The sequence below is a fragment of the Sciurus vulgaris genome (genome assembly GCF_902686455.1).
Source record: "Sciurus vulgaris genome assembly, chromosome: 14".
Lineage (NCBI taxonomy): Eukaryota > Metazoa > Chordata > Mammalia > Rodentia > Sciuridae > Sciurus > Sciurus vulgaris.
The window spans coordinates 16,944,918-17,063,854 of NC_136475.1; the positions used below are offsets into that span (position 1 = coordinate 16,944,918).

The window sequence follows — 118,937 nt, forward strand, 5'->3', positions numbered from 1 at the left end:
ATTACAGGCAGTTATTCATTCACCAGTGCTAAGTCCTGAGTGCATGAGCAATACAATACTATGGTTATTCTATGCATGATTGCTCTGCAGATTCTAGCTGGGTCTGAGAATCTAAAGAGGGAAAAGATTCATCTGTGAAGAGTTGGTTACGGTAAGAGGAAGAAAGATTTGAGACACATGAGGTCACTGCGCAAGGGAGAATCAGAGAAAGGTCCATAGAAGAGGTGGAATTTATTTTCCCTCATGGGCTTATTGTTGGTTTTCTTTAACCAAAATAACACATGCTTAAACAAAGCAAAAAAGTGAATAATCTGCTCATCCACCTCTACGCTTCCACTCCTGACAGGTAACTATTGTTTTGAGTTTGCTCAGTATGATTCCAGCAGGTAGATTTTAAATTGGGCTTTCAAGGATGAGAAGGGATGGGAGCGATGGTGGAAATACTTTGGAATGGAAAGAGTTAACTCTAGATGGGCACTCAGCCCATTATCCCTGCGAGAGTCTAATTTCCTAATACAGTCATCTCTCAGCATCTGCAGGGAGTTGGTTCCGGGATCCCTATGGATACCAAATCCACGATGCTCAAGTCACTTACATGAAATGGTGTTGTACTTGCATGCAATCTACATAATCCTTCCATATGCTTTAAATCATATCTAGACAACTTATAGTACCTAATACAACGTAAATGCCATGCAAATAGTTGTAATATTATTTAAGGAATAATGAGGAGAAAAAGAAGTCTGTACATATTCAGTACAGAAATTTTTTTTTCAAATATTTCTGAACTCCACTTGGTTGAATCCATAGATGTAAAACCTGCAGATATAAAGGACTGATTGTATTCTCAGGTCTCTTGAGTTTCTAGTAGTAATCATAATTAAAAAAAAAAAAAGAGGAAGAGAGAAAGGAGAGAGAGAGAGAGAGAGAGAGAGAGAGGAGAAAAAAAAGTTAATTCATTCCAGATACCTGGCTTCCTTTTACTTTTTTTTTTTTTTTTTTTCTTTTTTGGTTTGACCACGGGGTGAACCCAAGACTGTGAATCATAAGGTTTCACCTCATGAATGTTCAAGACCTTTAACATTCAGAACTTTGAATATTGCATTTAGATCCTTGGGCAGCTCAATATTTTCCTGCACTCGCTGGCCCTTGAAAGAAAGGGTCATGTTTATCTGTAGTTGTGGGGCATGCTTGCTACTCAGAAGCGAATACTCAACTCTGATTCAGTTACTAACTGCCTCATTGTCCACAGATCTCCTCGACTAGTTTATGTGCCATTCTCCCAGTTAACCTGCACTTATCTCTCAGTCCGTGTTGTAGATGGCAATGAATTATTTAGCTATCTGAAGTAGGCCCAGTTCCCGGCACCTCACTCATTGCAGAAGGAATGTGTGAATAATGACCATGAGTCCCTGGACCTGTGGAATCAGCTAAGCTGCACTCCCCACACAGGAAGTCTGAGCTGTCTCCCTTGTTGATAACCAACCCCTTCTTCCGGGAGGAGAGTAAGAATTCTCTGGGGTCAAACTGCTCAGTGCATGGCACACATCCTCCCGACCCTTTTCCTGCTACCTCTTCCCCTGACAGTTGTGACCTGCAGTCAGCACATGCCACAGAATCATCTTTAGCATGGAGTCACTCCATGTCCTGGGATTGCCACTCCCATCCGGGACACTTAGTCCAGCCAGCTGCACAGAGCATGGAAATCCCAGCCACAGATCCACTTTCCACCAGACTCCTGCTTCAGATTTCCTGTTTCTTTTCCTTCAGTCCCTTAATGCTCTTCAGTCCCTTAATGTCCTACTCAACCTTGCCAAACCTGTCTCAGGTCCTCTGTGTTAGCCAGCAGAGGTTAGAACTGTAATAGTAGCATCCAATGCCTCAACATGACATAATAGGAGTTTAATTCTTACTGGTGCTACATGTATAGTATGGGTTGGTGGGGAATCTACAATTATTTAGGGGCCCAGGTTAATGGAATTTCCTTCTCTACCTGTAATTCCACCATTACTATAGCACAAGGGAGCAGGCAACATAGTGAATTGCACACAAACTCCAGAAGCTTCTACTTCATTGACAAAAGTAAGTCAATCAGCCGTGCCTAATTTCTCTGTGTGCAGAAAAATACAAACCTACCATGGATCAGAAGGAGAAGAGAACTGGAATATTTGAGAAAGGCTTTCATGACTCCCAGACTCTCCTTGGATTGACAATGCATGTGGACTTGTTTGTCAGCCAGGCTGACCTTGGCTGTCCTTCCTGACTCTCAGCATTGCTTGTTCCTTCCATGTTAATACACCCACAGTTGCAGGGGAAAAGAATCTCTCTGGCTGAGGAAATCAACCACTACTTCCTGCCAGAGGAAGGAACTGATCATCATTCATGGGAGATCAGAGTCATATTGTTAAATAAGATTCCAAGAGAATTCCCAAACATCCTCTTAAGCCACAAGTTTTCATTCATTCAGCCAGTTGGTTCAGTTCCACAAACATTTCTTTAGCCCATATCATATGCCCAGGATCCTGAGAGGTGAAAGGACTCATGGGAAGGAGTCCCAGCATATTCTGGCCTATTAAAAAACATCTAAAGCAAGTCTGGTCTCCCTTACTATCCCAATACCTCTGAGATTCTGATGTGGCCAGAAGGAGGTATCTTGGGGAGATAGTGGAGAGGTGTAGCACTCATTGGATCTACCTGAGCTCAGGAATAAAGCTATCAATCATGGAGAGATGTCTGCCCACTCTTGTGTCTGGGAATCTTGGCACTGCCCTCCCTGGGACAAGATCAACACAGAAAAGTATGCTGCTTATAGCAAATCAAGACCTTTCCATGAGATGCTGGGTAGTGAAGTGGCTAGTGTTCTTGGCATGGGTTTGAGTACTTTGCATGCAACTCTCTTGGTAAGCCATCAGTATCTGGAACTCAAAGGGAGAAAGAACTTTCTAGATCAGGTGGCTACTTAGTAGCAGAGTAGAAACATGACCCCCTGCCCCCTGACACCCAGTCCTCCCCAAACTTGCTGGGGAGAATGTGCCAAACCTGCTATAAGCTTTCTGGCTAAATTCTTAGTCAAGAAAGCAGCTAGAATCCAACCACTAACAAAAAGTTAAAAAGTCTTGTCCAAATGGACATACGATTGATTTAATCCTACATATACCAAAAGGGGCTTTTGAGGCTGTCTTAGTATCCTTGGGCTGCTGTAACAGGTGGTCTAGACAATAGACACTGTTTTTTTATAGTTCTGGAAGCTGGAAGTCCAAGTTCAAGGTGCCAGGTGATTTGGTTCCTGGTGAAGGTCCTCTTCCTACTTTGCAGATGGGTGCCTCTTACCGTGTCCTACATGGAGGAGAATGAGCTTTGGCCCTTCCCTCTTCTAAGGATACTAACGCCACAAGGGCCCCCACCCTCCATGACCTAATGATACCATCCAACCAGGGGTTAAGGATTTAACATAAGAACTGGGAGGGGGTTGTGCAAACATGGAGTCCATAGCCCCATCATATGCACTGTGCTGTGATGCATTTCAGGCATTTTGAAACTGTACAACTGGAAAGAACCTTGGAGGTCCCACACTCGAATTTCTCATCGTGACAATATTCTTCCTCTGCGTGTTTCCTTTAATTCAATCATTGGTTGCACATGAGGGTCATTTATCCTACTTCAGGGGCCAAACTACAAGTTCCAGAGAAGGGGGCCTAGGTCAGAGGGTCAGCGGGCCTCAAAACACGTGAATATGGAACATTGTATTCAGAGATATGGTGGCCATAGCTGTTGGTATTTATAACAGGACTCATCTTAAAAGAACTGTTGTGGTTTGTTAGTTATATGTAATTTAAGATATTGGCCATTTAGTCAAAAGTTGTGTTTCTCAAATCTGTGAATCTGGCCACCCTCTGTGAATATATGCCTGGACTCTTAGTTTGAGAAACCTTTTAAAAGTTAGGTGACAACTATGTTAACCTCCTCCAATCACATACAAAAATGAGGCTGGTAACTGAAACCTCGGGGCAACATTCCATTTTCCAGATGATCCTGAGTATGCCTATTATAGCTTTTTTGGATCAATGTTCTAATAATACCAATAATAATACAGTCAGGCCTCTGTGTCCACAGGTTCTGCGTACAAAGATACAACCAACCAAAGATCAAATATTTGGAAAAAAATGCATCTGTACTGAACATGTATGGACCTTTTCCTTCTGGTCCTTATGTATTAAACAATACAATATGGTAGCTACTTACCTAGCATTTACACTGTGGTAGAAGTGAGTAGTCTAGACATGATTTAAAGTATATGCGAGGGTGCGTGTAGGTTCTTTGCAAATACCATGTCATTTTATAAAACAGACTTGAGCATTTGTGGATTTTGGTAACCTCCACATCCTGGAACAAGTACCCAGGGGATACCCAGGTGCTTTAGTTTAGATCTGGAATGACCCCAAATAACCATATATTAAATCCTTGATCTGCAGCTTGGTCCTATGGGAGGTGGGAGAAACTTTAAGAGTGGGACCTAATGGTAGGGCGTTAGGTCATTGGGCAGGTGGGGATACACCCTGGAAGGGGACTGTGGGACCCTGGTCTTTCCTCTCTCTCTCTTACTTCCTGAACATGTGCGAGTGATTTTACTTTACCACCTTCTCCTGCCATGATGTACTACCACAGGCCCAAAACAACAAGGTCAACGGATCATGGACTGAAACCTCTAAAATGTGAGCCAAAATAAACTTTTCTCTGTATAAGTTGATAGTCTTAGGTATTTGTTACAGCAACAGAAAGCTAACTAGGAAAGTCTGTACTATTGCTACTACTATGACTAGATAACACTTGTGTATTTTTCTTCCTCTTGAGTTTCTATGGCTGATCCCAAAGAATTAAGAATCCATATACCCCAGTTTTTAATGCAGATCTTCAAAAAGCACAAAAAGGACTACATCAGCAGTGCTCACACTGTTTGGTCTCACTTCCAAACATTATTGAGAAACTCAAGAGCTTTTGCATATGTGCATTCTATCTATTAATATTTACTGTTAGGACTGAGAATTTAAAAATTACCTTTATTTATTCATTTTTAAACAATAATAATTCCATTAGTGAAGACAATAACACATTTTTATGAGAAAAAAAGATGCATTAAAAAAACTTTAATGGGAATAGCAGAATTGTTTTATTTTTTGCAAATCTGTTCAATGTCTGGCTTAATAGAAGACAGCTGGATTTTCATGGCTGCTTCCGTATTGAGCCAGAGGCGATATCGCACATCGCGTGGCTTCTAGTACTCTCCTCTGAATCCTGTGAAAGAATAAAAGTGAAAAAAGGCAGATAACAGCGTCATGTTCTTGTGAAAATACTTTTAACCTTGTTGGTGCCCTGAAGGGTCTCAGGGACACTTGCCACTCCCAACATATCTTGAGAACCGATGGCTGACATGCAATCTCATCAGGGGACATTTTTTTTTTTTTTTTTTTTTTTTGTGGTGCTGGGAATTGAACTCAGGGCCTAGTGCTTGCAAGGAAAACTCTCTACCAACTGAGCTACATCCCCAGACCAGGGGACATTTTTTTCCCTGTGAATATCTCCCACACTGAAACTGCTCTGGGATTCTCACTGTGAGTTCACACTTCTCCCCGTTTCCTCCTGAGCCGGTTTGGTAGTGTTTCCCTGCCCTCTATTTTTAATACCGGGCAGATCTGAGCTTTTTTCTTTTTTTCCTTTTCCTGGTGCTTCTCCTACCAGTCAGATGGTCACCCCTAAAGGGGAACCCAGAGGCTTCCTGAGTCTCCTCATTTCTACTGCCTCTCCTGTCCTGTCCTTTGCTGTCCTCCCCTTCTGTGTCACGAAAGGTCTGGGCCCTGGGTGGAAACGGGAGTTCTTTCTCTAAAGGAGTGGGGAGCAGAGTAGGAAGTCGAACAGGCAAAGACCAAATTCTCTTAGGGGAGGGAAAGGGGGGAACAATTTAATCCACTTGCTTTCTGTCAGAAGGCTAAGCCCTAAACACTTAAAAACCCAAATGCAGATCTTCTAACAAACTCCGTGTTCTCAAAGTTCTCCTTGCAGGGACCAACCTGGTATCCTGTAGGTACCCCATCATGTTCTGTCCAAGTCTCATTGCTCTTGCTTGCCCGTTCCCCCCACCAGAGAAAGGCTATCTGTCACGCAGTGCTGATGTCCCTTGTAGTCCTGGTGTTGGAGAATGAATGAATGAGTGAATGAGGGCATAAGTAATGTGAGAGAAATGGGTTTCAAATCTGTGATTACTATATGCTCCTTACTTTCAGCCTGTTGGGTCTAGGATCCACGTCTTGTTTACGTTCACCCACGTGTGGGCCCTGGACTATGGTAGGTCATTAGTGAATGTGGATTGACAGTGAGGAATCTGATTAAGGGCTCACCCTTGGAGCTGTGTAGACTATTGCAATAGCTCACCAATGACTGCCTAGGTTTTCCTTTGGTTGCTACTATAGTTTGACTGTCCCACAAAAGTTCATAGGTTGCATACTTAATCCCCAAATTCATGTGTTAATGTTTGAAGGTGGGCCTTTGGAAGTTAATTAGAATTAGATGAGGTCATGAGGGTGGAGGATAGTGATGGCAGTAGTGGCTTCACTAAAAAGAGGAAGAGAAATCAGACCTAACACCCTTGCCCTGTCTCACCATGTGATGCCCTCCACCATGTTATCATGCAGCATGGGGGCCCTCACCAGATGCCAATGCCACACTCTTGAACCAGGAGTCAAACCAACCTCTGTTCTTTATAAATTATTCAGACTCAGGTGTTTTGTTATAGCAACTGAAAATGGACTAAGACAGTTGCCTACCACAAAATTAATTTCTGTGCCCAAAATTGTGTCAAATGTGCCATTGTCTTAGCTACAGACAGCTTTTTTAAGTGAAGTGTCTTCCCATCCCCTTCTCCTTGCCACCTTTGAAGCTGAACTCCTTACAGGCATCTGTCCCAACCAGAAGGGTTCTAGTCAGAATTTGAGCAGAAAACATCTGCATCATAAAAAGAATTTGAGAAACACAGAGGAAAGGGGCTTAAATTACAGTCCCTAAACAAGAGAACACACTAACACTTCTCTTATTCCCATTTCTCCCCCTTCTTAATTATAATAGAAACCAGATGGCTGAACAGAGTAGCCAAGGACCCTCCTCAGGGAATCCTGAATCTGTGGATGGACAATGATGTCTCAGTGGACATATCCTAGAGCCTGGGATGTCCGTGCGGATGTGGAGGGTCTGTCTGCCTCTGCGCCCACCTGCTCCCCTCAGGAGAGCTATCTGGGTTCTGCCTGTGTACCTCTCTGAGAGGGGCAGGCTGAAGCAGAGTGGACGCCATGAATGGGGACGCCCTGAGACCCCAGTTCCCATTCACAATTGCCTTCCTAAAAGAATTCCTAAGACACTGTGGATGCTCTTATGCTTGTGTAGCCCGGCTGGCTGGTGGACATTTTTTCTTCTTCCCCCGCCTTCACCATTTGGCTTCCATCCAACATCTGTTCAGCTCAGAGTAACTAACCAGCAACAGTCTCAAGAGGAGGCATGGGGTGGCTTACGTAGACCCTTCTCTCAAGAAGCTAGCAGTACAGAGTGGCAAGAAAGCTTCTTTCCCTTGGGGGCCCATCTGGAGGGCTTGGAAGAAGAGAGATGGCCCCATGGGACAGCCGGACTAAGACCTAGCCATGCTGGGAAGATGGCGGCTGCAGGGGTAGGGGGTGGAGGGGTGTTGGGAACACGGGATGCTGGGTGCCCTCCCTGGTGGCCTGTGGGTAAAGGCAGTACCTCTTTTTTCAGGCGCAGGCTTTTGGCCTTTCAGCACCTCTCAGAACTGCAACTTCATTTCTAGCTTTGGGCAAATGGAAACCTATTCTCCTTCTTGCTAGTTCTCCCAGATATTTTGTTTGTGCCCGTATCTAGGATACCCTTTTGTTGTCTATTGACTGATCACATCCCTTCCCAAGGAAATGAGCACAGAACAGCCCCTGTTCAGAAGGGGGATTTGTGCAGTTCCCCAAAACATTAAATGGCATCAGGAGACTTTTGTGGGTATTATTTTAGATTCAAATGGCAACTAAATCTCTATTCCTCAAGAACTACTTGAATTGGGCCATGTATCTCTCATGATCCCCTGTCCACTCAGCTTTCCCATTACTGAGACTGTAAGATCAGCCTACAGTCCACCTGACCAGGAGTCTGACTACTTGGTTATGATCATCTAATCAGACATGTTTTCTTGGGAGGGAGTAGAGAACTATAGTTCCCAGTTTTAGCAAGTTATTTTCAAATTTATCTCAAGTGACATGATTTCAGTATGTGGAGCACAAATGTGTTTGAAAGGCAGTTTTTGAAATAAGGTGAAAGCTACTTCCTCACATAGGCTCAAAAGAATTCTCTTTTTGAGAAAGCAATATACATTCTCATTTTGCCACTTACAGATGCAAAAGAACAGCTCTCAGAAATGGTGTGCCCAAAGGTTACCAAATGCTTACAGCAGAGGTGGCTCTTTGGTTTGGTAATAAAAAGTGATCACAGTGGCCTATTCATTTACAGAAACTCGTTGAAGCCTGGGGATGCAGTCTAGAATTTTGTAGGCAGTTACCAACAGCTGCAAAAAGCCCTGGGAATCCTGAGCCAGGGTAGAATCATCATAAAAATTGTAGCAATGGAATCTTCAAGGATTATGGAGCAGGAGTGATAAAATAGCAGCCAAACTAATTTCTGCTATACAGACTGCGTCATGTGGGAGACTGGCCTGCCTGGATTTAACTTCAACTCAGGAAGTCATTGTAAGCATCTATTCTGTGCCAGGCAGTCATGCACACAGACCAGTAAGTAGAAAGCAAGCATGTCAAGCTCAATCACAAACCAACACGTTTCTTTGAGAATTATTGTCAAAGGAATGACTAACATTCGCCAGGGTGTGGGAATGTTCCTTGGAAGAAACATCATCTGTCCATCATTTAGATAAGAGTAAGAAGAAGGGGGAATCCAAGATGACTCAAGGTTTTTCAAATTTGGATATTGGAGCAGGTAAGACTGGAATTAGCCAAGACTTCAGAGGGAGGCGTGGAAGGGAGCTAGAGGCTGTATTAGTGTACTTTTCATTTGAGGTGTCTGCAAAATTATCAGGTGGATCTTGGAAAACATGGTAACTACAAGTGACAACATATTGTATCTTTTCGGTTCTGCTGAACTTTTGTTAAGCTACAAACACGCTATTTCACACTCTTTTTAAGCTGGATCGCTAATGTTTTATGGCCTAAGTTCCTGTAAATTATTCTTGGCTGTGAACTTGGATTATTGAAACCTGGAGATGTCCTCTGTCTTCTCATTCCATGCCGAGGGAACCCAGATAATTTCTGGTCACAGCTGCAGATCTGTGCTTGTAAGTGATCTCTTGGAAAATGGCCGTAAAGTTGCTGAAATTATCTTTTTACAGTTTTTATTTTGTTTCATGACATAAAATACTTGAGCTTTGTTCTTGAGGCTTGATCTCAATTTCTGGCATTTCCCCAAACACTCTGTAGTATCAAAAAGCTTCATGCATTTTTAAACAAAATTAGCCCACTTTCCTGAGCATTTCTTTTTCTAGAGACTTCAAGTTCTTAAAGACCAATTATACTAGCTGAAAAATCCAGAATGAACTAATTTTTTCTTCCATTACTCACTGCATCATGTACAGATTTTTTTTTCTTTTCTTTTAAATATGTTCTTGGAAATCATTTCATCTTCTGTTTTTCTGGGAAGGTCATCTTTTTTGTTTCTTAGCATGCAACTTTTCATTGCAAAGTAATTGATTCTTCTTTATATACCTAACTTTGTTGCTATGTAATAATTGCCCAACTTCCAAAATAAAAATAAGGATGAAATATAGGTCCCTATCTTTTAAGAAATTATTTTAGTTTGACAGTAGTATCACAATAAAGGATTATTATACAGAAAATACAGAACTTGCACATGGCAAAAATTCACCCAAAAAATAAAATCATCAGAGGAAAAGCAAGGGAAATATTTACAAAATATCTAAGTGAAATGGTTAATATCCAAACTACAATCCTTACTATAAGACTCAATAAGGAAAAACCAGAACACAATAATAGAAACAGAGGTTAAAAAAAAAGTAATAAGTAATTAATCAATTCACAAAAGAAAATTTAACAGCCATGAAACATGTCAAAAAGATGAACAACATTATTAATAATCAAAGAAATAAAAACTAAAATAGAAGAGAAAAATTCACTGATTTGATTGCAATATCTAATGTGATTTTAAAAACAAACTAAAGGCCTGGGGTTGTAGCTCAATGGTAGAGGGCTTGCCTAGCATACATCAAGGTTCTGGGTTCAATCCTCAGTACTAAAAAAAAAAAAAAAAAAAAAAGAGGTAAATAAAAAACCAAAACCATCCCAGGATTGACTGGCATATGGAGAAATAGGCAGACATTTGAAACTGCTGTGGCAGGAAAAGTAGGAATAACCTTTCCATAAAGCAATTTGATAGTAGCTCTTAGAAAGTTAAGTATGCACGCTTTTGAACATAATAATTGCTTAACAATTACTTTTGTGAGAAAAATCATTCTCTTGGATAGAGAACTTGAAGACTTCTATTCATTGCTGTACTGTTTGCAATGGAGGGAAAGAATAAGATTTACTGTTTGTTTAATAACAAATGTATATTCATTAACAATAATAAAACTATTACTTTTGAGAGGAAAAATAAAGTATGTGATTGAAATATTCCAAAATAAGTGGTAGGAATTTTTCCCTTTACATACCACAAAGAAAAGCCATCGTATCTCATTCATTTGGGTAATTTGGCCTAGAGGAGTCCCAGCAGTAGAGTCTTTGCCACCTAAAGGTCAATTTAAGCCAGCACAAGGTTAGTAGCTAAGAACACTGGGAGTCGAGGTTCTGTTGGATCTTCAGTAATAAAAACGAGGATCATTTCCAGTAGATGTACTTTAATTGTTCTGTGAAAAGAATTCTTATTAAAGTAAATTTATGCATCTACAGAAAAGTTACTATTTGTTTTTCAAATTCATTTTTATGCAGTGCAGAGTTCAGTTTGAACCTGTGGTTAAGTGAATGAATGAATGCTAATTTATCATGAATTTTGAATATAGATAGAAAGAGGCCATAAAACGGTTGCAGTGTTATTCAGTGGATTTTGCTAATAGTCCAAGCCTGGAGGGACCCACGGAGGGGAAGTCAAGATGGACGATCCTGCCCTGCACCTGCCTGGCACTGGGTTCCTGCATCTTGCACCGCCATGTGGCTCTTTTCACTTTTATGCGTTATGCATGTAAAAAGATGATGCAGGGCTGGGGATATAGCTCAGTTGGTAGATTGCTGGCCTGTCCAGCAGGGCCCTGGGTTCAATCCCCAGCATCACAAAAAAAAAAAAAAAAAAAAAAAAAGATGATGCAAAAGTTGGAACTAAGATAAAAGGGTGACTTGCATTTCCTTTCAAAGTCCCTCTGGGATGTTATTGAACTGGCTTGCTCTCCCTCTCCAGCGAATGGATCCTTGTTTCAGTTACTAATGATGATGGGTTATGGCCCAGATTCTCAATTTTAGATTTTAGTCCAATACATTTGCAAATGATTTCTGTCTCATAAAAGGAGGTTACGCCAAAGATTACCTTTCTCCTATAGTCCCGTTAGGACAGTATTCAGTTTCGTTAACCCCTCAGTGTTGTGAACTACGTTGTGTCCTGCCCCCCCAAATTCGCATGTGGGGGCCCTAACACCCAGTTCCTCAGAATGCATTTGGAGGCAGGACCTTTACACAGGTGATAAGTTAAAATGAAGTCATTAGAGTAACTCTGATCCAATATCACTGGTGTCCTCACAAGAGGAGATTAGGACAGACACACAGGGACGGCTGTGTAGGCCAGACGGAGAGAGCACCATCCAAGGAACCACCCAGCCAACACCTGGATCTGAACTTCCAGCCTCCAGAATTGTGAAGTAATAAATCTCTGTTGGTTAAGTTGTCCAGTTTGTGGTGTTTTGTTTTGGCTCAAAAGCTAAGTCATTCGGCATGCCTTTTCTGATGGACTAAATGGGTTCTCTTCATTGCAGTGCCGGGGATGGAACCCAGGGCCTCCCACGTGCCAGGCCAGCACTGTACCTCTGCGCAGCACCTCCTGCCCCTAAATAAGTTCTTAAGTTCTTTTTTGAAACAGTTTTAATGTCCTGCGGGGTCTCTTAATAAGGCATTAAACAAGTCTTCAATATTTGTATGGAAGTCATGTTTTTGGCCTTTTGAACATTATACTCTAACATTTTTTTTTTTTTTTTTTTTTGATACCAGAGATTGAACTCAGGGGCCCTTGACAACTGAGCCACCTCCCCGGCCCTATTTTGTGTTTTATTTAGAGACAGGGTCTCACTGAGTTGCTTAGCACCTTGCTTTTGCTGAGGCTGGCTTTGAACTCATGATCCTCCTGCTTCAGCCTCCCCAGCCACTGGGATTACAGCCATGTGCCACCCACCGTGCCCGGCTTTAACATACATTTTTAAAAACAATGAATTTATCTTCCTGACTTCCTCCTGTTTGACACCTCTTCCATCTGAGTGCTCTTTCCAAATGTTCCATTGTTAATTCCTTTGGTGTCTGGGATATTGATCAGTAAGTTGTGAGCCAATATTCTCATCAGCTTTTTCTTCTTTTTGTTTGTAGCATCTCCCTGGGGTTTCAGTTAGAGTGCCCCATGGCTAGTCATCTTCCAGTTCATGCAAATGATTCTCTTCCTTTCTTAATGTTACCTTAGGTCAAAAGGAGCTGGGAGATTTTTACCACCAAGTCCCAGTCCCAGGAGGATTTTTAGAGTAAATAGGGACTGACAGGGAAAGGAAATGGAGGTGTTTCTAGCTTAAGAAAGTTTTTGGAGAGAAGTTAGTCTGACATATTACTGGAGCTGCTCAGCAGGGGAGTGTGACGCTGAATATTCCATATCAGCATCTTTCAGTGATGTTAGCAGACATAAAATCCAATATAACCCCTTTGCAATTCATCTGGGACTGTATCTTAATCTCGTGGGTCAGAATCTGACACTATTCACAGCAAGCCTCCCTATTTATATTAATAAAATGACTATTCCTCATCACTGGGGTGGATTAAATTTTTTCCCATCCTCCAAAGATACAGAACAGGCCCAACCTTCACAATAAGATGGGAGGTAGCTGTTTTATTATGAAAAAGTCGATAATTTTAAGTCAGAAAACCATGTATTGTTTTAGTCAAGGCACTAGGAGCTCTTGGGCCAAGGCAGAAAATGGCATCAGGGTGTTTGGAATAATCAAGTAACTAATAAGTATTTGATTAAATAATTGACTTAAGATTAAATGGATAATTAAGATAATTAATGGTTAATAATTAGTGGGTACTCATCATAAGGCAGAGTACAGACGGGTTGGAGAAGGCAAAAGGGAAGCGGGACTCGGCTGCAAGACTAGAGACCCCAAGTGAGGAGGCCCTGGGAACGGAAGCAGAGAACTTGCCCCATTTATTCTCTTTAATTCTCAAGAGGAAATACGCAATAAGTATTGCAAATGCCGGTGTCTGGGAGGTGAGGTGCCCGGAGCCTGGGAGTGGTGGCAGTCACGTTGCTGAGCACGTGACTTCAGACCCCAAGAATAACCACCTAGATGCACTGACCACCCGCCCATGCAGGCACTGACTGCCCCGTCTCATCTCGTGTCGCCGTCACAAAACAGCCCTGAAGAGAAGCTGTTTTGATTCTCTTTATAGGTGAGGAGATGAAATTCAGTGTGAAGAACTCTGCTCACAGTCACTTAGTGGCCACATCAAGTGACACATTCTTTTTTTTTTTTTTTTCAGTGCTGGGGATTGAACCCAGGGCCTTGTACTTGCAAGGCAAGCACTCTACCAAATGAGCTATCTCCCCAGTCCCAAGTGACACATTCTAACCCCTGTTATCTTTGATTTCTGAAGGTCATGGTCTGTTAGGTCACATGGGCACCCATGAGTATAACGTGGGTCATCTTAACTGTTTTCTTTATCTCATAAGCAACAATAATAATTACAAAGCATTTTTTAAAGAGAAAAATCATAATAAACAAAAAACTGTTCATTGAAATTTGAAGGATAGCCAAGAACATCCCTATCTAATTACAACCTATGCCTTCTTCCTGTCTGTTGGACAATGGATTTATTAACTTTTTTCATTTGCCCTACATGGATATTTCTTGCAGTTATTTTCCTATCTGAACTTAACTGTGTCCCTAAAACCCACTTTTGCTACACTGTATGAAGTTGGGTTTGACATTACACAAGTGTTCTTCTGATATCTTCCCAAGACCAGGAGGAATTAGCCCACTCTAAGAACGTTTAGTGAGCTCCTAAAAAAACTTTGGTCACTAACAATAAGTCTTAGGTTCCGAGGATACAAAAATAAATACAACACAGTCCTTGACCTTAATAAACTTTAGAACTGGTGAGGAAGGAGAAGCAGACAATTACAATACAGATAGATGATAACAACTAGGCAATATCAGACCCACCTGCCTGCTAGAGACAACTTAAAAAGATGTATGAAGAAAACTTTTGTGTGAAAACTTAATGTGTTAGTCAGTTTTTTGTTATGGTGACAAAAAACACTGAGAAAATCGTCTTAAAGGAGGAAAGCATTATTTTGGCTCACAGTTTCAGAGGTTTTAGTTCATGGCTGACTGGCTCCATGGCTAAGGGCCTATGATGAAGCAAAAGGTCATGGTAGAGACAATAGGTGGAGCAGGGCCACCCACCTTGTGGTGACTGGGAAGCAAAGAGAGAGAGAGGGACAGAAAGGGGCAAGGGACAAATTATCATCCCCAACAGCGTTCCCCAAAGGACCTACTCCCTTTAGATAGGTCCTTCTTCACACAGATTCCCCAATTCCCAACAGTCCATTAAGCTAAGAACCCACCAGTGGATTAATTCACTGATGTTAGAGTCCTCAAGATCCAATTATTTCCAAAAACCCCATCTCTGAACACTGCTGCACCAGGGACTGAGCTGTCAACACACAAGCCTTCGAGGACATTCCAGATCCAAACCATATCATTCAGAACATCAGGAATCAGTATGACAGTGAGATGTTACCCGGCCAAGATGGAGAGCAGTGAGCATCTAATTTTGTGATACTATAATAAATACCCAAGTTTGGGGAATTTGTAAAAAACAAAAATTTATTTTCTTACAGTTATGGAGTCTGGAAAGTCTGAGATGACAGCACCAGCAGGTCTGGCTGGTCTAGTCAAGGCTGCTCCCTGTAGCCAAGATGGTGCCTTTATTGCTGAAATTTCAGAGTGGAGGTGTGCTCTCTCCTCACTTGGTGGAGGGCAGAAGGGCAAATGATCCAATGCTAAGTAAAAGCCTCTCTCCTACAAGCACTAGACTTATTCCCATAGACTAAGCACTTCCTAAAGGTGCTACTTCTTAACACCGTCACGTTAGCAACGCTTGCATTTTAGAAGGGAACATTCAAATCATGGCCATGAGCCACGTGTTTGGAGTCACCTTCACAGGAGTGTATTTGTGGAGCAAAGAACATGACATTCTGATCCTGAGAAGTAAAAGTAAATTAAAAAAAAAAAAAAGAAAAAGAAATCCACTCTGGCATGGACCTCGACCAGATTGTAGGCCCTTTTGGAGACTCAAGAAACCTCCAGCCCTGAAGACAGATCAAGATGATGCTCTATTGCTAGAACATCCAAGTATCTCACAGAAAGAAATGAAAATCTTTCATAGGGGAAGAAAACATTATTCTACGCTTCACATTACTTCTACAAATAACGTCTCAAGTACAATGTCAAGCACATTATAAAAAATAACCACTCTTACCTTATACCCATTAGGATGACATGTATAGGTCATTCCAGAAGATAACAAATGCCGACGAGGATGAGGAGAAATTGGAACACTTACGTACTGTTGATGGAAAAACTACACAGTTCAGCCCCTGTGGAAAGCTGGTGGTTCTTCAAAAAATTAAAATGGGGTCTTGGTATGTAACTCAGTGGTAGAGCATTTACCCAGCTTCGCAAAGGCCTGGGTTCTGTCTCCAGCCATGAACAACAACAATAACAACAACAAAGCTACAACTACTGTTTGCTCCACCATTCCACTTTTGGTTATATACCCCCCAAAATTGAAAGCAGGGTCTCAAGGAGCTACGCCTACACGCGTGTGCAGAGCAGCACTAACCACAACAGCTAAAAACATGCAGGTGAATGGACAAGCGAAATGTGGCGCATGTAGAGAATGGGACCTTGAGGTCTCCATGCTGAGTGGAACAGGCCAGTCATGAAAGACAATACCGTGTGATTCCACTTCATCTGCTACCTAGACCAGTCGAATTCACACCAACAAAAAGTAGATGGGTGGTTGCCGGGGGCTGCGGGGAGGGGAGAATGGGAGTTGTTCAGTGGGAGCAGAGTTTAGTTTTACAGGCCATGACGCGTTCTGGAGATGGATGGTCGACGTGGTTGCACGAGGATGCGGATGTGCTTAACACCACTGAACCCGATACTTAAGAGTCGCCAACATGGCAAACTTAGGTCGAGGGTATTTTACCACCACACACACACACACAAAAAACCTGAAAAAGCGGTTGAAGCAAATAAACAACTCTCAGAGAGGTTGGGGATGTAGCTCATCTGCGGAGCGCTTGCCTAGCGTGCATGAAGCCCTGAGTTTGATCCCAGCACTGACGGGAGAAAAATCAGACCCAGGAGAGATGACATAGATGAGAAGCAGCAGAAAAACAGTCACAGCAAGGACTGCAGATACTGCCATCCTTGGGCTTAGATTGTAAAACAACTATGTTCACATAATCAAAGAAATGGAAGCTTGAGATTTGGGTAGGGGATCAGAAACCGCAAAGGGCAGAATCAAGTTCAGGGGGAGAGGTTGGAGGGACAAGCAGGTGAAATGTGGAGAATCTGTAGAACAGTGAAACTACTCTGTGTGACACTGTAATTGCGGATGCACAACAACCCAGAGAACTGTACAATGCCAAGTGGCAAAATCACCAGTATAAAGAGAAAACAAGTGTCAGTTTTAGAAATGAACAATTACAATCTGATGAAGTTATTGCACAGTCAGGATTGACAGCTAAGCAGGAGCCCACGAAGTAAAATGTAACGTATTGCGAGACAGGTCAGGAAAACAAAACAAAACAACACTGTCCAGCGGAACACGTTGGATGGAGAAGGATGAAGAATACAAAGGAAGCGGATCGGTGCCAAGGAAATGAAGCGAGGCGCTCTCACATGCATACGGCCGGCGTGGGGCACGACCAACTGGAATGAGAATAAGATGAAAACTCAATTTCTCTAAAACCGACAAAAGGCATCCATCCCCAGATCCAAAACGTCCCACAAAAACATTCGTGAGGCCCTTGGTTCAATCTCTAGGACCACCCACCTTGCTACAAAAGCCCCGTAAACTCTAAGTAAATTCAAGGAAATAGAGGCTCAGACACTTTCAAGTAAAAATTAACACTGAAGACAATGGTTAAACAAACAAACAAACAAACAAACCTTGAAGCAGCCTGAGAATTTAAAGCAGGTTACATAAAAAATTTAAACCCGGCTGGCTTCTCAGTGGGTGCAGAGAAAGTCAGGAACAGAAGATAAATTTTCCACATCCTGAATGACCAATCCTGCCCACTTAGCATACCATACCACCTTTAAGAATGAAGGTCTATGTTTTTTTCTTTTTGCAGAGCTGGGGATTGAACCCAGGGCCATGTGCTTGTGAGACAAGCCCTCTACCAACTGAGCTATATCATGAACACAAGCAATAATAAATATTGGTGTGGATGTGGGGAGAAAGGTACACTCATACGTTGCTGGTGGAGTTGCAAATTGGTGCAGCCACTCTGGAAAGCAGTATGGAGATTCCTTAGAAAACTTGGAATGGACCCACCATTTGACCCAGCTATCCCACTCCTTGGTCTACATCCAAAAACTTTAAAATCAGCATACTACAGTGACACAGTCACATCAATATTCATAGGTGCTCAGTTCACAATAGCCAGATTGTGGAACCAAACAAATTGCTCTTCAATTGATGAATGGGTAAAGAAACTATGGTATATATACACAATGGAATATTGCTCAGCCATAAAGAATAAAATTATGGCATTTGCTGGTAAATGGATGAAGTTGGAAGATATCATGCTAAGTGAAATAGGCCAAGTCCAAAAAACCAAAGGCCAAACGTTTTCTCTGATAAGTGGATGACGATATATAACTTGGGGGGGTGGGGGTGGTGAAGGGTGGTGAAGGGGAAGAGAAGAATAAAGGAACTTTGGATGGTGTAGAGGAAAATGGGGTGGGAGGGGTGGAGGATGGAAAGATAGTAGAATGAAACAGACGGTATTGCCCTATGTACATGTATGATTACATGAATGGTGTGAATCTGCATCGTGCACAACCATAGAAATGAAAAGTTATGCCCCATTTGTGTACAATGAATCAAAATGCAGTCTGTAAAAATAAAAAAAATTTTAATAAAAATAAAAAATAAATTAAAAATGAATGAAGGTTTAGAAAATAAGGTTAAGCAAAGTTTGAAAAGCACAAATTATATGACAGAAAATTATGCCAAAAGGTTGGTAAAGAAGCAGAAAGGAGGGCTGGGGCTGTGGCTCAGTGGTAGAGCACTTGCCTAGTATGTGCGAGGCCCTGGTTTAGAGTCTCAGTACCACATAACAAATAAATAAATAAAATAGAGAGAAAGGAATGAAGTACAATGAAATTGCTAAATATATGGACCAAGCTAATTGACTATTGATTGCATAAAGCAACTAAAGTTTTAAAGTTTATGGAGAAAATTATGATAAATGATAATTCATTTGCCCACTTATTGATTGGGTTATTTGATTTTTTGGTGTGAAGCTTTTTGAGTTCTTTCTAAATTTAGATATTAAAAATCTTTGTCAGAAGAGTAGTTAGCAAAGATTTTCTACCATTCTGTAGGTTTTCTGTTCATATTCCTAATTGTTTCCTTTGTTGTGCAGACATTTTTAATTTGATCCCATCCTGTTTATTAACCCTTGGCATTATTTCCTGAGCTCTAGGGGTCCGGTTGAGAAAGTTGTTGCCTGTGCTTATATGCTCAAGTCTCAACTGATATAACATTATCATGGAAAAACCAAGAAGCTCTTGAGTTAATAATCAAGCTTAGCAGCAATGCTGGGTAAAAAGTCAATGTGTTTGTCAGCTTTTCATCACTTTAACAAAGTACTTGAGATAATCAACTTAAAAAGAAGAAAGGTTTATTTTGGATTATGATTTTGATAGTGTCAGTACATGGTTGGTTGCCCCATTGCCTTTGGGCCTGTGGTAAGGCAGCACATCATGGTAGGAGCACATGATGGAAATGTGCTCATTTCGTGGCTGGGAAATGAAAACGAGAAAGAGACTGGGGTCCTACAATCCCCTTCAAAGGCACACCCCCACTGATCATAAACCCTCCCACTAGCATCTACCTCTCTAAAGTTCTGCCACCATTAGCTCCACAGGCATCATCATATAACCCAGCAATGATACTCCTAGGTATATAATCAAAAGATAAGAAAACGTATGACTTCACAAAGACTCCTGCATGAATGTTCATAGTAGCATTATTCATAATATTCCAAAGGTATGTAATATCCCCAACAGCCCAAATGTTCATGAATGGATTAATAAAATATGGTATGCCCACACACGGTAGTACCACTCAGCAAGGAAAGGAATGAAGTACAGACACGCTACAACATAAAGGAATGTGGAAAACAGGGTGCTAAGCCGAAAGAAGCTGGCAGCAGAAGACCATGGATTGCGTGATTCCATTCATACGACATGTTAAAGTAGTCAAGTCCACAGAGACAGAAGGTAGGTTGGTGGTTGCCTGGGACGGAGAGGGTGAGAGAGTTCGAGAGTGATGGCGACTATATGGATTTTCCTTGGTCTGAAAGTTGATTGTGCGAGGGGTAGACAATACGCCAAAGCCAAGGGATGCTGTAGATGAAACTCCCTGCTGGATTGAGTTTTCCGACCAAGAGAAGAGAAAAAAGTGCCACTGAGCCCGCAAATTTTAATCTTTAACAACCGGGAGCAACAAGAACTGTCCTCAAGCATGGGAAGTAGTGTACATGGCTACAAGCCCTTTGTAAACAGTTTGCCGCATCTCACGACCTAGCAATTCCAACACTGGGTATTTCCAGTTAACAGAAATCCATGCACATGTGTTCCAGAAAACATTTCATAGAAGTGTTATTCAAGAGTCCCAAAATGGAAGCGACCCAAATATCTAGGAACAGTAGATAATTAAGTGTGGTATATTTATATTATCATATGGAATACTACATAACAAAGAAAATAGATCACAGTTAGATGTAACAACATAGATGAATCTTGAATACATAACGAGAAGAAAAGAACATATATGATTTCATGCACTATTTACAACAGGCAAAACTAACAACATTGCTAAAACATGTATACTTGGGTGGTAAGATTATAAAGAAAAGCAAAGATAAGATTTCTGTAAGGATAAAAAGTATATAGAAAATAGAGGAAGTATAATTGAGGAGGGCCAAAAGAGGCAATATTCCACATCTTAACTAACTTGATGCTTACAAGAATGAACTTATTAGTATAAATTACCATAGGGTCAACAAACTATAACCTGCGGGCCAAATTCTGCCTACTAGGCCTTTGGTGAATAATATTTTATTGGAACAGAGCCAAACTCATTTGTTTGTGTATTGTCTATGTCTGCTTACATACTACCATGACAGAATTATGTAGGGTATAAGGCCATCTAGCTACAAAACCTGTAATATTTTGTACCTGACCCCCTTACAGAAAAAACTTGCAATCCCTGTTTAAATTTAATTTGTTAAGCTGTATTTTCTATGTAATGCACTTTTTTGTAGGTACATTATATATCACAGTTTTTGTTTTGTTTTGTTTTTTGGTACCAGTGATTGAACTCAGGGGTACTCAACCACAGAGCCACGTTCCCAGCCCTCTTATGTATTTTATTCAGAGAGGGTCTCACTGAGTTGCTTACAATCTCGCCTTTGCTGAGGCTGACTTTGAACTTGTGATCCTCCTGTCTCAGCCTCCTGAGCCACTGGGATTACAGGCCTGCGCCACCACACCAGGCTGTATCACAGTTTTTAATAAAAGTTAAAAAGAATGCAATGTGTGATAATGATGGTAGCATGTCCTTGCACATAAGCCCCATGTGCAGGGCTGGGGAGGTCACATGGGAAGGGCTGGGGGTTGTCAAAGGAGAGGGCTGGGATGATCAGGACAGCCTTTGTGGTGTTGGTACCTGCATGTGTCTTACTGGATACGTAAGAATCAGTCTTATAAAATGATAGAGGAGCTTCTATTCCTGGTAATAGGGTGGGCTAGTTTACTCAAAATGGTACTCTTGCTGAAAATCAATGACAAGTTTATGAAATGTTTTTCAAAACATATTAAATGTTTCAAAGGCCTGACAGGATAATAAGGAACTACCAAACCAACAATTCTAAGCAGAAACCTAGATGGATGAGTGAAGTTCTGATGTTCCTGTGCCTGGGAGACATCTGCTGGTCTGGTCAAAATTAAGCTTGGGGCTCTTGACTTCCTAGGACAATGGTAGGAAAATCAACACCTAGTATGTGATCAGAATGGAGATGGTCTTAGGGGACATGCTGCTCCATAAAGATGAGATAACTAAAGGCTGTTCCTTAAGTAAATTTCCATCAAAGAGACTTTAAGGGAAATGGAGTCAATACCTCACAGGGAATGGGAAATAAAAATTTCCCTGGAGAATCACAACCACAACCCAGTCTTTGTGTGGATCTTCAGACCAGTACCGTATCTCCTGGGTGGTCCAGAACACCACAAGCCTGAAGTTAGTTTCAAGTTCTCCCAGACTAGTAACATCCTAAGACTCTGGAGGAGATAAGCACAGATTCTCTCCAGAAGTCACCTTCCTCCTAGAATAATTTTTCCTTCCAGATAATTTTTTTGAGGACAGTGGTCAACACATAGCTAAAGCAAAGAAGCAAGCAAGGTAACCAGACACCTTGAGCAAGAACCAGTGAAAGGGTAGATTAGAAAAACTAAACTGCAAGAGCCTCAGATAATTAGTTAACACAGAAGATAAAACAGCAACATTTGCTCTGTTTTTAAAAATAAAAGCACATAAAAAAACCTATAAAACTCATGTCTCCAGAGGAAAAAAAGTAACTATAAAATGTGGTACAGCTGATGTGAACTTGTATAAGTAAAAATAAAAAAATCGAAATTAAAAATTTAATGAATTACACACAAGAAGGAAAAATACATGAAAAGAGATTTAAAGACTTGGAAAGTAGAGTGACCATCTAATATCTATTGGGTGATATTTTCAGAAGAAGACAGAGAATGAGGTAGAAGAAACATTTGGAGATAATGGCTGAGAATTTTTCACAAGTGGTGAAATACTTTGATGTTCAGATTCAAGAAATCCAACCAATTTCCAACAGGATAACATATAAGAAATCCACATCAAAACCCATTTATAGTGAAGCTGGAGAATACTGTAATCGAGTAAAACCTAAAAAGGCAAGAGAAATGAAAGACACATTACCTTTAAAGACACGGTGGCATGAGCTCCTGACTACTTGACGCTAACAATGGAAGACAGAAGGTGATGGAATAATGTCTTCCACGTGCTGAAGGAGCCAGTGCCAGCCAAGAATTCTGAAAGCAGAGGAAACATCTTTCAAAAGACTGGGCAAGATAAAGACAGAGTAGAAAGAAGAACCGAGTTTTCCAAAAGCATCTGCTTGGGGGTGATTCTAAAGCATGATGTTTAGGTAGAAGGAAGGGGCTGCCAGATGGGCGTATTGTAATGAAAGGCGTGGGGGTGCAGGGGGCAGCCACAGGAAATGGAAACCGTAGAGGTAGAATGAAACAAAGGCGATATTAACAGGAGGGTAGAGTAAAAAGATAGAATTAAAATAAATGACCCTTAGACAGGCATGGTGGTCCACACGAGTTACTTGGGAGGCTGAGGCAGGAGGATCACTATTTCCAAGCCTGCTTCTGGAACGTAGTGACATTCTGTCTCAGGAAAAATACAAAATGTTGGGGATGTGGCTCAGTTGTAGCGTCCCTGGGTTCGATCCAGGGTTGTAAAATGAATGAATGAATGAATAACTTATTTAAATGAATAGGAAGGTGGATAGAATTATTAAGTGTTTTTAAGGGTCTTTGTGCAGGAGTAGACCTAACGTGCAGATCAATTTAGACTTTGAGAGGTGAAAGATTTACACTGAAATTTTTAGAAGAATCATTAAGAACATAGAAACATAGGATATTACTTCCTTACTACTAGAGGACTTTAAAAATGCAATGATAGAAATATAAAATGAATTAAAAAAAAAAAAGACAAGAAAGAAGGGGAAAGATTTTTAAGTCTGTCATGAAATCAGAGGTGCTAACAAGCACTGAAGCCAGCACTGCAGACGTCCTGGGCCGAGGTCACTGGTGAATCAAGGGAAAGCAGCCCCGCTGGCCACCATAATGGGGGGGGGGTGCAAGAGGAGATCAGGGCCGCTGCTGCCTCGCTCGCTGGGATGCGGGGGCTCCCAGCTTCTTCCAGAACAAGGACGCCTTCACGATGTGCTTTCAAACGTGTGTGTCCAAAGATGCTGCGACTCATAACTGTAGGTGCATCACGTCCTCAAAACCAAGTGGATCCCCTCCAGAGGGACCCGAGGGACGCTCCTCCGGCCTCGAGCTGGGGGGATCACAAAGTCACTTGGCCATCCACCTGTATCCAGAATGTTCCCCTCATTACTGGCAAAGGAAGAAGAGTGGCCTTTGTTGGATTTGAGGAACTCTCTTCCTCGTGCAAGACAAATAGTTTTTAGCAGCACTGAGAGCTGAGTTTGGGAGTCATTGTTTAAGCTTTCCTGTGCTGGGTTTTGTGATAAATTGAGACTTTTGTTTTGTCTTGTTTTTCTTCCTTCCAGAGGAAATCGAATGCAGCAGGCCTCTTTATGACGGGCTGAATCTGGTGTGGCAGAGCCAACAAAGTCAGGAAGTTCAAGCGATGGCTCTGCGGTGGATCCAGACAGAAGCCCCTCTCCCACCTCAGGAACTAGAAACTGTGCTGCCGAGACAAACTGTTACGCAAGCGACGGTCCCTTTGAGAAACATGAAATTCGAGTTTCTGGACAACGTGTCTCTTTTTTTCAGTCATTTAACAAACTTTTATCCAGTATCTGCCCAGAACTGTGCCAGTCAGGGTCACCCTTAAGAAGCTTGCTTTAGGGAGGAAGGATAGTCAAGCATATGGACTTTAGAGCCCAGCCTGCATGCTAGGAGCCCCAGGTGGGGAGAAAAAAGGGCACCAGGAGCCTTCTACTAGCACAGGCTGAAGAAGAGGAGTCTTTGAAAAGCTTTCATGACAAAGAGATTGCACTGACATAGGCTGGGCAGCATCCAGCCAGGGACAAATGAGAAGCCTATAGACTGCGGCAGAAAGGGCAGCTGTGCAAAGGCACTGGGGCATGCAAATGTGCTGCAGCTCCTCAGAGAACTGCAATCTCTGCTTCAGGAGGCTAGAGGAGAGGCGAGTGGATGAGAAGCAGTTGTTCAGATCTGGATAATGTCTGTATGAATATTCGAAATTGCAGGCTCACACCTGTGGAGAGGAAAAGAATTCCTTAGGGGTGTGGCCATGTTGCTGTTTTCATTTCTGGTAAACCAAAATGAACATCCAGAGTGTGGTAGAAATGTGAGTGACGGTGAAAATTGAGGCAGGTCACAGATTTAGTCGCAATACAACCTGCAATGATATCATCTTAGATTTTTAAGAATTCTCTTTCCCTCTAAAACAATAAAAATACCCAGGCACGGTGGCACACACCTGTAATCCCAGCTACTTGGGAGACTGAAGCAGGAGGATTGCAATGTCCAGGCCAGCCTGGGCCACTTAGCAAGACCCTCAGCAACTTAGCAAGACCCTGTCTTTCAAAACAATAATATAAAAGGGGCTGGGGCTACAGCTCCCTGGTAGAGTGCGCTGGGTTCCAGCCACAGTACCCACACAAACAAAAGCAATGGAAATATCCACTCCATAGAATAGTGGGCTTGAAATGATGAAGGTTTTGCTCATCTGCTTGTTGGCTGGACGCTGGGGATGGAACCCAGGGCCTCACGCAAGCTGGATATGCTCTCCGCAGTGGAGCTGCCCCCCAGCCCCCGTGCTTAGTGAGTCTGGAGGAAATGTGATGTGAGGTAATGACAGTGGCATTAAAGAGCACTGTGCTTGACATTAGCATCCTCATCAACCTGATTTAGAACTTCCCAGCCCGCCGAATGATGTGAGAAGGACAGGAAAAGAGAGTAGAGAAGAGGAGAACGGAGAGGAGCGGGGGAGGACTTCAGAGTCCCAGAGTGCCTGGAGACCACTCGCAGAAGAGTCTGCCTGAGGATGAGGAGGAAGACGGGGGGCCTTGGGTGGGGCGGAGGAAGGCCAGGAGGCAGAAGTGATGGGTTGTGTGGTGGGCGGATAAATGAAAGAGTGAGTCTGGGGACCAACATTCTGTGACCGGCAGATTTTTGGAGCAGTGATCATCACTCATGGCAAAATCATGATCATATGCTTGATTTAAAAAAAAAATAAACAAAACTTCCAGCGCAAGGAACTCCTATGTTACTAAGTGTGTTCAGGTTATATGATGTTTTCCAATACGCAGAAGCATGAGAACATCTGCCAGCTAGGAGAGAACGTATTTGTGACACATCAGAAAGCCGAATGTGTGCAACGTGGCTCAAGGTGCAGGGGGGGACTTTATGTGTCCCGCTGCCACGGAAAGAGCCAAACGGCACTTCACAGCTGTGCAGGAGGAAGGGGAGTTCCAGGGGCCAGAACTGTTTCCACCCTCCTGTGTTTCTAGGGGCACGACTGGAAATGTCGTGTGGGGGCTCAGCCAGGTGCACCCGGAAGGTTGCATGTGTGTGTCCCAGGTGGAAATGAAGGGACAGGAAAACAGAGGGCAGAGAAGAGACAAAGGAAGCACAAGACGAGGGTACTGTCTCAGTCTGTTTCTGCTGCTACAACAAAATGCTCGTGACTAGATAATTTATAAATGATATAAATTTATTTCTCACAGTGCTGGAGACTGGGAAGTCCAAGATCAAGATGTCAGCAGGTTCGGTGTCTGGTGAGGGGTCTTAATATTAGTGTGTCTTAAAAAACCCAAATGGGTATAAGATGAGCTTTATTTTAACAATCTTCAGATTCTATTTGGATTTGTTTACTTTTGTTCTCCAGCAAGGCTCACAGACAGATGCTCTTCATAAAGCCTCCAGCTTCTCTCTGCTGGGGAATTCCAGTTGGTCATTAGCAGGAGAGTCACGTGACCAACTGAAAGGCAATCTGCTGTTCTTCTGAAAGATGTGTCAAACATGTATTTTGTTTGGGGATGCTTTAGTAAAATTCATTTCATGGTGGGGATAAGTATCAGGAAATAATCCCGTACAGAATGTGGGAGCAAGCAGCTGTTTGGATACATTTTTACCCAAGATATTATAAACAGTATGGAAAGATGAAGATTTGTCCCCCCGAAAAGTCAGCTAATGCTACTATTTAAAAATTGCTTTAAAAACAATTCCCTCCATGCCTGTAAAAACCTTTAAAATAATATTTACACAAATCCAAAGCAATTGCTTTAGTGTCTTTCTCCATTCTTTTGGAAAATTATTTAATGAATTAGGGTAATTATTTTGCACATACTTACGATTTGGAAACGTGCCTAACTGCCTACCTCTCTTACATGACAGCTCTAATAAGACAATTTCTTAAATTTCTACGAATCCTCTGCAGGAAAGGAAACTTCTTTTCATTCTGTTTTTGCTTGGTTTTCTACCAGACTTCCAGAAAAAAATCCCATGTTTAATGTCACAAAGGAGTTCAAATGTGTTACTCTACATTTTATAATTCATAAGCCATCTGTGACGAACGAAGGCTGTCCCTTTTCATTCCACACATTCTCAGAGGTCCTCAGCAGATAATGATGTTTGTCACACCACATGTGGCCCACTGTCCACGTGACCTGGGCAAAATGGGGGTGAGGAAAAGCTGGAATGGGGAAAAACCACCTCTATAAAAATGGGCTTTCTCCATAGAGATCCAGATTAGGGGTTTCAGATCCCAAACCGGCAGAAAGCTGGGCGGTGGCAGGCTCTTACAGTCTCAGCTACCCGGGATAGGCTAAGGCAGGAGGATCACTTGAGACCAGATATTTGAGACCAGTCTGAACAACAGAGTGAGACCCCCATCTCAAAACAAAGCAAAATAAAACAACAAAAACCACACAAACAAAAAAAAAAAAAAAAAAAAAAAAAGACAAGATGTGCTTTATGCAGAGTTAGGTTTTCCCATATCCCTTCTAACCAATGCAGGGTTCCTATTCATTTCAGCTGGGCGAGACCCAGATCCTCAGAAGGTCAATGCAGACCAAGGAGAAGCACAACACAAGCGACAGCCATTTGGAATCTTTCCAGTGAGGTTGTTTTTGTTCTGTGATAGTTTTTGAAGGTCTGTATGGCCTGCTGGTTTACAGCCCAAAATTGTGGATAGTCTCTACCAGGCTAAGATGGAAGGCGCAGTTGTCTGATCTCTGTAATGGCCTGTTGTTGCAGATGCCAGCTACTCTGTGCATTCCTGACCTGATGCATTACACACCCTCATTAGCTTTATTTAAAAATACATCTGTTGCCTGAAGACACCTGGGTACATCCATAGAAAGCGAATAATTGCAAGAATTGAATAAAACTAAGCACCCTATATCATCAGAGATGGTTTTGTGCAGAGATAAGGCACAGCTGGGACCCTCTTAGAAGGCGAATTGAGACTAATTGGATAATCTAGAAACCAATTAGACTGAAGTAGGCAAAAGAAGTCACTGTTGAGCTAAAAGAGATGTATTCTCCAGGAGAGGGAGAAAAAGCTTTGCGTGTATAAAATGCAACAAAAGGTATCAGAGTTCTATTTTATATAAATTTAGATTTATTTTCCTTGCAATAGAATTTGATATTAAAGATACTGAACCTGGACTTGGATGGAAACTGGACTTTTCAGGGATAAAACAGTCATATGCACAACTCAGTCTGTCTCATTAGCGATTGCTGCAGAATGAAATTTTTATTATGTCAATTGCAATTAAACATTCTTTGAAGTGAAAATGGATTTTATACCTGATTCTACTTCAAAGTTTGCGTAGCTATATGCTTGACTCAAATGAAAGACGTGATTATGCAGAGGTAAATGTCCTTCGCACATGTAGCACCTTAGGAAGGTATAAGGTGTGAATAAATCCTCTAAGAGTGTCTTCCTATGAACAGGTGACTGCTCAGAGTCTGGATCCTTAAGATGACTGGCCAAATCAAGGACACCAGCTGGCACCTGTAGTCGATAAAATTAACAGGCCCATGTAAAATCAGCCCCATGGCCTCGCCTCATTTCTAGAGTCCTCTGACCAAAAGAACTCAATGGCTCTGGGCCAAGATGGGTAACATTTGCATGTCACAGTGTCTCACACTCAATACAGTCAACAGCAAGGGACTACTGGTCAACCTGAGGGTCAAGGTGCGGAAGCTGTTGTGTTTCCACAGTCTGTTCCCAGGACTTGAGTGCTCAGGACAAAGCACATTGGAGAAAGGGCCCTGTCGCCTCTCTAGAGGAGGGCTGACCTGCAGAGAGCAGCCTCAGAGCATTCATCTCTTCCCTCCTGCTCCTCAGTGCCATTCAGCTGGCCTCCCGTCCTTGTCCTTTGGGCCATGAGGGATTATCTCAAAAGGCAGGAAGCTCCTGGCCTCTGAGAGAATCTGAGGTCAACTTTCCCCGACTGGATGGACGGCTTTTAAAAGCAGCCAGCCCTGAACCAAGAAACCCAGCTGAGAAGACAAATAAGGTGACAGTGGCCCCCGTCACCTGCTGTTTGCGCGTCATCCCCGATCCAGCCACCCACGCCTACCCGAAAATTCTCCAAGCTTCAGGTCCCATCCGTCCTTGGTGCAGCTCCCCAGAGAAGAACCGGCTGCCATCCTGAGGCAGCTCCAGGGCCCTGGTCAGATTTCAGGACTCAGACTTTTTCTCCACAAGTGTCCTGTGATCCCTGCCCTGCAACTGCCCTAGGAACTTTACCCCTGGAGATAGTGTCCCTGCTGAGGGGACAGGGTTGGCCCCGGAGACCTCTGGTGGGCTCCAACCACTTCCTAGGGCTGGCTTGTGGGAGGCAGCTGGCACGTTCTTCGTCTGGGGAATGAACCTCTGTCCCACCTCTAGAAGTGGTTCTTAAATGGGTGTGCTTTGGGGACAGACTTTTTTTTTTATAAAAGCAGTAAAATGTGAATTCATGTTCTGTGCACATGTGAATACGTCACAATGAATCCCACTATTAATTGTTATGCATCAATAAACATTTTTTTAAAACTGAAAAGAACAAAGGGTAAAGTACACATGACATAAACTTATTGTAACCATTTTCAAGTGTACAAGTGAGTGCCATTAAGCCTTCATATTATTGTGCAACTATCTTTACCACCCATCTCTAGAACTTTTCATCACTCCAAACTGAAACTGCGTTCCTGAACACAAATCCTCCCTTTGCCCATCCGGCATGTCCCTCACCACCATCCACTTCCTGTTCTGAGTTTTACTATTGAAAACACTTCAGATAAATGGAATCATTCTTTTGGGTCTCCCATAATACTTTCAAAATCCATCCACATTGTAGCATGTCTTAGAATTTCACTATTTTTCAAGGCTGAATAATAGATAATATTATATTAAAAATAATATTCTTATTTTGTTAATTAATTATAATATTCTTCAGGGCATGTGTATACCATCTTTTGCTTTTTCACTCTTCCGTTTACAGACACTTGGTTTGCTTCCTCTCATTTGCTACTGTGAATAAGGACATTGTTGCACATATTTAGCAGTTTCAGTCCTTGTTTTCAATTATTTTGGGTATACATCCAGAACTGGAATTTGCTGGATCATTTGGTAATTTTTTTATACTTAATTTTTGAGGAATGGTCATACTATTTCCCATAGCAACTGCACCATTTTATATTTTTCTACATTCTCTCTAGCACTTACTTTCTATTTTTCTTAAAAAGAGTCTTTCCAATAGGTAAGTTTTTTTAGAATTTATATTTTAGATATACAAGGCAGTAGAGTATACATACATGCAGTATAACTTCCCATCCTGTTTTGGGGGAGTGTACCAGGGATTGAACTCAGGGGCACTCCACCACTGAACCACATCCCTAGCCCTATTTTGTATTTTATTTAGAGACAGGATCTCACTGAGTTGCTTAGTGCCTCCCTGTTGCTGAGGCTGGCTTTGAACCCAGGATTCTCCTATCTCAGCCTCCTGAGCAGCTGGGATTACAGGTGTGAGCCGCTGCACCGAGATATAACCTCCCCTTCTTGTGGTTGCACATGATGTGGAGTTACGCTGGTCATGTGTTCATATATGCACACAGGAAAGTGATGTCCCGTTCATTCTACTGTCCTTCCTATTCCCATCCCCCCTCCCTTTCCTTCATTCCCCTTTGTCTAGTCCGATGAACTTCTATTCCCCCCCCCCTTATTGTGTGATAGCATCCGCATATTAGAGAGAACATTTGGCCTTTGAGTTTTTGGGATTTTATTTCAGTTAGCATGAAAGTCTCCAGTGCCATCCATTTACCAGCAAATGCCATGATTTCATTCTTCTTTATGGCTGAGTAATATTCCATTGTGTATACACACCACATTTTCTTTATCCATTCATCCACTGAAGGGCACCTTGGTTGGTTCCATAGCTTAGCTATTGTGACTTGAGCTGCTGTAAACGTTGATGTAGCCACATCACTATTTTATGCTGATTTTAAGGTCAAGAAGTGGGATAACTGGTCAAATGGTGGTTCCATTCCAAGCTTTCTTAGGAATTTTCATACTGCTTTCCATAGTGGTTGCACTAATTTGCAGTTCTGTGGTGGCAAAACCAGCCCTGGTTGTGAAATGAAATTAGAAAAAAAGAGTCCAGTGCCTGGGGAAGGGGTGGGTTCTCCTTCCCTCTCTCAGCCTTTCTCCAGGAAGCCTAATCAACCATGGGCTCCTACCTTCTGCACTGTCAATAACTGCCCCAAGAGTCTGACTCCTCCCTCCTGAAATGTAATAGAAGTCTGTGAATAGAGCTGTTTCTTCTCATCTGTTCTGTGAGCATGCTTTATATGAGACCCTGCACGAGACCTTCAGCAGCATAGCTTAGGAATTTTATTTTAAAAACGAGTAAAAAGCCCCAGTGACAGGATTGGTCTAAGATGACGTCAAATAGCCCATAAATATCGTGAGAACCTGTGGATCAGGGCTCAGAATTTGGAGGGTTTGTTTTCCTCAGGGCCCGCTGGTGTAAAATAAAATTCTCCTCCTCTCTGAATGCTGCTTGCTGCTTCTCGACCAGTCTGCTTCCCACAACAGTTCCACCAGCAATCTATGAGTAAGCTTTCTCGCCAACATTTATTGTTACTTGTACTCTTGATAATTGCCATTCTGACTGGAGATGAGATTTCAGTGCAGTTTTAATTTGCATTTCTCTAATTGCTAGGAATGTTGAAAACATTTTTTCATGTATTTGTTGGCCATTTGTACTTCCTCCTCTGTGAAGTCTGTTCTGTTCCTTTGCCCCTTTATCGATTGGGCTATTTGGTTTTTTGGCGTTAAGTGTTTTGAGTTCTCTGTATATTCTGGAGATGAGTGCTCTATCTGAGCTGAATGTGGCAAAGATTTTCTCCCATTCTGTTGGCTCTCTCTTCACATTTTTGATTGTTTCCTTTGCTGTGGGGAAGCTTTTAAATCAATCCCATTTATTGATTCTTCATTTTATTTCTTGTGCTTTAGGAGTCTTGTTGAGGAATTTGGTTTCTAAGCCGACATGGTAGAGAGTTGCCCAACCCTTTTGTATATTTTTTATTTTGAGACAGGGTCTCACTAAGTTGCTTAGGGCTTTGCTAAATTGCCAGGGCTGGCTTTGAACCTGTGGTCCTCCTACCTCAGTCTGAAGGGGTGCTGAGATTACAGGTGTGCCCCACCACGCCCAGCAAGATATGGTTTTGACTTGCACTTCCTTCATGTCTAATGATATTCAGTATCTTTTCGTGTTCTCCATAGGCATTCGTCTATCTACTCTGGAGAAACGTCTATTCAAGTCCTTTGCTCATTTTAAAATTGGGCTGTTTGTTTTTCTGTTGTTGAGTTGTCAAATATGTTTTTAATCTAGATTGAGAAATCCTTAGCAGAAGACTTTTAATCAGTCAGCAGCCACTGTAACGACCGCATGACTGAGCTCTTACTATGCCACATTCCTTAGAAGTGAGTATCATTTGAAGAGGGTGGTGGACGTTGGCATGCACAGCTGAAATCCCCGCCACTCCTGAGGCTGGGGGATTGGAGGTTGCAGGCCCGCAGGGGCAACTTGGCCAGCCCTGTTTCAAATTAAAAATAAATAAATAAATAAAACAGAAGAGCTGGGGGTGTAGCTTAGTCGTAGGTGTTGCCGCAGCATGCAGGACACTCTGGGTTCAATTCCCAGTACACCCAAAACAACCACCACCACCACCACAACAAAACACAAACAAAACAATAAAAAACAACCAACCAAACAAAACACACTTGGGTATGAAGATCCAGCAATCACAAAAGGAAGCGAAGCTCTGAGAGAGCAAGCAGCTCAGTGGACAAGAACTGGCCTGGCTGCAGGTCTGGGGGTCACTGGGGCCAGCAGTTCTCACCTGGTGCTGGACACCGGCCTTGCCTGGGGTTCCCCTCCGGAGATTCTGGGCTTGGGATCAGGGGTTCTCAGCAGCAGGGTGCACATCAGTATCACGTGGGGCGCTTGGCCGGTTTGCCCTGGCCTGCCTCCCCGCCACCCTCTCTCCAAGGCCAAGCACACACACCCTCCTGGGGGACTCAGGGGGCGCGGGGTGCTTAGACAAGGATATTTTTAAAAAGCGCTCAAACGATTCCGAAGTGCGCTCCGGGTCGAGGACCGGGGCTAATCCTACACCGCCCCAGTTTGCAAAGATCTACGTTGTTTTTCGTTCGGTGCTTCCTTGTCTGGTTGGTACCCGGGTGTTGTAAAGGTGACTTCCCGCCTCACGACGGAGCGCGGGGCGAGTGCGGGCTGCAGAGCGCGGGCTGCAGGGCGCCGGGTGCAGGGCGCGGGGTGCAGAGCGCGGACGGAGCGCCGGCCTGGCGGGTCGGGCGCGGGTCGCCTCCGCCCTTGCGCCCCCCGCGTCCTCGCGCGCCCCCCGCGTCCCCCGCGCGCCCAGCTCTAAAGTAAACACCCAGGAGCGGCAGCGGCGAGACGGGTGCAGCTCGCCCGCGACGCGCCCAGCCCGTCCCGGCCGGGGTGCTGCGGGCCACCGAGCCATGGCGGAGGGTGTGCCGCCCTCGCCCGCCGAAAGCCGGGGCCTGCACAGCGGCATCATCCAGTGGTGAGCGGCCGGGCGCCTGCTCCCGGGCCGGCCGGGGGCGCCGGGCGGATAAATGGAAGAGGTGGGGCGGGGAAGGGGAGCAGCGCCTGCAGCGGCCGCCCCGGGACACGGGATCGAAGCCCAGTGCCAGGAGGGACGGTCTGCGCTCCGAGCGAGGCCAGGTCTGAAGGACGCCCGACGGTCACACACACACACACACGTGGGAATCGACGACGGGACCGGGTTTCCACCGGGGTGGGGGCACACTCCCCGCGGGGAGCCACCGAGACGCCCCCTCGGGGGCTCGATGGTTTCAGGGCGCTTACAGACACATCTCAAAGCCCCTGGGAAATGTCCCAGCAGAAATGTTTTCATCTGAGATCCAGAACAGGGTGTTTTCTAACTTAAAGAGAAGACGTTTTTAGCTTTAACAATGCATTCCTCTCTGTTTGTGAAATTCACTGCTGGCTGTTTAAATAGAGGCAGGGGGGAAAAAAACTGGAAAGAAAAATACCCTTAGCCCTTGGGACTGAGCAACTCGCGGGTTTGCAGCTCTTCATAAATAGGAAAATAATTGAAACCAGCCCTGGGACCTTGGTTTTATAAGGTGAACAACTATTATACATCAGTGTACATTTTTCTTTTTGTAAGTTCCAGAAAGTATTTCTCAGGGAAGTCTTTCTGAAAAAAGTTCAGCATGTGAAATAGAAAAATGAAGGGTGCATTTGTGATTATAACCCTGAGACCCCTAAACAGTTACCATTCTTCCAAAAAAAAAAAAAAAAAAAATTGTGTTGTGTCTTATCTTGTATGACGGGAAAAAATCAAATGAAGAAACACTGATAACACAAACTTTTCAGAGTCACACACCATCTCTGGATTTCTGTTCCACTCCTGGACCCAGACCCTTTGCGGAGTTAAAGAACTCTCAGAGGATGCCTTTCCCAACTATTTCAGTTCACCACTAAGAAAACTAGAATTTGGGGGCTTTGAATTATGCTCTGACGTTTGAAAGAATGATTAGAGATTCCAAAATACTTGAACACCCACCTTAGTTTGTGAAATGACAAGACAGATGTTGTAAATCTTTTTAAATGGTATCTACAGCCCATTTGAGCAATAAACCTCACTAATTCAGGTTTGATGCCATTAATTCCTAACCCCAGGGGCCTCTGACTCACAGGGTCATCTTCCAAGGTTGGAGGAAAGGGCAGTGGAAGTGAGGAGTGGCTTCATTTCACCATGGAGGTGGCTCTGGACATCTGATCTGTGAGGTGGGATGTTTTACAGATCCTTGGCACTGGTGCCCTTAACATTGGCATTCATAGCACAGCCCCTACTCTTGTGACCCAGAGCCTTGGTGTCTTCAGGATGTACCCAAAGGAGCAGCAGAGGGTGAGGGCAGGCCAGCCACCTGCACACAGGAGGGTACACAGGCTTCTGACTGAAAGAGCAGGGTGGGACCTGACTGGTGTCACCTGGAAAACGTGCTACATCTTAGCATCACTCCACTGTTTTGTCTTATACGCATTAGTACCACTGTCATTGGGCCCGTGATAAATTCTCCTGGGAGAGAGGTTGGGGAAGCTGGTCAGTCTCAAGGAACAGAAATCGTAGACAGGAAAGACTGCAGAAATGGGGAGAGAAGCAGTCAGACCTCTGGGGAGCACGAAGAAATGGAAACGGTAATCTAGGCATAGACCTGGCAGGTCTGACGGGGAGGGAACTGTGGTTTCCAACCTTAGATGAAAGCTTCAAGATTCCTGGGCATGCTGAGCCCTGGTTACTTAGCCCTGAAGACGAAGTAATGTCTCCTGCTTCTAAATAGGACTTTTTCATATTTTTATAGACTGTTGAAATTAACAAAATGCAAATTTATTTAGAAAGCTACAGAACTGATGGTACCTTTGACCAAGGCAGAACCAAAAGGTGCTATAATTCCAAAAGGTGGACTGGGGAAACCACTAGTCCACCAGGTGCATGTGCTCTGAAATTGGCGATCACTGTCTATTACTGGATAAAAGAGTATCATGATTGTTCTCAAGAATCTCAGTTACCACCTTGTCTTACTCAGAGACCTGGGAAATAAAGACATTTGGCAAAGAAAGGAATTTGGTGATCGGATCCAGTTAAAACTTGGACAGGCTTGATGATTGTTTATCACCAAAGGACAATTTGGTGGCAAGTACAATACCCTTAACCAGCGACGCCAGAGTAGCTCTGCCAGACACTCACCACTCAGCCTGTCCTTGGAGAAACTGGCAATGGAGGTCAGAATCACCTGCAGTGGGTCTCCAGATACTGGGCCACCTCCGCTATTGTCCTGCATTTTGGTGGAAGACATACAGATGATATGGTGAAAGCTTCCATGTGTGAGCCCAGGTGCTAGCCAACCAGCATATACTTGCTTTTGAATCATAAAACTAATAGGCATCACAGAGTCCCAACTTAAACCTCGTTTCTAGAGGGTTAAAGCCCTGGTAATAGTCATGATTATGGTTTCTCCTAAGTGTGCAGAGCAATGGACGGAGCAAACACTGTTTGGACTGAAGTCAAACAGGACCCTGAACCGGGCACAGTGGGGCACACCTATAATCCCAGTGACTCAGGAGGCTAAGGCAGGAGGATGGCAAATCCAAGCTGGAGTGGGTAACTCAGGGAACCATCTCAAAATAGAAATAAAAAGGGGGGGTTGCTGCGGATGTAGCTCAGTGGTAGAGCATTTGTCTGGAACGTACAAAAAAAAAAAAAAAGGTCTGACCCTGAACTGGACCGAACAGGACAAACTTTTGAATGCGCCATTCATGTAGGTGATGTATGTTGACTGCTGGCTACAGGCCAGGCTTTGAGATTTGGCTGAGAACTTCAGGGAAATGACCAAAGGCACATGGTCAGAAGTGGGGTGACTCTCTCAGAGCAGCCAGGATCATAGTAGCACAGGCTCAAATCCAGAGGTGGCCCTTCCTTCATTTGGGTACACAGAAAGGACTTTTGGTCATAGGCCTTTATTATTATTATTATTCTTAACACAGGTTAAGTCTCCCATATCTGAAATACTTGGGACTAGAAGTTTTGGGTTTCTGATTTATTTTTTTGTATTTTGGAATATTTGCATATAAATAATGAAATATCTTGGGGACAGGACCCAAATCTAAACACAAAATTCATTTAAGTTTCATATACACCTTATATATACAACCGAAAGTAATTTTATATTATATATTTTTTTATAAAAAATGTTCATTTTTCCATTTTTTATTGGTGCATTATAGTTGTAAATAATAATACATAATGGTGGGATTTGTTGTTACATATATGCACACTAACAATACAGTTCGGTCAATATCATTCCCTAACATTTCCACTAATTTTAATATTATATTTTTGATAATTTTGTACAGGGAACAACGTTTCACAGTGTACAATTTTCATCTCGTAGTGTCATGTCAGTGCTCAAAAAGCTTTGGGTTTGGAGAATTTGGGATTTTGGATTTTTAGATTAGGGATACTCAGCCTGTGATATCACTTGACCTTACTGGTCCATCCAGTTAACAATCAGGCTCAGTCATGTTGAAAGAGGAGGACAGCAGTTTGGAGAGATCTCAAAAAATGAGTGTCTGTGATAAGGAAGAACAATTAGCAAATATTTAAATAGAAGTTCGTTTTAAGGAGTTAGTATTTTGTATCATTCTTCTTAAAGACATTGTTCCCTGACTCAATCTGTAGTAACTGTGAATAAACAGAAGTGAGTTTGAATTTGATGTAGATAATGTTTTGCTACAGCTCTCCTAACTTAGCCAGTGTTTTTGATTTTTCAGATATAGAGATTTTTCTTCTTCTTTTTATTTTTTTTAATCTTTATTTTTACAGACTGCATTTTGATTTATTGTACACAAATAGGGTACAACTTTTCATTTCTATGGTTGTACACAATACAGATTCACACCATTTGCGTAATCATACATGTACATAGGGCAATACTGTCTGTCTCATTCCACTCTCTCTCCTTCCCCCACCCTCTCCTGCCCCATTTCCCTCTACATAATCCAAATTTCCTCCATTCTTCTCTTGTCTCCCCCTGCTCATTATGTATCATCACCCACTTATCAGAGAAAACATTCTGCCTTTGGTTTTTTGGACTTGGCTTGTTTCACTTAGCATGATATTCTCTAGTTCCACCCATTTACCAGCAAATGCCATTCTTTTACTCTTTTTTATGACTGCGTAATATTCCATTGTGTATATATACCACAGTTTCTTTATCCATTCAACCACTGAAGAGCATCTAGTTTGGTTCCACAGTGTAGCTTTTGTGAACTGAGCAGCTATGAACATTGATGTGGCTGCATCACTGTAGTATGCTGATTTTAAGTCCTTTGGGTATAGACTGAGAAGTGGGATAGCTAGTTAAAATGGTGGGTCCATTCCAAGTTTTCTAAGGGATTTCCAGAGTGGCTGCACCAATTTGCAACTCCACCAACAATGTATGAGTGTGTCTTTTTCCCCACATCCACATCAACACTTATTATTGCTTGTGTTCTTGATAATAGCCATTCTAATTGGATAGATGAAATCTTAGGGCAGTTTTATTTACGCTTCTCTAATTACTGGAGATGATGAGCACTTTTTCATATACTTGTTCATCGCCTGTATATTTTCTTCTGTGAAGTGTCTGCCCAGTTCCTTAGCCCATTTATTGATTTGATTCTTTGCATTTTGGGTGTAAAGTTTTTTAAGTTTTTTATACATTTTGGAGATTTGTGCTGTATCTGAAGTGTGTGTGGAAAAGATTTTCTCCCACTCTGTAGGCTCTCTTTTCACATTATTGATTGTTTCCTTTACTGAGAAGAAGCTTTTTAGTTTGAATTCATCCCACTTATTGATTCTTGCTTTTATTTCTTGCTCTATGGGGGTCTTGTTAAGGGAGTCTGGTCCTAAGCCAACATGATGAAGATTCAGGCCTACTTTTTCTTCTGTTTGGTGCAGGGTCTCAGGTCTAATTCCTAGATCCTTGATCCACTTTGAGTTGAGTTTTGTGCAGGGTGAGAGATTGGGGTTTAATTTGACTGCATATGGATTTCCAGTTTTCCCAGCACCATTTCTTGAAGCGGCTGTCTTTTCTCTGGTGAATGTTTTTGGCACCTTTGTCTAGTATGAGGTGACTGTACTTATGTGGATTTGTCTCTGTGTCTTCTATTCTGTACCATTGCTCTACCTGTCTATTTTGGTGCTAATACCAGGCCGTTTTTGTTACTATTGCTCTGTAGTAGAGTTTAAGGTCTGATATTGTGATACCTCCTGCATCACTCTTCTTGCCCAGGATTGCTTTGGCTATTCTGGATCTTGTTCTTCCAGATGAATTTCATGATTGCTTTCCAGATATAGAGATTTTTATGTCAACAAGTGATGTCTTTTTTTAAAGTATTTTTGTTTTTAGATGTTGATGGACCTTTACTTTATTCACTTACCTATATGCGGTGCTGAGAATCAAACCTAGTGCCTCACACATGCTAGGCAAGCGCTCTACCACTGTGCCACAACCCCAGCCCCTCCACAAGTGATATCTTTACAAAAGAAATAGGGTCAGGCATTGCGACATGTACCTGTAGTTCCAGCTACTTTGGAGACTGAGTCAGGAGGATCATTTGACTAGGAGGTCAGGGCTAGCCTGGGCAACATAGCCAGGGTCTATCAATTAAATTAAAAAAAAAAAAAAAAGGAAAATGAAAAAAAATATATAAATACCACCTAGAGGCATGAGTTTTTCGTTCCCGTACTCTAAACCAAATAAATGGTGTAGTAGTTGCTGAATTTAATGTTCTGTGTCTGAAGGGCCAGATTCCCATGCTTACGTTATGGAAGTCTTTCAGAAAAGCCACCTCTTGGAGACCTATACTGAGTTAAGTAGCATCCACCCAAAAGTCATGTTTACCTGGAATCTCAAAATGTGACCTTATTTTGAACTAGGGTCTTGACAGATAAAATTAGTTAAGGTGAGGTTGTACTGGATTAAGATGGTTCCTTAATCTAATCCCTGGTGCCCTTATAAGAAAAATACATAGAGCCCCAGGCATGCAGGGAGAAGGTCACCTAGAGGTCCAGAGAGAGAGTTTGGAAGGACACATCTACAAGTGAAGAACACCAAGGGGTTCCAGCAGTCGCCCAAGCTAGGAATGAAGCAGGGATCAGAGTCTGCTTCAGGGCCTCCGGGAGGAACCGACCCTGCACCCCTGACGTGGGGTTGGTTCATGGTCATTTGTTACCATGGGAGACCCATACAGGACCAGAGAGCCCCCATCTCTCATGTGTGGATTTTTCTTTTCTTCTGAGAAGCCATTGAGGTTACTATCATGACTGTGCTCTTTAGTTCTTCAGGAAAGGAAGTCTGGGCCTTAGTTACCTCTTCCCAGAAAATAAGCGGTGTTTCATCAGAAAGGGGAGGACGTGTTTGCCTATAAATTTCCAGCTTTAAAAATTCCTGTGAATTCCCTGCTTTGTGCACAGGTGTTCCTGACTATCCAGAGGGGATTGCTACCAAAATGTGCGGCTACTCAGGTCCCTTATAAGGGGCAGAGCATTTGCCACCTCCTCCAATGTGCTTTAAACTACCTCTTGATGACTTACAGAATCTAATACAACGTCCTTGTTATGTACATAGTTGTTATACGGCATTGTTTAGGGATTAGTGACAAGAAAAAAAGGTTACATGTGTTCAATACAGATCTGATTTTATTTTCTAAATATTTTTGATTGGCGCCTGGTGGAGTCCACAAGTGCAGGAACCACAGAGAAGGAGGGCTGATTATATTCCTTTCAAAGAGGGAGAAACTTGACCTGTTGCCAAGCAGAAGAAGGGGAGGTGGTGACGTTGTGACTGCACGTCACTGTGGACACTTTCTGACCCAGGTCACCTTTGCCACTTGCCCCCAAGCAGTCACACACCACTGCTGAATCAGGCACCTGGTTGTTGTGGTCTGAGAACCTCAGGCAGGGTCCTTAGTTACCAGGAAATCCATGCCTAACTCAGGGCCAGAGCATTTGGGGCACAGGAAGGTCCTGCCCCAGGCAGGGTCACAGGTGGTGCAGGTTACACCTCGATGCTGCTTTTGCTCTGTACCCGCCAGGAAGGAAAGGAGAGTGGAAGTCTACTGCCTCTCTGTTCCTTGGTGCCTTACATTTCCCACCTCATTACAATTCAGAGTCAAGTAGAGTGTCCTGCCCTGAGTCACAGGCGTCTAAGCACCACGTGAGCCATTGCTGCGGAGGTCGAGGGGAGGAGGGAGGCAGCTCTGAACTGATGCCACTCTTGCCTGGTGTCCTCATCAGGGTGGATGAGCTGTTGTCTGCTGAGCCCAGTAACGCAGGCCAGCCCACCCAAAACTAGACACAGGAAAAGCCCACCAACAGCTAAAAGCCCGTAATTCATAACCTTGGCGCTGGCCTACGGGCCAAAGGCAGACTGGATGCGAGCCTTTCAGAAGCTCCATTCAGTAACCCACAGACTTCATTTAGCTGGATCCACCAGGTGTCTGATCACTGGTTTATCAAAATGTCCTACTCTAGAAAAACGGGTATGAATTTCTTCCTCCTTGTCCTCCTGTCTCCCCAGGTTGGTGGACAATTTCTGCGTCTGTGAAGGGTACAGTGTGCCTCGCTGTCTCATGTATGAGATCTACGTGGAGACCTGCGGACAGGACGCTCAGAACCAAGTCAACCCAGCAATGTTTGGGAAGGTAAGTTACGAAGAGCTAGCAAGACTGTCTTCAGGGAGCGAGCAAGGACAATCCTGTGTTGCTCCCACTGCCCCGCCGCCCGGTGCCCAGTACCGGGGACTGAGCCCAGGGAGCTACATCCCCAGCCCTTTTTATTTTTATTTTTGGGACAGGGTCTCGCTAAATTATCCTGACTGGCCTTGAACTTGTGATTGTCCTGCCTCAGCCTCTGGAATTGCTGGGATTACAGGTGTGCACCCCCAGGCCTGGCTGAGAAGGAAGTCGTTAGGTGATTTCATCATAGTGTGTACTTAACCTAAGCTAAGACAGCGCTGTGCTACCACTGTCCTACAGGCAGCCCGTCAGTAGCTAAGACAACTTCACGCGGTACGTGACTGCAGTGGGGAAATTTTTGGAATGCATTTGGGGCTGGTGGGTCTAGTTGGCTTCATTCTAGGAAGCTGCCGCTGGGCCGAGACATCAAGCTGAGTGAGGGGACAGCACACTTGTATAAAAGGAAAAGGGTTCTTCTTCTGGACAGACACGGCCCACATCGGGATTTGCAGCTTGGTAGGCAGAACACTTGCTGAAGAATATCTGTTCTCCTCCTCCTTGCCAGGGGCCTTGGTGGCATTTACAACCTACACATCCATACCACTTTGGGTGGCCCTTTTGCTTGGGCTTAAATAACTTGGGTGAAAAGGAGCTTGCTCACTGGGTCATAAAGATGCCAACTCATTTTCCTCCTTTCCTCCCTCCCACCCTCTGCTCTTTATTCCTCTCCCTTTTATAGTGATCCTCAGGAGAACAGAATTGAATGGTTTATGAAATACTTTCATCACTAATGCAGGCATGGCCTGATTTCTTAAAAAGAACTTGTCTAGATAAGAAAACTAGATAAAAAAAAGATGCAAAGAACTAAAGCTAAAAAACTAGATAAATAAAGAGGTAGAGAAATTCTTTTAAACAATGTGGTAGACATGTGTGAACCCACAACCCAAAATGAACTGTATCACCAGTACCCCCGTCCTAGCTCCCTGGCTTCTCCACTGGTGGGACCCACCATCCTAATCCTCATCATCTTGCCTTTATCAAAAAATGACTCAGGGGCCAAGGGTGCAGCTCAGTGGAAGAGGGTGTGCTTGGCCCGGGGTTCAGTCTCTAGCACCAAAGAAATAAAGTGTTTTAGTGCATTTACATGTATTAGTAAAAGCCTGTTTTTAATTTCTGTCATTTAACTTTGTTAAAAGAAGTATTGTCTGAAATCTTTGGAAAAATTTTCATTTCTAAGTTTATTTGACTGTTGGGAAACATTTCACAGTTTACACATCCGCTCTCCCAGGGATCGTGGATTTGCATTTGGGTTTTTCCAGATGTTGCCTTTGCGAACACTCATGTATCTGTATCCTACTGTGCATGTGAACATTTTTTTCTTGGACCTGCATGTGCAGAGGAGAACTAACAGAGTCAGAGGGTGTTTGGCTGAGTGACCTCAGGTCCCAAGGATTGCTCCAAGTAGCCGTCCATCAGCAATCATGTGGATTCCAGTTTTATTTTTGAATTATTGACATATGTAGATTCATTCTTCCAAACTCAAGTCTTCGCCCCTGAAACTTCTGGTCATTGGAAGTTCTGGGCTTGTGATAATCATGGGATATGTGGTGGAGACTTGTAATATGGGAACTGCTGAAATATTTGAAATGACTGTTCACATCTCCCTGTCTTCCCTTCCCCCACTGTGAATACTCTGGGCTCCCAAACCTTCACCTTCCTGCCCACCCACTTCATGATTTTAACTTCTTGATGCTCCTCTTAAAGATGGCCCCAAGGGTTCAACCCAGGACCCAGGTGTGCTTGGAAGACAGCAGCACTAACTTTTTCTTTCTTTGCTTTTGGAACAAGGAGCTTCTCCTCGCCTTTGTCCTTCCATGTCATTTTGTGGGTTTCACTTTAAGCTTGTGGTCAACAAAAATAACTCAAGTATTTTTTCACAAGAGTTGAAATGAAGTTAGGCCTCCCCAGTCTGCTTTGTAAACTGTGAAATACTCTACTACGTAAGTATAAAAGAACGCTGTTGTTGTTTGCTGATTGTTATCATTGTGCAGTTAACTGTTTTGAACCCAGGAGCAGACACTTCCTTATGTCACTGTTGTAGTTTGGCTCTTCGGGTTTTGACCTGCAGCTCTGCTTAGCAGCGTCTTCTGGAATCCCCGGGGAGGTGATCCAGTCCTCTCCACCTGGTGAAATTCACATGTGTATAAGCAGATCCATTTGTGACTCTCAGTGAGACTTTCCACCCCGCCAGGAATTCCCCAGGCCCTGTTGTTGTTCAGCCCACGTTTGGCCATTTCATCCCTCAGAATGTTAGGTAAGGACTTCGGGGCCCTGGGGAGCTGGGGCATCCTGGCACCACAGCCTTTCCTCGTCTACCCCCTGCCAGCCTTATCGGAGGGAAGGGAAGTGGGTGACTTCAGCTGGTCACGATTTAGTTACGTGCAATCCCTGCTTCCTTTTCTAAGGTTGCAAAACTTCTTTTCCTATATATATTAAAGATCTTGTTACAAGGTTGTTTTACTTTTAGAGCAAAAACTCTTTTCTCCATATTTTTGTAAGATCTTGGAGCAAGGGGTGAAGCTCAGTGGGTGAGCATGTGCTTAGCATGAATCCACCCTGGGTTCAATCCCTGCATCCACCCACCCCCAATAAAAAACAACGACCCTAAAGCAAACACCCACCCCACAAAAGCCAACATCAAAACAAACCAAAAAACAGGAAAAAAAAAATCTTGTTTATGAAGTCGTTTCAAACTGTATTTATTATTTTGTGCTTTTTGTCTTCGTACCTCCCTCCGAATCCATTCCCCGAAATGCCAAGTTGCTAACTTTCAGCTCTGGTTGGAAATTGACCTGGTCTAGTTGAGCCAATCCTGGGAGAGACCCTGAGCTGCCAAATTTGTGACTAAAGGGAGGAGGGAAGGGAAGGGGAAAAGGATATGATCCCAAAGCATGTTTACAAGAGAAACAACAAAATACCCAATTCTCACTTCCTCCCGCCTCCCCGGGGAATAGCGTTGATTCCCCAGCCCAGTTCCTGCACAGATGTCGGAATGCTGCAGTCTTTGGCAGCATGGGGCATGTGATGGATGATGCCTGTTCCCGGTGCAAGTGATGTCTTCCATGGATTAGGGAACTTCCGGAAGGCTGGCTTCCTCTGCTAAAATAACAGTTACTGATGTCTTCTGATTAGAACAGGAATACATCCCCTTTGTAGAGAATGGGGAAATGAAAAGTATTAAAAAGAAGATAGTAAACACTGGCTGTCACCGCACCATCCAGGGATACAGCCACGTGTGCACAGTGTACTGGCAATGCACGTGCACACGCGCACACACACACACGAGCAGCAGGAGCCAGGGAAATAACCACATTCATCTTCATTTCCGTCTCCCTTTGGCCCTGCTCTTGGGTGGCTCTGCCCCCTGTCCCCATCTGCCCTTTCCGCTCATCTTTTACAGGGCAGAGGGTGGTCTTGTGGCAAGAAATCCTTGACACTTGCCCCAGCCACCTGGCTGTGGGTGAGTAGAGTGGAGTAGAATGGAAAGCTAGCTTGCTTCCTTCCTTATTTTCTTTTTCTTTCTTCTTTTCGAGTATGCTTGTCTTTCGGGGAGGGAGGGAGGGATGGGAGGTATGGGGGGTGAGGTGAGGGACTTTCGGTAGGACGGGGAGGAGGTCGGAACTTCCTTCCTTACCTTCCCTTCCTTCCTTCCTTCCTTCCTTCCTTCCTTCCTTCCTTCCTTCCTTCCTTCCTTCCTTCTTTCTTTCTTTCTTTCTTTCTTTTTCAGAGTTTTATAACCAATTTTTAGTTAAATGCTCAAGGAAAAAGTTCCCTGAGGTGTGTCTCAGTTCCTCTATCTGCTGCCATATCATAAAGGTACTATGTGGGTGGATGAATTGAGAAATCAGTGTACGGACGGGTGGTAGACAGGTGCGCGGACAGATAGACAGACCTCTGTGAAGACTTTCTCCTTCCCAATTTTCTGTCTCTTCTTGAGGTTCTGGGTCCTGCAGGGTCTCTTATGACTTCCCTATTTCCTGGCCACATTTGTCACAGGGAATCTTTTATTAAACACTGTTTCTTTTTTCTTTTAATTTTTTTTTTTTTTTTTTTTTTGGTACTGGGGATTGAACCCAGGGGCACTTAACTACTGAGTCACATCCTCAGCCCTTTCTTATATTTTATTTAGAGACAGGGTCTTGCTGAATTTCTTAGGGTCTCACTAAGTTACTGAGGCTGACCTTGAACTCATGATCCTCCTTCCTTAGCCTCCTGAGCTGCTGGGATTTCAGGCATATACCACCACATCCAGTCCTTTTTAAAATTATTTTTGCTTGAGCATGCCACTTCAATTATTGGTATGTTTGAGTGTACCAATAGCATGTATAAATAGATAAATAACCAGCCAGCATGTAATATGGTATAATTTTTAACAATACCAAATCCAGTGTCAAACTTCTTAGGTTATAACTCTGAGAAAGTTATTTAACCACATTGTGCCTCATTTTTAAAATGACAACATTAACAATAGAAAGGTTAATAATAGTATCTACTTCAAGAGACCTTTTAAAGGAATGAATGAGAAAACACAGTAAAGAAAATAAAACCATCCTGGAAGACAAGAAATGTTAGCTTCCATCCTTATCATGCTTCTTTTTACTTAAAATATCACAAATGTTTTCACATTAAAATATTTTCAAATGCATGTTCTATGGAGGTACCATAATTTGTTTAACCATGTCCCACGTCCCTTATTGAGAATACAGGTTGTTAATCATTTTTCCCTGTTCTAAGCAACATAAATCTCCATCTCCATCTGGTAATTTCTCTAGGATGAATTCTTGGACGTGATCTACGGATTCGCTTCCCACAATGAACTGTAAACAATTGTAACTAATTTAATTCCCTCATAATAGCTCATGATATTCTTATCCAAATCTATAATATCCCTAACTTGCAAACCTGTTGGGTTATGTTGATATTCAGTCATTTCTAAGTAGATATTTATTGGATTATTGGAGACATTTAGTACTTTTCTTTTGTATGTGTTTGGTCAGGTGTATCTTAGGTATGTATATATTATCACCAGATCATTTTCTCTTGGATACAACTCGAATATCCCTTACCTCAAAATACTTGGGGTCAAAAGTGTTGCGGATTTCAGATTTTTTTGGATTCTGAAATACTTCCATATATATATAAAATGATCTATCCTGGGGATGGGGCTCAAGTCTAAACATGAAATTTACTTAAGCCTCATACATACCTGATGGTAATTTTAAACAATATTTTAAATGATTGTGTGCATGTGCATGAAATAAAGTTTCATGATGTGGATTTTTTTTTTTACTTTTTTTACATCACATTGGTGCTCAAAAGATTTTGGAGTTTGGAGCATATCAGATTTTGAATTTTTCGATTAAGGATGTTCAACTCATATTTGTATTTTTTTCTATTGATTTTTGTGATCTCCATATTAAGGATATAAATTTTAAACAGCTAGATTTTTCTCAAGTAATCATCCATTTTTCCCCCATATTAACTGTAACGTACCTGTTCATAAAATGAAATCACAGGACAGTCTGAGTTTGGAGTTACCCAACAATATAAAACGTACCCATGATTATGTTGTCAGATAACCAGTCTTCTCCCTTCAAAATACCAGATTTTTTCCCAGGACCTCACTGAGCCTGCTACCTGCTTTCTAACAGATTTTTATAGCTGCCTACTTTTTGCATCTTGATTTTATTTCACAGATAGACATATGGAAAGGTTTTGAATGATTTTGCACAAATCAGAGGAGATGAACTTATCAGTGTCTTGAAAATAGAGCTTCTGACTTTTAATTTTGCATTTACAGTTGACTGACTTTGACTTTTATCTTCAGTCATTTGTTTTTCTTCTGCATTCAGGCTCTTCCCTGAAAGACCCTCTCCATTTGCACCCCTGGTGCAGAACTTGCTGACCCTGCTCTTTCATTTCGCCTCCTCCACACCTGGGCTTGGGTTGGCTTCCGGTAGGAAGAGCCAGACAAGACAAGGTTTCACAATGTTTCCGTCAAATCCTGCTCTTGGGAACTAATAGGAAACCCAGCAGAAGCCGGGGCTGAGAGGTTATGGAGGGTTGTAGAAAAAGGGCAGAGGTCATTTCTAGAGAGTTCCAAACATCATGGCTTCCCTGCTCTGTAGCTAGTCATTTCACCGCGACCCACCTCAGCAGCAGGCACCTGGATACATGAATGTCCTTTACCTCTTCTGACAAGGAAACTGGAGCAGACTGGTATTGATGGCCAAGTATAATATCCGTGCCCTCTAACAAAGAGCACATCAAGACCACAGGATGAGAAGTCTGATCCACAGGAGTTATGTTATTAAACACTTTAATAGCATTCTCACAAACAAACAAACTCGAGAATAAAAAATATTGATAAATGGATAATAAAAAGTGAAAATGACTATTACATTAGAAAAAAAGAAAAACAGTATAATTACAGTCCACAAGATGGACTGTGATGTGTCTATTAAATAGTCCCATTTGCAGAGAATTTTTAATGACAAAGGGAAATGATTATCATATACTGTCCAGGGAAAAAACTAGAATAAAAAATTGTGGACATGCTAATTGTGGGATGCCCATTATTTAACACAGAGATACCTAGAACATATGCACATATGGAGGCTTTGTGGAGGGGAGAACTGGAAGGAACGACACTGGAGTTTGTTTTCTTATTTTATTTCTTGGTGCTGGTGATGGAACTGTGCTAAGCTGTGTCCTGTCTGAGTGAGATACACCCCTAGCCCTGATATTGAGATTTAAATGGCAGTTTTTTTTTTTTTTTTCTGAGAAGTATATTTTATTTTTCAAACACGTCTGATTTTTTTCCAAAAAATATTTACATTTATTTTCTTTATAGTCGGAAGAAAGGAAATATAATGTAAACGTCATAAGAATCAAAATTGGAAGTTTGTTTCTAACTTTGTAAACTGAATCTTTAAATTTGGCTTGTTCTTTTAGCTTGTGCGCTTGGTTTTTCCTGATCTTGGCACCCGGAGGCTGGGTACAAGAGGAAGTGCCAGGTGGGTTTGTAATCTTTGTTTTATTTTAAATGTTAAAAACAAGGATTTGGAAAAATCACAAAACAAGTGACAATATGTCCAACACAGAACTATCAATGGTGCCTGTAATTCAAATTGAGCCCTAGTGTCTGAATTTATTCAGAACCAAATACTGCTCTCTGTTTTCTTAGGAAGTTTGTTAAAATACAAAGGTCACTAAGTATATATATTTGCTTTAAATGTTTAGACATGTAAATGCCCGTATTGAAATATTTAAATAATTGCACACACAGAATAATGGAACTGTTTTAATTACTTTTGGAACTAAAATTTCCAAGTATTCACCCAATTAGCATATCTGAATTCTCTTCAGGAGGCTAAGGCCCAAGGTTATAGTTTTAAGAAAGGAAATTCCAGCGTTATCTGGTGCATCATTATCATAAATGTCACTCAATTATTATTGTCATTGGTTGTTTGCTTTAAACCAAGATGGAAAATCAGTGAGAAGGGATTGAAGCCAAGTTAGAAAGAGGGCCTGCCACCCATGAAGCAGTCGAAGACAGAGGAGGAGTTTGCCAAACCTAACATCGGGCAGTAATTATCCTGACAAACATTTTGTTTTGCTGTTCTGAGTCTGGACAAGCTGCCGCAGTTTGTTGGGATCAGCAAAGGAGGACTGGGCTGCAGAGGAGGATCCTGGCTTCCTTACTGGGATTCTGAAAAGGGAGGGGGCCTTAGCAAAGCTAATGGCGGTGGCAGCAGGAGGCATGCCCCATTGCATCTCCCTAAGATTGGGTTGTATTGAATCACCAGAAGGCGGAGTTGGGATCCACAAAGCCCATTTCCAGGCTGCTGTGTATGATGTGTGCTCCTTGCCTGGCTCCTTGACCTGGCTGATGTCCCAATTCAGCTGCTTGTCCACCTGATGGATCTGAATTAGGCTGAAGGACCAGTTAGCTTTTCTTAATGAGTGGAGTCAATGATGAAACCCAGAAAAGAATTCCAGGTCTTTCTTTGCTAGCCTGCTCTGTGTCTTCCACAAAGCCTGTCAGACATCATTTTAAACACAACTTTTGCTTTTCAGGTATCATTATGATGGAATCTATATCAAGAAAAGTTCTTTCTTCTATGCCCACTATTGCTACCTGCTGGGTGAGAAAAGCTATCCCAGGTCAGTGACTATCCTTTGGGTGTGGTCCTGGGTTAGGAGCCTGGTTGCTGTTAGAACCGTTCCTATTTTAGTTGTGTCTAACTGACCTGTGGGTTGTTCTGCTCGAGTCCTTCCTAAGGATGAAAACGGGCACTTCACATCAACGCTCTTGATCACCACACCTTTGTTAGACTCTAGCAGTTATTGGTCAGATAAATCAGTTTCCGTGGATGCGTTTCATTTTGATTCTCATCCCATTACCAAAGCAATGTTTCGCTGAGTGAGTCTTTTCTGAACCTTTCTGTAACATATGACACAATTGATCACTTCTTTCTGGAACTTTCCTTCAGCCCCAAGAACTCTGTGTCATCCAATACCCAGTGACTCCTGTCTCTTAACCCCTCCTCTCCGCATTAAGTGTGGAGGTATTTCCCAAGATCTACTCTGATAATCGCTGTGACTCTTTCTATTATTTGGCCTCAAGATGCCTCATACCTTTTTTTGTCTTTGATCTATTAGTTCCCTGAGATCGATGACTCCTAAATTGTTATGACTGATCCTGACCCCTCCCATTTCCTAGGAGTTTATTTCTAGCTATCTACTGGACTTTTCCATCCAGATGACCCACTGGAACCTCACACTCAATATGAGAAAAACAAAATTTATAATCTTCCTTCAAATTGCCTCTGCCTTGTAATTTCCTTCTTTCCTTTTTTTTTTTATATTTTATGATTCTTATTTATTTATTTAATTTGTTCTGATTGGTTATATATAACAGCAGAATGCACTTTGGCACATTGTACACAAGAGGAGCACAACTTCTCATTCCCCTGGCTGTACCTGGTGCTGAGTCACAGCAGTAGTGTAATCGGACATGTATGTAGAGTAATCATGTCCTTCCCATCCCCACTGCCCCGCCCCCCCTCACTCCCCTCTACACAATCCAAATTTCCTTCATTCTTCCTCACCCTCCCCACCTCCCACTGCAGATCAGCATTCACTTATCAGAAAAACATTCTTTGGTTTTTTGGGGATTGACTTATTTCACTTAGTGTGATATTCTGTAGTTCCATCCATTCACCTGCAAATACCATAATTTCATTCTTCTTTAAGGCTGATTAATATTCCATTGTGTATATGTATCACATTTTCTTTATCCATTTATCGGTTGAAGGGTGTCTGGTTTGGTTCCACAATCTAGCTATTGTGAGTTGAGCTGCTATAAACATTGATGTGGTTGCGTCACTGTAGTATGCTGATTTTAAGTCTTTTGGGTATAAACCGAGGTGTGGGATAGCTGGGTCAAATGGTGGCTCCATTCCAAGCTTTCTTAGGAATCTCCATACTGCTTTCCAGAGTGGTTGCACCAATCTGCAGTCCCACCAGCAATGTATAGTAACTTCCTTATTCCAATCTATGGTACCAAACAGAATCTGTACAAAATGTCACCCCAAAGCCACCCTTGACTACCTTGGGTCTCAAAGTTCTGTTGATTCTTCCTTTTTCAGTTCTCCTGACTCATTCTTTCTGTTTACTGATATTTCCTTTAAGCTCTTGTCATCTTACGCTGAGACTACAGTTGGCCCTACTTACTGGAGGGTTCATACCCACAGATTTGCTCTGCAGTAGGCCTCTCATGACTGCATCCTAACTAAACATATACAGACATTTTTCTTATCACTGTTGTCTAAACAACACAGCATAACAACTATCTACATAGCACCTGCACTAGGTTTTATAACTAATCTATAGACTATTTAAAATGCAGTGAGAATGTGCATAGATTACATGCAAATGCTACACCATTAATACAAGGAGCTTGAGTACCTGTGGGTTTTGGTATCATGGGGTCCCGGCACCCGTGGATACTGAGGGACAGCTGTATTTCTGTGAGTCCCAGGTGGCCTCCGTCTCCTCAGCTATCCCCACTCTAAACACAGCCACCAGACTAATCTTCCTAAAATCCCATGTTTGCTCTCTTTCCTACTCAAAATACTCAGGTGCTTCTCCAGGATAAAGACCACACCCCTAGACTGAAACCAGTTCCAGTTCTTTCCTGTTCCACTTTCCAGCCATGTTGCCTGTTTCTCCCTGATATACACCCGAGTTCAGCCACACTCGCTCTTCTCTGAATATATCAAGTATGGCTCTGACTTTGCTCCTGTCTTTCTATCCTTCTGTAATGTCATTCCTTCACCTCTCTGTTCGAAGCTTCCTGAGTGCCATCCATTCCTTTTGACATAGCTCAAGGACACATACCTGTGGGACCATCTGGAATGATGCCAACTGCAGTGTAGCCACCTGCCTCTACTTTCCCACCCTGTTCACTGTCCATCTACCTGACCAGCATCTCTGTTTAGTTGTCCATTGGACTTCATTTAGCATAAATAGATGCCTGTATGTCCAAGTAGCCAAGGATGATTTCAGTGTCACCTGTAGTCCAGTGTAATTGTTAACAGTGCCCCTTTCACTCAGAACTTTTCTAGTGTGGACAGTGAATCAGAAAAACTACCACCCTTTTTATGAAGCACCCTCTGTGTAAGAGCTGCTTTGGTGAAGAGATGAGGAACCTCCAGTTTGGACCAGACAAGTTTCCTTCTCTTTGATTGCTTAATAGGGGAGCTCAGATAAACACTTATCTGTGACACCAAGTATAACGTGATACATTTCAGAAGTAGACTAAATTCCATGAAAGGGAGAGCACAGGTTTGGGGCAGAGGATCTTGAAGGACCTATGAGGTGAGTTGGGCTTTGAGCTGAGCCATGAAGGACAGATCGGAATTTTGACAGGTGGAGAAGAAGAGGGAGACAGGGGGGCAGAGGATGTACAGGCTGAGGGAAGAAGATGAGTCAAGATGAAAGGAGGTGGATAAGCATTCAGAGTCTCCTGTCCAGCTATGGAGTATAGTAGAGGATGAACCTGGAGGGCAAGTTCTGAGGGCCTGGACTGCTGGGCCAGAAATGAGGGTCATCCCAAAGCATCGTTTTGGGAAACAGGTGGAGCCATCATTGAAACCTCCACCAGGATAGGAGCCAAGGAGCTTTGTTTGTTTCTGTCCTGCTATGGTGCATGTGTTTGGGTCCCTTTAAAGCTCACCTTAAGCCTATTTTCCAGTGCAACCAGAGTAAGAGTAAGAGTAGTAGGAGTAGTAAGGCTGTGAGGACCCCACCCTCCTGAATTAAGTCAATGATGTTAATAAAAGAGGTTTTCTCCAGTGCCTGGCCCTTGATCTCCTTGGCCATGTGAGGACACAGCATGCATCCCTTTTGCCTTTCTGCCTTCCTCTATGGGAGGATGCAGCAACAAGAGGCCCTCTTAGAAGTGGAGAGAGAACCTCCACTGAACACTGAACCTGCGGGTGCTGCCATCTTGGATTGCCCAGTCTCCAGAACTGTGAGGAACGAATCTCTTCTGTTTGTGAATTACCTAGTCTAAGGGGCCTTGCTGTAGCTGCAGGTATGGATGACAACACATCCCCGTCCAGAGTAGGCACTGAAATATCTTCTGAAGAGTGGAAAACTGAAAATTGGAGATTAAGAAGAGTAGATTAAGGAGGAGAGGGTGCCTGGAGACGGGACTGGGGCTCCTGCACCCATGCAGAAGAGCACCTGAACCACGCAGGAGGTGGATCAGTAAGGCCCACAGAAGCAGGGTCCTCAGGATCTGGCAGTTGGTTGAGTCAGTGTCATGGCAGGGAGCAGAGATGACTCAGCCTGGCCTGCCCCACGGAGGCCTCATGCTCAACCTCAAATAGAGTCATTGTGTTCTGCTTCAACCCAGCTCTTCCTCTTAGATCCCTTATTCATCGCTTAGTCATACACATGGAAAAGTGACATCAACAGAAATGGAGAAGTCAGGAAAGGGAGCAGTCATGAAGAGAGATTTATTTCAGCTACCATTAGAACTTCCTTGCTACAAACGTCTCCTCTCCTTTGCTGACTGTGCACCCCAGAAAGGTTGAGCTGAGGTGCCACAGCTTTACAGGCCCCGGAGCACCCAGCACTCGGTCAACTGCAGAGACTTTGGGGAGCCCTGCGCACTCCAAGGAAGACAACTAACCAGGCGGCCCTTAGTGTCCAAGGGCACTGCGTTGGCTTCAGACGACACAGATACCAGGTCTTTGTGGGGGAACAAAAATAGGCATTGTAATCGTGAGTGGGGAGAGGGCTACCACTGGACAAAGAGTCACATTGACTTGCACGTGAGATAAACCCAGTGCTCTCTGTTTAACAAATATTTAATAATTGATGAACTTTAAAGTCTTGACCAATTACATGATTTTTTTTAAGAGCATTCAGATTTCAGGGTGACTTTCTTACTGATGCCACCCTTCAGGAAATGCTAAATATTTATTTTGAAAGTGGAAATATATTAAGTGGATCATTGTCAGGAATCAGTAATGAAAAGTTGCCTATTTTATTATATGACTTTCCTACGAGGACCTGTGTGAGAAATCCTTAAAAATTAGTTCTCCAAGTAAGCAAGTTCATCTCTGTGGTTTTCTTGTAACGGTAACTCTATAACTCATCCTGCATTCGTTAATTTATTCATTCAGCAAATATTTGAGTTGCAACAATAAGCCAGGCCTGTTGTAGCTACTGCTGGTAAAGCAGTGAACCAGATAACCAAGGCCTCTCCTGTCCCTGAACTGTACTCAGGGACAAAGACAAGGCTAACCCAAAACAGGGAAGCTGGGGCGGAGAATAATAGAAACCCATTGGTTTAGACAAAGGGACACGAAGGGAGGCGGGAGGGGAATAGGAAAGAGTAGAATTAATCAGGCACAGCTTTCCTAGCCTTGTGTTTGCATGTACGACCAGGTTAACTCACACTATGTACAACCCCAGGAGTGGGATCTTAAATAGAATAAGTTATACTCTCTGTCTATAATTAGTCAAAATACATCCTACTGTCATGTATAACTAAAAAGAAAAGAAACAGCAAACTGTGACCTGAAGACAAAAAGATGGAGTCACGTCACTTGAAGGGTTCACTGAGACCATGTCATTTGAGCAGAACTGTGGATAAAGGAGCCAGACAAGTGAAGACCTGGAGGCAAACATTCCATGAAGGGAAAAGAGCAAGTGCAAAGGGCCTGAGGCAGCGATAAGTTCAAAGCTGAGCCAGGAAGGCTGAAGGCTGGAGAGTGGGCTGTGGTTCCAGTGGCAGTTGAGTTTACAAGCCCTTGTGTTCTCCTCTGCTACTTTGTTCTTCGGGCACTGATAGACTTCTGAGCAATCCCCCGCTATGCCCACATTCAAGGGTCACAGTCTGTGGGGAGTGGGAGAGGCCAACGTGACTGAGCCTGGGGCTCCTCGTGACCCAGTGGGAGGAAGACACAGGCCCTACTGACAGTGTCTCTTGCACTCTCCGTGCTCCAAGTGTGCAGCGGGCATTCATTTGGCCCAGGGCTTCACTGTGGTCCATTTGGTTGGGTCAGTGCCCTGGGCATGGGTACAGGTGGGGTGGGCAACCCACCAGAACTTTGAAGCTGCTGCTATGGGCAGGGTGGGCCACTAGCCCCTGCCCTGGTTGTGGATCGAGGGCGGCAGCCCCACGGGTCTCTGTTGGGCTTCCCTTCTCTTTCCTAGTCCTTAGACCCGAGAGTGAAGGCTTTTCTTGGGATTTCTTTCTGTGCTTGTTGACCACACTGGGTTGTAGATTTCTCCAGTGCCCAGCCCAGGAGCACCTGGGAGTCAGAAGGAAAACCCAGGCAAACAACCCTAACCGTCCCTTCCTAGTCTGTCTTCTTTTTTCCAGCTTTTGGAACACTCTTTTATCCTGTCTTTTGGATAATTTCCAGGTTGTTAGTCGTATTTGAGGACAGAAGCAAGGAAGAGTGAATCTATAGTATCTTGGAATCTGTACCAACTTTAATACAGACTATCTCAGATACTTTTAGAAAGCAAGCCATATACATGTATATATGTAACATATTATTTATATTCTATGTTACTGTGAGTGGAATGCTTAATTGTATGATTGTTCCTAATAGATTATGATGAGTTAAAATTGATGGAGACGTCAGTGGTGTAGACCCTGGAAGACAGCAGGCATAGACCCATTTCTCTCTCCCCCTGCTTGCTAAACACAACTCTAAATCCTGGAGATAATACAAGAGGCAGCGAAAGGGAAGCTCTGAAAGGTAAAGTGAGCTAGCCTGGGACCCAGGACAGCGTGCCCAGCACAGCGGCAGGGCCTCCCATCCCTCTCGGTCCCCAAGCCCAGCCCCAGTGTTTCCTAGCCCCTGCAAGCCAGCACAGTGAGCTCAGGGAGACTCGTTCTTCCTCGGTCTCCTCTTTCAGGCAAAAAGTGGGGTGGGTTCAAGTCTAATAGAGAACCCTGCAAAGATAAACTGCCAGGGAAACGCTCGCCTTCCTCCGTGAGTGAGGTGTCCCTCTCCCATCAAAAGTACTGAGGTCTGTCAAGAGAGACAGACCCGCCTACGGCAAGCCTGCCGGTCCAGGAGCCTCTGTCCTCTAGCTGGAGGTCCTCCTCCTGACGGAGCGCAGTGGGGAAGCCCCCAGCCCAGCCGGGGAAGTCCTTCTGTCCCTCAGGCTGTACCAGCAGGCACCAGATAAGCTCAAGAGGCAGAAAGAAAATCAAAAAGATGCTGAAGATTAAGCTGTCGAGAACTAAAGATGAAAGGAAAACCTTGAAGTCCACCCGAGAGATGACATGTGACCTCTCACAGAGATTCCGATGACAACACATTTCTTGTTCAAACCGCCGAGGGGACCATCAGGAAGAGGCACCCTGGTTTTCAAGGACTGAAAAAGACTGTGTTCCAACCATGAATTCTACATCTGGATAGCAAAATTACCCTTTAGGAACAAGGGGCAGTTAAGGACACTCTCAGGTGAAGGGAAGCAAAGAGACCCTGCCCTAGCTCACTGACCCTTGAAGATGAGCTAAAGGAAGTCCTTTGAAAGAAAGGAAATGGAAACAGAAGTGGACTTGGAGCATTGGGAAAAATGAAGTATGGGAAGGAGCAGAGGTAGCCTCGGGTGGTGCATGCCTGCAATCTCAGCAACTTGGGAGGCAGAGGCAGGAGGATTACAAATCCGAGGCCAGTCTGGGCGAGACTCTGTCTTAAAATAAAAAATTAAAGAGGGCTGGGAACGTAGCTCAGTGGTAGAGTGCCCCTGGGTTCGATTTCAGTGCTGGGAGGGAGGGAGGGAGGGAGGGAGGGAGGGAGGGGAAGGGGAGGAAGGGGAGGTGAGGGGAAGGAGGAAGGAAGGGTGGAGCAGAAATACAGGACATGCAATAGATTGTTCTTTTCTTATGACTTTTATCAATCACATTTGATGATTGAAATAAAGATCACAAGAACCTTTGATACTCAAAACAATGGTATTTAAAAGCGCAGAAGGTAAAGGAACCTAAGCGGAGAAGAGATTTCCACACCTTGCTCAAAAGGGTGAGCTCCTGCCAGCACTGAACTGACACCGGCAGCCACGGCCAGAGCTGCTCAGCGATGCACCTGCCATCAAGCCGTGGAATCCCGAAGGGGCCAAAGCGCCTCCCAGAAAGGGAAACAGAGAAATGGGAACCCCGTGAAGCCCCAGAGAGCCCATCGTGAAATGGCGAAATTGGGTGCTGACCTGCCAGTCGTGGTCTTCATTGTAAATGAGCTGCACACACCCATCCAAAGATAAGCTAGGTAGAGCGGACTTAATAAGGAAAAATGACTCAAATGTATGCTGTAACAAGAAATTCACCTCTGGTTTGATGAAAGAGGCAGGTGGAAAGCAAAAGGATCAGGGTTCGGAAGGATCGTAGGATGAATCGGACATTATTCCCCTGGGTGCATTCCTGGTTACATGACCTGGGTAACTGTGTCACGTGCAGCCAGAAGAAGGAGAAGTCGTACTCCACTTACATATGATGTGTCAAAATGCATTCTACGGTCATGTCTAACTAATTCGGACTAGTAAAAAAGTCAAAACAAATAGAAAGTAAAAGGATGAGAAAAGATACGGCATGCAAACCTGAATACCGCCCCCCCCCCTCAAAAAAAAGGACAGGAGTGACTGTCTCCATGTCTCATCAGGTTGACTTTGGAGTAAAGAAAGTTGTGAGGGATGAAGAGGGACATTACGTGGGATGGAAAGACCAGCCCACCAGCCTAAACGCACGCCCACCTGACGACATAGCCCGTTCGGGAGAATCTCCTTCTCCCAAATAATATAACAGCCCTATTTCAACGAGTTGGGGTTTCTCTAGCAAGCTCGTCACACACCGCTGTGTCGTAGATCCCCACAGCCATCTCCACTTCTGGAGATCCGGCAGGACTCACGGGACTTGGCACACAGTTGTTCTCAGGACCAAGATTCACGACGGTGATGTAGGATACGCAGCCAGATCCTAAAGGGCAAAGGAAAAGGAGGTTGGAGGAAACCCACACGAAGGCTCGCTGCGCTCCCTCCCTTCCGCCCCCCCCCCAGCTCGGAGAACACGGCGTCATGCTTGCGATACTTCTGCCCAGGGAAGCATGGGAGACTCCGCATCCTTCCAGATGTCTGTGAGGAGCTGGTGACATCAGCACTTTCTGCCTAGTGCATGCCCAAATTATAGACTCCCCAAGGAAAGCAGGTGTTCAGCACAGACCATATTATTTCATTTCTAGGCACAGCAGACCACTCTTATCAGCTAACTGTTGACTGGGAACACTCCAAGAGCCAATTTCCCAGACGCCAGCTAAGAGCCAGACTTTCAGAGAGCCTTTCTAAGGACAGAAGCCCCAGGCCGGCGGTGTCATCTCTGTTCTGCACAATTGTATAACCCTGAAAATATACTACGAAAACACTGAACTTGCTCTCTTTGTAAGGGTAAATTGTATGGTATATGAATTACCTCTCAATGAGGTCGTTAAAAAAATCACAGCGGGGTTTCCTTAGACACAGAAAAGCTTATTCTGAAAGCTGTATGGAAAGGCAAATAGTTCAATCTTAACAAAACAGCACAAAATGGGAGGAAACTGTACCTGAGGTGAAGGCACACCGTAGCACCTGTATTCAAGACTGTGATATTGGTGCACCATAGATATTCAGTTCAGTGGAACAGAGGAGAGAATCTGGAAATAGACCCACTCAGTTATGCTCAACTGATTTTTGACAAAGATACAAGAGTTATTCAGTGGAAGGAGGGTGGCTTTTTCAACAGATGGTGTTGGAACAATTAGATAACCACATGCAAAAACATGAACCTCAACCTGTATTTCATGAGTCCTATGAAAATCAAATCAAAATAGACCAGAGGCTTGAATTTAAAACACCAGAATAAAACCTGGGGGCTGGGGTTGTGGCTCAGTGGTAGAGCGCTTCCCCAGCATGCATGAGGCACTGGGTTTGATTTACAGCACCACATATAAATAAATGAATAAAATAAAGGTCTATCAACATGCAAAAAAAGTAGTCCCAGCCACTTGGGAGACTGAGGCAGAAGGATTACTTGAGTGGGATCATCCTGGGCAACATGGTGAGACCCTATCTTATTTTATTTTTTTTTAATTTTTAAATTTAAAAAAAAATTTTGGTCTAATTAATTGTACATGACAGCAGAATGCATTTCAACTCACTGTACACAAATGGAGCACAGCTTCTCATTTCTTTGGCTGTACACAATGCCAAGTCACACCGTTTGTGCAATCATACAGGTACGTAGGGTAATAATGTTCATCTCATTACACCATCCTTCCCACACCCCCAACCCCTCCTCTTCCCTCACTCCCCTCTGTCTAATCCAAAGCTCCTCCATTTATAGCCGACCACCCTCCCATTATGGATCAACATCCGCATATCATGAGAAAACATTTGGCCTTTGGTTTTTTGGGGATTGGCTTCTTTTGCTTAGCATGATATTTTCCAGCTCCATCCATTTACCTGCAAATGCCACATTTGCATTCTTCTTTAAGGCTGAGTAATATTCTATTATGTATATATACCACATATTCTTTATCCATTCCTCTCTTGAAGGGCATCTAGGTTGGTTCCATAGCTTAGCTATTGTGAATTGTACTGCTATAAACATTGGTGTGGCTGCATCACTGAAGTATGCAGATTTTGTCTTTTGGATATATACTAAGGAGTGGAATAACTGGCCAAATGGTGGTTGCAAGAAAGCTCCATTCTGCTTTCCATAGTTGTTGCGACAATTTGCAGTCCCACCAGCAATCTATGGGTGAACCTTTTTCTCCATACCATGGCAAATTTATTGTTGTTTGTATTTTTGATAATTGCCACTCTGACTGGAGTGAGATGGAATCTCAGTGTAGTTTTAATTTGCAATTCTCTAATTGCTAGAGATGTTGAACATTTTTTCATATATTTGTTGATGGATTATATTTTTTCTTTGGCAAAGTGTCTGTTCAGTTCCTTTGCCCATTTATTGATTGGCCTATTTGTTTTTTTTTTTTTTTTTTTGGTGTTAAGTTTTTTGAGTTCTTTGTATATCCTGGAGATTAGTGCTCTATCTGAGGTGCGGGTGGCCAAGACCGTCTCCCATCTGTGGGCTCTCTCCTCACACTCTTGATTGTTTCCTTTGCTGTGAAGAAGGTTTTTAGTTTGATACCATCCTATTTATTCATTCTCGATTTTACTTCTTGTGCTTTAGGAGTCTGGTTGAGGAATTCGGTCCCTAAGCTCACATGATGGAAAGTTGGGCCTACATATTCTTTAAGAACTAGTATGTAGAATATGGAACAGATGTTTAAAACCCAACAGTACAAAAACAAATGATCCAAATAGAAAATAAGCAGAAGATATAAACATACATCTCACAGAAGTGGATATACAGGTGGCAAAGAAGCATAGGAAGAGATGGTCAGCATCCTTAGTCATTATGGAAATACCAATTAAAACTATAATGAGATATAATTACCTACTTATCAAATTGACTAAAATAAGGAACAGTGACAACCAAATGCTGGTAAGGATGCAGAGAAACCGGATCACCAATGCATTGCTGGTAGGAATATACAAATGGTTCAACTGGCAGTTTCTTATAAAACTAAACATAATTTCCATTGAAACCATCAGTTGCACTTTTGGGCCTTTATCCCAGAGAAACGAAAACTAATGTCCACACAAAAACCTATTCATGAATGTTCATAGCAATTGTATATGTAATAGTCCAAAACTGGAATCAGCCCAGATGTCCTTCACCAGGTAGCTGGTTAAACAGACAGATACATGATCCACTATTCAGCAATAAAGAAGACCTCATCTACACAGCAACTTCAGTGAAGGGAAAAACCTCCAATCCCCAAAGTCCTATACTGTAGGATTCCACTTACACAACATTGTGAAATGATGGTGTGTTTAAAATGGTGGACAGAGGAGTGACTGCCAGGGGTTAGGGACCTGGGGGTGGTAGGAGCAAGAGATGGGTGTGGTTATTAAAGGGCAACACAAAAGGTCCTTGCATTGACGGAACTGTTCAATCTCTTGTCTGCAGCGGTGGATATGTGAACCAACACAGATAACCGCACATGCACACAGACATGAGTTTAAGTAAAACTTTGGAAATTTGAGTAAGATTAACAAATTGTATCAGTGTCAATATCCGGTTGTGATACTGTACATTTGGCTGCACAGATGCCACATCCTCAGGTTCAACCAACCGTGAATAGAAAAAAATCGCATCTGTATTGAATATGTACAGACTTATTTACATAGAATTTACATTGCATTAGGTATTATAAGTGATTTTGAGATTATTTAAAATATAGAGGGGTTGTGCATAGGTGCTGGGTAAATGCTGCATCGTTTTATATAAGGACCTGAGGATCCCCAGCTCTTCAAATCTGCAGGGGTTCCTGGAATCAGAAACCCAAGCACAAGGGATGCCTGTGTGGTCTTTCCACCACTGTAAGTCCCCCACATACCCACGTGCCCTGGCGCCATCTTGGATAAGGGAGGGAAATGAAATCCCTTGGAGATTCCAGGAACCAATTTCTCATGGATACCAAGGAATGACTGTATTACAGTTTTTGTAAAATAATACAGTTGGGGGAAACTAGGCAGAGTATGAAAGGGATCTCTCAATTCTTTCTTTCTTTTTTTTCGTGGTGCTAAAGATTGAACTCAGGGCCTTGTGCATGCAAAGCAAGCACTCTACCAACAGAACTCTATCCCCGGCCCCTCAATTATTTCTCATAACTGCATGTAAATGTATAATTACTTCAATAAAAAATTTCAATTAAAATTAATCAAGCATAACCCTATAATATTGAAAAAAAGAAAGAAAGAAAAACAATGTCACGGCGGGTCCCGTGAAATCTCCCCACCCGTTTCGGGGTGGTCCAGAGAGTCAGTGTTTCCTCTGCTCACACCTGGTCCCTTTTCTCACAGTTGAAGTTCCAGTCTCTACTTTCTCTGGAAGCATTCTCTTGGCATTCCCATCCATGTGAAAGGTGAAATGGCAGGGCCGTTGCTTTTCCTCTGGAGACGCATGCGCTGTCCATTTCTAACCGCCTGACCAGGGCTCTTCAGCACTGGGAGGCCAGTCACCAGAGGAGAAGCGAACACCGTGCACCTGGAAGTCATCAGCCCCACGGGTGTGCAGCTGGGTCTGCTCATAAAGGGCTTTTAAGAGATTCTCTCTCTTTCTTGTTCAAAACCCAAAGGGGAACCCCCCAACCCCCAGTAAAGCTTCAGATGAGTATTTTCGTTGTTCTCCAAAATTTCATGCCTCAGGGAAGCAGGTATTTCTCTATAGTGCAGGAAAGAAGACTTACAAAAACTCTCTTGCTCCTATTTATCTAAGGGAGGAATCGGGAATTCAATTGGGAGAGGTGGATTGAAAAGGGTGTTCCTTGGTCGAGGGGTGCAGCTTGGTGGTAGAGGGCTTGCCTTGCATGCCAAAGGGCTTGGGTTCAATCCCCAGCACCACAACCAACCAACAACAAAACAAGACGAAACAAAACCCTGCCTTACTAAAAAGAACCATCATCAAGCGACCATGCAAACCCGCCAAAGCAACCCTCTGGGTCCCTGGCCAAGAACCAGGGTTGGCAGCAGAGGGGTGGCTGTGGGGGACTTGAGTTAGCTCAGGACCATCCAGCACTCCAGAGAAGCATGTAACCTAATTAAAATACCTTTCATCTCAAGACAAGCCCTGGTTTCCTCCCTGTTACTTCTGTTCAGAGCTCTAGATGCCCAGGTCTTTGGAACCCCCAAGAGAACCCCTTCCCTCCACTCGAACAGGGGAGGGGAGGTGCCTGAAGAAGCAGCAGGACACTGAAGGTCACTTAGGTCTGGACATCTGAAGATGGGCCCAGTGGCAGTGGCTCATGGTGTCCAGCCCGTTGCGTGGAGTTATGGTGATTCTCACCAAAAACTGCGGAGGCAGCATCTGTCCTAGACCAAGGAGAGACCAGTTTGATCTTTAAAACAAAGGAGACTCTGGAGGGCATTGTTCTTGTTTTAACGAATTTGACTGTAGTGTGCCGTGCACACCATACCAACGAGGCCCCCTCATAAAGTCCAGGGCCTTTCCCTCCTCCTGGCCTCTCAAGGGCAGCGCAGTTTGGCAGGGAACAAGCTTCCCAGATCCCAGTCTTGTTTAGCTGGCAACCAGACTTGGGTATAATTGCTGACCTAGAAATTCACTGAAGAATTGAGGCCGAAGTATAGGATACTGTACTGTTGTGTGGGGGCCGGGTGGGGGGGGGCAGAGGAAGGGGCGTGGAGTGTGTGTGTGTGTGTGTGTGTGTGTGTGTGTGTGTGTGTGTGTTACACCTGGAGAGGAGCTATGCTCAACTCACTTGTATTCTCCACCTCCTGGGCACAATCCCTGGTTAACCCGTTTGATCATTTTCCAGATCCATGAACTCCCATTGTGTTAATGTAAATTCCGAAATCCAGCGTGCGGGCCTCGCCTCTGTTCCTCCTGAGGATGTATGGAAACTCACCCTTGCCCTCCTCTGCCCCCCACAGCGCTCTCTTTCTTTCCCCATCCCCCTCTCAGCTTTTCCAACTTAGCGCATTAGAAGCCTTTAAAAAGCATCTAACGCTTTGCCTTCAGCACCCCGTGCCTTTGTTCTCCGGTTCCTTTGTTCTCCAGCCAACTCATGAGCTCAAGGGGCTGCCTCGGTGGCGGCCCTGAGCCTGTGGAATGTGGGCCACGGGTCCGCAGCTGGCTCCAAGTGCAGACAAAGCAGAAAGGCAGAGGGCTCATCCTCCAGCCCCGCCCTGGGAGCCAGCCGCCAGCCTGGCCTCGCGGGCACCCCTCTCCCAGGACGCCACCCCAGATGCTTCCTTCAGAGGGTCTGCAGCAGGACCCCTTTTCCTTCTGTTTGTGCAGCCAATGTGTGGGAAGGGGCCGAGAGTGGGAGCTGGGTCTTTCTGGGGCCAGACCCCCCAGCCAGACCTCCGATGAGCCCTGGAGCCTAACTCACAAGTACTAATGAGGTGTCCAAGTTGCAACCCGCTTTTTGGCCCTGTCCACCCTATGGTTTTCAAGACTGGTTAGAACTTGTTAAGGTTAACACATATGCATTACCGGGTTGTTGTCTAGCAGCTTAAAACATACGTGTGGGAAGCGTGCTCTAGACTACACCCTTGCTTGGCAGAGGCTTTGGTGCCCTCTGACACCATCCTGGGGGTTGTGTCATTTGTTCAAAGCATCCCTCTTTGCCCATCTCCCGCGGAGAGACGCCCAGTGAATGCAACGTGTTATTTGCTGTCAGACAGTGAAATCTGACCCCCAAGTGGCTGAGTTGTGGTTGAGAAGGCCAACGTGGAGGACTTACACTTTCAACCCTTTAGAGATTTCCCCCAGGTCATCATTTTGCAATTAAGTTGTTCATAAAATCTAATTGGTCAGGATACAGTTAAGTAGTAGGATAGTAACAGCCCCTGATGCAGAAAGTGAGCGAGACATAACTCACAGTACGCAGGCTGGTTTTTAAAATAACATTGTTCTTGCTCATTTTAAGTTTCAAAGTCTTAGGTCTTTCTTTATGCTTTGTGTGTGTGTGTGTGTGTGTGTGTGTGTGTGTGAGAGAGAGAGAGAGAGAGAGAGAGAGAGAGAGAGAGACAGAGAGACAGAGAGACAGAGAGACAGAGGAGAGTTTGTGAGGTTTGAACCAGAGCCTGTGCATGCCAGTTACACCCTCAACCCCCCTATTATCTTTTTTATCTGACACGTGTGTATCCTAAATAGTAGAATAGGTGATAGTCTACTCTGAAATTAGAAATCAGATCTGGGTCTTCAACTCTGTGAATTCTCTCTCTCTCCATCTGTAAAATGGGATGATAATTCTCATCTACCTTCCTAACAGGTTGCTGGGAGGATTAGTGTAAACCAGTGAGTAAGTGCTCAGTGTATTTTAGTGATTCATACTGTTAGTATAATCAAAACGACACAAGATTTTTGTAATCTTAATGACATGTGTCCTTATATGAATGCGTATATGTGTGTGTGTGTATATATATATATATATTTACTATTTTCATTTCCTATCTAAAAATATTCACGAAGTTAAGGGGATCATCTAATCAAAGCCAAAATGATTATTTTATCTGCTTTGAGAAAGCATTGCAGATTGATCCTCCAGTGACTGGAAGATGAAGCACCTTTGTTCTGAAACCCGACCCTGAACAAGTCTGGTACATGAATTAGGTTTTATTACATTTTTATCCTCTTACCTTCGTAATTGCTTCAAGTTGTTTCCCTGCTGTTAGAGTGATTTGTGAGGGCAGATGACGATGCCAAAATGATGCAAATGAAATTCTGGATTAGTGACAAACGATGTCAAAACCTGAGAATGCGAATGCAAATTGTAGTGAGACCAAAGAAACGAGATGCTCCAAAAGCACATAAAGCTAACGCTACCCTGGAAAGAAAGACTTCGTGGGAAATTTCATTTTTAAAGTTGTGTGTTGTACAAGTGTGTCTCGGTTCTCTTTCTGTCTAACCCCCTCCCCCCCTTTTTTTTTTATCCAAATTGGTCACAAAAACTAGTGAAAGTAACGTGATTCTCATGCCGGGTCCATGCTGCACAGAGAGGAAGTGGGCAGTTTGCTGATTGGCAAAAGAATCTGACCGTGGGCGAGCTGCGAGGGACTGAGTCCCCATGTTAGTGGAGGTTATGGACTCTGAGGGCTGGGAAACATCTTGGGGGTCATCACACCCCATTGTCTCCCTTGATGGGGTGGAAAATTGAGGCCAGAGCTCAGGAGTCTTGCTCAAGGAACCGTACCTGGTTTGCTGCAGAGCTAGACTAGGATGCTGGTTCCACCACATTGGGGGAATTCTTCCATCCTCCTGGTCTTTCCTCTCTCCCCTCCAATGCCCTCCCGCCCGCTATCGGTTTTTAACCCTAGGATGTTTTTAACATCCTAGGTTGGGGTACAGCAACTGAAGGGGGCAGTCCACAAGGACCGACCACAAATGACCTCCTAGATCAGACTCGCCTCAGGTCATTCCTGTGTCACAAGCACAAGCCTTTGATGATTCAAGACCGCTCAGGCATCTCCGGCCTCACAAAGCAGGCAGGAGGAGACATCGTCTGGGACCGGAAGCCCTTCCGTCTCAGCAAGGTCAACTCTAGATACTGTGTGTGGTTTCTTCGCAGCCAGTTTACAGTGACTGTGCTTTTGATCACAGCCTAATAAATGACCCAAAGACCTGACTCAGAACCACAGTGGGGAAATGATACAGGGGGCAGTGAGCCTGGAGATGTGGGGCCATCCTGGTTGGCAGCCTGGAAGCTTCCTCTCCAGGCCTACTCTGGCCTCAGCCTCCCCACACTGCCTCCTGGGTGGTAGACCCCAGTCAGGGGAAGGTGGGGCTCCGGCCTACCACAGCCTTACATTTTAGCCCAGCCCAGCCCTGCCTGCCAGATTTGAGCGCAGCGCACATCTGCGGTGTTTAATCAGCCAAATCTGCAGATCCTCAGGGCACCACCACGTTGACTTGGACCTCCACAAACGCCCACCTTGCCAGGAGGCTGGTCTCCAGCAGCGATCCTCTGTTCACTGGCCTTGTGGCCCAGCAGTATTGTTACATCCTGCTGGGCCCCACACTCAGGCATGTTTGCAAGAGGCCTCCGAAACAAGGTGATTTTGAAAAATAAAGGCACGTGACCCCACGAATCCTGCTTGTTGAACCCTGTTATGCATCATTGTCCTGAACAGGGCATCGCAAAGGTGAGAAGAGGGCCTCACCACGCCTTTGAATGAGCAAGTTGCTTTTGTCTGGCCAGGTAGAGAAGGGCACTCTGTTACTCATGATCCCATCTCTCTGTGGGGTTGAAATATTTTCTCTTTCCCACTATTGTTATTTTAATGCGTAAAATTCCCAAAATTATTTTTAAAAAGTAAAACAGCGCCCCCAACGAGGGTTCTTGCCACATACAAGCCCTCAAATGGCAGGCAGTTCCCTCAGTCCTCCTTTAAGGATGAGAAGGGTAATGCCACCCTCTGTTCAATTACTGCTGAATTAAACCCACATTCAGCATTGACCACATGGCAGAGACTTGGGAGTTTCATTTAAAAGCTTGAAATAATTGAGAGCATTACTCAGTCAAATGAGCATTACTCATTACTCCAAAGTATGAGAGTCAGCGGGGGAAGGCCGAGTGCTAAGGCTGAAGGTTCCCGCCTCATTCCTTTTCACGTGAACCAGGCCTGGACTCTACACAGAGAGTCAGAGAACTTAGTTTCTGTAATCACAGGATTCATAGTGCTGCTCTGTGGAGTGCGGGTACCTGAGGTTCTACGGTAGCAGATCATGTAGCGCTGTTGTTCTCTAGCTGGTTCTATCAATGGAATGGTGTCGGGGGGCTGATTGGATCTCTGTGGAGGTCCAGAGAGCTGGGAATTTCTAGAAAAGGCAGAATTCACAGAATTGCTGGATTTTAGGTAGATACCCAGGGACATGGGGTTCAATAGTCGCAGGATTCACAGTGCTGCTGGGCCCTGCGCAATGAGCCAGATTCCTATTTCTGAGTAGCCAAAGGAGTGCCCCATGAAAACTACTGTCATCGTCCAAAGAGCTTAAAAAGTGCTGTGCAAGTGTCTTGTACCAACCAAGGCAGTTAACTAATCATAATGGCAGCTCTCTTGAGATTATCAAGTTGCTGCTAGATATGCCTCTGGACTATTGAGATAACAGAAGACTAGCATGGAACCCTAGCAGACACTCAAAGGTATGCTTCAGCTGCCGCCCTACAGCAATGTCTCTGCAATTGTTGTTTTTCTTTCCCTAATAGACAAGGTAAGACAGATAACTCCTTGTCTGTCTCAATCATACCTTTATCCGCCAAGGACTACCACAATGCGTGACACACAGTAGACAATAAATATTTGATGAATGAATGAGAAATGGATAGATGGATAATTGGATGGAGGGATGGATAGGTGGATAAATGTCTGAATGGATGGATGGGCGGATGGATGAGTGGGTAGATGAATGGATGGTGGGTGAGTGGATGATGGATGGGTGTAGGTGGGTGGATGGATGGTGGGTGAGTGGATGGATGAGTGGGTGGGTGGCTGACTGGCTGGGCTGGGTGGGTGGATGGGTGGTTAAGGAATGGTTAATGGATGGATGGAGTTGAGTCTATTCACACTGTGGTCTTGCATTCATTTTTCACAGCAAACATAAGGAGTAGCATGTTGATACAATGTGGAATAGTAGAGAAATTGCAGTCCCTCCAGTTTAGTTAAAGAAACACTTGCAATAATTTTTAAAACATCTCTAAAGGCTGGAGGCCATATGTTTCTGATTATGTTCCTCTTCTGTTATTCCTGTATTCAGCAAATTGTCTTTTCTAGCTTTTTCTTCTGTCTTATTCCATTCTCAGCTTAATCCTAGTTTAGATATTTACTGTTTTTGTTGACATAATGTCCCAGGATCTGTGGTAGTGGACTGCTTATAAATTGTACCCGAGGAAACTTTGTCTTTGTCATAGCTTCTTAAGATATTGAGACATGATGTGTTAGGTTGGACTGTAGAAACAAAATACCACAGAATGGGGGTCTTAAACAGTAGGAATTGACTTTATCATAGATCTGGAGGCTACAAGTCCAAGGTTAAGGTGCCAGCAAGTTTGGTTTGGGGTGAGGCTTTCTTGCTGACTTATAGATGGTTGCCTTCTCATTGTGTCCTCATATGGTCTTTCATGTGTGGGGAAGTGAGGAGGGAGAGATGGAAGGAGAAAGAGAGAGAAGGAGACAGAAAGAGATAGATAGATAGATAGATAGAGAACTCCTACCGGATTTGGGTCATACTCTTATGACCTCATTTAATTTTAGTAGTCTTCTAAAAAAATTCTATCACCAAGCATAGTCACATTAAGGGCTAGGGCTTCAGTATATGAACTGGGGGTGGAGGGACACAATTCAGTTCACAAAATGTGACAAATTCCTAACACACTGCCAATTCTTCTATCTTTGAGGATTATGTGCAGGGTTTATGCATATATCCCTCCAAGTTGAGTGGATTTCATGTCCCATGAGCCTCCATCCATTGGAATGTTCAAAGTAAAATTTATGTTTTGATAATAAATCTTATTAAAAGATGAAGAGTGTGCCTTCCTGGTGGGTTTGTATCCAGGTTCTGAATCTTTTTACCTTATTTTGAAATAGAGCATTATGTAGAGACGTTTATCAGGTAGATATCAAATATTCTGCTCAGTTTTCCATGACATGGTTTAGAGAATAGACTGACTTAATGACACAAAGTTTCAGAGGAAGCTTTGAGAGCCGTGTGGGGAGGCAGATCTTCCTACGTGAGATGAAGACATTCTCCTCCTCCCCTGCTACTCCTGTTCCTTCACCGTCCCTTCCTGCCTTGACCGTGGTGGCCCTGCTTCCAGGAGCAAAGTGAGGGTCTGCCACCTTCCTTCTCGCTCTGTGTGTTTAAGTGGGCCAACGCCATCAGGCAGGAGGACGTGGGTGGAGCTGGAGTGGACAGAGCTTCCTCAGCTCAGCCACAGCTCTGGGCTGACAGGGAAAAGTGAGGAAAGGAGACACCACATTCCCTGGTGCGAGTGGGAGTCCCTGGACTCCCATTTTCTCAAATGCCCATCATTACATGAAAGGCAGACCATGCTGCCTTATAGGACTGAATCTGTTCTCCATTATGTGTAAATGTCTTCACTGTATTATCTGAACCCAAGAGGCTCAGTGAAATGAAATTTGCATGTCTATTATTAATTTCCAATTTCCTTGCTCTGGGAAGGTGCTCTGCTACAGCCATTGGCTCAGAGACTATCATCATTTCTGATTCATATTTTAAAAGCATTGAAATCTGAAAGTAGTCAGTTTTCATTTTTATGATGATTTTTCTTTTCCCAAGGAGTGAGTTATACCCATGATGACATCATATCCTCCTAAAGGGAATTACCTTGAAAAATAAATACAAGGTTGTCCCAGTTACAGAAATGAATCTTTCTTTTAAAACCTCAAGCATGCAATAATTACCTTTTCTTTTCTTTTCTTTTCTTTTTTTTTTTAACAGATAGAAACTTGGAGGAAGGTTTTCCAATAGAAGCTATACTCACCCCAAACAAATAACCTTGCTGCGAGGAAATTTCATTCTTGTGCTCAGAGACAGCCATCTTACTAAAATTACTTCTCTGTTATCTTTTCTTCCACAGTGAAGATGCTGTTGCCTTTGAAAAGTCTACTGACTATAGCAGCATTATCCAAGAAGAAATGGTGAGTGTTGATTGAAATAGATGCATTATAAAAGACTCAGCAATATTTAGTAATCACTTAACCAAAGACAACTTTTTTCTGTGTGTGATGCTGGGTAATCCTTAATCAGCCACCCATTTGACCTTTATTGTTGAGTGTTTCCTGTGCACCAAGCACTGTGCTGGGTCAGGTATGTCCTCAAGGAGCATACTGTTTGCACGTTTGCTGTTTAACGATTTATTTAGCCACAATTTAAAAGGGTGTATAGGTTGTTAGCAATACATTTGTCTGTTAAAGGTCTCTCTATTAAAGTAATAGCTCTTAAAATTAGGATACCAAAACTATTAATAGCTAATCTATGACATTTTGAGTTGAATTTTACTTTGGTTGGCCAAGATAGCATGACATGCTTTGGCGCTGTCTTAGTTCAGGCTGCGGTAACACGTGGCCATCAACTGGGTGGTTTAAAAACCACAGATTTATTTCTCACAGTTCTAGTGGTTGGAAGTCTGAGGTCAGGGTGGGTGGGTACTGATGAGGACCCTTTAATGGGTTGCAGACAGCTGACTTCCTCAGGTGTGGTGTCAGAAAGGGAGCTGGCCTCCCCTGGCCTCTTTAGGGGGCCATTCATGGGGGTTACAGCCTGCTGACGTGATTACCTCTCCAAGGCCCCATCTCCTGTGACCATCACATTGGGGTCACCATCACATTAGGATGGGGGGCACAAACATTCAGTCCATAACAGACGTTGCCTCATTAACAAGTGTCATGGAGCAGACAACTTTTTAAAAACCTGTGTTTTGACCAGCACTCTTGAGGACTGAACAGGTTGTGAAAAAAATAGTAACAAAACAACAACAACAAGAAGCACATCCTCTTAGCTGGGTACCTGTGATGGACGTGAAACAACAGGCACCGTGTTGACGGGGCAGGGAGGCTATGAGCACGTTGGAAAATCAAGGTGGTGGTGGTGGGGAGGCTGTGGTGGGCCGCAGTGATGAGGGAGGACTTCATGGAAGAGGTGGCCTGTGTTCATTTCCTACTGCTACTGTCACAAATTAGCACAAATTCCATGGCTAACAACAGTACAAACTGATTATTTTACAGTTCTGGAGGTCATAAGCCTCACATGGGTTCTCACCAGGCCAAGATCAAGATGTCCACAGGGCTGTGTTCCTTCTGCATGTTCCAGGGGAGGATGCCTTTCTTGCCTTTTCCCACCTCCTAGAGGCCACCCACATTCCTTGGCTCATGACCCCTGGCTCATGACCCCTTGCATCATCATCAATTCCAGCAAAGGCAGACTGAGTCCTACCCTTGCTGCCATCTCTCTGACTCTCTGTAGCTTTGAAAGGTCACCTGACTTTATGGACCTTGTGTTTGCAGGAGACACCCAGACAATGCAGGATAATCTCCCTGTCTAAAGATCCTTAACTTACTCATATCTGCAAATTTCACCGTGCCTGTAACATATTCACAAGCTCTGGCGATCACGATGTGGACATTTTTGAGGACCATTAGGTGTTCTGTCTGTCACACTGTCCTTGAAGGGATCAGTGAGCTCCTTTGCTATGAGGGCCTCATCTTGGAAGTGTAGCTTGCATTTGAACTGGGAGGTGGTAATAGTAATGTGGAGGCAGCAAGGAGCCAGGTGTGAGAATGTTGGGAGCAGCAGACTTAGGGTAAAGAAGGTAGAGAGGTCCACATTGTGAAGAGCATGTTGATGCTAGCCTGAGGAATTTTGCTTTGACCTAAGAATCTTTAGGAGACTTTCTGACATCTTCAAAAGGAGAATGAGAGAATACATGAGCTTTGACAGTGATAATTTCTGGGAGAAGTGTGGTTAAGGCTGCAGGAAGGACAAAAGACATCCAGGAGAATTGATGGAATAATTGAGGAGAGGCAAACAGTGCCTGAAGGTGTAGAGAAATAGTGGGAGGTGTCCCCCATTGAGTCCTCAAGTTCTGATATATATAAGTATGTTCTGTTAGTCAGCTTTCTGCTACTGTAACAAAATATCTGAGATAATCGACTTTTAAAGACGAAAGGTTTATTTTGGCTCACAGTTGAGGGGGTTTCAGTCCATGGTAACCTGGCCCTGTTTCTTTTGTGCTGATGGTGAAGCAGCACATCACGTCAGGGCATGTGTGGTGGAACAAAACTATGTACGTCATAGCTGGGATACGAAAAAGAGGAAGAGGAAGAGACTGTTGTCCCATAATCCCTTTTGAAGTCTTGCCCACATTGACCTAAAGACTTCCCACTAGGTCCACCTCTTAAAATTCTATAACCTCCCAATGCACCACCAGCCAGGGATCAAGCCTTGAACACATGGACCTTTGGGGACATTATATATCCAAATTATAGCGTGCATGCTCACTAAAGGGGGAGTAAATGATAAAAATTCCAATGACATTTCTTGGGTCTATTGAAAATCCCAATCTCCATTTAATATACTTGGAAAATGTAAATTGAATTTGTCACTTTTTTCTTTGTCATTTTGCGGATTGTTTCTTCAACACTGAAATCCTTCCAGTTGCTACCTGCGTGCCTTTTCCTGCAGATATTCAAACTTGAGTAGCTCTGCATCATACGGTTACTTTGGCCTTTGATTGTGTTATAAAGAAAATATTTCAATTTATGATATCTAATATATATATATTTTTTTCCTGGGGCTGAAGGCATAGCTCAGTGGTAGGGTGCATGCTCAGTATGTGTTAGACCCTGGGTTCAATCCCCAGCACCAAAAAAAAAATTAAAATTAAAGCAGATTTGTTTTTTCTGAAATATCAGTTATTTTCACAGTGTATAATGAAAGAATTATACTGGGTAGGAAGGATAGTAGGATGAAACAGACATTATTACCTCGTGTACATATATGACTGCATGCCCAGTGTGATCCCACAATATGTACAATCAGAAAAATGAGAAATTACACTCCATATATGTATGATCTATCAAAATGTATAAATGCGTTCTACTGTCATGTACAACTAATAAGAACAAAAAAAAAACTTTTTAAAAAGAAATAATTAGACTGTAAGTAATTTCTACAAAGGAAGAGACCTAAGGGAATTGGCTTCAGGAACTCATGAATTCACTTTTTACGGTGTTTTGTAATAATGTACTTTTACATTCTTCCTGTAATCATTTCTTGTACATCCAATAGCACGGTGCCAGATGACTTCTGATGAGGTGAAACAGTGATGTATTTATTATGTTGAAATGCAAAGATTTCTGTAGCTTTGCTTGATGCAAAGCTTCTGTAGCTTTGCTTGTTGATGACAAGGGGGTGTCATAGAAGGAGGAGTCCAGTTGTGCCTGTTCTCTAGTATGTGCAGCACTGTGTACAATGGTCAGAGGAGCTTGCCTGCCTCAGGTGCCTTGTAGATGGAAACCCGCTTTTAAATGTGAGGTGTCCCCTAGAAACCCATGTGTGAGACAATACGAGAATTTTCAAAGGTGAAATGATTAGATTATGACAGTTGTGAACTAATCATTGGATTAATCCACTGATGGATTAACTGGGTGGTAACTGTAGGCAGCATGGATGTGGCTGGAGGAAGTGGGTCACTGGGGATGTGCCTTTGGAGTACATAATTTGTCCCTGGTGAGCGGAGCTCTGTCTGCTTTCTGATTGTCTTGAACTACTTTCCTCTGCCATGCCCTTCCACCTTGAGGTTTGGTCTCATCTTGGTCCAGAGCTATGGTGTTGGCCAACCATGGACTGAACCTCAGAAATGGTGAGCCCCAAATAAACTTTTCTTCCTCTAAGTTGTCGTTCTCAGGTATTTTGGTCATAGCAATGAAAAAACTAACTGAAACACCCTCAGAAGTCATTCTGTAAATGAATAACTTAATTCAGCTGTGGGTATGTGAAGACTGAGACCTTGGCACTGTACCTTCCCAGAGCAGACCACTGGGTTGGGGAGAGAATGGAAAGTCACCGTTAAACACCAGACTTTGCAATGCAATGTCCAACTTGTAGGAATTATTTCAACCTAGTGTATTGTAAGGGAATTTATTCCAAAACCCAGGAAGATCCTGAAGAAGTTATTTCAAATAAAATTGATGTCCTTTCTTCAAATCAGGAGGAGTCATACCTCCCCTTGCTCGGAGGAGATAACAGTGTGCATAACACACAGAGGAAGGGCAAATGCACCTTCTGCCACTTCACCAGTTTTCCTCCTTAACATTCTGTAATCTGTTCTTCTAAGGGAAAACCTCATTTCCCTTGTTGGCTAAGACCCTGAGCTTTCTGATAAATTAACCACTTTTATGATTCAGACATGATGATTCAGACAAGATGCAGTTTTATTTCAAGGAGCAACAACTCTACAGACAAAAGTTGTAGAAATACACTTGTGACAATAAAAGATTCATAGACAATATTTTTTATTGGACATGACTCTACTATACTTGACCCTAATACTGATATGCTTGGGTAGTATATTAAGTCCTAGCCCCTCCCTGGTGACCAAAGTTCATAGTCATAGAAAAAAAGGTTAGGGTCATTTGGAATGAAAAATGAGGGGAGTTTCTGGAATCAATAATATGTCCAGGAGTGTGGATAAAAGAGCAGGAGTGAGTGAGGATAAAACTTATAGTAGCAATGTGATTCTGACATGGATTGTATGCCAGCAAATGCATTTTGTTTTAAAGAAATAATCCATTGTATAAATTATTTCTAGTGTGAAAATCATTCACCAATAAAGACAGACCCAGCTGGATCTCCTTTGTCTGAATTCAGAAGATGTCCATTTTGGGAGCAAGAGCTGGCAAAGAAACACTCCTATAAAATGGTAGGTCTGTCTCGTAGGGGAGACCAGCTTTTCCTGCTGGTAAATACCTTCTTGGATTGCCTAAGGTCATGGTTATAACACATGCAGTAATATTGCCTCTTCTCAAACCTGTGAGGAGGGACATTCCCTTCTGGGCTTGGTGGTGGGCAGGAAGTTTAGGTCTGCCCTTCACATCCAGCTTTGTCATCCTCTTGAGTGAGGGCTTCCCCATGCAAAGAAGGGAACAGAGACACAGATTTTCTAGAAACTGGAACTGGGAAATAATGAGGGGGGATTGGAGTTTAGGGAGAAAGGTATCAAAAGTTGGTGGCTAGGGCTGGGGAGATAGCTCAGTTGGTAGAGTTCTTGCCTTGCAAGCACAAGGCCCTGGGTTCGATCCCCAGCACCGCAAAAAAAAAAAAGTTCGTGGCTTCGTAGTGGTGACAAAAAACATTACTCATGTTGTAATACACGAGTGACAACATTGAAATTGAAGCTACTTAAACCACATGTCATGTATTACTCCATAAAAATAAAGAACACTGTGGCCCAGGTGAAGAGCCCAGCTATTGCCATGTCAGAATTGCAAGAGCTTCGGCAGGGTCAAGTCATTCCTGAAGTGGTCTGAAAGCTGAGGTGGTTTTCCATGTCCTTCCCAGATGGCTTGCCTTGCTGACAAATACTACAGCTATTGTCAAGATATTTTACAAAACGTGAGGAACCAAGAACTCCAGAGGGTAGGTTTCTATTTAAAATACACAAGCATTCGTGACTGATTATTAACTGTTTTACTTGATGGGACCCCGTCAGGGAGATAGGTGGTAATCCACTGTACTGAACTGCTTATAGTGCAGCCGTGTGATAGTTGGTGAGTTCTTTAAGGTCACCTCGATACTCGGTTGAATCATTTGGAAATTCTCCAAGATGCTAATATGGATAACTTGATGCTTTAAGTACAAATTCAGTTTTTCTTCTTTAGAACCTAATTCTAGTAGAGTTTGAGTAAATTATTGATAATTATATTTCTCTGGAATTTTTGATAATGCTAAAGGATCATTTTATCAATATATGACAACTGAAACAGAAGCAGGTCATCTAACATGGGGACTATAGGTTTTATTCTAGAATTGTCTATACAGCACTGGGGTGTATCAGCTCAGTGGTAGAGAATAGGCTTAGCATGTGCAAGGCCCAGGGTTCAATCCCCAGCCACAAAAAGAAAAATCAAGTATAACTGGCCATGGAAAACATGAATAAATCTTTAACTAACCTGAATTTTATCTTCTTCAGTATCAGAGAAAATCAGGGAAACAAGTGCACATTCAAATGAACATTTTTTCCCCAGGGCATTAATATTCTAAGTACTTAAACTTTAGCTGATAATAGCCATTCAGTGTGAGCATATAAGGTACCTATGCACTTTAAAAGCCTTACAGCGAGGGAGAGACCGAGATATCTTCGGAATAGTCCCTTTCTATTCATGCAATCTTATACCAACCATCCACCCTGAGTGTCTGACATATTCCTTCCTTCACTCACTCACTCACTCATCAAATATTTACTTAAATCAAATACTATAACCTGCACCATTTCTGAGAGTAGGAAGATAAAGCTTGGGAAACTTATGGTCTGGTAATAAAAGGAGAAATACTAGCCAATAAATGTGATAATATGACAGGTTCTGGAATAGCTGTTTATTAATCAGCTGTTTATTAACCAACTGTGTTGGTTAGCTTGTATTACTATAACAAAATACCTGAGATAATCAACTTAAGAAGATGAAATGTGTATTTTGGTTCATGGTTTTGGAGTTTTCAGTCCATAGTTGATTGGCACTGTCCATTTTGAGTCTGTGGAGAGGCAACATATCATGGCAGGGAGCATGAGGCCAAGTAAAATATCCCTCATATCTGGAAAACCAAAGGTGGGGTACAGGAAAGAGAATGAGATCAGGGTCCTACAATTCCCTTCAAGAACTTTACTGGAATACCTCCCAGTAGGCCTCTCTCTTACCATTTCCACCACTTTCCAATAGCACCATGGACCAGAGATGGAGCCTGTAACATTGGTGAACATTGAAGATCCAAACTATAATAGTTACTATATCAAAATACTTGAGGCAGTCTACTATATAAAGAAAAGAGCTCTATTTTGGCTTATAGTCATGGAGGTACAGAGTCTAGAGCTTCCTTTGGTGAGGGCCTTCTTGTTGGAGCCCAGGGCGACACAGAGCATCACCATAGAAAGAAATAGGGTGCACGTGTGTGTGTGTTTATAGAGCCACCAGCATTCCACCCTGATGAGCATTATCTAATCCTAATCACCTCCCAGAGGCTCCACCTCTAACTCCATAGTCATATTAAGCCTCCACCCCCTTAATACCTCACAGTGGAAATCAGACTCCTGCGTGAGTTCAGTAAGGGACACAGCAAGTTCAAACGAGAGTGAACTATATGATTAGAATATTCTGGGTGTCCAGAGAAGAGGCTGGAGAGTGCCCCAGAGCAGGCCATGTTGCTGCTAACTCCAGGAGGAAAAGCGGAGGCTTCCCAGACAGGAAATGGAGTAGGAAATGGATTCCAGATACAGCCCGTGAACAATCAGCAAGCTGTTCACGGCATGACATGACAAAAAGGTTGGTGTGACATGACAAAAAGGTTACCATGACCCGATTCATCTCTAAAGGGGGGAAGCTGGAAGTGGGTAAGGAAGTTGGCGCTGGAAAGGGCTTTGTGTGCCCCACAAAGAATCCCAATATACTGGGAAGAGCGTGGGAGAGAGGTGACCTGGGTCAGCCACAAAGGAGTGGGAGGTTTCGTCACAGTCAAGGTGAGAAGCGACGAGGATCAATCTGGGACAGCAATAGTGCTATCGGAGAAGGCGGCAGAGTAGAGAAGTGTCTCTGAGGAACGCAGTAGGGTCTGTGTCTGGACGTGGTGGTGAGGGAGTTGGGGAGATGATTCTGTGGTGGCCAACCAGATCCCCACCAGGCCGAGCCCCGAAGTCACCAGTGTGAGTGAGTCAGAGGGCTAACACGCCCTGTGTTGTGTTTCCTGAGTCTCTCTGGAGAAATCTTCTCTAGAATATATGCTTCTGATGACAGGATTTCAAACCAGGGCCCCTCACCATGGGGCTCAACAGCAGACCCTTACTCCTTGAGGGTCCACATGTGGGAATAGCTCAGTTTCTGGGAGTCACCAGTGGGTCCTTGCCATGCCTTGGGATATCTGAGTCTGTGGAATTCCCAAAAAGGCAAGAGTCTTTCCTAGCTGGGTACAGAGACTGGCCACCTGGTTCAGGAGCAGAATGTGAAAAGTCAGCCTGGAGGGAAAGGACAGAAGTGGCCATTCTCTTCTTCCACAGGGCGGCCCACCTAAGTCGAGATGGCTCCTACGCAGAATCACTGCCCCCTTTTGCTCATGAGTCCTTAGGTCACTTCCCACCTGATGTCAAAGAGAAGACCTCCCTGATGAAACACAGAGACAGCTCTTTCTGAGCTGAAAAATGATTGAGGAGGTCAGCCAGTCCATGAGCATTTATTCCCAACCCTTGACCCGGTCACTGCGGTCCAATCCTCATCCTATTATAATCACCAGGAGCCCCCTTGTGGTCAGAAACAGCTTTACAGCTAGAAACGGTTCTCAAGAAAATACAGTCCACATGAGTCCCATCCAGTTGGCAGGCTGGCTCTGAGGCTTCGCTGGAAAAAAATACTTGCATGGTACAGCTTGGAAGAGCTGATAGGAAAGGCTTTACAGTCATCGGAACAAGATTTATCCCATTTTCCTTCGGGGCTCATCACGTCCATATGGGGGATTAGCTTCCCAGGGTACGCAGTGGTTTCTGTGACACGTTCTGTTACCTACATTAGGTGGAGGACTTGCTCACGTCCTTCTGGAGATCTCTGCAGCAAGACACCATCATGCTGATGTTATTGCCTGATGTGCACCAGCTCTTGAAATGCTACGACACACAGCTCTACAAGGTAGGGCCACGTTGGAGCCTCTGGCTTCTGCCTTTCTGGAAACTGACAGCTCCCTACCCCGCTTGCAGTGTGGCTTTGAGTCCTCTGAGGAATGGACCATAAGCTTTTGGTCTTTGCTTAAAACTTGGCTTTTCTTTTTTAATTTCCTCTTATGAAGACAAAGCCAAAGTACATAGTGAACTTTGAATTGAGTGAATGTTCTTTCTGTGCACATTTCAACCCAAAGAGGCATTTGAGAATGAGCAATCAGAATTTTCATAACTGCCATGGGTTTGGCTTGGGTGGGGTTGCAGCTCCTATCTCTGGAGTGATTATTGCATTTTGAAGGTTAGACATGTATCATTTTTGTGGTGAAAATCTGTTCTCCTTCCACTAGTTGCAATCCTTACCTTTATATATATATATATATCCTTAGGATATATATATATATATATATATATATAGGATATATATATATAGGATATATATATATATATATCCTAAGTTTTTAAACACAACATGAAAACTGGAGGCGGGTTCAATGCTCATGTAGGTTGGATTTGACTCACCCAATATTAACCAACATGGTGCTTTTTAAAAGATTCAATCAGGGGCTGCAGGTGCAGCTCAGTAATAGAGCCCTTGCCTAGCATGAGAAGCATTACAATCCCAGCATTACACACAAAAATGAATCAGATACCCATATAAAAAAATTCAAATTCTGGCTGCACAACCGTGATGTGATGTCCTGCCCAGGAAGCAGTGGCCACCCTGCAGAGCAGGTGGGGGCCTTCCCTCAGGCTTAGCATGACTTACCCCACCCTGTGGCATGCATGAACTTTGGTATTTAGAATATTAGCTACCCCGGTCCTACCAGGAGTCGCAGTTTCTTGATGCTTTTGTTGTAGGGAATTGAGGATGTTCTCCTTCATGACTTCTTGGAAGATGTTTCTATTCAGTACCTGAAATCTGTCCGGATATTTAGTAAGAAATTTAAGCTGTGGCTTCTTAATGCTTTGGAAGGGTTTCCAACCCTCTTACAGATCTCCAAACTCAAAGGTAAGTTTCCATGAAAAAAAAAAAATTCTGTCAAATGAAGACGCTAACGTTCACCCGGGAGCAGCGCTACTCAGCTGTGTATTCTGTGACCCTGTGTTCCCACACGAAGCCACAGTCTGGAGGCCTGGCCTTGCTCAGGGTTTGACCTTCCCTTAGTGCCCGTGGTGGGCGCTGGGGCTGATGCATTCACACCTTTTCTATCTACTCCCTGAATAGTTGGGTGGACTTTTGGTGGGTTCCTGGGGTTGGAAATGTGAGTGACGTGCAGCTGGGGAGGGAGGGCTGGCCTGTGGCTGGCTCCAGCTGCCTTTCCGCCTCTGGTGACTCTATGCAAAGAATGTCATTTCCTTCTTAGAAATCCCTCTTGTAGCCTTAATTCCTCTTATCTCTAGGGCCACCTGAGGCTCTCCCACCTCAGCAGTCTCACCCCTGAATTGTATCATCTCCTCGTGACTTTCCATCTCCACCTACCTGGCTGCCAGGTTGTAGTCTCTGAATACAGGCTGATCATCGCTAATCAGAACATCTGAAATCCGAAATGCTCCCAAATCTGTGACTCTAATCACCATCGTGACACCACAAGTGGGAAATTCCACACCTGACTTCACATGATAGGTCACAGTCACAATGCAGGTGCATTTAAAGTATTGTGTAAAATCACTTTCAAATAAGATATATATGAAAAATGAATGAATGTCGTGGTTACACTTGGGTCTCAGCCCCCAACATATTTCATTATGTGCATGCAAATATTCTCAAATCCAAAAAAAATCAGAAATCAGAAACACTTCTGGTCCCAAGTATTTTGGATAAGGGAGACTTAGTCCTGTACGGCTTCCACCAAGCTGCCCATCTGTCAAGCCCTGCTGGGGCTTCCTGTTGTGACCACTCGGCTGCCCCAGTTCTGCCTAAGCCTGGCCTCTTTGTGCCCTTTAAACACCAGCACAACCCTGCTACATGGCACCTTGTCTGACGGTCCCAGGAATATCCTTGCACCTTTCTGAAGTGCCCAACAGTATCAAAAGCTCTTTCCATTGTTCTTTTCTATCCAGCGCTGGTCCTTCTCGGGCCAGCTCACAGTTGTCCCCTCCCCAAGCCAGCAAGCCTTATTCCCCCAGCTTTCTGAGTCTCGCTTCTTTTGTAATTGTTTTCCGAGTGGTAACAGGTGAGTTCTTTCCTTCTCAAGATGCTGACAGAATTGGACCATGTGAGTCTCCACCCCACCACCCCCATCGGTGTTCAGTACTCCTGCTGGAAACCTTGGTCCCAGTTTCCTCCACTTGGAAGTTGGGGGCTGTACCGGGTAGGCCATGTGGACCTGTGCGATTGCCACCCAGGCTGATGCCGGGGCTCACTCTGATGGGCTTCTACTCTGGTCTTCTCTCCCTCTCTCATCGGCTTCAGTGGCTTCCCACTTGATCAGTCCACCCCAGCCTCCCCAGCCTCCCCCAGCCAAGCACACTCGCTTCCACCTGCAGCGATCATCCCCAAACAGCGATTCGATCAATTTATGACCTTCTTCTGACCAATTGCCAGACTGTCTACTGTCTCACTTGCTTGCAAAGTCACTCACTGTTTAGCCTGTGGCCCATCCCGGTCTCCACCTCCCCAGGGACCCCTATGACCCACCAGTGCTTCCAACTGCACAAGACTGATTATCCTCCTGAAGGCCCCTTCCCTGATATTCTCTGTGCCTGGACCTCCCCACCCCATTCCCCTGGCTCACTCATACTACACCTCAAAGCTCAGATTTGAATTCGCCTCCTCAGTGAAGCCCTCCCTGGTGGATACCCTCTTTCCAGTGGGGCTCCTCGTCCTGGAAATCCCTTACCTTCTCTTCCCCTGACATTTCAGGGGCACACTTAGCCTACTGTTGACAGCTCATTTACATATCTGGGGACTCATCCTCCGTGAGCGAACCCTGTGAGGGAAAGGCAGTCCCATGTCCATTAATTCAGAAGACATCTGCAGACACTCTACAAATGTCCCCCGATCACTGTCCAACGAGTAAATGAACACATCTAAGAGAAGAGCACCTGCCTCTTGACGTTTTCTCTTCTTATCCTTTTCTTTAGTCATTTTCTAAGAGATAAGAAAATTGGGGGTCTCAGGGTTCTTGAGCAAAAATTTTAAACTCCCTGGAGCACCTGTCTTTGTCCTTTCAGGCTGTTCTAACAAAATTCCAAGCCCTGAGTAGGCAGAGGAGGTGTCTGGTGATGGCTGCTTCCTGTGCATAGTTGGCTCTTTTTGCTTTACCCTCACCTGGTGGGAGAGGAGAGGGGTCTTTCTGGGGTCTTGTTTACAAAAGCTCTACTCTCACCAGGAGGCCTCCACCCTCATGACCAGGCCTCGCTTCCTAATTCCATCACCACAGGGGTAACACTGCGTTCAGACCACAGGCGCCCCATTGTCAGATGCTGGGCTTACATGGGGACAGACATTGGAGTCCCACCACGGGGGAAAGGGCCAGAGAGACGGAGGAGGTGAGGAGCAGGTTAGATAGCTGTGCCTCCCTGCTCAACCCTGGGCACCTCCTGCCCGCTCTGGCAAAGGTGAGCTGGAAGGAGCAGATCAGTCATGACCAGATGTGTTGTTCTTAACAGAAGTCACTGTGTTTGTCAAAAGACTCAGAAGAAAGACATACCTTTCCAACATGGCAAAGGTAGGTTGCAGCAAGCAGGAGGAACAGAGTGGGTTCCTGAAGGGCTGAGGGCTGCAAGTCTCCCAGAAGAGCAGTGGTCACTGCTGGCTCCACCCACTTCCGCCCACCCCGCGGGGAGCAGGCGGGGAGGCCTGCTGGCCTTGCTGGCCTTGGCGGGGAGGCCTGGGGTCCTGCCCTGCTCAGCTGTCTGCATAGGAGAGAAAGCAGGTCAGCGTTCAAAAGGGAAGGTGCTACCCTGGGCAAGGTGGTGTCACAGTAGACCTTGGGACCCACAGACAGACAGACCCGTCGCCGCTGTGTGTGGCCCTGTGACTTGGCGCATCTACGCCCTGGCCTTCTCACTGGGATGATCAGATAGCTTCAGTGCTAGAGGAAGGCGGAGAAGAAAAAATGACACCTCAGCACTCATGTCCCCAGGTTCCGCGTAGGACGGTCAACCTGGAACTGAAAATATTTGAAGGCTTACCATGGTTATGTCTGTTCTGAACATGAACAGACTTTTCCTTGTCATTATTCCCTACACAATTGAGTGTGACAGCTATTTATGTAGTATTGACAATCTATTAGCCACCGTAAGTCATGTAGGGATGATCTAAAGCATATGGGAGGATGTACATAAGCTATATGCAGAGATTTGAGCATGTCCGGATTGTGGTATCCATGGGAGTCCTGGCACCCAATCCCCTGTGGATACCAAGGGGGCAACTCTATAATGCCAGCCCCTGGCTCAGGGTCGCTCATGAATCTGTTCTGAAATCCCGTGGACAGCAGATCAGGACAGAGCGTGGCGACTGTTACTCTGCTCCAAGTCAGTCTCAGCTCCAGAGGAGCTCAGTAGGTCTTCCACTGAGTCGTCCCATCCTTCCAGCACAAAGCTCGCCCTAAACTCTGGGTTGGTTTCACCCACTTAATTCCTCAGGGCTGTCCTGCTCTGCAGCACTTTTACACCATGAGCAGATCTATATTCCCACGCCTCCCTTGCAGGTGTCAATCACCCGCCATTTTCCTCTTTAGAGTAGCTTGGGCTTGTTGAGTGGAGGGCAGAGAATAAGAAACAAGAGGAGAGCCACAGTGCCCTTAGAACCCTGAGCACACCTGCCCATTGCCTTCCAAATACTGGTTTCCAGCAAGGCAGTTCTAGAACGTGTGAGATTTGAATATTTTCAGTGCCACTGAAGAGTGAGTGTTAATGGACAATACCCAAATTCACGTTTTTCTCCTTGACAATAAAATCTTGATCTTTTGGACGGGGGTGGAACATGCAAACGTCATTTTAGGACACAACTTAACTAAGAATTATGCCACCCTGTTTCTTTAGACTATGAGAATGGTATTGAAGAATAACAGGAGAGTCAGCGTCTTGAAATCAGATCTGCATGCCATTGTCAATCAAGGTGCTTTGGATATTTCTAAGAAAGCCCTGGCGAGTGACCACGAAGAGGGACTGGAGAGCCACACAGAGATGAAATGTAATCTCCCTCTTTGGTTTCTTTACTGGAGCTTTGGGTGTGTATTTGGGGCTTGCATGACCATCACTATGATTTTCTTAATGAAGGCAGAATGCTCTTTACTCTTGGCTGTGCTCATTTCCTGTGGGGGATGATGAGCACCCCACACATCACTCTGTGGCTCTGAGCTTCCAGAACCTCCCCAAGTATCAGACGGGACATCATGCTAATACACATTTGCTGAGTAAAATGAGTGACTAGACAAGTGTTGCTTATTGATATTTTCGCTTGCCAATATTCCTTTCCAGAGTGTCTTCTTTAGGAAAAAAAAAAATCTTAATTTCTGCCTCTATCTTGTACATGTTTAGATTCAAATGTCTCTTCTGCCATGTCTGAACTGGATTGCGTTAGCTCTGTCTCTCACCAGATTCTGCTGTCACCACTGTTAGTAGCATTAAGTATTATTTCTGATGATGTATAGTTTAGTAATGGTGCTTTTTACCATATCGAACTAGTTTATAAGAGTGATATGAAGCATGTGGATAGTCTTGCCATTTACTTTCTGATAATTATAATTATTTTTCGAGAAAAAAAATTTCCTATAAAGAGCTCAGATTACTGGTCAATGTTGTCGTACTACATTTTTGGGGGGCAAATGCAGTGATAGATGGAATCCACCAGCCTTGTGAGGTCCTGGAGGAGTTTCAGGGGAGGCTGCAGTACGGTTCTGACCCCCTCTCCTAGATTATGGATCAGGGACAAATCTTCAGGCCTTCCGATGACACTTGCCAGGAGGGCACGTGGTGCCAGGCTCCCCTGCCTGTGTGCTTCCTGGCCCAGTAGCTTCTCCCTCTGTGGCTTAACCCCTTCCTGAAACACTCAGCTATGTAGAAATGTAGCTGCCTGCCCAGTCCCCGGGGGCTCCTCCAGGGGTCAGCTGCATCTTTTTCATCTTGGGCCAACCAACTGGCACATTTTATAACCAGCAGTTGTTTTAATTGCATAAAAGTACCACCTAGAAGTTACTCCACCTTCTATCTTTGACCTTGGAGTAGGGCTGACCTTGGTAAGGTTGTACCAGTTATTAAAGTATTGATCGCAGACATACTTGCTGGCAAACAGCCTTTGCCATCCTCCCACACCTATCCTGTTCCTCGTGTGCCCCTTGCCCCTATTGTCCTTGCTGTCCCAAATCTCGGATCCCCCTAGGGACTCCTCTTCCCTCCATCCTGATATCAGAAAGGTTAGTGCCTGATCCAGCAGGCTTCAGAGCTCTGGACAGCTGTTCTGAGCTGTTTTAAGGGCCCCCAATTTTTCCCTCCCAGGGCACTGTCTACTCCAGAAATCCAGGTGGCCACCCACCTGCTTCCTAGTCAGAGAGCCCCAGGAGGGCATGAGGCTTCCAGGTGCCTGCCAGGCTGGCCTTCCCAGGCCTCTGGTGCTCCTGTTGGCATCCTTGTGTGTCCTTCAAAGAGCAAGAAGAACTTGGCCAGAAGGTGACACACGGATAGTCACTGGTACCTGGCAGGCACATGCTTCCAAGGTGAGAGGAACCTTAACCAAGCCGAGCCAGGGCTCTGCTTGAGAGGCAGCAGAGCTCAGAGAGGTGGGAAGGCCAAAGGCCGCACTTGTCCCTTCAGTGCTACCCATGCAGGTGTAGGACCCAATGCTGGACTCCCGCAGGCTCCACCTGACTGAGTGCATAACCCCAGGCCAGGTGCTGGGCTCCACCTGACTGAGTGCATAACCCCAGGCCAGGTGCTGGGCTTTGAAGTTCCCCGTCACTTAAGTGACATTAATAAACTAGCCTCTTTGTGAAAATGTCAAGGACAGGTGAGGTCATGTCTGTACCAAGCAGTGAGCTCATCTGAAGACAGGGCCGCGTAATTACAAGGTGGAGTCATTGTTTCAAAACATTTCTTTCCATTTCAACAAGTGGCAGAATGTGGGGACTAGATGAGCACAGAGGTGACAAATTCAGCCTTAGAACTTGTCCTTTGTGTTCTGAATGGGTGTGAGGCCTTGGCGAAATCCCTTTGAACTACTGCCCCTCTGTTCTTCAGCTTACCAAGGACACCAGTGCCTACAGAATACTGCAAGGGTGCGAGCAATTTATTTTTGTTGTTTCTTTTTAGGTTTAAGCTGTTTAATTTCTTTACTGGGAACATCAACAGATCTCGGTGTGTTCCTGAATTGTCTGTCCTCAAATCTCCAAGCCTTTGTCTTCCAGGTACAAAACTGTAATTTTTTTTTTTTTTTCATAAGAACAAAGAAGGCGTGCATTGATTGTTCTGGCTAAATTATAACCTCCAGTGCCCATTTCCTGACCACATTCCGCCCAACTAGATGACCACAGAGGGTGACAAATCCAGCCTTAGAACTCATCCTTTGTGTTGAGTGCAAGGCCTTGGGGAATGGACTCCCTTTGAAGTGTTGTCCATACCCCGGGGTTATGAGAAAGAGGTTCTCCAGCTGTCAGCCGTAAGTGCGCCTTGTGTGGCATGGGTGTTAGTGCAGGGAAGCAGCCTCTCATTTCTTTGGCAAGGCAGAGTTGGAGTGTGAGTCACACCACACGTGTGTGTATGCCTGTGTATGTGTGAGCTTATGTTTGGGTGAGCGTGCATGTGATGGCTTATGTGTGTGCATGAGTGGGGCTTATAAGTGGGTGAGTGTGTGTGTGTGAGTGTGTGTATGCGTGCGTGTGTGTGTGTGTGTGTGTGTGTGTGAGGGGCCAGCACCTGTACCCAGGGGTACCGTGTGGAGAGAGCAAGGATTTGTCTGTTTGAGTGTCCTGGAGATACACCCACCAGAGGGTCTAACTTGATTTCAAAATCTCAGAGAGGGAATGGGAGTGTAGCTCAGTGGCAGAGCACTTGCCTAGCATGCATGACACCCTGGGTTCCATCCCCAGTACCACAAAAACAAAGAACAAAGCTAAAACCTCTCCAGGATGAGTTGGTTGTGGCTATGAGTGGCTTTGGTCCTTCTGAACAGCCTGCCTCTTGGCAGTCACTTCCGTTGGGTCCTGGGTTTGCTTTTCGTCACCATCTGCATGGCCAGTCAGCCTTGAGGAGCACCTTGCTTCAATGGCCCCCAGTGGACAGGAGAGCCCAGGGCTATGGATTAAAACTTAGATGCAAGCAAGGCAGCCCAGGGGGCCTCCGCCTCTTGTGACATCTTGCTGCCCAGGGCTCAGGTGACAGGGAAAGCCTGAAAGAGGGAGTAGGACCTGAACTGGGATGTGAAGATGTTACCCTGCAGAGAGCTGAGTCTGCTAGTTGCCTGATGTTGTTGAATTGCTAAAGGGGCAAGGTGGTCATTGAGAAAGACCTTTGGTGCAAAGAATGAGCCAATGAGAAGGTGGAGAGCCATCCTCCTGAGGACCGTGGAGCTAGCAACTGTAAGCAGAGGGCTTACTCGGACTTTGAAGGAAGTGTGTTTTCAACCACAGATGGGGGCACAGTGTGCTGGGGCAATCATTCATCCTGTGGCGTCCATTTCTTTGACCTATTCTGATGTTATCTTGAGGTCACCAGATGTTCTGGATCCTGTAAATCTAAAGAGAGATTACTGATTAGGAGGTCTTCTGACTGATGTCTCTCCTGGCCTTCTTCCTGGAAGAGCTGGTTCTAGCAGTTAATATCTTAGTCATCTAGGTGAGGCTTTTTCCTTTAGAATCTAGAATGATAGGGAAAGAGAAAGAAAAGAAAGTTTGCAAAGACTACTTGCAAAGGACAGATTAACCCATTAGCAGCTTTAAAGGATGCATAGGATTAAAATTAACTGAGAGGGAGACAAGGCATCCCAGAGAGAGACACCACCAATGGAGGCGAGCATACGGGTAAGTGGAGGGCCTTTGTAGAGAGGAAAGAACACAGGACCACAGTGGAGAGCAAAGACAGGGGCCTTGGGGGGACCAGACGAGGGGTCGGGCGTTCTCCTTTCAGCCTCTGACCACGTTGCTGTCACTCCTCTGTCCTTCCCAATCAGACCTTGTCCCTATGACTTCCTAGTCAAGGAGTTCACAAAGATTTCAGGGGACTTTCAGCTTTTCAGTCTCCTAGAGATGAACCAGAAAACTCAGGAATGAGCTAGAAAGCCATTTCCTACCCTCAGCAGGTATCTGTTTCCATTCTGTGCCTCTTAAAAGTAATCATTCCAGATCTCCAATGGTGTTTATTCACCCCTATGGTTCTTAGGCATAGCTGGTTATAACAGCAGTGACATGTCCAGAGTTGCCTGGCTGCTGAGACACTTTGCACTTGGTGGTTAAAGGTTTGTGCCTCATCACCGACAGAGGCTCTCAAAAGCTTGTACCTGATTTTAGATACTCAGCCTCCAGTATGAACCAGGATGAGCCCACTGAAATCCTGAATACCAGTCCTGCCTTGAAGCAGCGTAAAAGGCTCGTCCTACATGGTAAACCACTTGACATTACATGTGTCTCCACCCCACCATCGTGTCTGCAGCCTTTACCAATGAGATGTGCTAGAAAGATGGGGTTGTTGTGGCAGCGTGCCTTTGAAGGGCTTGTTTTTGTAAAATAGCTTGGCTGGTAAACACTCACGCACAGATGATTGTCAACGAAACAGACTGTTAAAATGCAGACCCTTGAGCTTGTCAGAAATGACAAATGGCTTCAGTTGTTAGCATCTGGCAGTACACAAGCCCAGGGAAATGGCCAAGTATGTCATGTGTTTTCACTGTTCTCATCTCCTGCAGTTTGGGCCTAAGAATAGTTTCTAAAAGGAGGAAGAAGTGCCACAGGGTGATGACGACGGGGAGGATGCTCGCGGGGTTTATGGGTGATACCCAAACATTTGTGCAGAGAGAGGTCTAATTGCCCAGAGCGCCTTTCTTTGTTACTTTTAGAAACCATCCTTGTGGTTTTAGTAGTTTCACTGTCTCTCAAACTACCCCTCACCTCCACTCTCACCCCGTGGGTCACCAGTGGGAGGAGTTCCTCGGGGAGCTCCATTTCAGACGATAAGAAACACCCAACTAGTGAAGGGTATTCACATCTACCCAAAGCTCAGGGCACCCCCTTGGTGGGTCGAGGGCTTTTGGCAGGGGCAGAAGGGAAGAGAAACAGTGAGGAGAAAGGGAATTTTGTCATTTCTAGCCGTTTTCCATCGCTTCTTCAAAGACATGTGGTTGCCAGCCAGTGGGTGGTCCACATGGGATATGATTAAGACTTAGAAGAGGCTTAGGACATTCGCAGAACACAGGCACACCACTCCAGGCTGTGCAGATCACTTCAAGTGTGGCCCAAGACTGCTCTCATCCTAGGCGGAGAGAATTTCTGTAGTCTGTATAGCAACATCTCATCAGTACCCAGGTTAGTGCTACTCAGTCCATCAGATGACTTTGACTCCACTGAATGCAGGAACAGGGGCTTTCCAGTCCTGAGAATGTTTTCCCGGTGCAGTGACCAGCTCTCTGTCTTTCTAAGTAGACACCCTTACTTTTCATTATTATGGGATTCTGTGTCCCCTTTTTTCAATCAGACCGTGATATGCAAAAGAGCTAGTCAAAATAGCCACTAGTCTTCTTGAAGGCGATTTTGTAGTCTTTCAGTGAGTCTACCCTATGGTGCTTCTCTGTGGCACTTGTTAAAATAAAACATGTAGACAAAATGAATTTAGTAGAGCTTATTTGAACAAAGGAAAACTCATGAACTAGAACCAGAAAAGGTTGAGGGAGCCCTACTGTGCAATGAGGACAGCATTTACAAATGAGAAAAGACGAAGAAGCAGAAATAAGCCACTAAAAGCAGTTGCCATTTCAAATTTACTTACTTTCTTTGTAAAGGTTAAAGCAGTGGGCACTTCCTTATTATGCTGGGGAAAACTCATCTGTTTGGGGAGCGGCTTCTCTTTTTCCCTCTGCCTTATATTCTCAGAAGTTCAGATAAACAACTTAGTTTTAACTCAGTGACATAGAAATGTGGCCAGTCAGGAGGGTTCTTTTTCTCTATTCAGATAGAAATCATGAATAGGCCTAGTGCAGCTCCCTTAGAGATAGCAGCTTTGAGCTTTTCATGCCAGCAGCTTTCAGTTATTAGCATTAGTGGCCCTCTCCACTGCTCTCCTGGCAGCTGGAGCCAGCAGCTGGAGTTATCAGCTCCTGGCAGCTCTCTATCTCTCCCTGCTGTTTTCTGGTTGTTAGCCACCTTCAGTATTACCAGCCCTGGCTGCTGGACACTTCAGGTGATAGCAGTCTCAGTTTTGCCAGCTGTTAGTACAACTCTTTCAGCCTGCTCTGCTGAGATAGAAGTCACAAATAGACAAAACATAACATACAGAAGAGGTTTTATTAGGACTTATGCTGTAGCATAAGGGGAAACAGCACACATACTATCCCAATAAGGGTAAGGAAAAAGCTGGACTCAAACATGCAAAGTGTCTTGCCAGCTGATTTCAGACATGCTGCTTAATCATGGGCAGGTGAGGTGTATTAGGCAGGTTTTCATCACTATAACCAAAATATATGACAAGAAAAACTTAGAGGAGGAAAAGTTGACTCAGTCTATAGTCATCAAGTTCATTGCTCTGGGCCCAGGGTGAGGCAGAATGTCATGGCTGAGGGGCCTGGTGGAAGAAAGCTGCTCAGCTCAAGGCAACCAGAGAGAGAGAGAGAGAGAGAGAGAGAGAGAGAGAGAGAGAGAGAGAGAGAGAGAGAATATAATTACCAAGGACACACCCCCAGTGAGCTACATCCTCGAGCCATGACCCACCTGCCTATAGTTACTATTCCATAATCAATTAAATGATTCAGTTTCAGCTTTCATAATCTAATCATATTACCTCTGAACATTGCTATATCGCCTAACATGAACTTTTTTGGGGAGTATCTCATATCCAAACTATAATAGGAAGGCTCCTCACACACCATATTGGTAATGGCTAAAGTAACTAGAACCATCCAGACAGGTTGTGGGATGGAGTTATCTGGGAGGAACCCATAAGCAAAGCTTTCCACAACCAAAAGCACACTGTCTCAAGTGCCCTTGGGACATCTGATGTAGCCTAAGCCAGCCATGCGGCATATTATGGCCCCCATAACTTCTAAAGATGGAATAATAAAATACCTACTGGGGAGTGCTGGGCCCTTCTCTTCTGTCTCAGAAATTTAGCATGAGTGATTCCATTATGTTTTGGTCTCTTGGAGCCCAGCACAGGAATTTAGTCCAAAACAATAGCCTCCCATAAATTTAACCTAACATTTATCTGACTTCTATTTAAAAATTTTGTGGAGATTATAGAAAAAAAAAAAAAAGAAAAAAGAAAAAAGAAAAAAGTAGGTCAATTTTCCAGGTCCCTGCTTCTCTCTACTTTCTTCAAAGGGTTCTGTCCTGGAACCATCTCTATAGGAGATGGAGAGAGACCAGAAAAGCCCCCGTAATCCACTGTTTCATTTTTCACTCTTACCATTTTGTCTTTCTCATTTCCTTTCACCTTTAAAAAATGTCTGTATATGACAAACTTGTGCATTTAAAAAAAAAAAAGGCCATTCTTGGTTTTTATCTTTTTTCTCCCTCACAAAAATGTAATAGTCAAGCAGAAGCAAAGAAGAGTTTATAAAACTGGCTGCCAGCTTCCAACTACGATGGAATTTCCTTCTCACTGCTGTGAGCAAAGCCATGACCCTCTGCCACAAAGAGAGTTTTGGTAAGTCAGAAAATGCAAAAATATTTTGTGTTCTACCTTTTAAAATTGTTATTATAGGTCTAGGAGTGTAACTCAGTGTTAGGCTCTGGCCTAAGGCCCTGAGTTTGATTGCTGCCACCACACACACAAACACACACACACACACACACAATCACCATTATATTACTTAGAATAATATTTTGAATATTGCTATGTAGAATCCATTCACCTTCTTTTAACTTTTTAAAATGTAACGAGCGACATAGATAAGGAAAACCATACAAAACCACAGTTGTCATTTTATTAATGGCAAAGTGATAGTCCATCAGATGAACTGTGCTTCACTTTCATTCCATGATAGACATGTAGAAGGCTACCCTGTTTTGTTTTGTTTTGTTTTTAATTATATACATTTAAAGGAAAGCATGGAAAGACGACAGACACAGAGGGGAGAAACATGGGTTCTTTGGAGCATTGGATTTAACTTTCGGGAATAACAATTGGTAAAGCTGCCATTGTACGCCCATGGTAGGAGGAGTATAGCCGCACCACATTTTGTGGATTTCCTGACCCATGATTCATTTTCCTCTATTGATGAAAGTCATGTCTTTGACAAAGATGCTCACAAATAAGGTTGTGGGAAGGGAATTTTTTTGCAGCTTCCTGGAATGAATCATCCATTCAACATATTTTGATTTTCCCATCCAGTGTCCCAGGTACCTTCTTGGGCACTTGCATGTACGGCAGTGGAGAGACAAAGACCCTGCCCTTGTAAGTTTCCACAAGAGTCAGGGCAGATAGTTTCCCAGAGCCAGATAGTCTCTCAGCCAGTAGATAGAGCCAGGAGGAGGCAAGCCCTCACCTGTTTTGTAAACACCCAAGAAAACACCCTTGAGCTCCGCCCAGGGCTATCAGTGTAAACAGCCATATAGGCGACATCCATTTATAATCAGTTCCTCCCCTTTAATGAAGTCCAAACTGACTCTGCTTTATGCTAAAGCTCTTCCAGAGCAATGAGAGAGCAGAGTTCATGTATGGTCATAAAAAGAAATCCAGCCCTGTGGTTTGTCTTTGCTTTTCCCAGTCTACCTTGTCTGAACCTCCATATGCATCAGAATATTTGCACCAGTAATTTCCCCTCTTCTTCTTTCACAATGTGAGGAACATGCTCACCTGCCCAAATCCAAAGAATGGACTCAGAGACACAAGGTACAGTGAAAGCAAAACTTTGACTGAAGGTCTTGCAAGGTCAGGTGTTTGGGTGAGCAGGCATAGCCAGAGCAGTTACAATTAGGATTTTCTCCCTCACAAGGTCCCTCCCTTTGTTCCTCCTCGGTCAAGTACTATGGTGCACGATCTTCCCCCAAGTCGCCTAAGAGTTACTATCTCCTATTGTGAAACCGGAGTTTTGAGATGAGACCAGATTCCCTACTTTGCCAATTTCTTTCTGGGTTCTTGTCTTACAAATTTGAAGAATAAAATCCACAGACAATAATAGAAGGGAAGAGTAAAAGGAGTAGAATTGATTTAAATGAGAAGAGGTAGAACTTCTGCCATGTGGGAGGGGGCCTGATGGCAGGAAAACTCATTTTTGTCTGCTAGTTTATTGGCGTATAGGGTTTGTGGTATGAACATGGATCAAAATCTATGTTATACGGGTATTGTAAGTGCATGAAGGCTATTGGCCGTGTCCTTTAGCTTCAGTTGTGATCCTTCCTGTAACCCCCATCTGGGTTCAAATCTACCTTCCATTTTCCCTTCTCTCTGGGACAAGGGAGTTGGCTGGAGCATTCCTACAGGTGAGCCTCATGGTCTTTTACATTTAATAAAGTCCTTGATGGTGTCCATTAATATTTCCATGGGCTAGCCTCCTGTTGTGGTCTCTGTCTTTGAATAAGACCTTAATTGGGCCCATTTCCCATTGCCCGACCATTATTTATTCTTATTCACTATTGGATTATTTTTAAAATGTACCTTTGAGGCGTGAGGATCGCAAGTTCAAAGCCAGCCTCAGTGAGGGCCTAAGCAACTTAGCAAGACCCTGTCTCAAAATAAAAAATACAAAAGGGCTGGGGATGCGGCTCAGTGGTTAAGCTACCCTGAGTTTAATCCCTAGTACCAAAAAGAAAAAAAGAAATGTACCTCTAGTCACCTCCATCTCCCTTTGTTCTCTCTGGCAGGAAGAAGCCTTTTGGGGGTGAGTGCATTTTGCACGTAGCAGTTCTGATTTCTTAAATTACTATTCCTTAAAAGAGATATTTTGCTCTCTGTTGGTCAGGCCCACCCCTTCCCCTACCTCCGCTTTGTATTGTGTGAGTTAACTGTGATAACCATTCTGCTTCATTTTCTCTCTGGCTGCTTTTCTTACATCCCCAGTAATTTAATATTTAAGGCCAAATACTGTAGTTTTGAAAAGGACCACCTGACTTTCTATTTCTCACAAGGTTAAATAGGCTGGGCATGTGGATCAGGTTTACTGCAGACCACGCCATCCCATCTAGAGGCTGTGTGTCTCATCGCAGATTCATCAAGGAATAACCAACATTTGGGAGGGAAAAAGCTTCAAAGCTTCAAAATGGACCAAATGATCCCTTGAACTGGACAAAAGTCTTTGAAAAGGTTGAGCACAGCCTTCTGGGCTGCCTGGGATGTCTCCGCCTTTTATTGTCTCTGAGCTATTTTACAACTTTGCAAATTATAGCAAACTGATAGCAATACAAATGATTCCCATTCACAGATATGCAAACTACTTATGTCAGGTGAATGCAATCGATTACAGCCCTGAGGACAGATCTGATTTACATCTATTTGTAGATTAATGTCACAATTCTCCACTGCCTCTGTGTGTTTAGTACTTTGAATTCTTCTTTGAACCAATTGCACCATCTGATTCATTCATTAGTAAGTTAAATAAAATTGCCTAAGAGTCCTGGTTTTACCTTTTTCTAAAAATTATCTTAACAATTGCATTTGGTCAGATATCTCTCTCTGTTTCTCAGGCAAACATTAAGGACATCTTCTTTCTCAAAGAACAAAGGGGCACATTCAGCTCTGGGAATAGCGTACATTTTCCTGTAGGATTCACATTCCTCCCAGCTCCCACTAGATGGATTTACAGTTTTCTTTGTGGCTTAGGTTGTTCAGCTTTCTGTGTTTCTGTTCAAAAGCTGTTCCACAAGGATTTCCTGGGCATGGGTTGCTGCAAGAGTCATGAACCCCCTCACCCTGCCATCTCCTCACCTCTCCTCCCCCTCCACCCCTACTTAAGGGTCCTCTTTAGGAATGATGGTCAGGTGCACAAGAGTTAAAAGCCCCAGAAGAGTTGTGAGTTTCACAGCGACTTACTTACTGCCTCTCTGTCTGTGATCTCTCAAATGTATTCATTTCTGGTTATTTAAATGCAGGCTCCTGGCATCTGTTTCATCTGCTGCTTTTGGAATACGTGATTCACATACTTCAGTCATACATAGAGGAGGAAGAGGAAGAGGAGGACATGGGGAATCTCAAAGACATGCTGCCAGATGACCAGTCTCTCATCCAGCCAGTCCCAGCCCTTTTCCATCCCTTAGATTCTCCACCAACTCAGGAGTGTGCAAGCCCAAGTGCAGAGCCACCCTGGGTGACCCTGAAACACACAAGCCAGAGCCCCAGCCCTGTGGGCATGAGCAGCATGGTTCTCCGGGTCCTGGGCTTCCTGGTGGACGCTGCCACGGGCAATAAGGTAGAGATGCCAAGACCCCTCCCCACACCCCCGGTTATTTCATGGGAAATAAGAACTACAAGGTGTTTAGGAAACCCACAAAGATCACACCGTCCAAACGATGATGAAGGATTCTAGAATCCACTTTACTTGAGGTCATCGTAACCGTGATGGTTATGATACCTTCTCTGTTGGTTGCTGCTGTGATTTTAGTTCAGTGATAGGTGACTGACATGGTGCCATAAGCATGCTAGGTCATTAACATAGATCAAACACGTTTGGGTCTTTCCACAAGGTCAGAATTTACTGAATGACGATACATTCACAGGCTACACTGCTTTCCTCAATGGCAGTTCACTGAATACTTGTGGGTCACCTGGTAGTCATAAGCTGGGCAGCCAGTCGCAGGTTCTTTTATTCCAATCTTAATTTCTAATATCTGTAACGTTCAAATCGCACGCTACAGAAATATGTATATGTCAGCTATTCAGGGAGCTGAAACGCCAAACCTTGGTTCTTCTGTCCTGATGGAAGAAAATTTAGTCAGACACCAAAAGCCATGCAAAAGAACTCCATTACAAGTGAAAGTGAAGTGAAGGTAAAGTAAAAGCAAAGTGAGGCTTAAGCAGAGAGGACTTTCCAGAGAGAGTGGGTCGACTCTGATCAGAGAAACAATGCCATCTCCAAAGTTATTACTGGTCGATGTTTACCAGAAGAACTGGGAACTGCCTTCTGCACTCTTTGCCAATCAGGTGTTGGATTCCTCCTTCATGTTGGTTGGTGGAGTTTGACCTTCGTTGGTCCTTTTCGGGACACCCATGGTGGCCGTCGTATTCACGGGAGCTTCATCTACAAGTCAATCCCACGTTAATGTGGGCACTGGGCTTAGTAGCTGGCCAGAAGTTTCTTAATACACCTGCACTACTAAAGGATTTTCTCCCCACACAAACAGAGACACCTGTCGCCTAATTCCTAGCCTCACACCAACTCAGTGGGCCTTGTCAAGAGTTAGTCGCGTTAATCCTTTTCTTTTGGCGTTATTTTCCAGTTAGACCCTTTGCTTTTGTGTATTTTCTACAAATGAACTACCACCTTTTGCTTTCTTGTCCACTTTGGAAGTAATTTAAAGAAGACCCTAAAGTAATTTAAAGGACACTTTTGGTCTTGCCATGAATTTCATTGCTCATTGCTAGATATTACTGTATGTTTTACAGAAAAGCTAAGAAAGGGTTAAGGCAGCCACAAGGGTTTAGAAGGCTGAACTAAGAGCAAAGACAGAGCAGATACGAATGCAAACATGAGGAGCAGTCCAAGAACTTTTTCAGGGCGCAGAGCCGTCAAAGTGCAGAAATGTGTTCTAGGTCAAGGTCCAGACTGTCAGCTTGGCGTGTCATTTTCAGATGTCAGTTTGGAGTGGGACTTCTGTGGTCATCACAGGCAGGAGAAGCCACACTCTGCTCAAGCCTGACATTCATCACAGTGGTGATTTTCCTGGGCAAGGCTCATGACGAGTGATCAGGTGACAGGGCCGAGGTACTACCATATCCAGTTTTGGGGTGCCCCTTCTTTATGGGTCTCAAGTGAGGGTGTCATTTGGTGGTCTGGTGTGTTTGATAAACTTATGGGCCTAGTTTTTTTTTTTTTTTTCTGATATGAGCTTGATACATGCATGCACCATATGCTTCTGATTAATTTGGTGAGTTCATGGGTGGTCATTCTTATTAGCACAATTAATTTCTTTATAAGTTTATGCCTATGGTTGTGCCAAGTAGATGGTGGTGGTTTACTTGTACAAATAAAGCACAGAGTGGTACTGCTGCACTTAAAGTGGAATAGCTCCTGGCAAACTACTGCTTTACAAAACGGAGTAACAAAGGTTGAGGCACAGCCTGAAAACTGCTGTTCTATACATCATGGAGTAACTCAGAGAGGGTACAGCCTGCTCTCCACACATGGTTAGGAGTGTGGGCTGTGTTCCTGGGCTCAGCTGGCATGCTAGACTGACTAATAGAGCGCCAACAACCACTTAGCTGAATGTTCTGCACTGAAAGTGCCTCCAACCTTCACAGAAAGGAAGGACTGGCTGGAAATGATTTTGAAAAGGTTGAACTGGCATACATCTGAAAAGATTTAAAAATGAGTTGCTCTTTATCTAACACCTACTCTAAACCCTTTACATTCATTATCTTGAAGCTGTACAATCCTGGAGTCTCTTTTCTTATTCTCATGTGACAGATGAGGAAACGGGCACAGAGAAGCTAAATGATTCATGCAAAGTCACACTGCAAATAAGTGAAAGAAAATGGTGGAACAGGCGTTGGAGCCCCAGTCTGCGTGACATCAAGTCCATCATTATCACACACACTAGATCAAAGGAGAGGGGATCAGATTCCCTGAGAAGAGTAGGACACAGGCCAGAGAGGTCAGAGATAAGCCCTCAAATGCCAGAAAGCCCAGACTGATACAGAAAACAACTGAATCTCCTGTCTTGAGGAGGGAAGAGTGGACTGGGTTTAAAAAAAAAATGGTGACGGCAATGATCTTAGTAATATTTTCTCAAACATCTATACACATTTGATGATCAGCCACTATTCATAGTCTTCTCTTGTTTCAAATTCCCCTCTTGGGACTGGGGAGATAGCTCAGTTGGTAAAGTGCTTGCCTTGCAAGCACAGGGCCCTGGGTTTGATCCTCAGCACCGCAAAAAAAAAAAAAAAAAAAAAAAAAAAAAAATCCCCCTCTTGAATTGATGACTTGTGCTTATGAGGAAACCATTAGAATCAGGTGTATTGTCCTTGATGCAAGTTACTAATATTCCTGGACACTGCAATGAATCATAGCCTGAAACCGTTCACATCCTATACTCCTCAAAATAGTCAGAACCCCAGAAAGCTCCCCTTCCTAAACCCTCATTCTGAGTTCTCTAGAGTACAGAGATCTCATACAAACTGTTTAAGAACACTGCTCAGATGAGAGAGCATGCTAGGTAGAAATAATATGAGCAAGAGTCCAGGACATGCTTCCCTTGGGTTTACAAATTCTCTTCTGTCTATATTTGGCCTTTACTTTCTCACTCTGAGATAGTACATGCATCTCCCCAGCTGTAGTCAGTGCCAGATTCTGATGTTGTTACTGGAATAAGTCTGGTCTGCTCACTGCTTGAAGGGCTGATATTCAGGGTTCTTTGCTAAACCTGGACTTTACACGAAGTACACAGATGGGCCTAGGAGAAGGTTCAGAGGCCTAGTTTGGCCAAGTAGAGAACCTCTGTCAACTTTTACATGCTCTTTAGTCAGCAAGGTAACCAGGAGTCAGCTTTACCTCTTAAGTGGGTGCACAGTGGACGGTGACAGTCCCCTTAAATGCATCACTTAGTCTCTGTGAGAGGTGCCCCCACAGATGGCATGACTGAGGCTCATGGAGGGGTTGAGTAATTTTCCCAAGGTCTCTTAACTAATAATTGGAAGAGCAGGGACTCACACCATCACAAATCTCCTTCTTGTGTTCCAAGACTGTCTGACCCTCCCGGCGTCCTCTCTTCCCAGAGAGTATTCTACCATGTGCTGTAATTGCAAAATCAGTGACTTGGAAGTAAATTGAAAATATCTGATAAGCAGACAATTCTTGTACATAAATCCCTGGCTTCATATTCTATCTCTTCCACTGATTAGCTGAGGACCTCAGGCAATTTGCTTAATTCATGGGCATAATAACATCTAATTCCATAGAGCTGTCATGAGGTTTAGATAATTTCACAAGGGTAAAATTCTTAGAAAATTCCTTGGAATACAGTAAGTACCAAATAATCAGCAGTCATCATTATGATCTCTGCAGCAAAACCTCCCAATCTAAGCACCTTCCCTATCACTCTGCACTCGGTCGCCTAGCTCTTCTGAAGTTCATTACATAAGGTCTAACCTATACTTAATTGGTGAAGACAATAGTGAGGATATTGAATACTTAATTGAATTGCATAAAAAAGCAATACAAGCAGATGAATGACAGAAAATCCAAGGTAATGTGCATTAGAGATTAATTAAACCCGTTTCTGTTCCTTCATGCCTGCTGCATTAGCAATAATGACTTAAACAAGCTAACACCAAAAAGTTACGCTCATCTGATTTTCATTGTGTTCATTATTCAGCATTTGCACTCATCATCAACAAAAAAGCATACCCTCTGTGTCCCATCTGTATTCATCTGCCATAAGTTAAGGCCCCATTCACTGCACATCTGTGACAGCCTCATTCTCTGATCAATTTAGCGCTGCCCTGCACCTACCATCACAACTGGAGTCAGCCTTCTAAATGACAGCATCCATCTGCCACTCTTCCACAAGCTAGCAGCATCTGAAATGTAAGATGCCAAAACATTTTAACAATATTAAATAAGTAACATTCTTTTAAAAGAATTAAGCTACATGGCTTTCTATTTAGGTCAGATAGTCAATATCACGCTAAGTGAAAAAAGCCAATTCCAAAAAACCAAGGTCTCAATGTTCTCTCTGATATGCGGATTCGAACACACAATGGGTTGGGGAAGAAGAGACGTTCACTGGATTAGACAAAGGGGATGAAGGGAAGGGAAGGGGGATGGAAATAGGAAAGACAGTAGAATGAATTGGACATCACTTTCCTTCGTTCGTGTATGAACAACTATTGAAACTCCACATCATGTCCACCACAAGAATGGGATCCTAATTAGAATAAGTTATACTCCATGTATGTACCATATGTCAAAATACACTCTACTGTCATGTATACCTAAAAAAGAATAAATAAAAAAAGATTAAAGCAGAGCAAAAATATTGAGGGGGGAGAGAGGGAGGGAGGGCGGGAGGGAGGGAGGGAGAGAGAGAGAGAGAGAGAGAGAGAGAGAGAGAGAGAGAGAGAGAGAGAGCTTCCTGTCCAAGAGAAAAACATTGTTTCATTATATGGGTCAATGTTATTGTTGAGTTGGGAGAAAGAACAATATACTTTCATAAATCTTGCATCTGACATCGTCTTGTGCACACCTTTGTCAAAATGCATTAGCTTAGGGGGATTTACTGATGCAATCAGACCAAGAAAATATACTTTTGTTGCTTTTAAAGTAATCTACAGAAAAATTTGCAAGTCTTCAAAGTTTCTTTGGAGCTAAAGGAAGGATGATGTATTATCCCTGTTTCTCTGATGGGAAGACTTGCTCAGGCAGGTGAAATGAGAGCTGGCATGTAAGCTAAATCAGAACCTCTAATTTGTTTGCAAGTTGACCCATCTAAGGGTCAGTGCAACCAATATCAGGTGACCATTCTCACAGGGTTCTCCCTTTCCATCTAACAGTTATATTTGACAGATGGTACAGGGGGAGTCTTGGTGGAACTTGAGTCTGTTATGTCAACTCCAAAGACCATGAGAAGGCCAGGATTGGTGTCCATCTGGAGGACAGCCAGAGTGATGGGCACTTTAGCCACATGAGACCCATGGTGCATTTCACAGTCTCCCTTCTGATGCTCATAACTGATCCACGCTCTCCCATGTCTAGAAAACAACTGTGTTGGCTTTTGCTCTCAAAGTATCTCAAGGGTATGTCCCAAAAAGTGTAGCTCCCCCTTCCAGTTCTTTTTCCTAAAGGGAACCCACATGTTTCCCATACCCCCCTCTCTTGCTTCATCTTCATATTGTGAGTTTTCCTGGCACCAGACCTTGAGCATTCCCCTGAGAAATTAGAATCTCCCTTAGTAGGGATAAATGCACACATTTTCTGTTTAGGTCCCTGGATAAGGGCAAGGATGTGGTAGGTGAATTCAAATGGTGGTTCCTACAGCAAGAATATTTATCCTTTTCTTTTAAACTTTCCTCTCTTACAGCTCATCCAGGTATTATTGGAAGACAAGGCTACTGAAAGCGCCATCAAACTCAATCTTCCTGTGGGACAAGAGGCCCTCATAACCCTCAAAGATGGACAAAAATTTGTGATTCATATATCAGATGTACCCCAGAGCTCTGAAAATATTTATTTCAGAGAAAGCAATGCTAATATGCAAGATGGTTTATTTGAATAGGGCATGAGGAAACAGATAGACTTGCATTCTTACAAATATATACTAATGCTTTTGTAATTGGTAAGAAAGAAAATTTTTATGTATATAATAGTTGTAGCGTTTTACGTTTATATGTATTTCAGGAGTTGGTTTTGGTCAAACTATAAACTGATTTGGAGAATACTTTTTGCTTCCATTGCTTTTCTTTTGGGTCTTTCCAAATATTTCTATTTGGTGACTGAACAGAAGAGAAACTTGAGAAATCTTGTTTGGGAGTAAGAAACAATAAATTAAGTCTCCAGAGAAAGATAAAGTTTGAAGAATACAAACTGGTACAAACAATAAAATACCAATGGTAATATTGTTCTTCCCCTTAGTATAGACCCAGTCGAAACAGATTTTGGAGAAAGAGTCCTCAGGCAGTGAGGCACAGAATTTAACAGTTCTGTTATGCTCACTCACTGGTATGTTAAGGCCTTTTCACCATTCCCATTCTCTTAAAATGAGGGAACATTTGGAATGCAAAAATGTCTGCAACAAATGCCAATGTCCTGTGTGTTGAATCACTTTTTAGTTCTCTTTTTGAAGCAAAAAGCCTAAATATGCTGAAATGAAGACTCCATCATTATTACATTATTATATTTTTATGTAACTACGATATTTAAAAGGAATTTAAAAATTCACACTTAACATGATTTCCAGTAAAAATGGAAAGAATATAGAATATTTTATTGATCTCATATTGCATATGAAGTGAACTAAATTACATTTACATTCACATATGAAATGAATTAGATTTCCTACCAAATAAATTTAATTTCCCTGAATGCTTAGAAATTTTAAGGAAACAAAAGAATAGTCTGTCCCTAGATTCATTAAGAACTATTCATGTTTATGGTTTAAAAATAATATTTTAGAGTCCTTTACAATTACTTTTACTCAATTTTCTCGTTTCTTGAGCGATTGGGAAGGAGTAGTTCCTGGTCAAAGAATAATGTGGAGACACTGATTCTTTTCTTGCTGTTCATACCTTTGCATGTATTTTGTTTGCTCAGGTGTAAGCAGACAGTTGATGGACTGAGTCATGGAATAAAAGCAACAACAGGATTTACAAGTCTGGGAACAGTGGTTTTGTTTGCATATTTTGGGGTAAACTGATTAGCTAAGAGCTAGCTGAGGTCATTCTGGACATTCTGTTCTTGAATGCCCAGATCTATCACAGAAAGCAACCTGTGGGGTTTCAGGTTAGGATGGAGGATGAGGATAGGTAATAACAGAGACGGGGAGGTTTCTGGAACGGTTGTGATTCTTTGTTTGATTTTTTTGCAGTGCTGGGGTTGAACCCAGGACCTCATGCAGGCTAGGCAGGTGCTCCACCACTGAGCTCCATCTGCAGCTTGAACAGCTGTGATTTCTATTGTTATGATTTCTGACTTGATCTTGAATGGTGGTAAGCCAAGACAGCCACTCTCTAAGAGATGTGGGATATAGAGGTAAGAGTTAGGTTCAGGTGTACTCGGGTGAGAAACGAAGTGAAGGTAAGACCAGACTGCATGAAGCAGAAGAAATATATTTCTTACAGACCCCTAGAGAGGCTAGGATTGCCATAGTCAGGAGATCAATGGAAAGTCTGGAGGTGTGCCCTTATGGAGTCCCTTAAGGTTTTCCATAGGACCGTGATTGGTTAGTTTAAACACTGGTGACAAGGTGAAGGGGGCTCATTTACACAACTACAGTGCTGACCTTTAGGATTTATTGTGGTCAGCAGCTGTGGAAAGTGTTGGGTTTCATTGGATCAGTGAGATGAGGAACAAGCTGTCTATATGGCAAACACCCACATAGGAAGGGGGAGTTTTAACTAAGCCAAAGAGGATGGCATATGCCTGGGTTTCAAGCAACTTATACTAGGCCTAAAAACACATGCTGTTATGATTTGGAACTGCAATATCCCCACAAAAGTTCTTATGTCAGGCAACGCAGCACTTTCAGAGGTGAAATGATTGAATCATGAGGGCTCTGATCTCATCAGTGAGTTAATCCATGTGATGGATTAATCATCCTGGGAGGTGGTGAAAATGATAGACACATGGGACATGGATGGAGGAAGTAGGTCACTGGGGACATGGCCTTGAGGACTCTCTGTCCCTGGCTCGCTGCTGTTTCACTCTGCTTCTTCTGCCATCAACTGAGCAATGTTCCGCCATCACGTCCTTCCGCCATGTTTCTGCCTTGGAACTTGTGGACCATGGACCGAATACTCTGAAACTGTGAGCTAAAGTTAATCTCCTCTAAGTTGTTCTTGTCAGGTGTTTTGGTCACAGTGACTAACACCTTAGTCAGCTATACCCTTATAGCAACTCAAATGAATTTATGCTCCAGTTCTTGGTCTGGAGAATGACCATATAAGTGTAGTGTGTTCACTGATTCGATTTTTTTTAAACATATATCATGGATGAACATGTGTCTTAAAAAATAAAAACTGCTTACATGATGAGGATTGGACTGGAGGTTCTTGGTGGGAGAAGGGGTAAATAATACCCAGAAGACTTCCAAGAGAAAGTAAGCCAGATTTGAAAAGCCACCAGGATCTACGAGCACTGGTGTGGACAGAATTTCACCTACCATATAGGTGTATCTTTGTTTTAAGCTCCCAACTGCCCCTGGCCCCATGAGCAGAGGCAGGAGGCCAAGCAAGGAGAGAGAAAATCCTGCCACATTAGACTCTCCCACCACAGGCCTTAAGTCTTACAGATGTTCTCAGCCAGGAGAGAGGAGAAACTTTTATTGTTAATTCAGTTTACCATTTTGATTATTTCACTGGACTGGACATTTTAATTACTGAACAGAGATGATTTCCTCTTAATTGAACACAAATATGAACAATCTTCCTATCTCATACCTTAAAATTGAATTTTTATCCAAGAGCCAGAAAAACAAAAATTCACAGAGCAAGTTGCAAAACTTGTTTTCTGCTTTCACTATAGGTACGTTTCATGGGTAGGTTTGCTATTGCAGCAACACAAACTAATCCTCAATGGCCTAAATCAACCTCTATTTATTTACTATTCTTCACCAATCCACAGGTAGGTTTGGATATTTCTGTTGATCTGGTCTTGACCTAATGAATCTCAGCTGGGCTCAGTCATTGAGGTCCCTGGCAAGTTTACTAGGAGCTGGCTGATCTCAGATGCCTGGGCTGGGGTGACTTGGCCCACATCCCTCTAGCAGGCAAGCCTGAGCACGTCCTCGTGGTAGAACAGCATTCCAAGAAAACAGAAGTGGAAAAACACAAATACATTGTCACTCTTGTGCTTGCATCAAATGTGTTCTTGTGCCATTGGCTCCAGTCATTGGCAAGTCACAGCCAAGCTGAGTCAAGGAGAAGACACTATTAACAGTGGACACCAGGTGGTGTGCACCAACTGGAGCTGTTCCAGTCACTGCACCACACACCTTATCAAGTCCAGCTCACTCAAACTCACATCTAAATCATTATCTGAATTGTTGTGTTAGGCACACAGGCTCGTGGAAGTGACCTGCTCAAGATCATCAGGTGTAGGCGAGACCTTGACCCTCTGTACAGGATCCATAGCTGCCACCATGGTATTATCAGCTGTGACCTTATTGCAGCTCCGCACTACAGGCAACTGAACTTGACATGAAACAAACATGGGTTCCTCAGGTATGCATACCTGCAAAAGTGTTTTCTGAAATAGTAATTTGAAAAGAGAGTAATGAGGAGACCCTGTGGAGACAGAAATCTCCCCAGGGCATATCACTGATTGTTAAAGTGGTGCTTACAAAAAGAGGCACATCACCCTTCTCTTCAGGGTAAAAATAACTACACCCACATAGATCTTGGAACATAAATTTTCACTCCTGATGATAAGTTGGAAGCCCACTAACATTCTGGCAGCAGGGAGCTTCTCCAGAAACATATTTGATCTAAAATTTATAGCAGTGTGTTCCAAAATTAAGTATCTGTCATGTATTTATTCTTTCACTAGGTACACTTTAAATACTACCAATCATCTGTGAATAAAACAGGCAAATCTCTGCTCATATGGAGCTTATGTTCCCAGTAGGGAAAGACCGACACTGAACTAATAAACAAGAGCAAAGTATCTTAGGTGTGAAAATAACACACAATGAGAGTGAAAGGGTGATGAGGATGTGGTGTTACTTTTTGTGTGTATGTGTGGTACTGGGGATTGAACCCAGGGTTTTGCACTGTTGGGCAAGCATTCTACCATTGAGCTACATCTGTGGCCATTTATACTTTTTTTATTTTGAGAGAAGGTCTCACTAAGTCATGGAGGCTAGCCTCCAACTTGCAATCCTCCTGCCTCAACCTCCCAAGTAGCCAGGATTACAGGTGTGCACCACCACATCTGGTGAACGTTGCTCTTTAAAAAGACTAAGCAGGACCTTTCTCACAAGGTATAATTTGAAAAGAGATCTGAAGAAAGTAGGAGAAAGAAAAGTCGTGAAACTTCTAGAAGAGCAAGAGAATCAGAGAAGTGGGTAGCTCAATGTCCCCCTAGAAGTTAATGGCCACGAATTTTAAGTGATGAAGGGATTCAAAAACTTTATTGGTTCCCGACATGTGTGTGTATGTTTGTGTGTGTGAGTGTGTGTTTCAACGGGATCAAGAGACTTGGAGGACACAAAAGAGCCCAGGTCACAAGACAGTGTGGGACATATCGGAGGCTGCTCTCTCTAATCAATGCAAATTTGAACTTCAATTTTGCTGACTTCAGGGCAAAGTGGGCAGTAGTCAAACGCTATAACTCACCCAGACTGGGGACTCTACAAGCAAACCCTCCTCACCATAAAACAGAACAACAAAGAGCAGCACCTTCTGTCCCTCTTCCCCCTGGAGAAGAAAAAGGAAATTTGCTGAGAATATTGGAGAAGAGAAACAGCTCTCCTGAGAAACAGTGACCAAAAACGTGACCCAGAGCACACTCTTTTTTTTTTTTTTTTTTTGGTCTAAATATTTTATTATTTTTTAAAATTTATTTTTATTGTAAACAAATGGGATGCATGTTGTTTCTGTTTGTACGTGGAGTAACAGCATACCATTTGGGTAATCATACATTTACATAGGGTGATGATGTTTGATTCATTCTGTTATTTTTTCCTCCCCCCCACCCCTCCCACCCCTCTTTTCCCTCTATACAGTCCCTCCTTCCTCCATTCTTGCCCCCCTACCACCCCCATTATGTGTCATCATCTGCTTAACAGTGAGATAATTTGTCCTTTGGATTTTTGAGATTGGCTTATCTCACTTAGCATGATATTCTCCAATTCCATCCATTTGCTTGCAAATGCCATAATTTTATTATTCTTTATAGCTGAGTAATATTCCATTGTGTGTGTGTGTGTGTGTGTAGATATATATATATATATATATATATATATATATATATATATATATATCACAGTTTCTTTATCCATTCATCAATTGAAGGACATCTAGGTTGGTTCCACAGTCTGGCTACTGTGAATTGAGCAGCTATGAACATTGATGTGGCTGTATCTCTGTAGTATGCTGATTTTAAGTCCTTTGGGTGTAGGAGTGGGATAGCTGGGTCAAATGGTGGTTCTATTCCAAGTTTTCTAAGGAATCTCCACACTGCTTTCCAGAGTGGCTGCACTAATTTGCAGCCCCACCAGCAATGTGTGAGTGTACCTTTTTCCCCACATCCTCGCCAACACCTATTGTTGCTTGTATTCTTGATAATCACCGTTCTAATTGGGGTGAGATGGAATCTTAGTATAGTTTTGATTTACATTTCTCTTATTACTAAAGATGTTAAACATTTTTTCATATGTTTGTTGATTGCTTGTACATCTTCTTCTGTGAAGCATCTGTTCATATCCTTAGCCCATTTGTTGATTGGGTTATTTGCATTCTTCGTGTAGAGTTTTTTGAGTTCTTTACCAGAGCACATTCTTTAACTTGAATCTCGTGTAAAGACATAACATACATTCCATAAAATTCTCCCATGTAATATGGACGATCAATAGTTTTTAGACTTGTGATCTAATTTTAGAACATTCTTATGACCCCAAAAGAAGCCCAGATGCACGGTGGGTCAGCCCCCTCCCCGCTTTCCCCAGCCTCTAGTAAGCACTCCTTTTATTGGCCAACATTCCATTATAAGGATGAATCACATCTTGATTAGCCACTCATCCCTCGATGGACATTTAGGTGGTTTCCACTTTTGTCTATTATTAATAATGCTTCAACAAACATTCGTATGGAATCTTTTATGGGCACATGTTTTCATTCTTCTTGGGTGTGTACCTAGGAGTAAAATTTCTGGTTCATGGGGTAAAATGTTTCACCCTTAGAGAAACTGCCAAGCAGTTTTCTAAAGTGGCTGCACCATTTTGTATTTGTTATAGTTTTGATATGAGGGGTTGCCTGAAAGTTCACGATTAGATTATGAAAGCTATAAACCAACCAGTGGATTAATCCATTTTATGGACTAAAAATTTGAAGGGATTACTATATTGGGTGATAACATGGGTGAAGTAGGTCACTGGGGGTATGCTTTGAGGGTTTATATTGTCTCTATCCACTCCTACCCTCTGCTTCCCGATTGCCTTGAGCCGAGCAGATTTCCTTTGCCAAGCCCTTCCACCATGATGTTTTGATTTACCTTAGTTCAAGAGCAATGGAGTCAGCTAACCATGAACTGAACCTCTGAAACCATGAGCCAAAATAAACTTTTCCTCCTCTAAGTTGTATTTGTCAGTATCTCATAGTGACAAAAATACTAACACAATATTCCCATCAGCAATGTATTGAAGAATCATTTTTTTCATATTTTGCCAACATTTATTATCTGTCTTTTTTATTTAGCCATCCTGAAACATATGAAGGGGTATCTCATTGTGATTTTCATTTGCATTTCTCTCATGACTAATGTTCAGTATCTTTTCCTGTGCTTATTGGTCATTTGCATATCTTCTTTGGAGAAATATCTATTCATATCCTTTGCCTAATTAAAAAACTGGGTTCTTCATTTTCTTGTTATTTGATCTTTGTATATTCTGGATTTGGATTTAAGTCCCTTGTTAAATACATGATTTGCAAATGTTAAATGAATACTTTAGTATGTCTCTGTAACAAACACATATAACAAAAAAGACAATATTATCTAATATTTAGCTCATATTAGCAAAGAGATAGAAGATACCATAAAAAGAACCAAACACAAATTTTGGAGCTAATAAAAACAATAACTAAGTTGAAAAATTCACTAGAGGAGTTCAACAGTGAACTTGATCAAGTAGAAGAAAAAAATAAGCAAACTTGAAGACAGATCATTTGAAATTATCAAGTCAAAGGAGCAAAAAAGAAAAATTAATGAAAAAGACTGAGGAACTTCTGAGCACCATCAAGAGTACTAATAAATGCATGATAGAAATGCCAAAAAGAAGAGAGAGAAAAGGGTATAAAGTTTATTTGAAGAAAGAGTGGCTGAAAACTGCCCAGATCTGGGGAAGGAAATGAACATCCTGATTCAAGAAGTTCCATGGACCCGACCACAAGGAACCGTATCAACACACTTCATAGTTGAATCGTCAAAAGTCAAAGACAAAGAGAATTTTCAAAACAGCTAAAAGTTTTAAAAAATAAAATAAAAAGTGACTTACCATGTGCAAGAAGGATCTCCATAAGACCATCGGCAGATTCTCACAAGAAACCTTTCAGACCAGAAGGGAGTGGGATGATTTATTCAAAATACTGAAAGAAAAAACTGCAGAAAGTGTACTATCTTTGGCAAAACTATCCTTCCAAAGTGAAGGAGAAAAAAAAGACTTTCTCAGGTGAACAAAAGCTAAAGGAATTCATCACCACTACGCCTACAGGAAGGGCAAAAGGGCATCCTTTAGGTTCAAACAAAAGGACACGAGATAATGACAAAAAAATCATACGAAAGTATGCAGCTTACTTGCAAAGGTAAATATACTGATAAATACAGGCTACTGCAAGAGTTATACAGTGTATAAATCGCTTTTAATTCTGATATAGAAGTTAAAGGACAAAAGCATAACAAATAACTATAAATTCTAATAGTGGATATATGAAATAAAATGATGTAATTTGTGACATTAATAGCATAAAGTTGGGCTGGGGGTATAGCTCAGTCAAGGAGCATGGGCTAGTCTGCTAGAAGCCCTGGTTTGATCCCCAGCATGGCAAAACAATCAGGCACAAAACAGAACTGGGGATTGCGGGGGAAGCAGAAGAGTTGGATTTTTTTTTTTTTTTTTTGTAACTGAAACTAAGTTGTTAACAGTTTCAGATTATTACAACTGTAAGATATTTTATGCAAGTTTCACGATAACCCCAAAGAAGGTTATCTAAGGATTTTCATAGATGATGCACAAAATAAAATGAGAAAGGAATCACAGTATGTCACCACAAAGAAATTAATGTAACACAAAAATTACAAGACAGAAAACAATGAACAAAATGGCAGTAGTAAGTCCTTTACTTTAAACATAAATGTTTTGAGCTCCCCAGTGAAAAAACAGAGTAAATGGATTTAAGAAAAAAAAAATCCAACTATCCTGTTTATTAAAGACTCACGTTAGGCTTGAGGACATACATAGACCAGAAGCGAAAAGATAGAAAAGATATTCCATGCAAATGGTAACCAAAAGAGAACAGAGGAACTATTTTTTATGACCCAAAGAAGATTTTTGGATCAAAACCTGCCACAAGAAACAAAGAAGGACATTATATAATAGTGAAAGGATCAATTCATCAGGAATATAGAAAAATTACATATATGCCTTCAACATCAGAGCACCCAAATATGAGGACTAAGCATTGGCAAAACTAAGGGAGGGGCTGAGGGTGTACTCCGTGGTCTAGTGTGTGCTTACCACTTAGGAGGATTGATTGGATCCCAACAATGCCAAAAAACCAAAACAAAAACGTCAAAAACCGAAACAAAAAACCTGAATAAAGGAGTAAAAATAACACAACAATAATAGGAGATTTCAATACACCACTTTAAATAATAGCTCATTCAGACAGATCAATAAGATAACAGAGTATTTGGACAACATTATAGACCAATTGAACATAACAGGCATATACAGAACATTCCACCCAACAGCAGTAGAACACACATTCTTCCCAAGCAAACAGAATATTCTTCAGACTAATATGCATGTTAAGTCACATTACAAGCCTTAAGAACTTTAAAAATATTGAACTTATACCATAAAGGGATGAAATTAGACATCAGAAGCAGAGACAAAAATGAAATAAAAAAAGTCTACTAAAACTTATGAGATGCAGCAAAAGCAGTAGCAAAGGAATATATAGAGCAAACATCTACATTTAAAAAGATCAGAAAACCTAACTTTACACCTCAAGGAATTAGCAAAAGAAGAAACACCAAAGCCCAAAACTGGTAGAAGGAAGAATAATGAAGATTAGAACAGAAATAAACAAAGCATGAAATAGAAAAATAATAGAGAAAATTAACTGCTACCACTGAATAACAACAAACCCTGATTTTAAAATGGGCCAAGACCTAGAATGGATTTTTCTCCAAAGAAGATAAACAACTTATCAACGGATACATGAAAAGATGTCATATGACTAATCATCAGGGAAATGCAAATCAACACACACACACACACACACACACACACACACACACACACACACCCAGAAAATAGCAAGTGCTGGAGAAATTAGACCCTGTGTTAGTGGTCATGCAAAATGGCTTGGTAGCCCTAGCAAACAATGTGGAGTTTCCTCAAAAATAGGATTACCATAAGATCCAACAACCCAGCTTCTGGATATTTATCCAAGAGAATATCCCACCCTGCTTACAAATTTTTTGTTGGTGCATAATAATTACAGAGTTTCATTGTGGCATATGTGTACATAATGTAATTTGATCAATTTAATTTCCCAGTACCTCCACTCCTCCCTCCACCCCACCCCCTTCTTCTGTTCTACCAACCACTCTTCCATTTTCATGAGCGCTTCCTCCCTTTCTCCTATTTTCTCTCTAGCTTCCACATATGAGAGAAAACATGAACCATCTGTTGAAGAGACCACTCCACTGGATAGGACTGAGTCTGACTTATTGCAAATTATGCTACAATAAACGTGGGTATCATGCATTGTTTTAGTATACTGACGATGGTATACCTGGATCACATAGTGGTTCCATTCCTAATTTGCCGAGGAAATTCATTTCCATAGTGGTTTACTAATTCACATTTCCACCAAAGTGTATAAGGTTCCTTTCCCACTACCACCTATATCCTGGTCAGAATTCATTTATATTTCATTTTTTTTTTTTTTTCTTGATGCGAGTCATTCTGACTGGGACAAGATGGAATCTCGATGTAGCTTTGGTTTGCATTTCCCTGATGGCTAAAGATGTTGAACATTTTTTTTTTTTTGTATATTTGTTGGCCATTTGTACTTCTTATTTTGGGAATTGTCTGTTTAGTTCAGTTGCCCACTTATTAAGTTATTTGTTTTAGGTTTTGCTGTTTTTTTATTTCTTTAATATTCTGAATATTAACCCTCCATTAGAAGAGTAGCTTGCAAAGATTTTCTCTCATTCTGTTTGCATTGAACCTGAGGCTTGCTTTTGGTAGTATGGTCATTTTAGTAATATCAATCCTGCCCATTCATGAACATGGGAGTCTTTTCATCTTCTGGTGTCTGCTATTATTATTATTATTATTATTATTATTATTATTATTTCTTCTTCTTCTTCTTCTTCTTCTTCTTCTATCATGTTCTTTATAGAAGTCTTTCACCTCTTTGCTTACATTTATCCCTAGGTATTTCTCTCTTTCCACTTTATTTCATTTGCTGTGAGATGTAATTTGATGCCATCCTATATATTGAGTCTTGTTATTATTTCCTGAGGCTTGAGTTCTATTGAAGTCATTGCCTTAACTTCATGTTGGAGTGTTACCCCTATGTTTTCTTTTAGAGGTTGGAAAGTTTGTGGTGTAATTAACAGGGCTTCGATTCATTTTGAGTTGTCTAGGCTCATTCTTCTACATATGGATATCCAGTGTCCCCCAGCACCATTAATTTCAAATGCTGTATTTTCTCCAAACAATGTTTTTGGCATCTTTATCAAGGATCAGAGGACTGTGTCTGTGTTAGTTTTTGTCTGTGTCTTCTATTTTATTCTGCTGGTCTACATTTCTGCTTTTATGCTGGTACCCTACTGTTTTCGTTACTATAACTCCATAGTATAATTTGAAATCATTTTAAAAGCTCTTTTTGCTCAAAATTGCTTGAGATATTCCAGGTCTTTTGTTCTTCCAAATGAATTTTAGGACTGTTTTTCCTAGTTCTGTGAAGAAAATCATTGGTATTTTGACTAGGGATTGCATTGAATCTGTAGCTTGCTTTTGGTAGTGTGGTCATTTTAGTAATATCAATCCTGCCCATTCATGAACAGGGGAGTCTTTTCATCTTCTGGTGTCTTCTATTATTATTATTATTTCTTCTTCTTCTTCTCCGCCTCCTCCTTCTTCTTTTATAGTGTTCTTTATAGAGGTCTTTCACCTCTTTGCTTACATTTATCCCTAGGTGTTGCTTTTTCCTTTTTCTTTTCTTTTCTTCTTTTTTGAGGCTATTGTAAGTGGAATTGTTTTCCTGATTTCTTTCTCAGTGGGTTCATTGTGGATAGAAAAGATATGGATTTTTGTATGCTGATTTTTTACTGCTCTATTGCTAAATTTAGCAGATCTGCAAGTCTTCAGGTGGAGTCTTTAGGATCATATCATCTGTGACTTGTTCCTTTCCTAATTGTATCCTGTTTTATTTCTTTCTCTTGCTAATTTCTTTGGCTAAAAACTGTACTGAATTGAAGTGGTGAAAGTGGGCATCCTTGCCCTATTTCTGATTTTCAGAGGAAATGTTTTCATTTCTTTCCCATTCAGTATGACATAGGCTTTGGATTTGTACATATAGCCTTTATTATGTTAACCCAAGTTCCTTCTATCCCTAGTTTGTTCAGTTTTTTTTTATCATAAAGGGGTATTTAATTTTATTAAAGGCTTCTTTGGCATCTATTGAGATGATCATATAACTTTTGTCATTGATTTTATATGTGTGGTGTATTACCTTTATTGATTTGTGAATATTGAACCATACTTGCATTCCTTTGATAAAAACAACTTGGTCATGACATATGATCTTTTAGATTTGTTGCTGAATTCAATTTGCAAGTATTTTTGTTAAGGGCTTTTGCATTTATGTTCATTAAGAATATTGGTCTAAAATTTTCTTAATATGTCCTTATATGGTTTTGGTATTAGAGTGATACTGGCTTTATAGAAAGAGTTTGGCAGTATTCCTTCCATTTCTATTTTATAGAATAATTTCAGGAGTATTGGTGTTAGTTCTTCTTTAAAGTGCTGGTAAAATTCAGCTGTGAATCCATCTGGTCCTGGGCTTTTCTTTGTTGGGAGTTTGGTTTGTTGTTTGTGTTGTTTTGCTTTATTGCTTCAATTTCATTACTTCGTAATAGTCTGTTAAGGTTTTCTATATCTCTTGGCTCAATTTTGGTAGGTCTTATGTGTCTAGAAATGTATTCATTTTCTTAGATTTCCAATTTATTTTAATATAGATCTTTTTCAAAATAGTCCCTAGTGATCTCTGGATTTCAATGGTACCTGTTATAATACCCTTTTTCGTCTCAAATTGTATTAATTTAGCTCTATTTTTAAGTTAGTTTGGATAAAAGCTTATCAATCTTGTTTATCTTTTCAAAGAACTCTTTGTTTCATTGATAATTTACATTTTTTTATTCATTAATTTTGGCTCTTTATTACTTTCTACTGGTTTGGGGAGTGATTTCTTCTCTCTTTTTAAAAGACCTTGAGATGTATCATTAGGTTATTTATTTGCAATCTATATGACTTTTTAAAAATGTAAGCACTCATAGCTCTAAACTTTCCCCTTAGAACTGCCTTCAATGTATCCTACAGGTTTTGGTAAGTTGTATTTTAATTCTTATTTGAGTCTAAGAATTTTTAAATTTCTCCTCTGATTTCTTCAAAGATTGACATTATTCAAAAGTGTATTTGAGAATAGAGTCTTGAAGAGATATTCACACTCCTAGGTTCATTGCAGCATTATTTACAAGAGCCACAAGATGGAAACAAGCTAAACATCCACGTGTGAGGAATAGGTCAAGAAAATGTGGTACACATATGCAGTGGAATATTCGCCTTAAAAAAGAAAGAAATTTGTCTTAGGCTGCTACGTGGGTAAACTTAATGAAAATGCTGATTGAAATAAGCCAGTCACAGAAGGACAAATACTGTATGATTACATTTATCTAAGGTATCTAAAGGAGTCAAATTCACAGAAAGAGAAAGTGGAATGGTGGCTGTCAGAAGCTATCCAAAAAAGAAATGGGGAATTCTGTTCAGTAGAGACAGTTTCAGTCCTGCAAGATGAAAAAAATCCTAGAGATCTGCTGCACAATCATGTACATATGCTGACAATTCATCTGATGTGTTTCCACCATAGTAAAAATGAATGTATATATACACAAGGGAATATTATTCAGCCATAAAGAAGAATAATATTATGGCATTTACAAATAAATGGATGGAATTGGAGAATATCATGTTAAGCGAAATAAGCCAATCCCAAAAGACCAAAGGTTGAATGTTTTCCCTGGTAAGTAGACAATGATATATAATGGGGGTGGGGGGGTGGGGAGTGAGAGAAGAATGGAGGAACTTCAGATTATGTAGAAGGAAATGAGAGGGAGGGGGTATGAAAAATGGTGGAATGAGACAAATATCATTACCCTATATACATGTATGATTACATGTATGAATCTACATCATGTACAACCATAGAAACAAAATGATGTGCCCCATTTATGTACAATGAATCAAAATGCAGTCTGTAAAAAATTTAAAAATAAATAAACAATTAAAATTTTAAAAAAAGAAAACAATAATGAAAAAATGAATGGGCAAAAGACAGTAACAGGTAATTAGCAAAAGACATTAAACTGGCCAATAACTATAGAAAAGTGACCTACTACAGTGGTCCTCAGGTAAATGCATATTAAAATAAAAAGAAGATACCATTGCTTATCCACCAGATTTGGGGTGGAGAGTGAATAAAAATGAAAAACCTAATAATAATCTACATTGATAAAAATGAGGAAAAGCAGGAACTCTCATACTTTGAAAGTAGCAGTTGGTATAATCAATTTCTAAATAAGTTTGAATTCATGTAATAAAATTACACAGACTCATACCCATATCTTTACTAACATAGGTTTAAGGGAATAGGTCTCTAAATATCTCCTGAAGGATACACAATCTCTAGCTTTTTAAAACTATTCAAACAAGACTGAACTCTGTATCAGTGCAAGAAATCTATGGAAAATTATTTCCTAAAAGTTGAGGGTGAGTGACCTATTAGATATTTGGGGTAAGTGACCAAAAGACCAATAAAAATGTCTATCATGTATTGAACATTTACTATGTCCTGGTTGATAATATATGGTGGGGTTTGGAAGGTGATTATTGTTCACTCTCTTAAATCCCCTTGAGTTAGGATCAAATTGGAAAAGTATCAGAGGGCTTAATAGGGATAAACCTAGTAGGAAAATTTTGACCAAATAGGACTCCTGCTAACTCTTAAGGTCATCACCTTAGTCCCAGGTAGGGTATGGCAGTCACATACCTCCATCAGCTGACCAGCTCAGTCATGGCAGACATGAAGCGCGTGGGGGCAGATCAATAAGAAGATAGCTTTGCAGGAGCTGAGACAAGCATGTTGAGGTCCCCTTCCCAGATTCACCCATCAGATGAATCACTCCTCCTTCCATTGGTAGGAAGGAATAAGGAGACACCCAAAGCCTGCCATAGTCCTCCAAATGTTTCATACCAGGGATTGGAGTGGACCTTCTTTTTCCTCTGTGAAACTAAAAGCCTGGATGAGCATCCCTCCATCACTAGACACCTCACAGCTGATGCTCTTCTGTGATCACTACTCAGCGAGCGAGGCATGACTGTCTGCATTTTGCTGACAAGACAAGGAAGACAGAGGAGTGAAATGGTACCACCACCATACAGCTAGGAGGTGACAGGGCACCTCAAGTCCAGCTTCTCTCAAGTCCGGAACTCATACTTTCAGTGACTTACTATACTGTTTCTCTCAAGACTGTGGGACATCAAGACATCATTCCAAGGCTGGGCATGGTGGCTCAAGCCTGTAATCCTAGCGACTTGGGAGACTGAGGCAGGAGGATCACAAGTTCAAGGCCAGTCTCAGCAAATTAGCAAGAAGCTGAGCAACTTAGTGAGAACTTGTCTCAAAATAAAAATAAATAAAAAGGGCTTGGGATGTGGCTCTGTGGTAAAGAGTACCTGGATTCAATCCCCAGTACAAAAAAAAAAAAAAAGAGTACAAACCAGAAAGTACAAAGTTGGAAATTTCCAGCATAAAACAGTGAGGGAGCCATAGGCAAAAATGAGATTACCTGGGAAGGGAATGGAGAACAAGAAGGAAAGCCTAGAGACAATTAATGTTTAGGAGCAGACAGAAAAGAGGGTCTGAAAAGGTACAGAGAGGTAAGAAGGGAACCAAAGGAGACTGCAAATTAGCGCAACCACTCTGGAAAGCAGTGTGGAGATTCCTCAGCAAACTTGGAATGGAATCACCATTTGACCAGTTATCCCACTCCTTGGTTTATACCCAAAGGACTTAAAATCAGCATACTACAGTGATGCAGCCACATCAATGTTTATAGCAGCTCAATTCACAATAGCAAAACTGTGAAACCAACTTAGATGCCCTTCAACAGATGAATGGATAAAGGAAATATGGTGTATATACACAATGGAATATTAGCCATAAAGAAGAATGAAATTATGGCATTTGCTGGTAAATGGATGGGACTGGAGACTGCGTGAAATAAGCCAATTCCAAAAAATCAAAGGCTGAATGTTCTCTCTGATATGTGGATGTTGATTCACAATAAGTGGTGGAGGGAAGAATAGAAGTTCATTGGATTAGACAAAGGGGAATGAAGGGAAGGGAGGGAGGATGGGAAGAGGAAAGACAGTAGAATGAGTCAGACATCACTTTCTATTTCGTATATGAATACACCACCAGTGAAACTCCACATCACGTACAACCACAAGCATGGAATCCTAGTAGAATAAGTTATACTCCATGTATAAATAGTATGTCAAAATACGCTCTACTGCCATGTAGATCTAAAAATAACTAAAAAAGAAAAAGAAATCAAAAAGACCCAAAGGAGAAGAGGGAGGTCCAAGGCTAGTTCCAAGGCTACAGGGTGCTGTAGTAAGAGAAAGAACAGAAAGAGGTCATCCTGGAAAGGGTAGTCGTCTTGGGGCTGGGGACACACAGAAGCTTGGAGAGCAGGAGCACATGAAGTAGACTTAAGGGACAGAGGGAGTGGGGCAGGTGATGGATCATCTGGTTAGGATTTGGGTAACATTCGCCAAAACACTTAAAAAATCAAGTGATGATACCAGTTATTTTCATTCAGAATAAACTTTGAAGTAGGACTGTCAGATTTTAGGTAGAAAATCTAGAGTAGAAAATGTCTTCTAATGAGATAGATTGTGGCTGTCATAGGCAGAGGTAAGAAACTATTTTAGTTTAGAACTATTTTGATATCAAACTCCACTACTCAAAACAACACAGCTGTCCTTCAGCAAGAGAATGTTTTAAAGTTGTGATTATGTATTAGTCTGTTGTCTGTTGCTAATAGCACAATACTAAAACCTGGGTAAGTTAGAAAGAAAAGAGGCTTGTTTTAGCTCAAGGTAATGGAGGAGCAAGGACCAGTGGCCACATTTGGTGCTGGCCTTCTTGCTGGCAGTCTTAAGGTGGCCCAGGGCATTGCATGAGTCAGGGAGTGTGTGTGTGTGTGTGTGTGGGGGGGGGGGTTCTCTCTCCCACTTCTTATAAAACCACAAGGATTCAGTCATGGGAGGAAAAACTCTACCCTTGAGGATCTTTTAATCCCAATTACCTCTCAAAGCGCCCACCACTCTAAACACATTGGATAACGTCTCCACCCTTATCATACTTCACGGTGGGAATTAAATTCCAACACATGAAGCCTTGGAGGACACACTCAAACCACATCCAACCGTAGTATAATATTTTCATACAATTATTTTCCCACCCTACCCATCACCTCTACTCTGGACGTTAGTTCCCCTTTATTTTAGCTTAGATGTACACAACTGAATTCTGCTTCTAGATTATTGCGGGCAAAGCCCTCAAGACATAGCAAAGGGTAAGATGGTTATTGTCCTTAGAAGGAAAATGGGCTTTGGCATCAGATAGAATTGCTGTCGATCTTTTCCACTGTCTACTCGGTTTTCTTTGTCTAATAAGATGGAGACAAAATCCCTGCCTTGGGTCCAGTTAACGAAATACATAGTTTGCTCCATGTCTCACACT

General features: G+C 43.0%; 1 protein-coding gene across 4 annotated transcripts; it reads left to right on the forward strand.

The window, feature by feature from the left end:
* The first annotated feature begins 33,052 nt into the window (after positions 1-33,052).
* RFX8 (regulatory factor X8) lies at positions 33,053-101,611 on the forward strand. 4 transcript variants are annotated; one of them, XM_079110775.1, is made up of 15 exons: positions 33,053-33,170; positions 41,136-41,259; positions 48,307-48,368; positions 49,432-49,518; positions 70,110-70,170; positions 74,841-74,951; positions 75,590-75,667; positions 78,802-78,915; positions 79,803-79,953; positions 82,557-82,615; positions 83,934-84,084; positions 86,199-86,293; positions 91,619-91,733; positions 95,117-95,433; positions 101,261-101,611. In XM_079110775.1, the coding sequence occupies exons 2-15, from the start codon at positions 41,188-41,190 to the stop codon at positions 101,453-101,455; spliced, it is 1,668 nt and encodes a 555-aa protein (XP_078966901.1). In that variant the 5' UTR covers positions 33,053-33,170; positions 41,136-41,187; the 3' UTR covers positions 101,456-101,611. The 4 variants fall into 4 exon arrangements, with proteins under 4 accessions (XP_078966901.1, XP_078966899.1, XP_078966900.1 ...); XM_079110773.1 differs by lacking the exon at positions 33,053-33,170 and adding an exon at positions 33,291-33,547; XM_079110774.1 differs by lacking the exons at positions 33,053-33,170; positions 75,590-75,667 and adding an exon at positions 33,291-33,547.
* Positions 101,612-118,937: the final 17,326 nt, after the last annotated feature.

Excerpts from the sequence above, each read along its gene's own strand:
- RFX8 (XM_079110773.1), top strand. The coding sequence starts at position 33,483 with ATGGCGGAGGGTGTGCCGCCCTCGCCCGCCGAAAGCCGGGGCCTGCAC. Across the intron at positions 41,260-48,306 it reads ACCCAGCAATGTTTGGGAAG|CTTGTGCGCTTGGTTTTTCC; the intron begins GTAAGTTACGAA and ends TTGTTCTTTTAG. Across the intron at positions 49,519-70,109 it reads GGTGAGAAAAGCTATCCCAG|TGAAGATGCTGTTGCCTTTG; the intron begins GTCAGTGACTAT and ends TTTCTTCCACAG.